This window comes from Antechinus flavipes, chromosome 2 (assembly GCF_016432865.1).
Source record: "Antechinus flavipes isolate AdamAnt ecotype Samford, QLD, Australia chromosome 2, AdamAnt_v2, whole genome shotgun sequence".
Lineage (NCBI taxonomy): Eukaryota > Metazoa > Chordata > Mammalia > Dasyuromorphia > Dasyuridae > Antechinus > Antechinus flavipes.
Window position 1 is genome coordinate 568,902,183 of NC_067399.1, and position 125,458 is coordinate 569,027,640.

Here is a 125,458-nt window from a genome sequence, read left to right on the forward strand (position 1 = left end):
CATCTAAGTAGAGATGATAATTGAAAACATGGTAGCTGATGAGATCACCTGTTGATATAGTCTATAAAAAGAAAAGAGAAGGGTCCAGGATAAATTCTTAGGGGATTGGTTACAGTTAATGGAGGCTCTGGATAAAGATCCAAAAAATAATAATGATAAGGAAGAGTCATATAGATAGGAGAACCAGGAAAGAGCAATGTCACAAAAACCCAGAGAGGAAACAGAATCCAGGTGAACATGAAGCTTCTTCTTTCCAAGATATCAAGAAAATGTTTCCTTATTAATATTTTTGGCCACAAAATCAAACAAGAGATCATCAAGAAATCTATCAAATAATCTATCAGAATATAGATGGTGTGGGGTTTTTCCTTCAAGAAAAACAAGGTAATAATTGTCTTGACAAACTAGCCGTATGCTATTTTTATATATAATAGGAAAAATTATGGATTTTATAGAAAAATTATAGGAAAGATCATAAGGAAAAATATGAATATGTCTGTGGCCACATTACTATGAAATGTTGCCCCATCACAAGGAGAACTTTCCAAAATTATACACAGTGATGTAAACTCTAAATCAGCTTATTCTCAGGAATTGCTAAAAACAAACAAAATCAAGCCCATCCTGTGCCTATTAGCAATCAAAATCAGGTCAGTTTCCCAGACTGTCTTGTTAGCAAAGAGTGACATGCCTTCACTTTATTCCCTAATCCCTTTTCCCAAACCTATTTTATTTCTTTTTCTTCCTTTCTTTCAGCAACTGGGCTTAAGTGACTTGCTCAGGGTCACACAGCTAGGAAATGGTAAGTGTCTGAGGTCAGATTTGAACTCAGGTCCTCCTGACTTCAGGGCTGGTGCTCTATCCACTGCACTATCTAGCTGCCCCACCTACTTAATTTTTAATCACTTCACATGGTGCCTAACATCACTTTACACACTAAGCTAGAAAATATAACCTGGTTTTTCTGTCCGGATTTACCTAACATGGAGGCTTCTTCATCTCCTACCACCTGGGTTAGAGTAGCCTCCTTTGGTTAGCTACCAGCATCTTTAAAACTGGCAAAATTCTTTTTCCACCTCTCTACTGCTCTCTTATCTAATACTTTTATCTGTTGTGTGTAGCAGGTGAAGCTCTCTATGAAATGAGTCTCTGAAAGGGAAAGGATTTCCTTTCATTGAACTCCCTCTTTCATCCTGGCTCTGAGAAATGAGCCTGGGGGTGTTTGTTTTTATTCTGTTGTTTGTACTCCTTAGTTTCAGATAGGAGAAATGTTTCCCAAAGGACTTGAAGGTTAGAGCCATGGTGACTTTGGAGACAGGTTGGCAAGCAGGATTTTGCAACTTGCCTGTCTAGTTTGGAAGCCCTGAGAAGCCAAGGTGCTTGGGACTCAAGCTTGAGGGAGATTTTGGATTTGGAATGGGATTGTGCTTTACAGAAATTGAGCTAAAATATAAAACTATTCCTCTTTCCTTCCCTAGAGACTGAAGTGGTACAAAAGGGAGAGGATTATGCCTTCCATAGACTAAGAGAGTAAATTTGTATTTTTTAAATTTTATATATATTTTAATAATTTGTGTATTTGTTATCTTTATTTATATAATTATTTCGATTATATACCTTCTGAAGCAAATATTTTTGTTTAAAAGCTAATATGACTATTAGTGGCTAAATGGATCTAGGGTACAGGGGCCCAACCCTACAAATGGGGAAACACCATTGGTGGTGTGGTAAAAGTCATTTTCAGGGAACTTAGACACTCCTCAAATCCTCTTAAAGATATGGATGACCCTGAAGGAGAAGTGAACTATGACATATCTGGCCTTAATGCAGGAGGTACTAAAGTGGTCTTGCGTTACAAAAGATTTAATTGAAAGTGCTTCCCTTTGTTATCCGGAGCACAATTTAATAAAGGACTTTTGGAGTACTACTATAATTATTGAGTAGATCCTTAGGGAGGGAAGTTTCATCAAAAGAATCCCCTATCATCTTCAAGTGCTTTCTCCCTTTATTGATAGGGAGGAGCCTCAAAAGTTAGTATAGTAAATAGTGTCACCTAGCAGGCTGGACTAAAGAAGGTAAAGGTTCACTAGAGAGGAAGAATTAAGCCCTTTTCATTATTTTGTCATGTAAAATAAAATCTGTCTTTTTATGTGATGTCTTGTTTGCTTTAAAGTTTGCATGGAAGCTGAGGGATGTAATCAAGTCCCAATGCTCTTTGGTTAATTATTTTCTCCAAATTGATAGAGATCAATGTCCTATGCCTGCGTGAGAGGCAGAAGAGAGTGGAAGAGAGGAGAGCCCTGGGACTCGCTTGGTTTTTCTTCAAATTTCTTCAAGTTTCTTGAGTCTCTTTGAGTTTTGCAATCACTTTGGGCATATTTGGCTTCCATTTTTGAGAGAGATGATGTCAACATCACTTCAGGTTGCTGAAAGGAAAATAAAACTCTAGGAAGAAGTCAACATGAGAAGAGCTGTCAGTCTTCGTCAGCTTCCTACCCCCAGCTTGTTATACTAGAGACTTCAGGGAATTTCCCTTGGGTGAGATCTGGGACTCTCTACTGGTTGAGCTGATTGACCTCACGACCAATGAGAAAACTCCTTCATTGAATATTGTCCAGTATATATTCTCCAATGTGTATTTTCTCTGAGTTCTGATTTATTATCTAATTGGATAAATGAATTTCTTTGTTAAATGCTATCAATGAGATAAAGATAGCCATTCCTAGTTCAAAATACACATATGACAAATACACAAGGGCCATTCTCTTTAGTAAAAATTGGGTTTATTTAGGGTAAAATAAGCAAAATAAGAGGTAAAATAAGCAGTGGGAGTGGCGAATATGATCTGGGAAACAGTGGGGTTACCAAGGAAGAATCCATTACAGGAATATATGATGAGATGTATGCCATTGACCAGCAGGTGAGATCCATGGAGGAGCTTAGCAGACTAACCAGAGCTAGCTTTAGTAAGGAGAAAGATATCAGTAAAGGGAAGGCACTATGAAGAAGAGAGAATAATCTCATAATAGGCTTAGTCCTTAGCAAAGATCATCATACACAGATCTTTTTTAGAGGAAATACAACTTTGGAAGTTTCTCAGGAAAACCAGGGAAGTAGAGGCAGGAATTCAAAAGGAAGGATCAAGCAGGAGAGGAAGTACCAGGGAGCTCAAAGCGGGGAGCAAAGAAGAACCAGGTGGAATATCTGGCAGATCAGGTCCCAGATCTGTCTACAGATATCTAATCAATATCTCAAAAGTTGTCTAAAGATGCTCAGAGGTTGGGGGATAGATAATGGAGGTTGATTAAAGAGTTCCTTCTTCACAATCATGCTATACAAACAGGTTAGTCTGGGAATTGATTATATCTAATAATAACTGGTTGGGCTTCTTCCTAAAAATGGAAGAGTCAGTCCACATCACTATGACTGTTTACTGTGGAACTGGTATATGGAGGGAAGGAAGTCAAGCTTTGGATGTTAAATTTGGGGTTCTCCTTTCTCATCAATGAATAGAAATCAGGAGTTTAGATTGAATCTAAAAACTATATTCCTAGACTACACTAACAAAATTTAAGGAAGCAGATAGATATAATTCCAACATGGTTCCCCTTTCTCTGAGAACAAAATGGTTAAGCTTCTGACCCTAATCTGCTCCTTTCCCTCCTGACAGGAAATAAAGCCTTTCTTGGAAAAGGAAATAGGGAGAAGGAAGGGGAAGCTAGAGATATTAATTGTGACTCCCTTCAAGCCACACAACACCCCCATGATACATGTGGTAGGACAACCCTCACTACGTGCCCCAATTGGATATCCTTATGTACTAAGGGAGTCACTGTAAGAATAGTCTTCTCATTTGAAAAAGGGATAATATCAAGTTTACCTGAGGTCACAAATCCCTATAGGGAGAGCTCCATGTAGTTTGGAAACCTCAGTGTGAACCATGGTTTTGTTCAAGGTAGAAACTAGTTTTTTCGGTGCTCCAAATCACTATTGATTAGAGAAATACAAATTAAGACAACTCTGAGACACCACTACACACCTCTCAGGTTGGCTAAGATGACAGGAAAAAATAATGATGAATGTTGGAGGGGATGCGGGAAAACTGGGACACGGGTACATTGTTGGTGGAGTTATGAATGGATCCAGCCATTCTGGAGAGCAGTTTGGAATGATGCTCAAAAAGTTATCAAACTGTGCATACCCTTTGATCCAGCAGTGTTTCTATTGGGCTTATATCCTAAAGAAATCTTAAAGGAGGGAAAGGGACCTGTTATGTGCAAAAATGTAATAGCTCTTTTTGTAGTGGCCAGAAATTGTAAACTGAGTGGATGCCCATCAATTGGAGAATGGCTGAATAAACTATGGTACATGAATGTTATAGAATATTTTTCTAAAAGAAACAATCAGCAGGATGATTTCAGAGAGGATTGAAGAGACTTACATGAACTGATGCTAAGTGAAATGAGTAGAACTAGGAGAGCATTGTACATAGCTACAGCAAGATTATATAATGATCAATTATGATGGGCTTGGCTCTTTTCAACAATGAGATGATTGAGGCCAGTTCCAATGATCTTGTGATGAAAAGAGTCTTCTATACCTGGAGAGAGAACTGTGGGGCCCGAGTATGGATTACAATACGGTATTTTCACTTCTTTTGTTGTTGTTGTTGCTTGCTTACATTTTGTTTTCTTTCTCATTTTTTTTCCCTTTTTGATCTGATTTTTCTTGTGCAGCATGATAACTGTGGAAATATGTATAGAAGAATTGTACATATTTAACATATATTGGATTACTTTTCATGTAGGGAAGGAGGTGGAGGGAAGGGAAGAAAAAAATTTGGAACACAAGATTTTGCAAGGATGAATGTTGAAAATTATCCATGCATATGTTTTGAAAATGAAAAGCTTTAATAAAAAAAAAGAAGCTAGTTTTGTCTTTGATCTTTATTTTGCTTGTGGAATGAGAAAAGCCTTATAAGACTAAGGCTAAGCAAGAAGAGATATTTGGTAAATTTATAAAAAGCTTCTTTTTTGTTGAACTTTAGGAATTATGTGAAATGTTCCTTGATCTGCAAAACTTTGTATTTAGAGATAAACATTATTTTTATCTGTACATGGAGGATTGCATATGATTATGTAACATTAGTTGTTTTGAGCCTTTACTATAAGGCCCTGAGAAAACAAATGAAGGAATATTGCTTATACCTCCTTAGGGAACATACAGAATTGTTCTGAATTTGGGGTGAAGACTGTGCTAAAAACACACACACACATACACACACACACACACACACACACACACACACACACATCCTTGTCCATTTGCCAGGATTGGCAAATTTCAAACAAGAAGAATTAAGTAACTCAGGGTTTTTAGGACTTACCTAGATTGCCTAAGATGGAGGGATGTGGCCTCTGTTTTTGTAAATAGGGCCCCCTTTAATTGGCAGCTCGTATCTTTTAAACTAATGAGACTAAGATGATCTCTCTTTTGTGATGGTTTTCTTTCTACCACACTTTCTGCTGTATCCAGCATAGATACCATGCCCTACTAAACAGGTGAGACAGGAAGGACTTTCCTTCCCTTGCTCCCTTTCTTTTACCCGGACTCCAAAGGGCCCAAGGATTTGTTTCTGTTCTGTATTGTTTGTACTCAATTTCAGGACTCAAGAATTCAAGCCATGGTGATTCTGGACATAAATTGTAGATAGGATGGTGCAGCCAACCAGTTTGACATCAAAGCCTTGAGAAACTAGAGTGATCCAAGAGTAAGGGTACTTTGGACTTGGAACTGGGACTGTGGTCTATTAGAACCAAGATAAACTATGAATCAAATCACCTTCCCCTCCACAAAGAACAATGTGGTACAGGAGAGTATGGGAGAGAAATTATGTCTCCCATAAGTTAGACAAATACATATATTTGTAATTATATCTTCCGAATTAAATGTTTCTGTGTAAAAGCTAATCTGATTGTTCATGGCTAAATGGAACTGGGGTTCCTACAGCTGAGAAAGGGTACCATCATTGGAGGCTGGAACCAGAAGCAGAGAATATAACACTCCCACTCTGCTACTCCTCTCACACACACCTCATTCCCCCTACTATACTCCCCTCTCCCACAAAGAGCCAACTTGTTTAGCCATTTCCCATTCATTGGGCATCTAGTTTGTTTCCAGTTCTTTGTTAGTACAAAAAGCTCTGTTTTAGAAATTTTGATTGTCTAGTCCTCCTTCCTTTTACTTTCACAATAGCCTCCTAACTTATCTCTCAATCTTGTTTCTCTTTCCTTCCGTATATTTTTCACAATGCTTTTAGTTATTTTCTTAAAACACAACTCTGATATATGTCATCCTCATATTTAGAAACCTACCAACAAAAGTCCAAATTCCTTAGTCTGGTATTTAAAACCCTCAATAATCTGACTTCAACCTACCTTATCTCCCATTATTCCCCTTCCTATACTGCATCAAAACTGGATTAATCACAGTTTCCCCATACTTTCCTAATTCTATTCCACTCCCTACATTAGCTCCTCTTCCTGGAATGCACTACCCCCATTCCCACCTCCTTATCCCCAACACATTTGTGGATATTTTTTAAAAGCTTTTTATTCTCAAAATATATGCACAGATGTATTAGATTTAACATATATTTTAACATATTTAACATGTATTAGACTACCTGCCATCTAAGAGAAGGAGTGGGAGAAAGAAGGAAAAATTTGGAACAGAAAGTTTTACAAGAACCAATATCTGAAAAATTACCCATGCATATATTTAGTAATAAAAAGCTTTAATAATATATATGTATGTGTGTGTAGATAGTTTTCAATATTTACCCTTGCAAAACCTTGTTTTTTCTCCCTCTCTCAGACAGCAAGTAATCCAATATATGTTAAACATGCAGTTCTTCTAAACATATTTCCATATTTATCATGCTACACAAGAAAAACCAAATCAAAAAGAAAAAAAAATGAGAAAGAAAACAAAAAACAAGTAAACAATAACAAAAAGAGTGAAAATGCTATGTTGTGATCCACACTCAGTTCTCCCAGTCCTCTCTCTGGGTGCAGATGGCTCTCTCCATCACAAGATATTGGAACTGCCCTGAATCACCACACTGCTGAAAAGAGCCACATCCATCAGAATTGATCATCATATAGTCAGCAGAATGATCTCCTGGTCCTGCTCACTTCACTCAGCAACAGTTCATGTAAGTCTCTCCAGGCCTCTCTGAAATCATCCTGCTGATCATTTCTTACAGAAAAATAATATTCCATAATATTCATATACCACAATTTATTCAGCCATTCTCCAACTGACGGACATCCACTCACTTTCCAGTTTCTTGCCACTACAAAAAGGGCTGCCACAAACATTTTTGCTCATGTGGGTCCTTTTCCCTTTTTTATGATCTCTTTGGAATACAGGCCCACTGCTGGATCAAAGGCTATGCACAGTTTGAAAGCCCTTTGGGCTTCTAAATTGCTCTCCAGAATGGTTGGATTCGTTCACAGTTCCATCAACAATATATTCGTGTTGTCTGTGGGTATTCTTGATATCCCTCAGGCCTCGGTTCAAATATTCCTACCTCCTCCATGAAGCCTTTCTTGATCTTTACTTCTCCAGCTGGAAGAAATCTCCCCCTCCTCTAAATTCCCATAATACCTCTCTAACTTTTCATATAGAACTTATTACAGCTTATCTTACAGTCATTAGTGCTTTATTTATCTCTACCATTAGGCTGCTAGCCAGTTAAGATCACCAAATGTGTGTGATCAATAGATCAATAGATGTAGACACTGGATGATGGCAGGTACCAAAAGCTGGGATTCAGTCGTGTGAAGAATTCACAGTGCCATTCTCTTTGGCAAAAGAAAAATTTATTTAGGGGAAGAAGTTACAGACAAAATGAAGGGATAGAGTAGACACTGGAAATGGTAAATATGAAATGAAATGGGAAAGTATATGAAAAACTAATTCCTCAGTGGAACTCACAATTATCCAGTAGAAAAGGAGCACTCCATGAGGATGGGGCCTGCCCTTAGCTGGCAGGCTAAAAACCCTGAAAGGGACTTAGCCTTCTAAAAGAGGCGTTAGCTGTAAGGAGGAGAAGTGGGTTTGGGAAGCAGAGTGGAGTTAGGGGGGATACCATGTGACAACGAAGTGGGTTAAGGGGGAAAGACATGAGGGAGAGTGCCATGACCCAAAGGAGGGCAGCCGCCATGGGATTTTACAGGGAAAATTTAACCTCAGAGATATGACTGGGATTTCTAACAGGGCATGGCAAGGTGAGATTACCCAAGATCCCTACAGGTGAGTCTCAGAGGTCTGACATAATTTAGATTTCTGATTGGATGACCTTCCCAGAGAGTGGGATTAAACTGATCTCTATCAGAGCCTTCTCCCTGCCTCAGGGATTAATTTTTATCAGTTTTTCTGCTAACCACAGGTAACATTGAAGACCTCATCAAATGTTTTTTTTCTTTCTGTCTCCTAGAACCTCATATCTATAGCAGATGCTTAAATGAATAAATTAAATGAATGAATAAATAAGTTTTGATCGAGAAGTAATATATAAATGAGCCCAAGGCATGGGTTATTGACTGGCAAAGGTATATTTGGATGTGACACTGCAGAAGATGACTCTAAAAAAGCATTGGATTTACATGAAGTCTATGAATTCCTGGAGTAGAAATCAGTGTAATGTTGATGGGTATGAGACCAAAAAAGGCACTGAATGAAGTGGTCTGTGTGTGGGGAAAATTTATCCAAATGACAATTTTATTTTGGCCCACCCTAATAATAATGTTCACTGGGTACTAACTAGAATCACTTGCTCATGAGTCAGAATGGTTATGTCCACAGGATGTTCTTTTAGAATTAGGTCTGGTAAGAACAACAACGATGAAAAATACCTGCCATTAAAATTTTAAACAGTCATTGGTACATAAAAAAATAATAATCAGAGACTAGACTGCCTGAATCATCTGAAAGTTTCCACCCCAAATCAAAATATGTTCAATAAGATGTTAGTAAGCAGAATGACTTATAAGCACAATATTATGATTTATTATACTCATCTAGCTGGTTGATGTTGTAATATGAAGGAACCAGGAACAAAGCTCTTGTTACCTTGCCTTGGGAAAATACAAATCATTACATGTGCTCAAGAGGAATTCAGAGGAACGGAGTATGCTGATTAATTGAATGTTGTATAAAGTAGAAAATCTTTTTTAATCAGCCTTTGTTATTAAAATATTCTTTGTTGAGCCATTCTCCAATTGATAAGTAGTCAAAGGATATGAACAGACAATTCTCAGACGAAGAAATTGAAACTATTTCTTGCCATATGAAAAGGTGCTCCAAGTCATTATTAATCAGAGAAATGCAAATTAAGACAACTCTGAGATACCATTCCACACCTGTAATGACACCTGTCAGACTGGCTAGAATGACAGGGAAAGATAATGCAGAATGCTGGAGGGGATGTGGGAAAACTGGGACACTGATACATTGTTGGTGGAATTGTGCAGCCATTCTGGAAAGCAGTTTGGAACTATGCTCAAAAAGTTATCAAACTGTGCATACCCTTTGATCCAGCAGTGTTTCTACTGGGCTTATACCCCAAAGAGATACTAAAGAAAGGAAAGGGACCTGTATGTGCCAAAATGTTTGTGGCAGCCCTGTTTGTAGTGGCTAGAAGCTGGAAAATGAATGGATGCCCATCAATTGGAGAATGGTTGGGTAAATTGTGATATATGAATATTATGGAATATTATTGTTCTGTAAGAAATGACCAGCATCATGATTTCAGAAAGTCCTGGAGAGACTTACATGAACTGATGCTGAGTGAGATGAGCAAAAGCAGGAGATCAGTATATACTTCAACAACAATACTATATGATGATCGATTCTGATGGACCTGGCCATCTCCAGCAATGAGATGAACCAAATCAGTTCAAATGGAGCAGTAATGAACTGAACCAGCTATATCCAGCAAAAGAACTCTGGGAGATGACTATGAACCATTACATAGAATTCCTAATCCCTCTATTTTTGTCTGCCTGCATTTTTTATTTCCTTCACAGCTAATAGTACACTATTTCAAAGTTCTATTCTTTTTGTACAGCAAAACATGTATACTTATGTTTTATTTAATTTATACTTTAACATATTTAACATGTATTGGTCAACCTGCCATCAGAGGGAGGGGATGGAGGGAAGGAGGGGATGGTTGGGAAGGAGGGGAAAAATTGGAACAAAAGGTTTGGCAATTGTCAAGGCTGTAAAATTACCCATGCATATAACTTGTAATAAAAAGCTATAATAAAAAAAAAAGAAAAAAATATTCTTTGTTGAAATGACAGAAGAAAAAAAAAAGGAAGTTGAGTAGTTAAACTTTCCATAATCATCACCCTTCAATTTTTTCTTTGATTTTCCTCTTGCCCTCAATATAGCTTTAAAAACCTTTTGTTGTTTGTTTTGGTTTTTACAGTCAAATCCCTATCCATGAATATACTTGAGTAAGTTTTCTCTTCAGCTACAATCAAGTCAAATCACAAGATTAAGAGCTAAAAGAGACCTTAAAGGTCATCTAATCCCTTCATTTCATATAGATTAGAGAGATTGAGTAACCCAGGAGCAGAGCCACTACTGTTCAATACCAGAATCTCTGTTTCCAAATCTAGGACTCTCCCTACTATGCCATGGTGATCTGTTGATTCCCATGTCAAAGGAAGGAAGGAAGAAGGCAGCTACATGACTTAATGAATAGGGCTCTGGATCTTGAGTCAGGAAGACCAAAGTTCAGATTTGAATCCAGGTACTTACTGGTTGAGCAAATCATTTAATCTCTGCCAGGCTTAATTTTCTCATCTATTAAAAAATACCTATTTCTTAGGATTGCAGCAAGAATAAAGCACTTGATTAAAAAAAAACTTTTTGAATCTTAAAATACTGTATAAATGCTAGCTATATGATCTATGGTATCAAATGGGCCAGCTTTGGAATATCTCTAAACCAAGAGAAAGTTCCCAGGGATTCAATTAAGCAAAGCATTTCACCTTCAAACTGTCATAGCTTGTAAGTAATTGCTGGGAATCATTGTTTCAAATTCATTGTTTGAAAATGATTGCAGTATGTAATGCCAATGATTAATTTGGGATAAACTTGCATAGGAATAATATTTTTCAATGTAATGCAATTTGTTTGGTTCACACCCTGAACAGCTGAGTGGATAAAGCTCCAGGCCTAGAGTCAGGAAGATCTGGGTTCAAGTGCCTTACTTAGTAGCTGTGTGACCTGGGCAAGTTACTTACTCCATTTGCCTCAGTTTCTTGCCTGTAAAATGAGCCAGAGAAGGAAATGGCAAATCACTCCAGTATCTTTGCCAATAAAACCCCAATGAAGTCACAAAGAATCATGTCCATATCCTTTAGTCCTGAATGGTCAATGAAATGATGGTGATGTGGACTTTGAGCTTACTCTCTTCCTTTGTTGGGGTATCTGGCACAACCAAACCCATTGTCTTGTTCATCTAGAATAATTATAAGAATGGAACTCTTTTCAAACTCCATTGTCTGTCCCTCAAACCTCTGGGCATCTTTAAAGACCTTTGAGATATTGATTAACATATCTTTTAGACAGGTCTGGGACCTGGTCTGGTGCATTCCTTCTGGTTCATCCTTCATCCCTCCCTCTGAGCTACCAAGTTCTTCCCTGGTACTCCTCCTTCTTCCATGAAAAATCCCCAAAGTTGTATTTCCCTTATAAAAGATCTGCCCATGATGAAGATCTTTGCTAAGTCCTTTCCAAACTCCTCACAATGTCTTCCTTTTAATGGTGTCTTTCTCCTTACTGTAGCTAACTCTAGTTAGTCTGCCAAACTCCGGCATGGATTTAGGCTATCCTTCAATGGTACATTCCCATCTCGCAGTCTATTCTTTTAATGTAGTCTTCCAACTCCTTTCCATGTTACCCTTATTGCTCTCCCAAATCTCTTTCACATTTGCCACTCCTAGTGCCTATTTTACCTCTTCATTTTGTCTGTAACTTCTGTTCCTAAATAAACCTACCTTTTGGCAAAGAGAATGGCTGTTGTGAATTTGTCACACTTATTTTGAAATAGGAATTGTTAATCTGACCTCACCAGTGATGCTAGGGTGATGTCTACTTCCCAGACATGAGAACTTCCTAATATAAGAATGATAAATTCAAGAGGATAGCACTAATTTTTCGAGGTACTTATTTAGTTTCTTCTCCTTGTTATTCTCTTCAGAAGACCCATGGCACTCAGTAAGTCAGTATACAGCTAATTCATTCCTAAGCTTGAAGACCAGAGGGAGAGAGCCCATAGGAAAACCACTTGGTTTTCTGAAACAGAATGAGTTCCCTCCCAAGAGCAATTTCAAATCTCAGGATCATAGATTTAGGGTTAGAAGGGGCTTTAGAAGTCAACTAGTCCAATTTCCCCATTTTTCTGATGAAAAGACTAAGGCCCAAAGAAGTTAAGGCCCACGATCAAATATATGAACCATGGTTGCCGCAAGTATCTTAAGGACTATATGTGTTACAGTTTACCTGATTTCCAGTATTCTGAGGGAATTGGGAAGTTTCTCCTTTTTGCTATCAGCACAGAGCTTTATCAGTTGTGTTTATCCCATTCTCAGAGATCGAGATGTTGTGGTCTTCAATATTAAATGTGGTTAGCAGAGGAACTGATAAAAATTAATCCCTGAGGCAGGCAGAGAGAAGGCTCTGATAGAGATCAGTTTAATCCCATTCTCTGGGGAGGTCATCCAATCAGAAATCCATGTCAAATCCCTGAAACTCATTCTCAATAGGGGTATTGGGCAGTCTCTCCAGCCATGCCCTGTCAGAAATCCCAGTCATGTTCCTGAGGTTAAATTTTCCCTATAAAATCTACTTAGGGCTCATCCCATAGCTGCTGCTTTCCTTTGGGTCAGTCTGCCACAGCACTCTGCCTCATAGTGTCTTTCTCCTTACCCCTTCTCCTCCATGCCATGTGGTATCTCCTTTAACTCCACTATGCTTTCCAATCCCACTTACACTTCCAGCTAACTACCTTTTTCAGGGTGCTACATCCCTTTCAGGATTTACCTTGCCTACTTAAGTCATGTTCCAGCCTCATGGGGTGCTCCCTTTCTACTAAGTAATTGTGAGTTCCACGGAGGAACATGTTTTTCATATGCTCTCCCATTTTATTTCATATTTACCATTCCTGGTGACTATTGTGTCCCTTCATTTTGTCTGTAACCTCTTCCCCTAAATAAATCTTCCTTCTGCCAAAGAGAATGGCCACTGTGAATTCTTCACATGACTGAACCCCAGCTTTTGGTGCCTGCCATCATCCACATCATGAAGACTCAGTTCTATTTAGCATTTAACATCAAATTGATTTTTACAAAGGAATTATTTACTTCAAAGATATAACAAGATAACCATATACATTTACAGTGAATTTCTTGACTTTTCAGTGGGTAGAGTAGGAGTAGGGAGGAGGGAGACAATTTAAAACTGAAATTTTAATTTAATTTTAAGAAAATAAATATCTGGCAAGAAAAACTGTTCCCTGTGTGGAACAGTAATAACCACTAAAACAACCAGAAATCCAAGTTTGAGTGTTGGAAGTTTATTTCTTTCTCCTGTGCAGTGTTTGACACAAAATGCATGGTTTGAGAGAGAGAGACACACACACAGGCAAAGGGCATTCCCTTTCTTATTCCCTAACTCCCTGGCTCCTCTCCCCATTGACTGGGGCTTTTAAAGCACAGTTTCTAAAAATGAGGTAAGAAAATAAGAACAATTAAATGCTTAACAGAGTGTAGGTGTTTCTCACTCAATCCAGCTCCTGCCCCAAAAGGAGTTTCCACTCCAGCAGGGGAAGATAACAGTGAAAAGCTTCAAATCTCAGGACACCACCCTGAATTACCAAACCCAGTCCCTGCCCCCTCAGAAGTTTACATTCTTATGTTCTTTTAGGTGAGAAAACCTCCACCAACTGCCATGGGTTTCAATTTAAGTTTCATTTCTACAAAATTTAATTTTTATATTGTGGAAACCAAATAAAGTTCATTTCTCACAATTTCCACCTCCACCCCTTTTTTTAACATGGTTTCCACATCCTTTTCTAATTCCTCAAATTTGGCTAATGCTTTTTACATCCCACTTCTGAAAATAAAATGAACAGATCTTTTCTTTTGTAATTCAGCTGAGAAAAACAGATAAAACTCATCCACACAAACACAAACTCCTTTTAAATTCCTTCTCTTTCTGTCTAGGACAAAGTTGTTCCTTCCTTACTGCTTAGAAGAGAACCTCTTCTCTTCCAGAACCCCACTTCTTTATTGCTTCTCCCCTAGAGTTGTTTGTTTGTTTTATATTTCTTGGGTGGGCTCTTCCTGCACTCTAGTGTGAAAATCACCAGTGATCCCAGATCACTAACATTTACTCGACTCTAGATTTCTTGACATCCCCTCGCTTCTAGGACTATAAGAAGTATTTTGTGGGAAAGGGGTCAGACTATTCAGCGACCACTGAAACTTCCATCTTGATTCCCAATTCTGCCCACAGGCAAAGAGCAAATGTAATCCACTTTTTCTCTTGCAAAGATGAACTTTGAGCCCATCAGCCCAATTCTGTCTTGGCTACAAAGCCTATGCCAATTATCCTGCATCTTGTCCCAGATATCTTGGTGCCAAGGCTTAGGATGGGGACCCTTGTCAAGGGCTCTCATCAGAGTCTTCCCATCATCCTCTGCCTCCCGGTTCCCTCAACTTTGCGGTATTGAGAGGTGAGAGAGATACCCTAACAGTGATAGGGGTCCCCAGGCTGGCTTTGCAGGTTTTTGTGAAGGAATTCACAGTTTCAATCTCCAAGTGAAGTTTTTGGCAAAAATGGGTTTGTCTTCACTGAGAAACTATTTCCCTCAGCAGGCTGCTTTCTGATTAGGAAGATAGCAAAGGTTTGGGGTCAGAATCATATTTTTTTAAATAAGCAGTTTGTAAAGATTCCAACATTCTATGGTTTGGGGCTAGGGAGCAATTAGGGGCTAATTTCCAAATCAATAAAGGGTAGTGATTGTTTCCCAGACCAAAGTGATTCCCAGATCAATTGGGAAGTGAGAGTTTCCAGTGGGAATCAGGTACCTTTCTCAGAGCTTGGAGATTCAGGTGAGAAGGAATCATTTTTCGGAATTTCCCCAAACTAGGTGGCCCACCCTCCACAAAGATCAGGGAGACACAAATCCCTTATTATTATCAATGGGACTCAACAAAAACCAACCTATGTGGTCATCCAGGCTCCTTACTTGGGATCTGTGTGCAGATTTACTTGACTGCCAACATTACTTTCACTTACAACGGTCCTCTCCTCAGGCTTAGGCTCATATGAAAATAAGAGTTCCTCCACCAGACTGAGAGTCACTGAAAAATAATTAGTAGGATATCCTTCCAGTCACTGGGGGTCAGGAGACTTGACTTAGTAAAGCTTTTATCCCCCCCATCTGTGTGGGACAGTAGAGACCACTAAAACAATCAGAAGTTCGAGTATGAGTGTAGGAAAAAGTTTATTTCTTTCTCATGATAAAGGGAGTGCAATTTCTGACATTCAAAGTATGGTTTGAGAGAGACAGACAAACACACAGGCAAAAGGCATTCCCTTTTTTATTCCCCAACTCAAGATCTCCTCCCCAAACCCTTTGATGTGGTGCTAGTGGTAGTGAAAAGGTGTTTGAATTGAGGTGGGGAATCCCCTCTGGTTGACACAGACCCAATGTAAAAGAATTCGCAAACCTGAAAATCTGAGGCAAAAGGAATTTTATTGGCACTGAGAAGTCAGCTTTTCTAGGAAGACAGACTTCTTAGTGGGTGAGGTCCTGTCAGGGAAAAAACAAAGGTTAACACTGAGAAGAGAATATTTTCACAGTAGGCAAGAGTCCTGACAGGCAGCTTTGCCAAAAAGAGAGCTTTCTTGGCAAAGCATAATCCTGTTTTGGACTTCTGCAAAGATTTAGGGTTCAGAGTTGTCTTTTATTAGTGGTCTGAGGCTCGGGCTTCCATTCAAAATTGAATGAGAACCCCTCAATTGTTGACAATTCCCGGGGCTTAGATCTCTAATAGAAAAGAGATCACTTGGAAATTTGAGTTACTGGGAGTGGTCCCAGACCAATCTTCAACTCAATAGAGGGTGTGACCACATCTCTGGACAGTTCTCCAACTGAATGAGACCATTTAACTGCCCTGAAGGGGGGTTATCTGTCAGAGGAGAGTTTCAGGATTCACCCCCACCATTTGGACAGTTTTAGGATTCACCCCTATCACCCTCATTCCTTTCCCCATTGCCTGAGGTTTCTAAAAAAAATAATAATAAGGTAAGAAAGCCTGAGACTATCAAATGCTTAAGAGTAGAGTGTTTCCCACTCAATTCAAACCCTGTCTACAAGAACTTCCATTCTAGAAGCATAAGACAGCATTGGGAAACTAGGGACAAAGAACAAAAGATTCTTTTCAAATCTCAGGCCATCAGCCCATATTACAAAACCCAGTCCCTGCCCCTAAGGACTTACATTTTTACATTCTTTTGGGTGAGAAAACCTTCACCCAACCACCCTGTGGGTTTCAATTTAATTTGTTTCATTTCTCTAAAATTTAATATTTATGCTGTGGAAACCAAACAAAATTCATTTCTCACGTCCTCAACACTTCAGGGGTAAAATCTCCTCCTTACAACACTTAACTCAGTCTCTTGGGAGTAAAAAGGATTAGGTTCACAATTTAGTTCAGTTCCTACATAGCATTAGTCCCACCAAGATCAAATCAAAAGTGTTGATTTCTGCTCCTTCAAGTCTCACTCTTTGGTTGGTGGCAACCTAGACCTCTAGATTTGCATGGTTTGATTGCTGGATCAAACTCCCTATTACATATAAAATCCTCTGTCTAGTTTTTGAAGGCCTTTATAACTGCCTCTCCCTACTTTTTCAGGCTTGGTTTTTGCCTTGTTGACTTGTCTATTTAGTAATTTACAGAAAATCTCTCAAGTATTAAATGGCAGAAACTGAACATAAATCCTTCAGTTTAACCTATGAAAGAAATTAATTTCCTGGAAAGCACCAAAGCCAAGACCTTCCTTCCCCTAGGGTTAAATCACAGAGCTTCACAAGGAAGGGAGAAGAGAAGGCAGTTGGCCAATAGCTTAAAATCCAACACAATTCAAATCTTGGTCACACCCAGCTATTATACAGCTAGATCTTAGTATTAGTTTAAGCCTCAGGATACCACTCCCTTTCATACAGAAATTAAGGAAACCACATCTTTCTATCTCATCATTTTTAGATCTCTCTCCAGCTCTTTCAAGCTTTTAAGCAGAACCATATCTCCAGAGTCAGGAAAAGAAGAATAAATATTTATCAGCTCCTATCCCTAAGTAGGAGAGCTTTTACAAAGTAGAATCTTTATTTCATTAGACATAATCACAAATTTACAAACCGCCTTTCTCTCAACACATGAGAGGCTTAATCTCTTTCCCTTGTACTCATCTTTTCTCTGGAGAGGGAAAAGTATTTTCTAGCTTAATTAATTCATAGCTTAACTTCATTCCCATGGAGCACAGTCCCAGGTCCAAGTCCCAAACCCTTCTTGAGCTCAGTCCCAAGCACCCTGACTCCTCAGGTCCTTTATGATGCACTAGCTTCTGAAGTTGTGGCTCCAAGTCACCAAGGCTCAGACTTCCTGGTCCCTCAAAGATCACCTCCACCATCTGAAACCAAGGAAACAAATATGCTTACATTACCTTTACAAAGCATTTCCTATATGTTATCTCATTTGATCTTCACAAGCCTCTGAAATAGAGCACAGATATAATTATTTCCATTTTACAGATGTAATGGGACTTTATTTGAAACTAAATGATGTTATCCATGTGAAAAATAAAAGGAGACTTGCTTCTGGAAAACTACAGAACTGGAGCATGACAAATATTCTGCACAACCACTAAAACAATCAGAAGTCAGAGAATGAGTGTAGGAAAGTTTATTTCTTTCTCATAAGAAAAAGTGCTCAGTCTCTCACACGAAAAGCATGATTTTAGAGGGAGACAAACACCAAGCAAAGGACATTCCATTTTTTTATTCCTCAACATGAGTTCCCCTCCCCAATCCTCTAACTCCTTTCCCCATTGGCTGGGGTTTTTAAAGCACAGGTTCTAAAAATGAGGTAAGAAAATCTAAGGCTATCAAATGCTTAACAGAGTAGGTGTTTCCCACTCAATCCAGTCCCTGTCTCCAAGGATTTTCCTTTCCAGAAGGGGAAGATAAGAGTGGAAAGCAAACAACAAAAGATTTTTTTCAAATCTCAGGCTTACAAAACCCAGTCCCTCCCCACCAGTTCTCCCCCCAAAGAAAACCTCCACCCAATCACACTGTGGGTTTCAGTTTTCTAATTTAAATTTCACTTCTCCCAAAATTAATTTTTATATTGTAGAAACCAAAATAAATCCATTTCTTACAACTTCCCCCTTTTTTGTTAATTTGATTTCCACATCCTTTTCTAATCGCTCAAATTTGGCTAATACTTTTTACATCCCACTTCATAAAAGTCTTATTCACTTATGCACAGACCTTCTGACATAGGATGGATAATTAACCCCTGAATTCTCTGCTAATTCTTGTGACAAGGCTGTACTGGGAGTATCTAAAGGCAATAGTACTCTCTGGGCGTGGGGTAACCCATAACATAGATATAGAAATTGCTTTTCATTCAGACTCTTTACAGAGGACTTCACTGATTCTACCAGGCTTTGGTGTCTATCGTTTGCCTTGAGTCCTTGACTCCATGATTCCATATCTTCCTGAACGAGATGGAGTGAGATCGAGTAAAGCTTCATCTACCCCAGAGTTGGAGTAGGCCTGAAGGTAGTCCCTGGGCATTGACTCAAGGACATACCCAAGTCCCCTTCCTGCTCCCATGACATCATTTTCTTTCTACCTCGATCAAATATGGCAGCTATGTACCTATTGGCCAAAATTCAATTTCCTGGATAGTTCCGGCGTTTAGAATGTAAGACCCTCAGCCAATGAGGATGAGGGTCAGTGATGGGAGGGGTATTTGCATTAGGGACTATTTAAAGTGTCAAACCTGTCCCAAAAGGTACCTCCTTGTAAAGGGTTGAAACTCTTGAGTTAATGCACCGAGGAAGGACAACCTGAGCACTTAAGGCTAATTACCAATTGGACAACACTCTATGAGCATATGCTTGGAGAATGGCCCTTCCCACTATCCTATGCTGGCTCGATAATTGGTGTATACAGAGAATTTTAGGAGGGACGAGGGGGTGAAGTAAGACTAGCCAGGATCACTTCTGGGCTGGAGACAAAGAGGAGAGGTGGTGGAGATTCTGCGTCCATCCAATTCACTCCTACCTCTGAAGACCAAGAATTAAGACCAAGGACTTTTGCTTATCCTGACTCTGGCTGATTCTAAGGTATCCAAGGTGTTAACTCGGTCTTCACACCTCCTCATTCCAATTTCTTGTTCTACTGGAGGGATGCCCACTTCTAGCAAGAACACATAATAAACCTTTGTTTTGCTCCTAGAGATATTTCCAGTCTTTTTTTTAATTAAATGGTGATCATTCACCATTCTGAGCCACTCATTCCTAAGAGATCTATACCTATTCTATTGATTCCCAGCTTACCCTTTTGATCTGCATTTTCTAAATGTCCAGCCTTTGTAGCAAATCAAACATTATTCCAGATTGGACAGACAAGCAGTTCCATAAAATCCTTTCTCTATCAGGACAGAAATACTTATTATAACTACTTGTCTACAGTTAGTCAAGCCTCTGTAATTCTATAACTTGACAAGCATCAAACTGAATTATTTGTGGGATATCTTTCTCAGCTTTCTCAGTAATATTAACTCAAATAAATTTTTTTCCTTTTTTTGCTGAGGCAATTGGGGTTAAGTGACTTGCCCAGGATCACACAGCCAGGAAATGTTAAGTGTCTGAGACCAGATTTGAACTCAGGTCCTACTGACTTTAGGGCTGCGCTGCACCACTAACTGGCCCTATTAAATCAAATCTTAGCCCAATGCTCCCAGCCTAATCCCAATACTAATGCAGCAGGAGAATAGCATTGATACTTTGTGGGGTCAAAAAACTCCTTAGTGGGGGGTCTCACTCAGATACTGGGTAGTTTGGGATCCATTCACCAACCAATTCATTTCAAAGTCAATGGGGTCCAAAGTCTTTTAGGGTATGGGGTCATGATCCCATCTTCTGAAACTACTTCCTGCTGAGAATGGGCATTGAGCTGGGTCATCCTACAAGGTCCCATTTGGAGAGGTTTGAGCTGTTTGAAGATCTAATAGGTTGAGTCAGATCACTGAAGCTGGTCAATATAGCTATCTAACGCTGATCATTTGGAAGTGAATTGCTCAAAGCATGGAGGAAAACAAACCTAAGAGAACTAGAGAGAGAGCATGAACACAAGAGCAAAACCCTAATTTTGGGGAGGTGTGCTTATATCTTTCCTGAAAATTCTGTAAATAGCTAGTTAAACATCATCTCTTTTAATAGAGACTACATTATAATCCAAAAGCAATTTTGAGAAAGGGGGAATCTCATCAGAAGAACAGAGGTATTCATAAAATCCTTCCTTCACAGGTCTCATTTGCCTGTCCAAAGCCAGGTATTGAGATAAGAGATTAATTCAAACTTCTTACATGAGGCATATGTGAATCTTTTCTGCCTATATATTTTTTTCTTTTTTTTCCCTAGACAACTATTCCTCTTCTGAACAGGTTTTAGGAGAACATTTTTTTGGCTGAATGTTTAGAATTGTCCCATCTTTAAAACTGCAACAGAACATTGGCTGGGTTTTTTGCCTTTCACTGACAAATTATAATATCATGTAGTAAAGGGGAGGGGCTCAGAGCCACTCATCTCCCCACTTCCAGCCCCACCTCTCATATGGCCCTGAGAAAGACTCTGGCCCTTTTGTTTGTGCTTTTGCAACATAAGTATAGGCAGCAGAGCAAGCCATGGACAAATCCTGGAGCTCAGGAATCCAGCTTGATGTGGCACTCAGCCCAGCATCAAGGCACAACCCTAAATTGGACTGGACTTTGGATTTGAAAGTAAAGATACTTATCTCCCTACAGATTTCGATTGTATGAAGGAAGATTATCCTAGCAAAATCTAGGAGAAATTGTGTTTGTGCTGTTATCTTTGAAGTAAATATCCCTTTGGAAAAACTAACACGAGATGCTAAGAGTTTGAATGGAACTGGGATGCCAATTACTGTGTCCCTAAAATAAGAAGGTAGGGAACAATGGGTGGAGGCTTAAGCCAATGCCATAGAAGAAAGATTCCCCAACCCTTTCAGACTATTGCCAAAGACAGAAAGATATAATAAGTGCCACCTTAGGAGATTTGGGCCAGAACAACTATGTTACACAAGCTCCAAGAAGTAAATTTATTTATGAGCTTGAACCCAGGTCTTCTGCCTCTCAAACCAGTGTTTATTTGACTCTCTACCTTTATTAGCAAGGGCAAAAGGCTGACAAGCAGTCATTACATCTGGCCAACAATTTGTTCTATTTTTAAAGATCTCCAACAAGAGCAATTTTTGTTGTTGCATACTGCTACATGCAAATCCAAGCCATCTGCAGGCCTCAGTGCCTGCCCCCATGTTCCAAGGGAATAGCACAGATAAACACACTGCTTGCTTGATCTAACAACAACACTGTGTTATCTTATGGAGATATCCTTTTGTCTTCTTCAGGGAAAGCATATAGAACCCTGAAAAATGTAGACTGGTTAAAATCCAGCTCTCAGCAGATCAATTGTTACATTAGTCCAATCCAACTGACATTTTTTATGACAAGCATCTTTGCCCTATTGTCTCTCTAGATCATTCACAAGAGTTGCTGCCATATTGGGAAGTTGCCCAATTTTCTAAGTTGGGTCTTCAAGTATCTGAAGGGCTGTTACAGGAAAGAGGGATGGTGTAAGTTGTTTGCTCCCTTATCTAGAGGCAATGAATAGAAAATGCAGAGACAAAACTGGGACTTGAAGTCAGGGAAAACTCCTTAGTCAGAGCCATTCTAAAATGGAATGATCTGTCTGTTTTAGGAGGTAGTAGGTCTTATTTGGAGGTCCTCGATGTTGCATGACTACTTTCAGGTACTTTGCAATGAAAATTCTTTTCTTTCTTTCTTTTTGGTGAGGCAATTGGGGTTAAGTGACTCGCCCAGGGTCACACAGCTAGGAAGTGTTAAGATTATTTTCTCAGGAATAGGTTGGACTAAATGATTTTTGCTATCTTTTGCAATTCTACAATTCTCACCTAAAGTACTGTAATAGTCTCTTAATCAGTCTTCCTGTTTCCAGTCTATGCCCTTTCCAAATCCATCCTCTTCTCCAGCGCATCCTCCAATCACCTAAGTACGCTTTCCCATGGATCATATCATACCTCTCTTTAACGGTCTTCAGAAGCTCCTGATTGCTTACCGAACGTGCCCGAACCCCATCGTTGTCATTTATATCACTTTGTTTTGTACCGTGCTGTGTCTGTACATATGAACACATACATCTCTCTCTTTTTTATTTCCCTCCTATCAGATTGTAAGTTCCTTGAAAGCAAATTCTTCATCAATACATCTTTGTATTCTCAGAATCTACCCCAATTTGGGGCATACCTGATGTTTGCTGAGTGAATGAACGAAGCAGTGGTTTGGTATCACTTGGTGTTCAAACTCATAGCTATTAAGGGATAAGCAAGGAATAATTTCCTTGCTTAAAGCATCTCTGAACCACTCTGCTTCTTTCCATATATCCTTACTTATTCCAAGCCAGGAGAAGGGCAACATGCACACATACACACACACACATTTATATACATATGTGTAGATGTGTATATACATATATATGTGTGTGTGTGTGTGTGTGTGTGTAGGTATGGTATGTATGCATCTGAGACTCTAAGAAGTCTGAGTTAATAGGTGTTAATATGGAAAGAGCTTACCAAAGAGTAATTGTCAGCCAGTTTAGACCTACTCATTATTTCTGACTCCTTTAGTAATTCATTATCATCATCAAATAATAATTATTAAGTATTAAATGAGAGAGGTTAGGATGACCACACTTATTATCATAAGTAAAAACAGGAAAAGTAACACTCATCATGAAGGTGATGATGGGCCAAAACTGCCTACCAGCTAACCACGTAGCCCAGACATTCTGCTCAAAGGGGCAAATACTATTTGTAAACCCCTTGTTTGATTTAGTATGTCTCTGAAGATAGCCTGCAATTTCACAAGTTTTGTCCAGGACTTTGGCACCTAGCCAGCCTCCTCCCCCACCATTCTTTTCACGATGGAGCAGCCTGAGCTAGATTTGGGCAGTTTGTTCTTTCTTTCTCTCTCAGAGGTCAGCCAATCAGCCCAAGTCATAAAATCCGGTATGGTCAAGAGTCCAGGCTGTGCTTTCAATTAATTATGACGCTTCTACTTTGTCTTTCCCCTTGGATGGCGTTCAATAATCCCAGTGATGTCCAAGAACCAGACAGCCAAATAGATTATATCTTCCCAAATCCTTTGGTCTTCTCATATTCTAATAGATGAATTGTAATGTAGCATTTCCCCCTTGCAAGTTGCCTTTTGTGGGGGAGAACTGTTCTCACCCTGTTTGCTTGAGCAATTTTTCTGCTGCTACCCCCTTGAGAATAAAGATATAGTTCTCCCCCAGGGATTGTGTTCATGGAATTTCCTTTTTTCCTTCTCTTGCCAGTTTCCCTTCACGCTTCTCCACAATATCCACTTTTGAAAACGAAGTCATTTTCAGTGGTGTCTGACTGTTTATAATCGTATTTGGAGTTTTCTTGGCAAAAATATTGGAATGGTTTACTATTTCCTTCTCCAGCTCACTTTATAAATAAGGAAACTGAGGTAAACAGGATAAAGTATTTTGCTCCAGATTACACAGCTAGTAAGTATGTGAGGACATATCTGAACTCAGGAAGATAAGTCTTTCTGAAACCAGGCTTTGCATTCTACTTGTACTACCGACATGCTCACAACAGGATAACAAACTATGGTTGAAGGTGTACAATAAAAACAAATTGCATTTATATTGTATATCCTCCCAACAGATCTGTAAGATCAGAAGTACAAACATCACCATTTTATAGATGAAAAAACTAATGCTCAAAGGTTGGACCCATGTCTAAGGTCACCTAGCCATTAAGTGAAGAGACCAGAATTTAAACATGGGTCTTCTTAAGTGTTCTTTCCGTCACACTACACACTGTGGCCAACTTGTTTGAACTCCTGCTTGACCATAATCTTTCTAGCCTCTCGCCACATTGACTCTCATCAGTGCTAATCACTGCTTTCTTTTCCTAGGTGATCACTAACAATCTCTTCATAATGATGTGGATGATGATGACTACAATGATAAAAGCTAGCATTTTAATAGCTTTTCAACATTTGCAAAGTGTAGTATATATGTGTGTACATACATACACAAATATATGTGTAGATACACATATACAAATATATGTATGTATATATATACATATATATATAAAATCTCATTTGATTTTTAAAATATTTTAAAATTTGACATAGAATCAAAATCATCAGCAATATCTGAGTTGAGTCTATAACTTAAATAATTTAAGTCAAGAACTGAGTGAAAGGTTGCATACAAACACAAATATTTATAGTAGCACTTTTTCTGTTGGGAAAAAAACTGGGAAAAAGTGGGCAGCCATCAATTGGGAAATGACTGAACAAATACCAGTGTATTACTATAATGGAATCTGATTGTACCACAAGAAATCAGAACTATAAAGAACTCAGAAAAATGTGGTGATTTGTATCAAATGAAGCAAAGTAAGCAGAATTTACAAAATGACTATAATGATGTAAAGGAAAATAACTTGAAAAACATCAGAATTGTGATCAATTCAGTGACTAATTTTGACTTTAGAGAACCTTTACCCTTTTGATAAAGAGGAATATTATAGGTTCATAAGGAGTCATATATTGTCAATTGCAATTAAAGTGTTTCACTTAACTCTCTTGTTTTGCTAATGTAACAGTGTTAAAGCATAAATATTTCTCCTCCATTCTGAGAAAGACTATCAAAAAAATATAAATTCTCTTTATTTTCTTGATAAAGTGCCAAGAACCCAGTCACACACTTCTAGCAAAATACTTAGTAGTAGTTTTCTCTCTCTTCTCTTCAATTTATAATCCCAGTTGAAATCACCTCAACTAGAAATTGTTAGGGATTATCATTGTTTTAAAGAGAAATTGTTAATTAAATATATATAAGGGTAAACAAATTTCCCTCCATGCCTAGAGGAAAAGCATAAGGCCCTTTTTAAGGAATTTAAAAGTGTAAAGGAGAAACAGAATTACAACCTTGGACTCTACAGTTCACAAGTTTCCACAACACAGCTTCTGTTCCAACAGATCTCATGCCTGATTGAATTAAGCAGCCTTGTTTCCAGTGTCCTGGTTCCTTTTTCCGTGATGGTGGCTCCCATTTACTAGTCTTCAGCTATTTAAGATCTTTGGCCACTGTTACAGTTTCCCTTTCTCCAGTTTATTCTGTTTAACCTGTAAGGAGTTGGATTCCTCTTCTAAAGTGACTTCTGGATTCAATGAATTGACTTTTTAAAGTCTAATGTTATGGCCTAATCAGTTCTCATACCTTCATCTCTAAAGGCAATTAGGTGATTGAGTGATTGAGTAATTGAGGAAGATTAGTTCAGATCCTGACTCAGATAGTCACTAGCTGTGTGCCCTTAAGCAAACCACTTCACCTCCATCTGCCTCAATTTCCTTGACTGTAAAATGAGGATAATAATTCTCAAGGTTGTTATGAGGATCAAATGAAAAAATATTTATAAAGCATTTAGGTACATAGGCTGTCTTGTTTCTTTCCTTTATAATTCACTCAGTTGACTCATTCTGCCTTATAAAAGGATCACCCAGCATTATCACATTTTACAATTACATTATTCTTTCTGTGCAGAGATCAGTGAAAAAGCAAATCTGTCATTCAATTATATTTCTTTATAATGTAGAGAATTTGATTAAGAGGAAAGAAGAGTTATAGAGAAGTAATAGCCATATAAGAGAAAAGGTCTTCAATAAAACACATTTTTAAAAAATAAAGGAGCTGAAGCTCCATAGCCTAGAATTTGCAGATTTTGCTCTCTTTCTTTTTTGATAATCAGAATAATATTTGTCTATCTCTACTCCTGTGGGATTTCTACTATTCTTCAGCATCTCTTAGAGATCACATCCATCAAGTCTCTTTTGGTATTCTGGGATGTAGATTTTCTTGGCCCAGTGAGTTGAGCTTATCAAGGACAGCTCTTTTACTATTTCTCTCCTTATCTCTCATTTTGATACTCTATCAGCCATTTTTCTTCAGTCTTTTCCAGTCCAAATGTCATTCTCCCTGACAGAGAAAAGAAAAATAATTGAGCAAATTTGCTTTCTCTCTATTGTTTTTTAGTCATTATTCCATCTATCTTAAACAATGGTTTTAACCAGTCTTCTCTTTTTCCTTAATATAGCTAATAACAAAGCAAAACAAAAAACAAAATAACACCATTTGGGTTTGTCTTTTCCTGCCAAGTTCAGCTCTTCTGAGTCTTAGTACTCCTAATTATGACCCACCCCAATCCTCTAGTTGATATAGTAAATACATTTATAAGTGGCCAGTATAAAAGAGCAAAAATAATATTGCCTAGGAGAATCTGCAAGGCTTGCACATAGTGTCTCAAAGACCAAAGGAACATAATTTACAAATAACCAAAATTCACACCCTGAGAATATGTCCTGAATCAGCAGAAACTACTCAAGTATTGCTGTCAGGATCCCAAGATATGTGCATTTCAGACAAATTTCCAGACCTCCACAGTTCTAAACCAGAAGAATATTTAAAAGGTGCTAATAACTTTGACATGATAATTTTAAAGTTTTGCCAATAACTTTGAGATGATTTGGACATATATATCCCAATATAATTGGATATATTCATTTTATCCAAGGTTTGAATTTTAGAGATTTGAACTAACCTCAAAATGTCTGTTTTATTTTTATAGTTAAAAGTTCTGATAAAGACCTCATTTCCAAAATATATAGAGAATTGACTCTAATTTATAAGAAATCAAGCCATTCTCCAATTGATAAATAGTCAAAAGATATGAACAGATGATTTTCAGAGGATGAAATTGAAACTATTTCTACTCATATGAAAAAGTGTTCCAAATCATTATTGATCAGAGAAATGCAAATTAAGACAACTCTGAGATACTACTACACACCTGTCAGATTGGCTAATCTGAAAGATAATGACGAATGTTGGAGGGGATGTGGGAAAACTGGGAATCTGATGCATTGTTGGTGGAAGTGTGAATAGATCCAACCATTCCATCTCCATTAGATCCCAACTCTAATCTATGGTTACATGCTTCTCTTTCCTCCTTCTCCTCTTCCTCACATTGCCTTTCTTCATCATCCCATACCCTCATCCCCAAAATATGCTAAATGTACCCCTTTTGCCACTTGTTTCTGTACTCTGTCTTTTAAAATTGTGATTGCACATATCTAACATATATAGGACTGCTTGCCATCTAGGGGAGGGGGTAGAGGAAGGGAGGGGAAAAATCAGAACAGAAGCGAGTGCAAGGGATAATGTTGTAAAAAAAAAAATTACCCTGGCATGGATTCTGTCAATATAAAGTTATTATAAAATAAAATATATAATAAAAATAAACAAACAAACAAACAAATAAATAAATAAATGAAATTGTGATTGCAACTCCATTTGCCACTGCCATTATGAATTTTCCAGCAGAGTGCCCAAAGAACCTAGTATGCTTGCCCTCATTTCACAATCTCACAAATTAATTAAAAACTCATTTTTGTAGCTGTTTTTATACCTAGCTAGTCTCTTTTTTTTCTTCTCTTTGGGAAAAAAAAAAAAACAAAATAAAAAGGCAAATGTCCTATGTGTTTTATTAGCTTTGTGAAGAGCCAACCATGTTAAACAACAAGAATGGATACTTGAGGAAGAGCATGGTTTCCCAGAATTTTCCAGAGAATATTGACCAGAGTATGGGACAACCACTTTAGAGGACCCCAGCCTCAAAAGGCTGGCCAGGTCTGAGGCGATTAAGATCTCTCCAATTCTCTATTTTCAAACTACAATTCCATTGAGGAGAATGGATTTGGACTTTTTTTTGTCCTTCAGTCATTTTTTCAATTGATCGTTCTGTATGACCCCCTTTTGAGGTTTTCTTGGCACAGATACTGGAATGGTTTGCCATTCCTTCCACAGCTAATTTTGCAGATGAGGAAACTGAGGCAAACTGTTGGCCAGAGTCACACAAATGTGTGAGGCCAGATTTAAACTCATGAACACGAGTCTTCCTGATTCCCAGCCCCACACTCTATCCACTGCACCACCTAGCTATCTACATTTGCATTATCCATCCCAATTTAGGATTTTTGACCAGGCAACTCCATTTCTACCCCTCCCCATGGAACCTAAAGACAATTGTTTTATAGAGATGTCTCTTAGGAACAGAATGCCACAGGGAAAGTTTAGATCTTATGATACAACCAAATACCTCTAGGATCAAATGTAAATTCCTATCGTTAGTCTTTATAGTCCTCCACAAAAGGGTTTCTCACCTATCTCTCCCCCATTATACATCAAACAACATCCTTCCCAAATCTATGATCCAGTTGAACTAATTTTGCCTCCTCACCTATGACATCTAAAGTTTCTTACTTCTTTGCACTGGTTGTCCAGAATATCTGGAATATGTTGATACTTCACCTTTCTTTCTCTAAAAATCCTTGTTTTATTCAAAACTCTGTTTTGCTGCCCATACTTTGCACCTTTTTTGTATATACATGTTTTCTCCCTAGATATATTGTAGGCTTGAAGGGAAGGACTGCTTCAATTTTGTCTATAGTACAAGTTCCTGGCACATCAGAGGTCTATAATAATAAGTGTTTATTGATTGAATGACATAAGGATAGATGCAAGAATTATCCAAGCCAGATCTAAACCTTTCTAGAAGCTGGCAGTGTCCATCTCAGGTTTCCTAAAATCTAGGGACTCTGTTTGTTACCCAGATATTTCTAGGAAAGAAATTTGATCTTATTAGAAAGATACCACACTCCACTGCTTCACACTCCCCCAGCCTGCTTGATCTCTTTATCTTGTGTGTATGGATCACAGCCAACCCCAACAGATAGAATCTGAACGTGTATTTGGGAAAGAAGCATATCTCTTCTGGCCCGATAACTCTCTGTTGTAGCCCACTATGGATTTTCTTTCATTCTTAATAACATATCAGAGGCTCAGAAGCCAGTATCCTAGGACATTTCCATGGGAACAGAGGTGAGCCAGGTTCAGTCTTGCATTTTTGACTCTCCTTGTTCTTGATAAGGCAGGCCTCTGCCATGCCTCATTGAGTTCAGGAAAGGTGAAGTTTTCTCAGCACAGAAAAGGAAGAGTAAGCGAAAAGAAGCTGGGGATTGTACACAGAACCACAGGGCAACTTTCATCAAGCAAGTAGCACTATGGACATCATAGAATAGTAGGAAAAAAAGTAGGAATTCTTGACCTCTTTATATCATGGACCACTTTGGCAGTCTGGTGAAATCTATAAGAGAAAAATTTTAAAATAAAATTTTTTGCCTACATCTATAATTAAAGTGCTAAATTTCATTTAGAAATCAGTGAAAATAAAAATGTAATTCTTTTCCCATCCAAGTTCATAAATACCCTGAAATCTATCCTATTGAAAGTCTGTGATCTCTAGTTAAGCATCCTTAATCTAGAGGGAAAGAAATTGAATTCAATTCCCAAGTGAGTCATAGTTTACTCCTCTGTAAAGTGACAGGGCTAAATGACATGACCTTATAGTTCTATATGACATTGGATCTACAGATGTGTCTCAGCACGTAATTTATCTTGGAGAGGAAGTACTAATGAAACTTGAAAATGGTTGTGGACTACACCCTTTTGTCACAGCTTTACTATCAAGCCAGGAAAGAAAACTGAAAAAGGCCATAGTTTCTGGAAAACAGGTAAGATGAAAACCTCCACTCAGCTTTTCAGTTTTCTCTGATGATTTTTGTTCAGTTCCACCCTTGCTGCACCCTATTACCTACTCTCTCTGCACTACTTTTCCTAACTGAATCATGGATTTAGTACTGAAAGTGATCTCTGAAGTAATTTTAATTCAGCCCTCCAAGTTACCATACGAGGAAGCAGAGGTCTAGAGGTTTAAGTGGTTAGTCCTAGATCATATAGTAAAGAAGTTGAGATTCAAATTTACATCTTCTAACTCTGAATAAACTGATATTTTCACTGCCTCACATTACCCTCTTTATGCCTCTGGTATACTCTTCCACCTACCTCTTTTCTACCTCCTTTTCCCCCGTAGGTTTTATTGATGCCTTATTTTTATACCAGTCATTTCTTGATACACACTCCCTTGCAAAAAATTTAAGCAAAACTTGTAAAAAATAAAAAAGGTTATTATACAACTAAATAAAACTAATTGGCATAGTGACTGTATATAACAGTATATATAGCAATCTATATGAGATAGTTCTCCATATCTCTTCTGAGAGGAAGGAAGTTTCCCTTCTTTTATATCACTGTTGTATCAATGCCACAAATGAGTGTGAGACATTTAACAAGTCACTTCCATCTCTGAACCTCATTCCTCACCTACAAAATGAAGCAGATTTTATACACACATATGTATATGTATATTATATGTATATAACATTTTATACATTATGTGTATATATGTAGTTATTTCACAAAATACCTAATACTTTCTACATATGTGTATATATATATATATATATATATATGCAAATAGTAAAGGACTAAACATCATAATATAATATCTAGCTTTGATATATCATATGCAGAAGAAAGTTTGAGCTTGTGTTTACTATTTATGTTCATTCTTTATTAATCTTGTGAAAAGAAAGGGGAATCATCTATGACACATTTAATTTAGTAGTTCTATTTATTTACTTCTTGTTCCTTGCAGTTCATGCTTCATTTAAAAATTTTTTAATGAATATTATTTTATTTTGAGTTCCAAATTCTTTCCTTTCCCTCACCTCCTGCCTCCACACATTGGGAAGGCAAGAAAAACAAAACTATTATGATATGTATAGTTATGCAAAACAAATTCCTGTATTGGCCATGTCCAAAAGGAAATAAAATAAAAGAAAGAAAAAAGAGAAGAAAATATGCTCTACTCTGTACCCTGAATACATTGTTCTCTATCTGAAAATGGATAACATTTTTTGTCATGTGATTAAGAAATCACATGGATTAGGAAATGTGATTAGTTATTGTATTGATCAGCATTACTAAGCCTTTCAAAGTTGATTATCTTTACAACATTGATGTTATTGCCTTGATTGTTCTCCTGGTTCTGCTCATTTCACTTTGCATGAGTTCATAAAAGTCTTCCCTAGTTTTTCTAAAAACAAGTTCTACATCATTTCTCATAATAAAACCATGTTCCATCACATTAATATACCATAACTTATTCAACCATTCCCCAATTGATGGACATCTTTTCAATTTCTATTTCTTTGAATGGTCCAATTTAAAATATACATATTTAACTGAGTTTCAGACCAAACTTGGGTCATTTTACAAGCTGTCATGTTTGCAGAGGAAGATGTGACTTCAGATCATTAGAGATTGTTGAAATGATGCTACATATTTGTGTAATGGGGTCAGAACTTCTTGGAATTTAGATATATGGTTCCAGAGACCTTCAGAAGAGAAATATATAGAAAGAATATGCTCAAGGGAGGAAAAAGAGATGGGGAAGAGAGAGAAATACTTTGAAAGCTACTGACCCCAATGGAATTAATTCGCCCTATGTTCCTGACTTTCTAGCTTGCCTCCCTAGAGGAGTTAAAGAGGAAATTTCTCTTTGGGTAAGGTCAGGCTTTCCTCTTTCTTAGTTTGAGCCTATATTTTATTTTACTTCCAGCAAAAGAATTTCTTCATTCTTGTGTATTTTCTGATATATTCTAAGCTGTACAACTTTTTCTCATTTGTTTGCTGTTTTTGCTTGGATACATGGGTTTGCTTACTATTTTCTATTTCTGATCATCTTTTTAAAAGAAAATTTTCTCCACTACATGTAAAGACAATTTTTAACATTCATTTTTCAAAATTTTGCAATATAAATTCTCTACTTACCTTCTTTTCCTCCCTGCTCTCTGAGACAGTAAGCAGTTTGATATAAAATAGATATATTTCTTCATTCACACAAAACATATTTCCATATTAGTGATGTTGTAAAAGAAAGCATAGACAAAAAACCCCATAAAAACAATAAAGCAAAAAATAATATGCTTCAACTTGCATTCAAACTCCATTAGTTCTTTCTTTGGAGGTGGATAGTATTTTCCATCATTAGTCCCTTGGAATTATCTTGGATCTTTGTATTTCTGGGAATTACTACGCCATTCATAACTGATCACTGTACAGTGTTGCTATTAGTGTGAACAATGTTCTGGTTCTGCTCACTTCACTTTGCATCAGTTCAAGCAAATTCAAGTTTTTCTAAAATTATCCCACTACTCATTTCTTATAGCACAATAGTATTCCATTATGTTCATATATCACCACTTGTTCAATCATTCCCCAATTCAACATCCCCTCAATTTCCAATTCTTTGTGATAGGTTTTTGTTTTTTTTTTTTTCTGTAATCAGCATTTGGTGAAAAGGAATTAAGCTAGCAAATGTAAGCTAATTGCAGCTAGGTGGCTCAATGGATAGAGCACCAGCCCTGAAGTCAGGAGGACCTGAGTTCAGATCTAGCCTCAGAATTAATACTTCCTAACTCTGTGACCCTGGGCAAATCACTTAACCCCACTTGCCTCAGCAAAAAATAAAAATAAAAATGTAAACTAAGTGCTACTATCTGCAATTAAAAATAATCAGGGAAGCAATTTTTGTTTGGAATCTATCATACTCATAGACCAGCAATAATTTTGTAAAAGGACATAGATATAATTTTAGACCAGTACACCTTTGAAATAGATAAGGAAATAAACAGATGCCCAGCTATGACCCTTCTCCTAGTCCTTGCAAGATAGAAATTGCAGATCTACAGAGATATAACCATGTAACCCAAAGCCACATATGTACATTAAGACAACATGTGAGTATAAATATTTTATATGAAACATATATCCTATGCATATGCCAAGGTACCTATGGTACCAAGAAACTTTGATGGTAAGGTAGGGGAGAGCCCATCACATTTCGTCCAGAAAATTACATACCAGAAGATTGGTGCCTATTTAAAAATTCATTTATTTCAATCTGGCACTTGAAAGTGCTGCACTTTTAAGAAAAAAAACTGGTGGTAGAGATAGGGATAGTGACTCTCTGGTATATGATGTTCACAAAGAAAAAAGCAAACTCATTTACTGGCTTGCTCTGAGTGTCTGGCTAACTTAAGCTTTCTTCTCTCATCTAGGTGGTTTCATTTGAACATTACATTTTCCCCCCTCAGTCTGTTTCTTCTGCATACTTGTTTACATATTCCAAAAGGCCTGGAGATAGGATTTCACCTAAATATTGAATCTTTCCCAAGGTTTTGAGGAGTTTTTGGCACACAACAGGAACTTCATTAATATTTGTTCAATTGAAATGGATAAACTCTAAAGTCTCCTCCTGTTCTAATAGTTTATGTTTTTAACAAAGCAACATTGCTATAGTCTTGACCTGTGCTTTCTGCAGTCCTGCTGAGTCATGTTCCTATTTACTAGCTGCATCCATACCTGATGCAGACTACTAAATGGCTTCCATAATAGCAGGCTACTGTTCTCCACCGTCCACTAAAAAAGTGCAAAAAAAAAAAAATGCAGTTTAGTCCTAGACATCACCCGAGTAATGTCTGATTATCATTTATCATATTCTGACCAGGATGGAGACATGGTACAAAGCTAATGCATGGCTGCTTTAATAGGGGAAAAATTAACCCACTAGATCTTTTCTTTACCTATATATGTCAACCAAAAACTTAAGTCACCTGTTTCTGCTACAAAGAAGCTCAATAATCTCAAATTTTATGAGAGCCTTCATCACTTAAGAAGAATATGTTCTAATTTATCTTCTTTATTCTTTATAAAAGGGAAAGATCTTTTTCTTTATTATCATGATAAAAGAATAAAAGTCAAAAAATATTGGTACTAGAAGGGAACAAAAGTTAATACAGCTTTAACTCCTCATTGTACAGATAAGGAAAATAAAGTCTTGAAGTGACTAGCCCCATTTGTATAGCCTGAACACAGTGTGTAGAAAATAGATAACTATATTCCTAGTTATCACTTGGTAAACTGGGATTCTCCAAATCATGTTTACTGACTTTACAACAGAAATACCTGAAAAACAAACAACCTAATTAACTATAGTTGACCCTTTAGGCAATGTAAGGGCTCTGTAGCATACTGTTCCTACAATTACCGTGTTCTTTCATAGTTTTAAGGCTTGGTTCATTCTGTTCCCTGTTTCTGCTATGTCCTTACATCTCCTTTCTAACTCATCTAATTATTTCAGTGCCTTGCCCAAATCTCACCTATTCCAGGAAACCTGCTTTAAATATTCCATGGCTTTCTCTTTTTATATGGATGTATCTTTCCACCCTCACCCCCACTCCTCCCCCAATTTCTCCTACAGTGGAAAAGAGCATTGGATTTTGAATCAAAAGATTCTATTTCAATGTCCAGATCTACTGACTATGTATAAACAACAATCACTGAGACCCTGGTTTTCCTCACAAGTTGGAGATAATAATGCAAAGGCATCTTGAATTTATAGCATTTTAATGAATCAAACGATTCATAAATTTATGTACTTAAGGGTTCCTTTTTTGGAAAGAGGCTCATCCTATACAAATAGGGCTGTGGTATTTCCTTAAGTCTGCTCTTCCTTTTAGCCCCACCAAACCCTGATAAAGTTAGCCTAGGACCCTAACTTCAATAGTCCTGGTAACACAAATGGTTCTCCAAACCACTACCCTGCTTCAAATCTAGTCTCTGTAGCCATCAACAAGGAAATCAATCCTTGTGAAGGTACCTGTCCTTATCCTCCTTAGCTAATGTCTTTCCTCTGTTAATAATCTCCAGTTTTCCAGTATATGTCATGTTGGTACATAGTTGTTTGCATGTTGCCTCCTCATTTGATTGTGATAGTGTCTGGTACGTAGTAGGTATTTAATAAATAAATGCTTGCTGACTTAACTTGCCATGTAACATGGTAAATATTTCTCTGGGTACTAAAGAACCTACTTCCTCAGTATCTACAACTACCAAAGACTTGAAAAAGGAAGCTTTCATCTTCAAAATTCCTGGCATTGTCAGAGGGTTCAACAACAGAAATTAATATTTTTTATTAGTGAAAATAACATTAAAGAAAATGTATTGCTATTGGCTTTGTCATTACACCCTAAAGACCATAAGACCTTTCCATATGACTTGGAGTTAAAACTTCTTACATATGTTGGTTGCCACTCCTAAATTATGAGATTCTTGAGAGGATAGACCACCTTTTTTCTCTATTTGTATCCCCTGTGCTTTGTATATAGAAAACACTTAATAAATGCTTTTTTATCCATTTCCTTTTTTTTAAAATGGACTTTAGCCTATATTAAGTCTTCTGATGCCCATCCTGTTTTCCATAGTTTCATAGTTCCAGTGAAATTCCATAATTATATCAACAGATTCTATCAACACCCTGGTATTTAATTTTTCTAGTACTTCAGTTCATATAGAATGCACATAGAGTAGCTTTTACTATCTCCTTAATTTATCTTGGGCTTCAGTTCTCTCTTAATCATGTTCATTGTGCCCTTTGTAATTTGAAGATCCTTCTTAGTAGAGAAAATGAAACAAAATTGGAATTGGATAGCTTCCTGCTTCCTTTCTGTATTTGTTTACTACCTACGTACAACTTTGGGCAAATCACTTAAACCTTCTAGCTCAAGTTTTCACATTTATAAAATGGGAGTGTTGACCTAGAATGATCTCTAATGTTCCCTTCCAGCTATTATTTCTATGAATAATATGATTAGATGATTTCTCAGAATCTTTTGAACTTAAATTTTATCTTAGTATGATTTTTAATCCTAATTCATCTGCTCCAATAGTATTGTTGAATATATCAATTCTTCTTGTTCCAAGTATACATAAAAAATATTTTCTTCTTACCATTTCTCAAAAGCCTTACTTCATTCTGGCTTCAGCTTTAATGGCAACATCTTAGGTTTGTATTAGTTCCTTTTTCAAACTAAGGTTACTAACATATGCTTTCATATTTAAATGGATGTCTTTAAAAATTGGAATTAGTTAAAGGACTCTCCTGTGCTACATTAGGTGTCCTTCTTTGTTCCCTCCATCTTTTCTTATTTATTAAAATAATTTACTTTCCTCTTTTCTTCCTCATCAGGGTTATTTGCTATATTATGTCAAAGTGCCTGCTTTATAGTTCCTAATCATCTTGAGCTGTCTAACTTATTAGAGTTTTTGTCTATAGGATCAATATCTCTTGCTCTTTCTTTTACACAACACCTCCCTCCATATCATCTCACATCTCCTCAGATGCTAAACTATATTACGTTAAGAAGCACACACACACAGAATAAGGAACCCTCTAATAACTATCCTGGCTTTCAATTAATATAATTATGTAGAATGTAAAATTCTCTATTTCTCTCTCTCTCTCTCTCTCTCTCTCTCTCTCTCTCTATATATATATATATATATATATATATATATAATATATATATATATGCTGAAATGTCAGCTGAGTCTAACAACTAATTTTCTCTGTTAATATTCTCTAAATCCTTGAGTGCCAAATACATCCCACTAGAAGTGTCTTGATAGAAATAATAACTGACCAGTTAATTCCCAAGTAACCATTGGTTTTTGTGTCTTGGAAAAGGGTGATGTTTATGCCCTCTAGTGACCATTGCAAGTATCTACAGCATTTCCTTAATAAAATTTTAAAGTACAAATAATATTGTGTACCTACTAGATTCAGTACTGAGCTTTGGAAATATAAAAAGATTGAAGAAAGCCCATAAAATGTGCGCATTTTTAAGGGAGAAAGCATACTTAATGACTAGCAGCCATGGGCAAGTCATTTAGCCCCGAAGCTTATTTTCTTTCAATTGTAATGCTAGTGATAATTTTCCTAGTACTTATCCCACAGGTGTTATGAAAATCGAAGGATACAATATATGTAAAGCTTTTTGCAAATTATAAACTGCTATAAAAACATCAGTACTAAAAATAGTAGTTCTGAAAAAGATAAATCACAGGTCATGGTGACACTGCTTCTTTGGAAATGGCAATAATAATTAAATCCTTGATTTTGTGTAGTTCGTGACCCTCTAAGAGTTCAAAATCTAAAGACAAGTTTGAGGAAAATATAAGATGGGATTATGATAAAAGGAAATAAGTGATTAAAAAAACAGGGATAAAAACAAATTAGAATGGAAAGGGTAGAGAATGATTAGCAAAATGAAAGTGGGTGATAAAACTACCAGACCAATATCCCAAAGACAAGAATTAAGAGACAAAGGGCTCATGTGGCAAAAAACTGGAAACTAAAGTGATTCTTATCATTTTGGGGAATTGTGGTGTACAAATGTAATAGAATAATTTTGCATCATAAGAATTGATGCAATAGTTTCAGAGAAACCTGAATAGATTTATATAAACTGATGCGAAGTAAAGTGATCAGAACCAAGAGACTTTTTTTTTCATTTCAACATTATTTTATTTTTCCAATTACAGGTAAATATACATTTTTATAAGATTTTGAGTTGCAAATTTTCTCCCCTCCCTTACTTCCAGCCTCCCCAACATAGTAAGCAATATAATGTAGGTTATACATGTAAATCATTGGAGACATTACAATATACATGGTAATATGACCTAAGAAACATGCTCTCACAGTTCATTGGTCTACTGTGACATCATAGTGACTTGCTACATCACTCTTCTATCCAGGAGGACAATTTATATAATATCAAAAACATTTTAAAAATAAACAACTCTGAAAAACTAAGAACTTTGATCACCAAAATGATTAACCATCATTCCAGAGGACTAATGATAAAGAAAGCTCTCCTCTTCCTGACAGAAGTGATGGACAGAAAAGTGATGGACTAAATATGCAGAATGAGACACTCATTTTTTCCAGACATGATCAACATGGGAATTTGGCTATATATTCATGTATGTATATGTTTCTGTGTATATGTGCATGTCTGGTGTGTGTGTGTGTGTGTGTGTGTGTATAATTGGATATACAGAGACAAGCAATGCAGTGGCTGGAGCACCAGATCTGCAGTCAGGAAGACCTAGTTCAAATTTAATTTCAGACACTTACGAGCTATGTGATTCCAGGCACCTGTTTCCTCACCTGTAAAATGAGCTGGAGAAGGAACGGCAAACTACTCAACTATTTTTGCCAAGAAAATTCCAAAGGGGGTCATGAAGAGTTGGACACAACTAAAATAACTAAATGACAACAACAATATACTATATATACTTTTTAAAAAATTCTATTTAATAATAACTTTATATTGACAGAATCCATGCCAGGGTAATTTTTTTACAACATTATCCCTTGCACTTGTTTCTGTTCCGATTTTTCCCCTCCCTCCCTCCACCCCCTCCCCAGATGGCAAGCAGTCCTACATATGTTAGATATGTTGCAGTATATCCTAGATACAATATATGTTTGCAGAACCAAACAGTTCTCTTGTTGCACAGGGAGAATTGGATTGAGAAGGTAAAAATAACCCGGGAAGAAAAACAAAGATGCAGATAGTTCACATTCGTTTCCCAGGGTTCTTTCTTTGGGTGTAGCTGCTTCTGTCCATCATTTATCAATTGAAACTCAGTTAGGTCTTTTTGTCAAAGAAGTCCACTTCCATCAGAATACATCCTCATACAATATCGTTGTCGAAGTTATACTATATATACTAAATAAAATATTATATAATCTACTATACTATACAGGTATATATACGTATGTAGTATTATGTACTATATGTTATATAGTATTGACTCTACATGCATTGCTCCAAGTGTTTTTGTTTTCCTCCCCACCCCACCCCAAGATAGCAGGTGGTAAAGTATATTGGGAAAAAAAAGAGAAAATAAATGCTTGGGGAAAATAAGTTTTGTTTTGTTTTATATATGAATGATAGTAGGAAAAGAGATAGAGGACAGAGTAGAAAAAAGGAATTAGAGAATAGGGACAAGGCAGAGAACAGGGTTTTCTTATCCGTTCCATTAAGAATGATACATTCCTAGTTGAATAGAGGGTCCTACAAAAAGACAGTATAAAGAATATTCATACAATCAGGAGACCTGGCTTATTCTGGCTTAACTGACTTTCTTGGAACATTGAACAAATCACATCTCTAATCAAGGCTTCAATTTCCTCACTTATAAAATGAGGGAATGGGATAAATGTCCTCTATGGTCCTTTCCAGATATAAATTTATGATTCAACTCCTCTCACCTTGAGTCCAAGTCTTTTTACCTGATTCTTGTTTCCAGAACATCATTAACACTTTGGATGACTAATCCAAGTACCCTCTGGAATCAATGAGGAAAATAAAGCTGAGAGACTTGCCCAAGATCATATAGGTAGCAATCAGCAAAACTTGGATTTGAACCTAGATCATGCAATACAAATCATTTATATCTCAAAACTGTTTAGTCTTAAGAATCAATCATATAATTGCTTCTAAGCTACTGACTTATTTTTTGAGAAAGGAGATTATTTTGTGACATATTAGAATTTGATAAAGAAGCTCATCAATCAGATAGAATACAGAAAATAATGCATATATATGTACATAAATATATGTGTACATATATACACATATATACACATATATATTACATAGTTGTTTACATGTTGTCTCCCCTTTTAGTCTATGAGCTTCTTGAGAATAGGAACTATTCTATGCCTTTCTATCTTTAATACTTTAGCACAGATACTTTTTTATTAAAGTTTTTTTAATTTTCAAAATATATGCTTAATTTTCAACATTCACCTTTACAAAACCTTGTGTTCCAAATTTTTTTTTCCTTCCCTTCCCCTAGACAGCGAGTAATCCAATATGTTCAACATGTTAGCACAGCTCCTAACACACACTAGGCATTTAATAAATGCTAGTTGGTTGATTTGGCTCACTTCCATCTAAAAAAGTAATGCATTTTCTAGTATAGTCTAATATATATAACTGCTACGATTTCTGTTTTATTAAATAGCTATTCATTATTCATAATTGCCTCTTTATTTTTTTACAATTTTTTACAATGTTTAGTGGGAACAGGACAAACCAGTGGGTATAAGTTTGGGGCTACCCTCTCCCTTAAGAGCAATCAGGGTTTTGTTCTAAATCAGACTGACACTCCAAGATGAAGATATATGGTCAGATAGATATAATTCTTGTCTGATGCCCTTCCCTGAGATAGTTGAGGAAGGAGCCATCACTCAACCAATAGCCCTTTTCTTGCTCTTTTCAGGACAGAAATCTCAGTCCTTTGGAGAGGGGTAAAACAAAAGATATCTAGTCATGTCATGAAAAAAAACCTGACATGATCAGTATAGAAAATTAAGAATACCTAGACAGCAATGTGGAAGATGAATTGGAGAGGGGTAGTTGAGGAAGAAAAATTAATTAGGCTATCATAAGATAACAAGGGGATAATGAAGGTGTGATGAATGGTGGTGGCTATAGGGGAAAGAAAAGAAGAGACTGGAGTAATATTGCATTGGTGAAGTAGAATGATCAGAATTTTTGTGATACAACTGGGTATGTATATGTATGTATGTATATGTATGCACACATATACACACACAAACACACACACATATATAGTCATTGTTTCTTATCAGAGAAATTTGATACAATTTTTTTCCCCTATTCAACCATTTCTCTTCTTATCCTAGATGTAGTTCATTTTATTTGTGCAGCTTTTCAGTTTTATGTAATCAAAGTTATCTATTTTATCTTCTATAATTACCCCATCTCTTATTTGATTAAGAATACATCTCCTATAATCAGAGAAATGCAAATTAAGACAACTCTGAGATAATACTACACATCTGTCAGATTGGCTAGAATGACAGGAAAAGATAATGCAGAATGTTGGAGGGGATGTGGGAAAATTGGGATACTAATGCATTGTTGGTGGAATTGTGAATACATCCAACCATTCTGGAGAGCAATTTGGAACTATGCTCAAAAAGTTATCAAACTGTGCATACCTTTTGATCCATCAGTGTTTCTACTGGGCTTATATTCCAAAGAAATCTTAAAGAAGGGAAAGGGACCTGCGTGTGCACAAATGTTTGTGGCAGATCTCTTTGTAGTGGCCAGAAACTGGAAACTGAGTGGATGCCCATCAACTGGAGAATGGCTGAATAAATTGTGGTATATGAATATTATGAAATATTATTATTTGGTAAGAAATGACCAGCAGGATGATTTCAGAGAGGCCTGGAGAGACTTACATGAACTAATGCTGAGTGAAATGAGCAGGACCAGGAGATCATTATATACTTCAACAACAATACTATATGATGATCAATTCTGATGGATGTGGCCCTCTTCAACAATGATGAACCAAATCAGTTCCAATAGTGCAGTAATGAATTGAACCAGCTACACCCAGAGAAAGAACTCTGGGAGATGACTATGAACCACTGCATAGAATTTCCAATCCCTCTATTTTTGTCCACCTGCATTTTTAATTTCCTTCACAGGCTAATTGTACACTATTTCAAAGTCCGATTCTTTTTGTATAGCAAAATAACTGGATGGACATGTATACATATATTATATTTGACTTATATTTTAACATATTTAACATGTATTGGCCAATCTGCCATTTGGGGCAAGGGAGGAGGGAAAGAGGGGAAAAGTTGGAACAAAAAGTTTTGCAACTGTCAATGCTGAAAAATTGTCCATGCATATATCTTTTAAATTAAAAGCTATATAATAAAAAAAAAGAAAAAAACCATAGAAACAAACAAACAAAAAAAGAATACATCTCCTATTCAGAGCTGTGGGAGGTATACAAATATGCTCTTCAAATTATTTTTATTGTATGATCTCTAATATTAAGGTCATATTTCCATTTAAAATGCATTATGCAATGTGGTATAAAGTGAGTTTAAATCTAATTTCTGACAGATTGCTTTTCATTTTTCTCTGCAGTTTTGAATCAGAAAGTTCTTTATCAAACAAAGGGAAAGATACTGAATTCCATGGTATTCTAGATAATTTATTTTGCCAAATGAATTGTTATTATTTTATTGAATTCTCTCAAAGAATATTCTTTTAAAATTAGATTCACTCTAATCTGAAATCTTGCTGAAGGGAGAGTAGGTTTGTTATATACTCTCCATATGTCTATTCTTGGATATCAAGGATAACTAGCTTTATTTCCTTTTATAATCCCTCCTCCCTCGAAAAGGAAAATGAAGAAAATACAGAATGGCTATGTTTTTCTCATGTACTCAAAAAGTTCAGAATTCTAGTAATATGTTTTCCCCAAAATTCACAAAAAACAAAAGTTTTCTATATTGTAAACAACACGTAAAAAAAGGACAGAGCAATCATGGCTTCGTCACAGGGAACTGAAATTTATTTTTCTTTATCCCCATATCACCATCCCAATCCTCTCTCTAATCAGTAGCCTTATTAACATAGACTTCCCTTAGTATTACCACACTTTCCCCTTCCAGAATCCCCTATCTTTTCTGAAATAAATTTAGGGGAATATTGGTTAAGCCATGGGAGCATGGGTCAGGTTCTCTAAACAATAGGGTACTCCTCCACTAGTAAGTGATCCCAACAGGACAGACTGCTGAATTAAGGACAAGAAAACCACAAAGGTGCTGACAGGTGGTGTTTTCCAATATCCCAGGTGAACTCCTTCCCTACCCATGCCATCTTAGTTTCTTCTTACACACTGAGCAATGGTCTTCCTAGTAGTCAACTCATAGTATGGTGTGCCTATTTTATAATACTTCATTGGTAGGTGTAATTGCAATTTTGGGTTCTGATAGTAACTAGCTCCAACTCTTTATACTTTACTTAGGTACGCAGTGTTACAACAATTTTTTTTAAATGTCTTTTTTAAAAATATAAACTGTTTCAATGACCCTCTCTACACACACATGATAGCAGTTATATCCTTAGTTGTGCAATGTAAGGGTCATTGAAGGCAAGGTTTATTCTGGTTTGTCTTAGGATTTCTAGCAGATAGTAGGCTTAATACACAATAAAGAGCTCTTAATATCCATTGAATCAAATTAGTATCCATTGATGGAGAAAATACATCTTGACAGAACCTGCTATGAATTCAGTAATACTTTTAAATGGATTTCTATTTTATTAATGGTCTCTATTGACATGAAAATTATCATATAAATATGTTCCAGACATTTGTCTATAGATAATATATATATCTATTTAGTATACAGTCACGTTGTATATTTTGTTGGAGATAACTAAATCCAAATTAGATTGATTACTGGATTTATTTTTTATTTTTTAATTTTATTTTTGATAATAGCGTTAAGGTCTCCAAAGCATGGATAAACTGCAAGTTGGGAGCCACCTATTTAAATGGAAATCTGATTCCTTCAGTCTGGATACAACTGTCCAGTTTCTCATTAGGTACTGTCTTTGTCTTTTCTTAAAACCTCAGTGAAGAATTTAACCCAAGTCCTAACAACCTTTTTAAGGGAATTAATGGAAGTGGAGGAGAGATGGGGAAGGAAGGAAAGGTGGTTGAATTGCCTACCTAAACTCCTAAAGGTAATTAAGAATTGGATCATTTTATATATGAATGACACACCTCATACTAGGTTGGCCAGCCTAAGACCCTGGAACCACAAAATGAACTACAAGGACTCATGTTGTAATTTACAGAGCTATATCAAATCTTTCAGACACTGACCCTCAGCAATTCACTTAATCTCTAACTGCCTCAGACCAAGCAGTACGTAATTATCATTTTTATGAATTCTAAGGTAAAACATACCAAGTAAATACTTAAATTCTTGATAGAGGGCACAGATGAGACTTGTGTTATGCCAATTTGGGTAAAGAAAATCACTAGTTTTATATTCTTGCTCTTGGAGAAATCTAAATTTTTACTTCTCATTGCCTTCTAATTAAGTCTTATGTTTCAAGAATCTCCACTAACTCCTTTTAAAAACTTTCTCATTTTTCCCATAGACTTTTATTAAAGTCCTTCAAAATTGTACCTTTTTCTAATTTAACCTTCTATTCCATTTTACTACTTTCTCACTCCCTCATATCTTTATTTCACAATATTATCTCAATGCATCTACAAAATTAGCTTTCTTTACTGAAATCTCCCCTTTCCAAATTAGCATCAGTTTAATTAAACATTACCAATTAGCTGCAAAACATTACTTTTCCCTGGCCAAAACTGAAACTTCAAATAAAACTTTTTCAATCTAGTTCCTTAAGAGTGTGCAAATGCATAGTCTATTCTAATTCCTTTTAGGTGACTTTGCTTTTAATTTACCTAGACAATGAGACTCTCTATTAAATCATTCACAGAAGACAGAACAAAACAAAAACATTCTCTTAAAATGAAATTTTACTTTTGATTTAAACATGCTTCTTTCTTGGAGAGTCAATATTTGCAATGTGTGGTTCATAAGTACCATGTACATTTGGAAGCTGCAAATGGCATAGCCATTTGGTTCTTCTTTTTTTAGCTTTAAGGCTTTCTTAGCATTCTTGGTTGGTGAAATGTTTTCCTACTCTAAAATAATAATCTGTCACTCTTTAGGGAAAGAAGAGAGTAATTAAAGGGTCCAGGTACTATTTATATGAAACTTCCACAAAGTTTTAGTTTTTTTCTTTTAAATTCCAGAGAACAACTGAATATCACGAGGATATTTCAGCATTTTAAAAAATATTTAAACTATATTTTGGAAATTCATAGAAAACAAGTTATATTTCAGTCACAAATTAATCTCTAATCAGTTTACAATGCTATTAATTTTTGCAAATAATTTCCTTCCTTCTCTCTCTCTGTGTATGTGTTTCTCTTTTCTTTCTTTTTCTCTAATATTACCAATTTGACCACAATTAGAAACACAGAGATGAAACTTTTAAAAGATTTGAAATTTTGTAGTAGAAGAGTTCTAGTTCTATCCTTATTTTCTACTCAAAGTTTATTGGTGTGGTGGCAAAGAATTACCAACTTTGATAGATTTTGCACTTCACAGTAATATCATGATCTAAGACAGTTCCAAAAGATTCATTATGCAAAATGCTATTCACATCCAGAGAAAAAATTATGACATCTGAATGCAGATTGAAGTATATTATTTTCACTTTTAAATTTTTTTTTCCTTCTTGTGATTTTCCCCATTTGTTCTGATTCTTCTTCACAACATGACTAATGTGGAAATATGTTTAATGTGATTATACAAGTATAAAGGGGAGGAAGGGAGAATGAGAGAAAAATTTGAAATCAAAATCTTATAAAAGTAAATGTTGAAAATTAATATTTAAAAAAGAAAACTTATTGGGAATGAGATAGTTTAACTTGAGACGACTTCATGATCAAAGTTACCAAATAATGGTCAAGATCACTCAGTATAACAGGTATTCTTGTGGTTCAGTCATTTTTAGTCATGCCCAACTCTTTGTGGCCCCATTTGAGGTTTTCTTGGCAAGAATACTGGAGTGATTTGCCTTTTCCTTCTTCAGCTCATTTTATAGATGAAAAAACTGAGGCAAACAAAGTGGCTTGGCCAGGGTCATATATCTCCTAAATGTCCGAGTTTGGACTTAAATTCAGTTCTTTCTGACTCCAAATCCAGCACTCTAAATATTCTATCATCTAGCTGCAAGTATAGGATGGCCATTTAACTTAACAAGTGTAGTCTTAGAGCAGTTTTTCCTAGAATTTTTTCCCCAATTTGTCAACAAGAGCCTGGAGTGGCTTTTGTTCTAGAGCATATTCCATACTGACCACTGACCAAAGTCTAAAGATTACATTAACTATTGACTACTACAATGAAGATTATGTCATCTACTGACCACTGCAACTAAGGTTTGTCAGCCACTGTTTGAGGATTACATTAGAATTATGTCATTATTTTGACAGGGATAAGTAATACTGACAACTAGAGTATTATGTTGGAATGACAGAATTCAAGAATTTAGATAGAAATGGTGGCCAAGAGGATATAATGATCATTAAAAAATAAATAAATAAATAAATGATGCAAAACAAAAAATACATAAAACATTAACTTGCATCTGTAGGTCTTTCAATTTAGAATACAGAAGTACAGGACTTCAACTTTATCAGCCCTCTGAGTTTCCCCTTTGTAGAAATTCCCAATTTGATGAATTTGATTATTGGTACCAGTTCTTGAAGTTGTAAATATGCAAAAGTTGGGTCAACCAGAACCAATGAGACTACCACAATTGTCGTGTGAATTTTTTTTATTGTTTCAACTAGTTATTGCCAATAAGACACCACAAATTAGGCAAAGTTTTATCATACAATTAGAGTATGATACATCCCACCAGCAGTTGATGGGAATGAATGTGTATCATTCAAAATTCAACTAGTAGTATTTATATATTACATGAAAAAAAGAGATGAAAAAAAGACAGCTGTTCATTATTGTGCAATTGCTTTTACAAATAAAAAAAAGTATGCTTATTAAGGAGAACGTGCATTGTTAGTGACAGGAAATAGATAAGAGATGTGTCTTTGTATATAGCTAGGTTCACTAAATCAAAGGGAACTATCTGTCAGGCTAGATAAAGAAAGGAAGCATTTCAGAGACTACAATCCTTTTCTTTTTCAAGTAATTAAATCATTTTGTACCAATTAGGGGAGCAAAGAAAGACTGAAGGGAACTAGCTCCTGCAGTTGTTCCTATAGTTCATGCAGGGGTTATACACTGCAAAATGATGAATATAGAACAAAATAGAGTCAATTATATTCTCCCAAAAATTCACTTTCAATACCACATAAATAAGCAGTTGACAAATCTTGTCACTTCTACAATCAGAATATTTCATATCTATATATCTATATACACATACATTTATAAACATATACATATTTACATTATATGTATATGCATCCCTTCTTTCCAGTTGCATATTTATATTATTTATTACATTTTATTTATCATATATTATATATGTAGGTATCTATGTATCTCCTTTCCAGTTAGTCACTACTCTGATTCAAGCCCTCATCACTTCTCACCTGAACTATTGCAATGACCTCCTAATTGGTTTCCCTACCTTAAATCTTTCCCCATTCCAATATATCCTCCATATACATGTCAAAGTGATTTTCTTAAAGCACAAGTCTAATCATATTATACCACTCTATTCTATGAATAAACGCCAGTAGCCTCCTATTGACTAAATGCCCAGATTCTTAAACTGTGGTTTGGACCCTACATGAGGTCTCATAATATTAGGGCTCGCAAAATTATAATTTATTATCAATAAATTTTTTATTTATATATCTATTTAATATATCTAAATCCTTGGGATCACATAAAAGTTTATCAGGCAAAAAAGGGTTGCTAGTTGAAAAAGTTTAAGAAGCCCTAGAATATTATGAAGTAGATAATTCCATATCCTGTTTCAATATCTTCACATAGCCTCTTCATGTTTGCAGAGGGTCCTTACTGCCTGCAGGGGTCAGAAAGAGAGTCAATCTTCTAAGCAGCCCTATTCCTGCTTTCAAGAGACCCTTTCTGTCTGCAACTGTCTCTTCTTCTGGTCTCTTCCTGATGATTGTAGGAGATGGAGAAGGACACCATTCTTCTCCTTCAATCCCCCCTGACACCACCTCCTAAATCCCTGAGAGAACTTTACCCTAAGGCCAACATCCCAACCTAGGGATACTAATAACCTACCTGAATTAATTTATACCCTTGTTCTTGCCATCACTCATAAATGAGCCACTTGCATGTTCTCCAACTCTGAAATTCCTTTGTCTGATTACAATCCATTGTCATTTCACCTCTCCATCTTCAAACTCTGCTTTTTGTCCTTAATGTGACTTCCAATCCCTCAGTTCTTTCCCCAACCCATCCCTTCTGCACTAACTACATTTTCCTTCCTTCTCCACCTTGAACCACTGGTGTGAATTCTTGGTATCTCCTGCTTTTCCTCCTACTTATCTGTTCCTTCTCAGTCTCCTTTATTGGGTCATCAGCCAAGTCATATTCTATTTTCTTCAGCAGATTGTTCCATCTATCATTCCTATTCTCTCATGTGTCTTCAATTTCTACCTACTGACTGCTTTCCTACTATGTACAAACATGTCCATGTCTATTCCATCCTTTAAAAACCCTCTTTTGAGCCACCTATCCTTACTATCATTCCATATCTCTCTTCCCTTTTGTGGCCAAACTTCTTGAGAAGTATATTTATAATTGATGCTTCTACTTCCTTTCCTTTTACTCTCTTTTTGACTCTTTATTTTCTGGCTTATGACTTCATTCAACTGAAACCTCTCTCTCCAAGGTCACCAATGATCTCTTAACTGCCAAATCTAATGGTCTTTTCTTAATTATCATTCTTCTTGAGCTCTGAAGCCTATTGATATTTTAAATTATCCACTTCTCCTCTAAACTCTATTCTCTCTAAGTTTCAAGACACTTAGCTCTCCTCCTACCTATCTGATTGCTCCTTCTCAGTCTCCTTTGTTGGATCATCATTGAACAAGGTGGAGGCAAGATCTCTAAATGACAATTGTGAAAATCAAGTAAGACTTCATCTATCATCTATCCCAGAGCTGGAGTAAGCCTGAAGGTAATCTTTGGGGCACTGACCCAAGGACATACCTATTTCCCTTCGTGAGAACGAATAATAATAAACCTTTGTTTTGCTCCTAGAGATATCTCTAGGTTTTTTATTATATGGTGATCACTCACCATACTGAGCCACACATCATTCAGATCATTCCCATTAACTCTGGGTGTTTCCCAAAGCCTTGTATTGGACCCTTCTCTCTTCTTTATACTATTTCACTTGATGACCACATTGATCTTCTTATAGTACAGGACTGACCACGTCACAATACTATACCATTCAATAAACTGCAGTAGCTTTCTAACCCTCCCAGATCAAATATAAAATTTTTTGTTTGGCATTCTAAACACCTACTTTTCTAGTCTTCTTACACCTTACTCTCCTCCGTGAACTTTGCAATCCAGTAACTCCTTGCACATAACACTCCATCTTTCAACTCCATTTATTTTTAATGGTTCTCACTCATGCTGAGAATTCTTTTCTTCCTTGTTGCTGTCTCCTAGCTTTCCTGGCTTTCTTCTGTTCTTAGTTAAATCCCTTCTGCAAATAGCCTTCCCTAGTCCTCCTTGATCTTAGGGTCTTTCTTCTATGATTATCTCCAACTTATCTTTGTACATAACCTATTCATATATATTGTTTGCATGTTTTCTCTCCATTAGAATATGAGCTCCTTGAGAATATAGAATATCTTTTGCCTTTTGTTGTATCCTCAGAAGTTAGTAAAGTGCCTGGCAGATGATTAAATATGTTTTATTGATTGCCTGTAATAGAAATATCTGTTTGGGATTTAAAGCCCTTCACAACTACATCCCAGTATATCTTTCCAGCTTTGGAAATTACTTCCATTTCTTGTCTTTTTTAGTTGAGTGGAACTGACCCTTTTGTTGTTCTTCTTTGTCATACAAAAACATAACTTAAAAATACAAACCTAAATAAGAAATTAAGGTATAATACTATCCACTAATTAAAACCATGTAAAGAAAGATTTATAATGAAAACTTTTTGTTGAATTGAAATCTGAGACAATTCACTTTTGCCTGTTTTTTCATTGCATAATTGAAAATATTTCAACATAACTTCTCCTGAAAAGCTGTTCAATTCACTGAATATTGTGACATATTTGTTGATTGCATTGTATACCTTTCAACAAATAAGTATCTAAAAAATAAATTCACTAGCTTGGCTAACTACATTGCTTAAGCTAAAGAGAAATAAAATGTAACAAGCCATTAAAATACAACACAAAGCAGATTATCTCATTTATTATTTGTAAAAACTGTTGTCCTTGGATAAGAGACCCCATATAGTTAATATCTTAATGATTACTTCAACCTTTCATCTTAGAAGAACATTTACCAGGAATGTTGTGAGTCCTCTGTATTGGAAGAATGGATTTATAATGAAAACTGTTTGTTGTTGAGTTGAAATCAGGCAGAGTACTTTTTACCTATTTTTCAAAGTGTAACGGAAAATATTACACCATGACTCCTGCTGAAAAGCTGTTATATTCATTTAATGTTGTGATATATTATTTGTTGATTATATTGTGGATATTTCAGTAAAGAAGTATCTAAAGAGGCTCTCTATGAGCAGCAAGTTAGAGAGTGATAGTCTCTCTTCTACCATTGATGAGGAGCTCCACTGACATGGCACCAGATTAGGTGAGGAAGCCCCTTTGTCCCTATCATTAAGTAGATGGCACTAGTATCATTAGACCAATAGTTTTAAATTTAAAAATGAATACAATTAAGGCTCAAAGATGAAATAAATTTCCCATGGTCATATCCTATACCGGCCTCAGAAATCAAAGAGAAATCCAAAAAGAGCAAACCAAATCACTTTGTTGAAAATGATGGGGGGAAAAAAGACCAAAAAATGATGGCACAAATTCAGAAAAGTTGTCTGAGAGATTTACTAACAGAGATGAGAAATCAACCAAAGGAACTATAAAATGGTCAAAGAATAACATCTATATGATGCTAAATGTGTTGCCTTGTTTTTATTACAAAAGTCTGAAATGCAGCATGTATATTCCTTCACAACATTCATGAGGAACAAGAATTTTGGCATTGTTATATCACTTATCTCATTATCTGGAAATACTTTCATTGAAAAAGAAACCCAAAAACTACATGGAAAGTCATATAGAGAAAAAGGAGATGGAATTAGTTACTAAGAGATTATGAGAGTCACAGAAATATCTTGTTCAGAAATATTGCATTGTTGTTTTAGATTTGAGAATGTCTGATAAGCAACTCATGATCTGTGGGAAAGAAAAAGCTTCAGATACACAAAAAGACTGGAAGTTTTTTGAAGCTTTCTTCATGTTCTATACATATATAGCATGGATAGTATTCGGACACAAGTACATAACAGACTGATGAAATACGTAAGCTCTTTTGTACTCATATGTTCAACCATGAGAGAAGAAGGCAGGAAGATGAAGAATCTGGTGAGGAAAAGAGAAGAATGACTTTTGTATAATTCAGGAAAATGATAGCCAAGCTAAGAGCAACAAAAACAACAATTCATATGCATTCTCCAGTCTTATCCACTCTTCTTTCCTCCCTAAAGAACATGCTCAGCATCTTTGTTGTGGTTGGATAAATGTCTTCCTTCAACAATCCAACCAAAAAGAATTGGTCAGCCATGACTCAATCACCCTGTCAGTAGTTGGCACCTTAGGGGAATCTTGAACCCTATTCAACACCCATTTTCTTCTCTCCAATAAACAAGAACAGAATCTGGAGTCTACAAAGAGAAATGCTTTCCTCTTAAACTGAAAATAATGCCAAAGTTCAAGAGACATTGGAGTCAGCCATGAAAGTGTTATCTCCAGGAGTATTGATCAAATAATCTCTGCTGTACCTTTCTATAATTCATGTCAAATAGAAATAAACTATTTTGATTTGCTAACTTCAAGCATATAACTCTAATGTTGTTTCCTTATTTTTGTAATTTTCAGATTTAAAAAAAAATTCTTTTAAGATTCACTAAGCATCTAAAAACTACAATGCATAAGTGTTTTTAAGAATGTGCTGGAGAAAAAAAGCAAATTTCTAACTAGAATAATGAGGGGAAAGTTTTGGAGGGCAATTGAGATGAGTTTATTTAATCCTATGATTCAAGAATTTTATAAGCTATCTGATGACTTTCATGATTATTTTATGATTGTTTAGAATAACACATTTGGAAGTTTGATAAATAAATATAATGGTAAGGGTAATTTTGTCAAGATTTTACAGTAATTTCTTTTGAATTTTATTATTTTATTTATAATTATAAAATATTTTATTATTTCTTTTGAATAAGATAGTTGAATTATTAAAAAACTAAAAGACTTTTTAATAGCAAGATGATTTCTCTAGGTTATAATTTTGATTGAAGCATTTGTGGGAAGGATATTATTTTTAATAGTAAATAATTATCAAATTAGTGTTATTATTTACTATTTATTATTTTTAACAGTAAAATGATTTCTCTAGGTTATATTTTTGATTGAAGTAGTTATTTTGTGGAGGAAATAAATAATTATCTAACTTAAAGGAATATATTCCACTGAATTATTAAATATCTATTGTATCAAAAAAAAAGTACCTAAAAATAAATTCATTGTGGTTGGCTTTTGACTCCAATGAACAATTCCATTCCCTCACCCCAGAATGGCTGATCATCTGAAATTTCATCTTCATGAGTGGAAGGAGGAAAAGCTTTCCCACACATAATCTGGTATAGATAGTGCATAAATTGGAGACAGTGTTCCAAAATTTACTGGAGCCTAGGCAGACAGGCCTAAGGTTCATAGTCCTGTAAATCATGTGATCTAGGAAAATCAGATGGCACCCCTCCCCCCCACTCCCCTTGTTCCAAAAACTGCCACATTAACACTAGAACTCCCATATAAAGTAACTATGATTTCTGTGTTAGATTTGGGTAAGAAATGCTTCCTTGTTCAGGCTAGAATGTGAGGTCATCACACTCTAACCAATCAGAGCAGAGGTCCAAGCCTTGCAGTGTTTCTTAGACTTGTTTATGCTAGGATATATAACCTCCTGCTTGTCTTTTGTACTCTTTCTCGCTTCACTCCAGTCCACTCTGGCAGTGGGAGACACCAGCTCTCAGAGACTTGATCAAAGAAATGCTTCTGCTTTCTACCTTGAAAAATCTCTGTCTTTAATTGAGTTGGTGATCTTCTGATCCACACAACTACAAAAAATGATTAGGTTTTGATAGTCTACACCTTTTCAATTCACTGTCGGAAGGCTGGAGGACAGAGTGCTAAACTCCCCAAAATTTCTTTTATTGAGGGCTCACAACTTTTCTGGTGACTCCATTTTCCATCAGTAGCTCTACTTGACTTCTATTCCATGGAAAAATATGTCCCAGATACTCCTTAATAATTCCCCATAAAAACTTTTTGGGGCAGCTTGGTAGCATAGTGGATATAGCACCAGCCCCGAAGTCAGGAAGAGCTGAATTCAAATCTGACCTCAGATACTTAACACTTCCTAGCCGTGTCACCTTGGGCAAGTCACTTAACCCAACTGCCTCAGCAAAAAAAAAAAAAAAAAAAAAGGAAAAAGAAAAAGAAACTTTTCAACTTCTTTTTGTGTGCTATCTTCCCCTTTTAGGTTGTAAACTTGAAAGCAGATAAAGTCTCTTTATCTGATTTGTATACTCAGTGCTAAGCACAGTGTCTGGAATATAGCAGACATTTAATAAATTATTGAATTGAAAAATTAAAGCAAGGGTATTTCTTTAATAATTGTAAAAGTATTTGCTCACCTCTTCCTCTTTCCTGCCCTTGAAAAAGAAATATTTTCTCATTTCAATAACAAATTCTCCCAGTTGTATCCCAAATATCACTCCAAAAAGACTCCTTTTTCTATGTGATTTACCTTTCCTCTTTCCAGCTCCTTTCTGTGAAATGTGCTATTTAGATATCCTAAATTGCCACAGAATGCTGGTGATTGGCTGTATACATTAAAAAATCTGTTTCCCAAGAAGCTGGATGTGCTATCAGCAAGCAAATTTCTTTTGCATGCTAATAAAGCTTTTTTTTTTCAATTTGGCAACTTAAGTTATTTGATGCCAATGGATGCAGCTGGTGAGTGAGATTCTCTCGTCTCTCCAAAAATCCATGCTGACAAATTCCCCAACAAAATTAACTGAATATTTTAATTTCTAACAGAGAATTATTATCTCCAAGTACATCCCACCCTCAGGACATGCACTCGGATTAAAAAAAAAAAAATAAGTATATTCAACTTGTCTTCTCAATTAAAATGTGCATTCTTTTCTAGTAGGGATTGTTTTCATTCATTCTACTTCTATCCATAGTACCTAGCTTGGAATAGGTATATAATAAATAGATGTTTACGGATTTATTGCTCTGTTATTTGTATATTTAAAAATTAACATTTTGTGAGAGCAAAAAGTTCTAGTCATTAATAAACTTATTTCTAGCCATATACATTTGTTCCTTTTTTTAACCAAACGTTTTTCATGAAATATTGTTTAATTCATCTTTACCTCATCCCTTTTAAAATTCCTATTTTGTGTGTTTTGTAAAGTATATCAATATAGTGAGACGTTAATATATTGCTCAATAAATATATTTAGATAGTTTTAGAATTAAAATGTAATTTTAAAATTCAGGTTCTTTGAGGGCAGGGACTAATTTGGATTTTTTTATATCACCTATACATCACACATAATAAATTTTGTTGTTCAAAAATTTCAGCTATGTCTAACTCTGTGATCCCATTTGGGATTTCCTGGCAAAGACTGCAAAGAGTGCTTTGCCATTTTGTTCTCAAGCTCATTTTACATATGAGGAAATTGAGGCAGAGTTATTTGGCTTACCCAAGGTCATATAGATATTGTGACTGAAACCAGATTTGAACTCAAAAGAGTCTGACTTCTGACTTCAGGCACTCTATCCAATGCTTCTCCCAGTTACTTTATTTACTACTAAAGGGAATCAAATGCCTTTAGTTCATTCAAATTTATACTCTCATTGCATTCATAGGAGTATAGCTAAGTCACAGTAAATGCTATTCAATAAATGCTGATTGATGGACTGAAAATGCATCCCCCAAAACTTTATCGATTGTTCACTTTCAAAAAAAGTTTGGAGACTACTGCCCTACACCTAAAAAATTTCAGCTCCAAAATAAAATGATCAGCATAATAATAACCAATTGGGGCAGCTAGATAGTTCAGTAGATAGAGGGCTTGGATTCAAGACTAGCTGTGTGAGCCTAAGCAAGTCATTCAACTCCTCAGGAAATGGCAACCATCTGGAATGGAAGATAAAGTTCCTGGCTATTTAAAATTCTTTACCTTTCAATCTTTTCAGTTTTCTTGCAAAAATCCAGATGGCCGACTTCCTATCTCACATAGCTTTGCTTTTTGATAGCATAGTCCTCTCTGCCTGCAATTCTCTACCTCTTCTTCTCCACCTCTCAATTTCCTTGGTTTTCTTCCAGACTCAGATCAAATCCCATCTTTGAAGGAAGCCTTTCCAGGTTCCCCAAACTATTGGAACCCTCCTCTCGGAGATTACTTCCCATCTACTACATTCTGTATATTACATATTTAGCTTCATGTGATCTCCCCCATTAAAATGTAAATTCTATGTGCCTTTCTTTTTTTAATAGTTTTTTTTAAATTTTCAAAACACATATATACTTTTCAATATTCACCCTTGTAAAACCTTGAGTTCCAAATTTTTTTCTCTTCCTTGGACAGCAAATAATACATTATATGTTAAACATGTGCAATTCTTCTATATATATTTCCACAATTATCATACTGTACAAGAAAAATCAGATCAATAGGAAAAAAATAAGAAAGAAGTAAAATACAAGCAAACAATAACCCAAAAAAGTGAAAATACAATGTTGTGATCCACTCTCAATCCTCACAGTTCTCTCTCTGGGTGCAGATGTCTTTCTAGACCATTGGACCTTCGTGCCTTTTTTTTTCTAACCTCTGCATTTCATTGACTGCTTTCCTGATGCCTTGGTTTTTTTCATGAATCAATCAACATTTATGTTGGTATTTGTTTTTAAGGAGCATTGTGTGGGATCTAACATGTATTTAAATAGTTTTATCCAGAACAGAAGGTAATGACATCACAGATTAGATAAATGTGTGTCCATATATCTCTCTCTGCAGCCATCCTCTCATGGCTTCTTTCTTCCTTTAATTTTTAACAGCTTTTATTTTTCCAAATATATACAAAGATAGTTTTCAACATTTATCTTTGCAAAACTTTCATTCCAAATTTTTCTCCATCCCTTCCTCCCCTTCCTCTAAACAAAAGCAATCCAACATAGGTTTAGTATGTGAAATTCTTCTGAACAGACTTCTATATTATCATGTTAAGCAAGAAAAATCAAATCAAAAGAGAAAAAAAACAAGAAAACAAACAACAAAAAGGTGAAAATATTATGCTTTGATCTATATTCAGTCACCATAGATCTTTTTCTGATTGTGAATGGCTCTTTCCATCACAAGTCTATTGGAATTGCCTTGAATGGCCTCATTGTTGAAAAGAGGCAAGTCCATCACAGTCAATCATCATAGGATTTTGTTATTGCTGTGTACAATGTTCTGTTGATTATGCTCATTTCACTTAGCATCAGTTCATGTAAGTCTTTCCAGGCTTTTATGAAACCCAGCCTGCTCATCATGTCTTACAAAACAGTAGTATTCCATTACATTCATATACCATAACTTATTTTTTTTATTATAGCTTTTTGTTTACAAGATATGTGCATGGGTAATTTTTCATCATTGACCTTTGCAAAACCTTCTGTTTCACCTTTTCCCCTCCTTCCCCCACTCCCTCCCCTAGATGGCAGGTAGTCCCATACAAGTTAAATACTCTAAAGTCACATACCATAACTTATTCAGCCATTCTCCAACTGATTCCTTGCCACTACAAAAAGGGCTACTACAAACATTTTTGCACATATGGGTGCTTTTCCCTTTTTAATGACCTCTTTGGGATGCAGACCCAAAAGAGACACTGCTGGATCAAAGCAGTTTTCTATTTCTTTGGGCATAGCTCCAATTGCTCTCCAGAATGGCTGGATCAATTCACAACTCCACCAACTATGCATTAGTGTCATCTCTCCTTTCTTATCTAGCCTTAATCACTGAATGGTTCGGCCTCAGACAAACGCATACCACTTAAAGACCTTAGATTAAAAAGGCCAATCTCTTCACTGCATCCAGTCCTAGTCCTGATCCATATATGGTCATCTATCTGGTTAATGGGCGCAGATGGCTCCGGAGAACAAAGTGAGGTGCTCCGGAGAACAAAGCCAATAGAAACAGAGCCTCCCTCTTTAAGATCCACTCCATTTGCATATCATGGTCATCTTCAAGAAGAAAAATTAACAATAAGATTCTGCCACGGTAACAAAGTTCAGCAAAACCCACTGATAGAACGACCTGTCTTAACATAGTATCAAATATTCCACCTCCCTAGCCCCCCACCTTTCCCGAGATATGAAGAATAGCATGTTCCCACCTCTTCTTTTGACAAAATCTGTTCTCGTTAATTAAGAGTCCCGTTTGCTTCATTGTTTTTCCCTTTATATTATACAGTAACATGTCTCTGGTTACAGTTTGTCCCCAAACTTGTTCTTACTGAAGGAACATCACTACTCTCACCCCTCCCACCAAAAAAAAAAAAAACACGCAGAAGACACGCACACAACACGTAAGCACGCACGCGTCCTGAAAACTCCGCCCTTATGCCGCCCACAAGTCTTTAAATTTTAAACTCAGAATTCAGGCCAGTGAGCACACAGCTTCTTCCGGTATGGCCCCGCCCCCGTGTAAACGTCACGGAATCGCCCCAATCAGAGCTGGATTTTCCTCTAAACCTTTTCCGGTTAGTGATAAGATGGGGCGTTGCTCGTTTGATCTACGTAGGGAAGAAGCCAATAGAAACAGAGTCTAGTTCAGAGCCGAGCGGGAGCTATGAGTTTTCTCGACCAATGGGAGCATCTCCTAGGGAGCGCGGGAGGCATTTGACTGAAGGAAGAAGAGAATGGCGGTGGCCTTGTGGTAAGACAGGCCCGAGCCCAGGTATTAGTAAGAGAAAAGAGAGAAGCGCTTTGTAGGAGAACAGAGTAACCGAGAAAATTTAAAAGGAGGGATTTAAGGGGAGAAAGCGGCGTTCACGGGCCTGGGCGTTCTTACTGGAGAAATACAAACGAGTTCCTCAGCGTTGGAAAACTGAGAAAGGGGCTCGCGGACCCTGATCGGGCTTAAAGAGGAGGCGGGGCGCACCGCTAACCCCGGAGGGGCGGCTCCGAGGGCGCGCATCGCTGACCTCGGAGAGGCAGCCCCAAAGGGGAGGTGCGCAGTGACCTCGGAGGGGCGGCCTGGGGGGCGCGTGGCACCGAGCTCCGAGGGAGGCGCGGACCCTTCTCTAACAACATGACCTGCTGTCACAACGTGCTGCTGCTGCTGGACACCGCCGGATCCGCCAGGAAGAACCATGTCCAGCTGGTCGCCCTGCGGCTCCTCAACTACCTGAGCTGCCGTTTCGGCCTGGGTAGAGTCCGCTGGGGTTTCCAGTTCTTTAATTCTCAGGGGGCCCGGAGCCGGCCGTCGCGAGTTTCCGATTTTCGTGAGCTGGGGCCCAGCAGCTGGGAAGACTTCGAGGAAGAATTGGAGGCCAGGTTCGGGGATCGGGCCCAGCGCCCCCACTTGCCCGGCCCAGCGACCAGGGCCACCCACATCCAGAACGTCCTGACGGAAACCCTCCTGGATTACCAGTGGGACCTGCCCGAAATCTCGTCGCCTACTAAGCCCTTTCTAAGAAGCAGCCGGCGACGATTGCTAGGCTCCCCTGATGAGCCTGGGGGGACTGATGCTGACCGCAGAGGCTTGATGAATGCCGTTTTCCTCTTTTCCCCTTGCCCCCATTCCCAAAGGGAACTGCTGCAGTTTGTGGCCAGGAGTGATGGCCATTCCCAGCACTTACTGCCTAACACTCAAGTGGTCATGGAGAAGTTATTACCCAAGAGAGTGCAGGAAATTCTGACGGGCAGAAAGATTTCTCTTTATTGGGTGGATACTACTGAAATGTCTAAGGTACGATTGCTACCCGGAGGAAATATTTGTGGGTGCAGACAGAATGGAGCTAGTGTTAAATGACTTAAAGTCAAGGACCTTAAGCTTTAGAACTAAAAATAGCTAGGTTGGCCATTTCATTTTATATATTTAAGCAAATAGACTCAAAGAGATAAAGTGACTTGCCCAGCAAAACAAAGTTGGTGTCAGAACCTTTTGGTGCTCAAGTCCTCGACTCCAAACATAATGTTCTTTTCTCTAAAGCATTCTCTTACTCTTTAAGTGAAAATAAATCATTCCAGTCGTTTATAAAGCAGAAACATTCACTGAAGTTGTTCACTCTTATTAAGTATCAGTAATTCTTTTTTTTCCTGCTCTTCACCTCTTCCCAAGAGACATGCTATCTCTCCTTGAACCATTCTCATTTGAATACTTTTCCCCAAAATTTTCATAGCTCTTTTATCTAGATCTCTTCTTTGCATTTATTAGATTTTGCTTCTTATAGTCATTGTGTTGCTTCTTATATTCCCTTTTATTAGTAGGGCAACAGTTAATTGCTCTTGAGTCTATTGTTGAACAATCCTATTTTTGCCCCTAATGCCTTTGTGATGCTGAGCAAATTATTTAACTTTTCAATTTTGTAATTTATACAATGAGACAATTGAAATAAATATCTTTTAAATTTCCTTCTGGCTCTAAAGCCTATGGTCCTTTTAGATTGTAAACCCCTTGAGGATAGGGATCTTCTTTTTCTTTATACAGTGCGAATATACACTATAAAGGTTAAAAAAATGTGTGGGAACACCCTCCAAGTAGCAGATTTCAGCTAGATTTAGTAGTAGTAGATAAATCTTAGTGAAGCAACATAATACAGTGTGACTAGTGATCTGGCCTAGTGTTCAGTCACCCTCTAACATTACTATTAGATAAATCATTTGAGAGAGACCCTAGGTAAGTCATTTAACCATGTAGTGTTTTAGCTAATTCTCTAAGATTATAAATTGCAGGGAAGATCTAATTTGCTTCGGTAGAGGGAGTTTCTTCATCTGTGAGTTTTGCTCTACTATTGAAATCATAGATTCCTATTCCTAACTTAGAGAAGGTAAGTACTCCTATGTAAAGGCTAATAGAATTTAATAACTGCTTAATGAATTGTTGAACTCTCCCTGAAACAAACTAAGATATGGCCAGTATATTGGTTCTGTTTCCCTATACTTTATTCCAAGGGAACATTCTTATGGACATGTATCACTTTTATTTTTCTTACTGGGGAAGTTTTTTCGTTATAAGAAATAGGAGAGACCTTTTATTGGTCTATTTAAACTATGTCATTAAAAAAAAAAAAAACTCTTAGTTTTTCTTATCTACCCTCTTAAGCAAATGTGTGTGAATGTAGATCATGTATCTTTAACCTGAAGACCAGTAAAAATTTCCTAAGCTCCTTATGGCTAGAAATATATTTAAGTTTCAGACTAAGTCAATTAACTGCATAGAATTTTCATTTATGTATGAAGGCTTTATAGCAACTCTATTTTTTTATTCTGTGTCATAAAAGCTGCACAAAATACTTCATTTCCTCGATTCAGTCAAAAAATAAGCACCTGCTACTATGTTTAAGGCTCTACTCCACAAAGAGATAGGTATATACAAAGGCAAATTTGGAACTGTCCTTGCTCTCAAAACTCTTTATAGTCTTAAGAGTATACAAATCAATTGCAAGGTTATCTTCAAGAGGAATTAAAGGATAAACATCCTCTTGATGCTTCGTTCTACATTCTAGACGAAAGTGGGTGAACTTCTAGCTATTCTTTGATGCCTAAATGTGCTAATTAAATAAATTGATTCTTTAATACAGATGTGAATTTGGTTTTCCTGTAGTTTGTGTTAATATTACTGGTTGATGACCTGAGATTGATTTTATTTCAGTTGCAAGATGCCCCAGACCACCTTGGGTACTGGACAATGTTTGAACTGTTTCAACATGTAGGAGGGACTGTTTTGCCTCCTGAAATTTTAGCCCAGTGTTTTAATCAAGATGGTGAAAAGTTGCCCTACTGTGATGGAGTGAATGCTAACCAGGGACCTACTCAACTCCAGTTCTCTCCATGGATTTCAAGTTTGCCATTTGAATCTACTTTAAACTGCTTGCTATCCCAACCACCCAGATACCACGCATCATTTCCACAAATAGAAGGAATATTATTTCTGCCTGTTGAAGGTAAGAAAATAAGGGGAAATAAGAGGCTAAATGTGACTGGCCTTTTCTATTCTGTGTAACAGTTTCTTTATAAGGTAATTGTGAGAAAGGCTCTATAAACTGTAAAACCCTACATAAATGTAAGCTACTATTCATTTTGTTGTATGTTAGATTTTTGCTATTCTTTTTTAATATAATTAAGTCTTATTATAAGCTCTTTTAGGTCAAGGGCTGTTTTTTGAAGTACATAGTGCAGTATTTTGACACCATAGCTATTCATGTGTTTATGAAATGAGTCAGAAGATGTAAACATACCAAAGAAGTCATAGAATAATGGTGAATCTCATCATAAAGGATGCTAATCCTTATATTTTTTGATTTGGGTTTTAAAAGTCTCCCTTTTTAATGCTTACTAAGTACTGTTTGAATTCCTTCCCCATGAATTTCAAAGCCATAATTTTGAAGATATAATCTAGATACTAATTCATGCCTATTGTTAATAATTCTCTTTAGCTATTTCTCTGAATTCCTCTGCAAAATCAGTGGTATTATTTCTGATGCTACATAGCTGTAATGTAGTCTTTGAATCAAATAATTGTTTTTGAACCACAACTAACAAAGTAATTTATTTTTTCTAATGGATATGTCTCTTAAATTGAAAGTTAATGTTATTCTTTATAAAACAGGTAATAAGCCTCAGCAAACCTGGAAAGTCACCCTTGAGCCTTTAGCTATGCATCAAAGGAACTTTCAGAGACCAGTCAGTATTTTCTTAAATGGCACTGTAACCCAATGGACTCATCCAATGAGCAATAATTTTGGCACAGAAAGCTGGATTCTACAGAGCTTGGAGAATGAGAAATCAGAACAAGGGAAATTATTTCAGCAACTTGTTAGAAGACTGTCAGCTGAAAAATTACATTTGGTAAATATTGCTTATATTAAATAGTTTTGCATAAGAGAAATTATATCTTTCTATGTTGACATAGTGAAGTATATTTCCCAAATTATTGGAGAACATAAGGCATAGCCATGATAATTGTGAATGTTGGTGCATGTGTTCATGTATGTGAATATGTGTATGTGTTTGGAAATATGGAACCAGGAAATAAAAGGTACCCATTTGACACCATTAGATTCCAGATGGACTTAGTATGTGATGAAATTCAAGGAGGAATGCAACAATCAGTAAACGCACTTGCTGCCTTGGAGTTTTGTAAACCAAGTTTTCATTTGTTTTGTTAGTTTTCTGCTTTCTTCCTCTGGATCTTATTGTGAACTGAATTTGCTATTTGGAAACCAAGGAGCAATAGACTTTCTGATATAACCATAAATGTAAAAAGAAACTTTCAACTTCTAACTTTTTACTAACTTCCATTCTGGTCTGGACATCACAACAATAGATTTAAAATCATTTGAATTTCTTTTTTTGTGTGTAGGTTGCTGATGTAGATCCTGGTGAAAGTTGGCCATCTAGTACTGGAATTATATCTCCTCTTTCCAACACTGCTACAATTCTTACTGTGTTTCGAAATGAACATAATGAATTCCAGGAATATCTCCACCAAGATGTAACAGAGAATTTTCATGATACAACTTACCTTCTTCCAGATGTTGTAAAGAGTGTATTGAACCAAATTCATAATTCACATGAAAATTCTAATACTTATGGTGAGCACATTACTAGTATTAAAGTTGAGCTCTAGTCTCCTTAAATAAGTTTTTATTTTTGGTTTTCTCTATCTATAAAGTAAAGAATCACTGTAGAACTGAACCGCATCTGCCCATACTTATGGCAAGTCTCAAAATTGTAGACTTTAGAGTTGGAAAGAATAATTAGGTATAAAAGATCACCAAAGAGATGGAGTTTCAAACCTTTTGTTGTGCTGTGAACCCCTTTTCAGAATACTGTTTTTTAATGCATTAAATAACCTAGAATTATTATTATTTTTAATTTTGCTGAGGCAATTGGTGTTAAGTGACTTGCCTAGGGGCACACAGCTAGGAAGTGTTAAGTTTCTGAGGCCAGATGTAAACTCAAGTCCTCCTGACTAAAGGGCTGGTACTCTATCCACTGTACCATCTAGCTGCCCCATAACCTAGAATTGTTATTATTTTTTTAAATTATATTGAAATATAAACAAAAGTAAGTTGATAAACCTTAGATTAAAAGTTAGATTAAAAACTTTTAAAAGTTCCAGGAGTTTGTACTCCCACATTTTATAGTTGAAGCAACTGATGTCCAGAAGGATTAAGTAACTTTTTAAAGGTGTTATAAGTAGTAAATAGCAAAACTAACAATCAGACTTAAATCCCTTAGCTCCAGATGCAGGGCTTGTCACACTACCTCATACTACCTTCCTTAGCATTGTTACCCTTAGAGTGAAAACCACCTTAGAGTGAAAATATTGGAGTTGAATATGTTTGAACATATTCAGTAGTGATTTAGAAACAATTTTTGGTTTGTTTGTTTACTCAATTTTAAATCCATGAAAAAGCAAAGTCAAATTTGTTCACTTAAACCTTACTGAATTTTTGGATGTTATAGATCACAATTGTAAATACTGTCATTTTACATAATTTTTTAATAAGCAAGTGAAATTGCACATTTTGCAAATGAATTCAACTATTCAACCATTTGTTTGGATAAAGTAGAAGCAGAATATTTTACTTGAAATCCCTACTCTACTTTGACTTTGTTTCAAAGTACACATGTAGACATTGACTTTAGTCAGTTTTTTGGATAATCCAAGATCATTAACTTTATGCTATGTATAGAGTATCAATTTAAATTATTTTTTCAATTTGTGGAAGAACATTTCTGATTGAAACGTATTGGAATTGGTAAGTTATTTGTTCTTTGTGTAAATATAAGATTTCCACAACCTATAAAGCTCTATTTTTTGTTTCATTTTTGAATATATTTTTCAGAACCAGAAGGTCACTAAAAAAAAAGATTCTGGCAGTTGTATTTTAGAGGGGAAGAGCCATATTTTTCAAATTTCCCCACCAGACTTGATCAAATGGAAATTCCATTTCAGAACACAATTAAAAAAAAAAAATCTTAGCAAAGAAATAGTAATGTGTTAACAAAAGTTTAATTCATCTAATTTTCTTTTCACTATGTAATTAATAGTATTAGATATTTTATATCATGTAGCCATTTTCTAGACAGTAGTTCAGTATCTTGAAATTTCATTAGTATGAATATATGCTCTATCATTGAAGGTCTCAATTCCTCTAAAAAATAGACATTAAGAGTTTCAGTAAGAAATATTCATCACGTTGTGACCAGGCTGGCAGTGAGGACTGTTTTTTGGATGACAGTCTTGGCTTCTCATCAGGCCTTTCCATCGTGATAAAAACTTGCTCAAGTTTACATTATATACACTTCATTGTCAAAAATTCAGAGCCCTTCCACATTTTAAGGCATGAAAGTAGTATTTTAATGGAGGAGTTTATGGAATGTAATTTTAAAAATAAGACATAGGCATCCAAGTATAACTTTGATTACTATATATATCAGTCATCTATCAAAAGTTCTTACCTTTTTTGTATGTCATGGACCCCTTTGACAAGTCTGGTCAAGTCTATGGATCCCTTCTCAGAATAACATTTTAAATACATAAAATAAAAAGGAACTAATTATATTGAGTTAGATAGCTTTTTTCTGCATCTAAATTCACAGACCCCCTATAATCTAACCACAGACTTCTTATGGGTTCTATAGATCTAGATTAAGAACCTCAAAAGAATAATTCTTTATTTGGCCTTTGAGGAGAGAAATTGAATTGGGGAGGGAAGGTCAGCTTTTCTAAATTTTTAAAATTTTTTGTAATGTATTATTTCCTCCTATTTATGACCCTCTCTCTACCCCCACCCCAATAGACGTTCCTGTTTCTGACTGGGTCCAGCAGGAACTTGGCCGGACTTATCCTTGGAGTGCTGCAATTGTGGAAAAGTGGTTTCCTTTCTCTAATCACAGTGGTGCAAGTTCAAATTTAATGGAATCATTCTGGTAAAACATCTTATTTCTCTGTCTGTTGCTTAGTTATTAATGTTAGCTCTCATATATGCATATATGCAATTATCTGCATATATATTATCTAATTTGATTTTCTCCCTGCCAACCAATATGCATCTTCTGAAGTCCAGTTGACACATACTAAGGGAATACAAACTTATTTTAATATCAGCCTAAGCAATTAGAAATTTACTTCAAAAAATGTAATATATTCTAAATGCAATTAGGAATTACTTTAAATCTACTCTTTGAATTATCTGAAATAATTGTGCCCACTATAATCAGTGTAATTTTTATATTCAGATACTTAATACCTATTAGAAATTGTATTCTATGAAGTATCAGTTTTTCTTTTTGATGTACTTCATGTTAAGTCATATTGGTGAACTGAATTACCTAAATTCACCCTTGAAAAGAACTTTATCCTTCTACAAGGCTTAGTTCATTTTGTTTATGGTGAAATATATTCAGTGAAGTGAACATTTGTCAAAATGCAGGATTCATGTGCTTTGTGGAATTTGGTCTAGCAAAATCTTAATCTTTTGGGTTTTTCTGGCATGTTATCTCTAGATTACTAGAAATTTATATCCATAAGATGAGTGTTAAATTCCACTCACATATTTATCAATCAGTTATGTGCCTGTAGTTTGTGTGTGTATTGGAGGACAGGGGAAATCTAGTCTGATAGCTGTATACATTTACTATTCTCATATTCTCTTATCCCAGTTTGACATTATAAGAAGTAATGGAAGTTGCTATTAAACAGATAATGAACAAAGGATGCGGCAAATTTTGAAAGTTGTACTATTACCAGAGTTCCATAGATGTTGAACTTTTACCCGTTGGTTAGGGTTCTAACTGAGTTTTCTTCCCAGACTGAAGACAGAATTGAATGATCAAGAGGCACAAAAAATTAGAAGTAAACTAATTACTCTCATTGATCCTTTATTAATAATCCAGAACTAACTTTTCATGGAATTATTTAGAACTAATTTCACTCACATTTAGTAACGGGTCCTTCTTTTAAAATCACTTGCTATATATGGCCAGCTAGTTTAAACAAAACAACATATAAGCTTCAAAATAAGATATTATCCTTGACAATAAGGTTTTAGCACTAATGTTAGGCTTTTTGGAAAGATAGTTGGTTCTTTTTTTAAAATTGATAGATTTTTGACCTTTGAAAAGCAATTTATACATTGAACAAGAAGACTTGGTCATTAGTCTTGGCTCTGCTACTTAGTTAGCTGTATAACTACGAACAAATCTTTTTCTTCATTTGTAAAATGAGATTAATAATATTCATCTCATATTATTGTGAATAAAGTACTTTGTAAATAACGAAGCTTTGCATAAATGAGTTATTTGACTATATGTGTGAACCAATTTATTTACAGGTTACTACAAGCTACCTCAACTAATAAGGAAGAATCCTCTAGGACAGAAGGAGAGCTAACACATTTTCTCTCTGAGTTCTACCAGAGAAAATCTCGTGAAGAATTTACTACGATTGGTCAAGAAGATAACAAAAAGAAACGTATGTATAGAACAAAATTGTTTCTTTTTTTAAACTTTTTTTTATTCTGAATTTAACAAAATTTTTTAAATGAATATTTCCAAAGTAGAACATAAAAAGATGAAGAATATGAGACAGTCCCATATTGCTTTTTTTAAAGCATATAATGAATTCAGCCTATTACTTTCAAAATTTTCTTATTTATCACTACTTCTATATTCTTTTCTTCATTTTTTTAATGTTTCAGTTGCTCTCTTTTATCTTTTTCACCTTTATTTTTAGTCTTTACCATATAGAGTGGATTATTCTTGCTTGTAAGTTTTTTGAAATAATTGTATTTTAAAATCTCTTTTTTATAGTAAAAACTACTAAGTCTTGTGTAATCTTACAATGGTTTCTTGATACTTGAACTCTGGCTGTTTGTAAGTTTTGTTTTTTTTTTCTTTTACATGATATCTCTGAATTTACAGCATGATATTCCTGTGACTTTTTTCTTTTTGAAATTTCTCCCAAGAAGTGATTAATGGACTTTTTCTAGCTTCACTTTACCCTCTGGTTCTCATAGATAAAAGTAGTTTTACTTTATGATTTCTTGAAATAGTATCCAGGCTTTTTTTTTTTTTAATCATGATTTTTAGACAGTCCTATAATTCTTAAATTCCTCCTTCCTGACCTGTTTTCCAAAACAGTTATCTTTAATTACAGATACCTTATATTTTCTTCTATTTTTTTAGTCTTTTGATTTTGTTCTAATATTTATTACTGTCTAGTTCAATCATTAATTTCTATTTGGTCTTTTCTAATTTGAGATTAGCATATTACTTTGGTAAGCTACTTGTTCTCCTTCCATGTTCTTCCAGAGGTTTAATTAATTTTTTTCTCTTCATTTGTTTTAACTATTCATATAGTAAAAATAGAAAACTGGTTTTTCCCTTTAATTTTCCACTTAACATTGTTACAAAATTACTTTTTTCTTTCTAGGTTATATTTTTGGGTATCCTTAAATCTACTATATTTCTTTTTGTGGGGTGTGTGTGTGTATGTGTGTGTGTACACAGATGTATACATATGTGTATGTGTATATATATATCTTGTATTTCTTCATCTCTCCAGTTTTGATTTCCAAATTGAGGATTTGTGTCAGAACCAGAATCTAACTCTTAATGCATTTTACATTTGACTACTTGCTTAATCTCAATCTAGGTTACTTGGGTTCCTGATCTTTGAGATTTAGAATGCTAGGTATTTAGTGCCCTCTGGCATCTCAGTACAGTATGCTCATTAGATTTTGTGACCACTATTGATGTGGTATGATTTTTAGGTTTTTACTAGAGTAGAGGCATGGAAGCTAGACTGCTTCCATTCAGGTAGCTATCTCAGCCAAACATCAACAAAATTATTTTCATCAGGCACTTATATTTTTATTAATATGTCTCCTTGAATAGATGTTGAAATGACATATTTCTTAATGATGGGCAGTTTTTAGTTTCTATAACTGAAATTAATTAATTTTTATTGGAATTACCCTAATAACATAATATAACATAAAACTGTTGAACATATAGAACTCTAGGTTAACTCTTAAGTTAACCTAAGTTAAATCTTTTTCTGAAAATTTAGGAAAATCTATAGAAACTTGCTAAATTGTGCCTGATCATTATATAGGTTTTTTGTTTCCAGTCTTAAATGAAAAGAACTCAATTTTTTTCTCCTATTATATGTCCCTTGATTTCTTGTAGTACTTTCATTTTATAGAAAAGTATTTCATCTTTTCTCCCTTTGATATTTCCCAGGGGGTGTCCCTGGTACTCCAGTTAGACAGAAGATGAAGAGTATGTCACGTTCTCTAAAGATGTTGAATGTTGCAAGACTGAATGTAAAAGCCCAGAAACTTCAGCCAGATTGCAGCCCATCCTCTTCAGCTGGGGAGAAAATAGTCCAAAAGACAACATTCAGAAGAAATGAAGAAAAACTGGAAGAGAGAGGAAAAATGTTGAGAAGTTCTAAACCTAAAGGTACTTGTTACACCCTCTAATTGGCTGACGCTATATGATTGATAAATAAGGGGCCCAATGCAGAGGATTCATTTATCTGAAAGTAAGATTTTTTAAATGTGTTCTTTCTTTTTTAAAATATATATTTTATGGTAAAAAATTTAATTTTTACAATAATAACTTTTCAATAACACCTTTTTTTTCTTTATCTGCATTGAAAGGAAGAGAGATTAATTTTCCTCAGCTCTTCAAGTCCAGCTTGGCTATTTTAGTCATAGAATTTACTTTTGTTTTATTATTCTTTCAGCTTATATTGTTATAGTCATCTATGTTGTTTTTGTAATTCTTTTGACTTCAGAATCTTGTGTTTTTCTGATTCTACTTCTTTATTATAATCTTATAGTACAGTAATATTTCATTTCATTCACATAACAGTTTGTTTAGTTATTGCCCAATCAATGAGCACTTAACTAAACAAACAAATTTCCATTTCTTTGTTTCTACAAAACAAAATAAAACAAAAAACTTGCTGTGAGTATTTTGGTAAATGTATGGTTGGTAGGGAGAGTGGCATGAAAACTTTATTCTTAACTCCAGTTTCACGATTCAGTGAATTTTCTTGAAATTCTTTGGTGCCCAAAGAACCCTGGGAAATGAATATAAACTGCTTGCATTTTTATTTTTCTTCCCGGGTTATTTATACCTTCTGAATCCAATTCTCCCAGTGCAACAAGAGAACTGTTTGGTTCTGCACACATATATTGTATCTAGGATATACTGTAACCTATTTAACATGTATAGGACTGCTTGCCATCTGGGGGAGGGGAAAAATTGGAACAGAAGTGAGTGCAAGGGATAATGTTGTAAAAAATTACCTGGCATGGGTTCTGTCAATAAAAAGTTATTTAAATTGTTTTAAAAAAAAAAAAAAAAAGAAAGAAAGAAATTCTTTGATGCCTAGGCAGTTTTATAAATATATTAGTTCTTACTTGGTTTGACCAGAAGAGTTTTAGTACACTATTATTTTACTTGAGGGATAGTTATTTAGTTATCATAAAAAATAATCATATACACATGGAAAGTATTATTTTAGCAGTGTCTTCAAAGGATATTTGTATAAGATTTGGATTCAGCAAATATTTATTTAATCTCTGGTATGCTAAACCTTGAGATACATAGTTTAGATAAAACATGGTTCTTGCTCTTGTGAAGCATATGGTTTAGCAAGGAGATAAAACATAAATAAATAATTACAGCACAGTATTATATAAGTGCTTTAAAGAATTGAACAAAAGTGTTTATTGAGATTCCCAGGATGAATATCTGAGAGTAATGGGAGAAAGTTCAGAACTAGTGGCATTTTGAGCTGATTTTTAAACTTAGTGTGGAGAAAGAGGATATTCCAAGTAGAAAAATAGTATGAATGAACAAAAGTAGATTATTGATAGATTATCTTTCCATCTTCTTGCCAATAATTAATGCTGAAAGTAGAAGGAATAGCTTTGAGTATAAAGGTAAAAGTAATTTCTATGTTAATACTAGAGAACAATCTGATGAGATTAGGTAGATGGTTTGTTTTCATTTCTGTTTTCCACCCTCTGTTTCATTAATATGAAGATGAAGATTTCTATCAAGTAGGCCAATTTTCCATACCCTAAATATATTTTCCTTATTTTGATTCTTTGTGGTCACTAAGTAACCTATAGAGTTTGCTCCAGATCACAGAAGTTAACAACAACATTGAAGTTCCATTTAACCATGAACACATTTGGGGGGTTTAATCTTAAGACATCAAGTTTCATAGACTCTGAATACAGAGAAATAAAAAAAAAATTAAGACTTCATTTGACCATCAACTTGTTTTTCATTATTATGGAAATTTGTAGAAATATACAAGTATATAGAAATTATAGAATTTGAAGCATAAATAAATATTTTAACCTATTTATATCCTTCATACGTTTATAATTTTAAATTATAGCCTTCATTCTCTCTTTTTTTTTCCCCCTGAAGCAATTTGGATTAAGTGACTTGCCCAGAATCACACAGCTAGGAAGTGATGTGTCTGAGACCAGATTTGAACTTAAATCCTCCTGACTTCAGGGCTGGGGCTCTATCCACTGCACCATCTAGCTGTCCACACCTTCATTCTCTTTAATTGAGGTCCAAAGTTTTGTCCCAGAGAAAATTTGAGATATTTAAGTGGAACATTTATTACACACTGTGTACCTGGCACAGTACTAAGTACTGGGGTTACAAAATCAAGAAAACTAAATAGTTTCTACCCTCAAGGAACTTTCATTCTAGTAGGAAAATACCAGCATAAAAGGAATCTGAAAAGAGAAAAGAATGAGGCTACTTGCTCCAAGGCCAAACAGCATGATAGATGTAAAGCAGGCTGGATGAAGGGCCTGAAGAGGAGAGTTGGGAACAACATGGCTGGACTGTTTTATAATGTTAGGCAGGGGACTCATCCGTTGCTAAGTCATTTTCAGGGTGGGGTGCTTTCATCACTACAGTGAAAGACAGTGGATATAGAATAGGCTATATGCTATTAGAAACAGCCTATATGTTTATTAGTTTTGCTAAACTCTATTTTTTCCTCTTTTCTAATCTTTGTGAAAAGGAACATGTCTTTAAGTAGGGGAAGGAATGGAAAGGATATATTCAGAAATTAAGATGATGCTATAAAACCACAGATAACATTAAAAACAAAAGTTTTGAAAATAAAGCAAAAATAGTTATTAAGATCCAATGATTTGCCTGAGATTGTATTGTGTTTTCTTACTGATAGAAAGAATATAGAATGTTATCAGACAGATCATAATTTAGTTAAGGATCTAGACCATCTATACACAAGCAAATTAGCCAACAAGATAAGATAGTAGATGTGTATTATAAATTCATTTTAAAAGCAAGAGCCAATAAAACATATTAAAGATTTTTTTAAAATGAAAAGTTATGTTATTGAAAGGAAATGATTGTTTATACTGGAAACTGGAATTTTTTTTTCCTTTTTCTTTTTTAAATTTAAATTTATTTATTTAATATTTTTCTATAGTTACAGTTAAAACAATTTTTAAAATAATTGTTTTTTTTAAACTTTTGAGTTCCAAGTTCTCTCCCTTATCCCTACTCTTAGCCCCCATTAAGAAACCACATAAGTTATGCAAAACACTGGAAACTTGGAATTTTAAAGAATGAAATTTTTTTCTCCCCTTGGCCCAAATTTCTCAGTATTTGTTCATTCATCACTATGCATACTTATTTCTTAAATGTGTCAGTCTTCTTGGCTTCTGATACCGAGTCACAATATATATGGTATCCTCCTAAACACAAATAAAATAGAAAGCCACTTTTTAGTCTCTTATATTCTATAATAAATCTGACAAAAAGATTGGGCTTCATAAGTGTCCTGAAATTAGCATTTATAAATTTAGAGCTGGAAGAAACCTTAGAGCCCATCTTGTTCACCCTCTAATTTTACAGCTCCATAAACAGGCTCAGAGAGACGCAATGATTTCTCTACTATCACCCAAGTGATAAATAGCAGAGTCATTATTTGAACTGAATTCTGTCCTTCCAAGTTCAGTGCTCTTTATTTCCAATATAGCAGGAATCTCAAAATGAAGGTCTATTTTAAGTGATACCCTGCTACTATTAGATTTGATTTTAAACTTGCACCTTTTAAGGTAGTGATCCAACATGTTTTAATGTCACATTGGTTTTTGTTCTGTTTCTGGCAACTTTTTAATCCTTTCATGTCAGATCAAATAATAGATCACACTCCCCGAGCTAAACTGTGGACCTTAAACTTAATTTTGTTTAGTATTAATCAGTACTTTCTTAGATAATTTCTAGGATACATTGCCAGATGTTTGTGCTAAATATGCAAAGCATCAGTCTTAATTGATTTTAGATCTCAATAGTTTAGAGCTGAATATAGAGCCAATGCATCTGGTTGTTATTTGGGTTCATTGTCAATTTTTAGCTTTGATTACTGAAAGAGAAAAACAGTGGATATATGGAACTGGGAAAACCTATAATGGCATTAACCTAAAGTATGTAAATGTAGATGAAAACTGCCTTCAAATCCTTTTCAGTTAAGTCTTAAGTTTTCATGGGTGTGTCATATTGATTTTGGGAAGGATTTCTAAGCAATCATCCCTTCTTTGTCTTCTCAAGAGGCACTTAGCTACTTTTGTAATCTGTTGCCTCAAGTTATTATCTGCACAGAAAATAGTGTTTTAAAAGCATGCCAAATGAATATTAGCTGCATTTAATGTAATTTTTTATTTTTACAGATTTTAAAACTGAGGAGGAGCTACTATCTCACTTAAATGAAAATTACCAGAAAATTGTGGCCATGGGAGAAGGCTTACCACATACAAGTGCCCAGAATATGATCTTAACCATTAAAATGTTCCTGAAATCCAAAGGCACCAAAGATTTAGAAGTAAGAAAGATCTCTCATCCTTCCAGTATGATCCAGTATTTTGATAGAAGGAAATCTTTCATGTTGTACCTGCTTAAAATGTCACAAGATTAAAAAGTGACAAAAATCAGGGCTCATGTGGCTACATAGAAATAGTTATAGTTTTATTTGCTCTTGAGTCAGTCCCACATATTGCTTACTATTCACAGATTTCTTACTTTTTTCCTTTGAGAGCCAGGTTCCAAAGTTAGCCACAACTGAACTAAATCTGTGTTTAACCCACATAGCTAGTACTTGCTTTTATAAATTCCTTTGTTAGATGTATATATCGGTGTTATTGTTCATCCAAAAAAAAAAGTGGGAGAGAAGAGGAAGAGAAAAGACCTTTCCTCAATTAGATTATACATTGCGATTTTCTTTAGCCAAGAATTGCATTATCCGTCCCCCCTTCCTTTAGCCGCATTTTCTTTTCTTTTTTTATTATTTTTGTTATTATTTTGAGTAAAAAATATTTTACTACCCCTCCTCCATTAATTATGTTTAGAAGTTTATGTCTCTTTCTGTATTTTCAGTCTTATCACCTCTCTCTCTTCTAAGAGATGAATAGACTGTTCCATCTTCATTCTTTTGGACCATGGTGTATCAATATGTTAATTGGAATTTTAAAGTCTTTCAAAACTGCTTTTCTTCGGAATGTTATTTTCAATGTAGAAATTGTTCTCCAACTTCTGTTCATATTGTTCTTCAAAAGGGTTTCCCAATTCGAAAATTTTCTATTTCATCATTTTTTACAAACCCTTGGTTTCCACTTTTTTGCTTCTACAAAAAGATCTGGGTTAATTTTTTTTTTTTTTTTTTACAATAGATCCTTTTCTTCTTTGATTTCTTTGTGAGATAGAGACTGAATTGTGAGAAAGATCAGAAATTGGGGTATATAACCTGTCTAAAACTATATCATTCTGTATTTACAGATAGCCTGTCTAGATCGAATAAAAAATTACCTCCTAAAGACCAGTAAAAGTCTTCGACAGCAATTGAGCAAAAATCTAGACAAGGAAGCCAAAGTCAAAGAGTAAGAAACTACTTTATTTACTTTACCTCAGAAAGGGAAAAATAAATCTCAAATTTCTACTGTACCATTTAAAACATATCTGCCAGCTTTTTAGGCCTATATTTATGCTGGTTAATCTTGTATAAAATTCTAACATAAGATCTAAGAATTTCATAATTACTTAATAATTATATCCATTTGAAGGGGAAAATGGGAAAAAAGCATTTTTCTGAAACTTTTAAAGTTTTGTTTTATTTTTAACAAGGAAGGCTGTTTCTGTTGTAGCTTTAAATAGGAGTCAGGCAACAGCATTTTTTTTTTGTCTGCATAGGTACCAGCTTCAAGTATTTCTTCGTTTGGAGATGTGTTTGCAGTTCCCTTCAATGCAGAACAGTTTAGATGACATGGAGCACTTAGTAGAGGAGGCAAGTACATAGCTTTATATCAATAGAACTGCCATATTAAATGCCTCATCTTTTCTGAGTTAATTCTCTTTCCTTTTTTTCTTTATTCAGGTGACAGACTTACTTCGAGCAGTTTGTTTAACTGAGGACCCAGCATATTTATCAAGATTTTTGGAGGAAATTTTGGGATTGTAAGTTTGATGGTCAATAATTCAGCTTTAAATTTCTTATTAAGGCTTCCATATGAATTTTGTTGTAGAAATAGAAGTCATAAGGATTAAGGTGTTGAAATATAATGTAGAATTTGCAGCAAATTGAAGTTAATGTTGACTGAAAGAGACTTAGAGAAGAATAGAATGTTTGTTATCTATATTGCATTTAAAACACTCTATTCCACAGGTATATTGACTCCATTCCAAAGACACTTGGAAATCTTTACTATAGCCTGGGATTTGTGATTCCCCAGAAGCTGGCTGTCATCCTTCCTGCAGATTTCTTCAGTGATGATTCTATGACACAGGAGAGTGGATCACCAACACTTTCTGTGCCTCATACTCGTAGCATGGTGTCAGTCAGCACTGAATCTGACCAGCTGGAGGAGTTGCGGAGCCGATCGGCCAAGAAAAGGTAAAAGTTTTCTAGTGTTTTATTAGAACTGATGGACTTATTAGAGTCATAATCTTATCTTTATTTTCTCTGCTAATGATTAACTAGTGCTTAATTAGCTTTGTGAATAACATACACTGGATATCCAAGACTCTTGAGTTACCTATAAATAGTACAGTATTTTGTACTTCACAGAATATTCATAAATCTTCAAATGAAACCTGAGTCTTGCTTTGTCCCTTCATATTTGTTCACATCTTTGGATGTTAGCTCATATAAATACATTTAGGATTTCAGCCCAGCTTTTGAACTTTTCTTTCTCTTCAACTTCATTCATAATTATTTACATGTACATTAAACAATATCTGGAAGTACTTAACTTATTTGGCATAAATCAGGTTCTAAGGGAACATGAACTGCACTGATTTTTCTAACTTTTTTATGTTCTTATTTGGCTATAGCTGAATAGTTCTAACACCTATTCAGTTGTTTGTCTAACTAGTTCTCACTTTTTTAAAACTAGGAAGCATGCATTAACAAGACATAGGAGTGTGACGGAAGCAGCACAAAATCTTCGGCAAATTGAAGTTCCTAAAGGTCCCAAGAGAGCTACCAAAAAAGTAAGGTGTTTCCAAGTTAGAAAGAAGATAAACTAGGAAATTACCTTGTAAAATTTATCCAAACTATCTTGAATTAAAACACCATCTCATAGTTTGAGAAGGAATTAGAAAATAAGTGACAAAGGAAGGTCTGTTGGATCTCATTTAATCTTTATAAATGTATAGAGAAGGACATTAAATGACAGAAATTTATTTTTGGATTTAAAACTGTACTCAAACTAGGATAGAAAAATTAATTTGGAATTCTTCTTTGCATAAGAGAAGCTTAAAAGTAGCAATAACTAAAATAAATAAATAACACTAAGCTAAAGTCCAGATTAAATTCAAAGGATAATATAATAAAGAGATAGAGGAAGCAAAGGCTTTGATATAGAAAGAAATATTGTGCCCTGATCAGGGTTTTGATATGATACTCTTTGTAAAATTCACAGAATTATATGTGAAATTATGTTTTGTTACCACCAAAAAATCCAGGAGAAAAAACCAAACAAACAGAAAATTGATTGGAACTCAAAATAAGTTTCCAAGGAAAGAAGAAAGGGAGCCAAACATAGACTTAACAGTTGTCGGTCTTAATGATTTTGATCACTGGTAGAACTTGAGTGAATACAATATGGAGAACTAACTCCAGGAAATTTAGTCTTTAATCTAGTAACTCTTTCTTTGTTTCTAGATATTTATAATTTATCTCTTGAATTTGGTGCAGAATTTCTTTTAAGTTTGTATTTGGCATTGCTCAATATAGATTCCTAAAAAGATGAAATTGAATATCTTAGCATCTTGATATTTATGAAGTTCAGAACTTAGGGATATTACTTGGCAGCAGTCCTGATTCCTTAGTAGATATGGTCTACTAATTAATTTCAACATTACTTATTATCATTTCAGTCACTGCTTATACAGACCTTCTGATTAAGTTAGAAGAATCAGGGTATCATGATTTTTTCTCTAAGTACAAAGAGGTTTTTCATGTCAGCGTTACTGTTATGGGGGAATAGAAAAACACTATTTTTAATGAGAAGAGTCATTTTCAAACAATTGTTCCCTGTGAAAGGGACCTAGAAATTGATATAAAAATAATATCCAGGGTAAATCTGGGATTTTCGGGTATTCAAGGTAATGAATTCAGGAAATGATGGACTTAAAGAACTATTTTCTTAGGACTAGTTAATATAAATAGTGATTTTAATTCCAGGGGGGGAAAAGCAATAACATCACCTCCAGTGAATTCACATAGAACTTTTATTCTTTTAATAGAAATGAATTCAGAAAATTACCCATATATTTTCTTGAACTTTTAGGAAAACTTTCATCCCACTCATCAGCAGCCCCTACTCCCAGTAAAAGATTTGGTTCAAGGTATGTTTCTGTTTTCTTTGTAGAGCACTAGCAAAGTAATCTTGAGAGAGAGAGAGAGAGAGAATGAGTGTGTGTGTGTGTGTTTATTGAAGTCATTATATATAGACAGTTATTGGAACTGTGTAGGATTTTTTGGTTGATAAAATGTGTCCAGTAATATTATCCAGAGCACTTATGGAAAAAATTTACAATAATTTAAGATTAAACTTTTCCCTCAGAGGTGAGGCAAGTCAGATTGCAGTTATTTTATAATGGAAAGAAAATTTCATCATGTGCCATTTGTTTCTTCAACATAAATATTATATCACATAATTCTTGTAATGTCAATGAGCAGGAATGTCAACTTTAATCAGGGATGAGGAGTTTCCACCTTTGATTCCTCTTTAATGGATTAGATATCAAAACAAAGTCTTTAGCACATCAATATCACAAAAAGTCACAAGATAGCAATATTACGCCATGAAAAGCTTTGTCACTTTTGCCTTAAATATTCTTTACTGATAATGCATAAGTAGTTATAAATAAATAATAAAAAAGGATGTCTTAAAGAGAAATGTAGACAGAAAGGTGTGATTCTATTGTTTTTACATACTGAAATGCTTTTTTCCTCATTGTACTACTTTTCTGTCCCTTTCCTGCCCTATCACATCCTCTCCAACCACACATATGTACAACTTAGACAAACTCATCTTAGGGATAATTTGGCATAGTGGTTAGATTGAGTGCTGAATAGGAGATCAGAAAGGCCCGAGTTTGAATCCTGCTTTAGGCATTTACTCACTGTGATAGGAACTTGCCAAATCATTTACCCTCTCTCAGCTTCAATTTCCTCATCTGTAAAATGAGAACAATAGTTCTCTTATATCTCTTTATATCTTAAGATATAATAGCTTATATCTTAGTGTTGTCATAATGATCAAATGAGATAATATATGTAACATATACTATAAAATATCATTTTGTTACTTAACCCTGGGCAGTTACTTCATCTGTGAAAGCCCTAGCATTACCCAATATTTCACATTGCCAGTCTTTCCTAATTCCCAGGGTGTCAGGGTATCTGGCCACTGACCTTTGCATTGTCAACCAATTCTATTTGGCTCGCCTCCTCTGAGGCCTTCAGAGGTCTCTGGCTACGATTTCTTGAATCAAGAACAGCCATATGCAAACTTAAAGCCTTTATTATACTTGCTCATACAATGCCCTGACTTGTTAACTCCCTAGTGAACATATGGTCTGGAGAACCACGTGTTCATTATCAACCTCCTTACCTCTCTTGGCTATCCATTCACTCAGCTCAGCTACCCCAGGATAGAGAGAGATCGACCTCTTGGTGGCAGTGGGCTTAAAAAAGGTCTGTGAGGTCACACACAGCCAATCAGAGAGGGAACCATCTCCCGTTAGGAAGTTATCTCAATATGACAAGAGCTCTGCCCATGGGGCAGTCCTTAGCCATAGAAAATTACTTCTGGGCCACTCAAATGCTGTGGTGGTCCATTTAAAGGGCCCTTACAATATACCTTACAACACTTTTAGGGATAAAGATTGAATCTGTGATTTCACTTGATGTAGAGAATTCCCAAGTGGGAAAAAAAAAAAAACTTATTAACTAAATCAGATTATCACTTTTCTACTCAAGAGCATTCAATGAATGCTCACCAAGCATTCTGACACCAAGTGTCAGAAACAGAACTTGAACATGTCTTCTTAATGCCAAGTCTAGCTTTCTATCTGCCATGCCAGATCATGTTCCATTTTCATTATTATTACTGGTTTTCTGTCTTTTTTCTGTACAAGAATATCTCACATAGACAAAATTATAAATTAACTTTATTACTGCCATACAAAATATTGTTAATCCAAGCACCATTCATTTTATACCAAATAATAAATCTCTAGATATAATTTAAAAAAAATTTTAATAGCTTTGTATTTACAAATTATATGCATGGGTAATTTTGTAGTGTTGACAATTGCCAACCTTTTGTTCCAATTTTCCCCCTCCTTCCCCCCACCCCCTCCCCTAGATGGTAGGATGACCAATACATGTTAAATATATTAAAGTATAAATTGAATACAAAATAAGTTAGATATAATTTTTTAAAGTAGCACTTTAAGGGAAAAAAGCAACAGTTTCATTCTTTTGTTTTTGTGTATTATTCCTTTCTCCCAGGCAACTAGGTCACACAGTAGATAGAGTGCCAGGACTGGAGTCAAGAAGACTCAAATTTCTGAATTCAAATGTGATCTCAGATACTAGTTGTATGACCCTGTGCAACTCATTTAATCCTGTTTACCTCTCTCTCGTTTATAAAATGAGCTGGAAAAGGAAATGACAAACTCCTCTTTACCTTTTGCCAAACTAAATCATAAAGAATTGGATACAACTAAGCTGACTAAATAGCTTTTAAGTCCATCCTAGGAACCAAAAAAAAAGAGAAAAATTTAAACAAAGCCAGCAAACATCGCAACTATATCTGTATGATATAGAACCTCATTCCACATTTATAGTTTCTATTTCTATTGAGAAGGTGTGTTTCATTGTTAGTTTCCTAGGATCAAGATCATACATTAGAATTCATCACAGTAGAACTACTTTTTAGTATTATCATTTATATCAATGTAGTAAGCATGTGTATATTCTCTTGGTTCAGTTTTCTTCGTTCTATTTCACTTCATTACATTATTCCATTGATAGGCTGATCTCTGAGGAAATTTTAGTTGCTATTACTGCATTCCAAAAAGACATTTCTTTCAGGATAGAACGATAATACTGTATAATTATTGGCATAGGGGATTTTGGTAGACACAATCCTTCCTTCCTGAGAAGTTTTGTAGTATAATTTACTAACCAGGACAAAGTTATGATTTATTAATCATCTAACTGGGAAAATGGTATAGTAGAGAGTATCAAGATTTGGAGACAGGGAACCTGGGTTCAAATCCCAGTTTTGCTACTTATTACTAATGTTATTTTAGGTGACTTACTGGGTAAGACTCAAATCCCTGGGCCTTGATTTCTTTATAAAATTAGTCTATTGGACAAGATAATTTCTGTACCTCCCTATCAACTCTAAATACATTGTCTCAAATTACTGAGGATGGTAGCACATATATTTCATTCATCACTCTGCTCTGTGATATATATCACATCAGATATTTATCACTCTGAGTCTGGAGGCTGTCACGTAGAAATAAATAATACATGGCTCTTTCCCTCAATGTAAGAAATATACACATCCCTTTGGGATTATATAGAATCTCCTTTCTCTCCTATAGTAATAAATCGCACAATCTGAATGAATTAGAATTGATATTTTAATTTTTGAATCCCTCTATGTGCCTAAAGATGGGCAGAAGATAGAAGATTCTTTCCAATCCCCTAGAACTTTCCATTCTCATGTCTCTGAATAAGCATGTATATATATTACCTTTAGTAACTTATGGTTTTATTGTGTGAAATAAAGTGGCTGGCTATTGATTTTGCTTATTCAAAAGAAAATGCTTTTAAAAAGTTACCTATTCACTTCACCAGGGCCATCCCTAGTCATATTGATCTACATCTGGTGACCAGACAGATGGTTCTAGAGGAGAAAATGAGGCAGGTGATCTTGCACAGCCCTCTCTTATTTAAATCCAATTTGTTTGCATGTCATGGTATCCCCTCTCTGATGTCATAGTTCTTTTCAAAAATAAAGGACAAAAACAACCCTTTGTATTCCCATATACTTTCTGCTAATATTGTATTCTCAAAAGATGTGTTCTGGCAAGCCATGAGGTAGAAAATTACCCTCTTCACTGAAAACTTTTACTGCCAGTACTTGGTTATTCCATATAAACTAGAGAACTTGTGACTTTCATGTATATTCAGTCTCGATATATTTTTGAAATGTTCTGTTGTTTCAGTGTTACTTTATATTTCACATAGCTTCAGAGTAGATTTAGATTTACATTTGGGAATAATGGATTGTGTGTGAAAAATATGTATATTGAATTCATAAATAGACAGTAAGATTTTAAATTATCAAAAAAAAATTTAAAAGAATTCATCATAAATCCAAATAATCCAACTTTACTGTGACCCTATTTAGATTTGGATTTTTTTAAGGCCTTTCTACTTCGAGTAATATCCCTCTTGCCTCAGAAATAATGGTAACATCACTATTTTTCTTTGTTTCAGAAGTGACCAAGGTTAGAAGAAACCTTTTCAACCAAGAAATGCTTTCTCCTTCAAAAAGATCCATGAAAAGACTGCCCCGAAGTCATTCAGTGTCAGCTGTTGAAGGGCTAAAATACAAAGTTGACAACCTTAGGGAGATTCAAGGTACTATATGTGTCCAAGTAGGAATAACCCCAATTGAGAAAGTAACCATCATAACTGTTCCCTCAGCCTTTCTTAAAAGATGACAGGGTGCTCTATGAGGCTCAAAGCTATATGACTGTTAAAGAAGCTAGGTTTCTTCTAAAGGATATATTAAACCTTAATAACTAGCTTTGCTTCAGGCAAAGTGGGTGGGGGAACAGGAGAAAATTCCATGGTCCAGAGCCATAGAGACATTCTGGAATATTAAAGGAGGTATTTGTAGTCAGTGAAGGGTGGCTTGAAGCCCACAAGAATCATAAAGCAAGGAATTCCTCATTGCTAACTAAAAATCTCACCAGACCTAGCAACAGTATCAACCTGAAAATCCACCTCTTTCTGAGGAATATGAATCATTTAGATTTGTATCTAATACAATAGATAACTTGTATCTATTTTATATCTATATCTAAATAAAAAAACATCAAATAACGCTGAGGATAAACAATAAACTCTGTTCTGTAATCTTGCCCACTTCTCCACTTTTGTAATTTGTTTTTCCCTTAGTTTCCTAGTAAAATCCCACTTTCAAAATTACTGATCTTGGTTTCACTGAACTAAGGGAAAGGTTATTCACAACTAAGCTAAATAGCTTCTTAGGAATATCCCTAGAGACCAGGCTTAGTGAGGGGCAATTGTAATCCCTTTCCCCCTCTACCTTCTCACCCTCATTAGAGTTTCCCTTAAAAGCTATGTAGTTTAATACTGATGTCTCCAAGTAATTAGTTTGAGGTAGTTTTAAGTGAAATAGATTTCCTTTCCCTTTACCAAAAAGAAAAATGATTGAAAATACTACTTTGTAATAGTAGCAGCAAACATTTTCTTGAATGCCTACCATATACACATGTTACTGAAAGATAACAGTAGATAGTCAAGAAAGATGAGTTCCAATCCCATCTCGCATACTAGGTATATTACCCTAGGCAAGTTATTTAATCTCTATCTCCCTCAATTTCCTTATCTATAAAATGGGGGTGATAATAGCACCTACTTCAGATTTTTCTGAAGATTAAATGAGATACTATTGTGAAATGCTTTGCAAACTCTAGACCACTATATACTAGCTGCTACTGTTGTTGTTAAGTATTGATAACCCAGAGCTATATGATAAAGCCCTACCAGTGGGGAGCTTATATCTACACATAAACAGAAAAAGAAAAAAAAAAAATAACAGGATAGGATGCCACATGACTAAATAATAGAATCCAGTAAGTATAACAAATACAAAGGGGAAAGGGGATTACCTGCTAAAACAGAGTAATCTACATGGAAAAGATAAGATTTGAGCTAGAAGTTGAAAGGATGAGCCCTTAAATAAATGGAGAAAAAAGAATGGGAAGAATATTGCACAGACTAAGATACAGTGACAAGAACACTCCCAGGAGCAACAAAGCAGGCTACTGGGGCAAGAACAAAAAGCAAATGTAGAGAACCAATAAGAGCTAATTTTAAAAATATAATATTAAGTATCGACATTGTTACAAAGCTATATATTTGTGTTTCTTCCTCATTTTTAACCTTTAAACTGGTTTATTGGTGAGATGTCATTCAGTGGTCACTTTATGTATTCAACTCTATTTTCTTAAAATATAGCATGTCCCAAGTTTTAATCCAGTTTTAAACTGATAGTTTATTTTTTAAAAAAGAAAATTGCCTACTATCTTCAGAAGAAGGGAGGGAGAATAATTTGGAACTTAAAATCTTGCAAAAATGAATGCTAAAAATTTTCTTGACTTGTTACTAAGAGAAAAAATAAAATACTATTTAAATACACACACATATATTTAAAAATAAATAAATAAGCTTTAATAGCTTAAGATTACACCACAACTTTGGAACACCCTGTGTATACAGACACATAGTATATATGTGTGTATTAATGTTTATTATAGCAACATAGATAGAAAAATGAAAACTTGTCAGCTTACCAGGGATACTTGGTTTATTCTGTTTTATCTAACTCTTATAGTACATAGATGGAAGTTAGGGTTTTTATAAAATATAAGTCAGTATATTTCACATGTGTAATTAATGATAGAAATAGATATGACAACCCCAATTGCTTCAGTTCTGAAACACTAAAATGACATTAAGATTTAAGATCATCTCTCCTAATTTCTATGGAGTTAGCCAATGTACTGATCTGATATATCATGATGAGTAGTTTAGCTCTTAGTTTTTCAAATAAGTGCTTTCATTTTTATAAACTTGAAGGAAAAAATATTTAAATACAAAATAGTTCAGAAGTCAATGATAAAGGTAAGAAGATAGAATGTTTGCTTCCCAACTCTTTGCTGAAACAAATACAAATTATATTTTATATGAAAGTCTACAAAATGTTATATACATTATCCTTTTAGTGTTGATAGATCAGCCAGTTTTATCCAAAGTTAATTAAATTAAAAAGAACTAAGATCCTTTCTATTCTATAATAATAACTGACTAGCCATTCTCCTCATCAAATCATAGGCCATTTGAAATTTAAGGCTGCTACCTTTAATGCTTATATTTGCCCCTTATAAAGTTATATAAAACTTGTAATTTTTGCTTCTCTCATAATTTAGATTATCATAAACTGCTAACTAAGAGGGTATCAGAGACTCCATTGCACAAACAGGTATCTAGAAGATTACTTCAGAGACAAATAAAGGGCAGGTAGGTTGCGTTCTTACATTTATCTGCTTCATTAACTCATTGTACTTTTTTTTTTTTTTTTTGGATTTAGTATGATCTTTGCCTTACCTTCTCTTATAACTTCAGATTTTGTCTGGCTAGACGAAATCTGCATCTTTAGAAGTAGAGCCATGTTTGGATAGCAAAGTAAACAGTAACCAAAATTTGTATAATTTGGAAAAATAATTTATTGGCTTTTAATATGTTCAGATTGGAGATTAGTACTCCCAATTTGAGCATATAGGAAGTTGTCTCAAGAATTTAAAAGTCATGAGATTCTCTGGTGAGATTAACATCCAGTAGGCTATTAGTAAGACGACCCCTCCATTTTTCAAGTATAAGAAAACTCACATACATTATTTTTCTTTTATTTCAAGGTCCTCTGATCCTGGTCCTGACATTGATGTTGTTGAAGAATCTCCTGAAAAAGAAGAATGTGGTGAGTATTTCTAGAATTTGGTCTTATCTTTTTAGTTTTTCTTAGTCTTAATAAACTAGCTTTCTCTCTATTTTATCTTGAATTCCAAAGCATTTTATATATGCAGTGATGATAGGGTCATACCTGCAATAGAAATTTAGATTTTTGTGTATGGAAGGGTCTAAATTGGAAGGATCCTTAAAGTTCATTTAGTCTTAACTTTCTACTTAGTGAAAGAATCTCTTCACTAGTTTCTATTGAATACTTCCACTCATGAAATAGACCATTCCATTTCAGCTCTAATTATATCCATTTCAAATCTGTTCCTATGTAACTTTTATTCATTAGTCCTATTTCTGCTCTCTAAAATACTCAACATAGGTTTAATCTCCCACGACAGGCTCAGCTATTTGTATATGAGTATTATATTATGTGATTTAATAAAAATGCTTCAGGTTATTTAAGAAATTCTCTTATGAATGAATGAACATGTATCTCACTAGAAAGGCATCTGCCTTTTAAATGAAATGTTGGCTGTTGTTATCTAATATCATAACAGTAATATAAATTATTTTCTCATACCTTTAAAATTAGTGAGGTAGTTTATGGATATATAATATTCTTATCCAAATGAAAATAGAATCAGGGTGAAAATTGATATAACCTGATTTTTAGGTTTGGAGTTTAAAAAAAAAATGGAACAAAGGTGATGGTTGTGTTGATTTTTATGTACCTTCAGGAAAAGACATCTGTAGATCATACTTCTCTATACTTCAGTGAAGCCACATCATAAATACTATGTATATTTGTAGCAACATTTTAGAATTAATTTAACAATTAGCATTTGGTCTAGAATTTCCATCTTTTATCCATTGTTGTACAAATGCTCTTTTTCCTGTTTAGTATGAAAATATCAAGGATATATTTTTCCTGGATAAATTAGCTATCATTCTGCTTTTCTAGAAACGAGTTTGAGACGAAGCCCTCGCATCAAGCATCTATCATTTGTGAGAACAAACTCTGCTTCTTTCTACCCCATATCACAACCAAAGCCTCGAAATATACAGAGAGTATACTCAAGACAGAAGGATGAATCAGGTCACTTATATACTTAACCTCTTAAAAATAATTTTTGACGGATGGGAGATTGTGTGTGTGTGTGTGTGTGTGTGTGTGTGTGTGTGTGTGTGTGTGTGTGGTGCTTTGAGGAAAATGTTGAATTTGCCAGTTTTTTTCCCTTGGGTAGGGACAATAATGTACATGTAACACTGAACTTTTCTGTGGAAAGACTTTCCAGCTTTCTGCCAAGATATATACTTTGGACCAGTACAGTTTGTTGTCTATGACATCATTCTTTTGTTTATTCAAAAGAGATTAATCTGTAATGACTTAGAACTTTTGCTATACAGTAAAACCTCAGATAAGAAATGAAATTTTATATATGTTATATTATTTATGCTATTCCTCCTTTCATTATCACAAAAAAACACCTATAGTGTTTTTTTCATGAGTTTTATTATTTCATTTTTCCTAATATAATTTGGATGTCTTAATGCTATGCACAGAGAGCCAATAGCACTAAAGTATTTTCATACTTTATTTTTTAGGTACTAAGGAATGTCCTGTAATTCAGGGTATCCGATCTCCCAAAAGGCTTTTTTTTGGTGCAGTCTCTGAGATGACTACACCTACAAAGGAAGTGCATCAAACTAAAAAGTCTCCAAAAAACCCAGTGGATTCTAAGAAACTGTATCAGGTAAATGTCTTATAATAAGCATTTTAAGGTAAAAAAAAATTGGCTATTGTGTTCATGGGAATCATAAGTGAGAATTAGATAAGGCCTTTTTTTAGGGGGCTTATAATACAATATACAAGACATAAGCAATGCAAATCAATGTTTATAATTCAAGGATTTATGAGTTAGAGCTTGAATATGAGATTTTGTGATTGATTTCATCAGTCACATCAGTATAGTGCAGATCACAAACCACTTATGAGTTAATAGAGTTAAAAATGTTTATTACCTGATTGCCTGTACTCTTGCAATGATCCTCTTTGAGCTAAGGAGATACTTGGGGGAAAAGGAAATTTTATTTCCTGAGTCAGTATTCAAAGACTTTGACAGGACCTGCTAGAAGTTAAATTCTACTGGTGTAGCCACTTTTTTTTCCTTTAAACTTTCTTCCCTTTCCCCCCTGATTCCCTTCCCTCCCTCCCCCCATTTAACAAGTCTTTGTTCTCTCACCTCTCCAACCACCACTGATAGTGAAAGAAAGTAGGAAGAGAAAAACTCTTGTAACAAATACATAGTCATGCCAAATGAGTTCCCTCATTGGCCATGACCAAAAAAAGGCTTCAACCTATATCCTAAGTACATTACCTCTCAGTCAGGAGGTAGTTCTAATGTTTCATCATGTGACCTCTGCAATCATGATTGATTATTGTATTGATCAAAGTTCTTAAATTTTTAAAAGTTGTTTATTTTTATAGTGTTGTTGCATAAAATATTCTAGTTCTGTCTACTTCACTCTTCATCAGTTCATGCAATCTTCCCAGGTTTTTCTAAAAATGTCCCTCTCAACTTTTCTTATGGCACAATAATATTCTGTTACATTCATGTATAATAAATATTTTTGGACACCAGTTCTTTGCCACCACAAAAAGAGATTTTTTCCTATTTCTTTGATCTCTTTGTGGTATAGACCTAGTAGTAGTATCACTAGGTCGAAGGATAGCACAATTGTAACTTTTGAAGTATCGTTCCAATATACTTTTTAGGTAATGTACCTTGTTTTTCCTGGAGCTCTTTCTATATTTTTCATTTTCTTTTTCTGTAAGTTCTGTGAATCTAATTGAATGTGAGATGGAACCTCAGAGTTGTTTTAATTTTCATTTCTTTATTAATAATTTGAAGCTTTTTTTTTCATTATGGCAATTGATACTTTGTATTTTTTCCTTAGAAAACTGCTTGTTAAAATCTTTTAACCATTTATCAATTAGAGTGGTTCTTATAAATACGTAATTTAAAGAAATGAGACTCATTTAAAAAAATTTATAATAATTTTTCCCTTCCAATTTTAGCTGCTTTGGTTTTACTTTTAATTTGATTTCATTGGCTTTATTTATCTTAGTATATGGCAGCAGTCTATATGTTGTGCCAAACTTTTTCAGTAGTTTTTGTTAAATTCCATTGCTTATGGATCAGTCAGTAAACATTTGTTAAGCAAAGTACCATTATTAGCACCAGGCACTCTGCTAAGTGCTGGGAGTAAAAAAAAAGCAAGCAACAAAGAGCTCACAATATAAGGGGGAAATGTGAAAATAGCTCGATACAAACAAGCTAAATTGAAAGTAATCCATAGAAGAAAGGCACTAGAATTAAGGGATATCATGAAAGTTTTTTTGTAGAAGGCAGGATTTTATCTAGGACTTGAAGGAAGCTTAGGGAAGCCAGGAATCAAAGATGAGCTTTCCAGAAATGAGGGACAGATAGTGAAAATGTTCTGGATTGGAATAGAGAATATCTCATTTCAGGAAGAACAAAGAGGCCAGTGTCAGCAAGTTAAAGATACAAAGGAAGAGAAAGGCAGGGAGGAGTTGTAAGAATAATGGGAAAATGGGGGGTAAGGAGAGCTAGGTTGTAACCTGCTTTGGAAGCCAAATAATATTTTATATTTGATCCTGGTGATAGAGAACTACTAGAGTTTATTGAGTAGGTGGTGAAGTGGAATGATCATACTTAACAATTTAAGAAGATTGTTTTCATTTCTGAGTGAAATATTGTAGTGGGCAGACCAACCAACAGTCTATTGCAATAGTACAGGAATGAAGTATTGGATCAGTGGCAGTGTCTCATGTAAGGATAAGCATGCAAGAGATACTATGAAGTTAAATAAATAGAACATGGCAGCAGATAAAGGATAAGCAGATGAGGACTGGATGACACCCCGAATGCAGACTTATGTGATTTGTAGAATGGTAGTATCCTCATAGTCCTCCCAGTCTTTTTCCTAATAGGGATATTAGGAAGGAAGATTTGGGGGAAAGACAAGTTCAGGTTTGGACATGTTGTGTTTAAGATTTCTATGGGACATGCAGTTCAAGACATCTAATGAGCACTGGAAGATTAATTGGATTTGAAAATCATCCCCATAGAGATGATAATTGAATCTCTGGGAGCTAATGACATCACCAAGGGAGATAGCAGGGGAAGAAGAGAAGATGATCTAGGCTAGAGCTCTGTGGCATTATAAGGCAGGACCTGGATGAAGGTCCAGCAAAAGAGACCAAGAAGGAGGGAGCAATCAAAAATACAAATTCACCTTGATAACAAGATGAGGCATCTGAGTAAAGTTTTAGTGGAAAAATCAATGTACCTATAATAATGATAGGTAAATATTTGGGGATTGATCTTGGAAAGTCTGAAAGATAAAAAGCAATTGAATGTATGGGGACAGAGTATGCTTGGCTAGAACAGAATGAGTGGGAGGTGAAAAGTACATAAAAAGACCAATGGGTGGAAGTAATGATAGACCAATGGATGAAATGGAAATTTCATTTGGAGAGATGAATTATGATTCAAATGACAGAAAACTAGAAAAAATGTTTTTAATTGCACTATATAAAATGTAAGTGTTGTAGAGACTGTCTTAATTTTTTTATTTTTAATTTATGAAGTAAAAAAGGCATTTCCATAATAGTAGAACTAAAAACAATCACAGGTGAAATTGCAAATATATATGAAATTATTATGTAGCTTTTCCTTTTATAAAATTCCTTCCTCCTGCCCTAGACGTGTATGTGTATGCATGTATGCATATATGTATAAAATCATTGTATATATACTTCTATTTATCAGTTCTTTTTCTAGATACAGCTAGTATCTTTCTTCATAGGTCCTTTAAATCAGAATGACCTAGTCATTCAAAATTCTTAAAATAATATTGCTATTACTCATTTCCCTATTGATTATTTCATGCAAATCTATTCTTGTTTTTCTAAAATCAACAAGCTCAATATTTCTTAAAAGCACAACAGTATATTTGGTTTGGCTAAAAAATAGAGTAATGGATCAGTGGAATAGGTTAGATTCACAACACACAATAGTCAGTGACTACAATAATCTACTGTTTGATAAACCACAAAGATTTCAACTTCAGGAGAGCTCACAGTTTAACAAAATTGCTGGAAAAACTGGAAAATAGTATGGTAGAAAATGGGCATTGACTGGTATCTAATACCCTGTATAACATAAGGTCAAAACGGGTTCATCATTTAGACATAAAAATATAAGCAAATTAGGAGCACAAAGGATAGTTTCTCTCTCAGATCTGTGGAGAAGGGAGGAATTGATGACCAAAGAAGAACTAGAGAACATTATGAACTGAAAAATGAATTGATTATGTTAAATTAAAAAGGTATTGTACAACCAAAACCAATACAACCAGGATTAGAAGGGAAATAGAAAACTGGGGGGAAATGTTTACATCTAGGGCTTCTGATATAGACCTCCTTCTAAAATACATAGAGAACTGACTCAAATTTTTACCCAATTGAGAAATGGTCAAAGAATATGAACAGACAATTTTCAGACGATGAAATTAAAACCATTTTTAGCTATATGAAAATATGCTCTAAATTACTCTTGATTAGAGAAATGCAACTCTGAGGTACCACTTCATGGAGTTCTCAGATTGGCTAAGATAACAAGAAAAGATAATGATAAATATTGGAGGAGATGTGAAGAAAACTGGGACACTAAATCATTGTTGGTAGAGTTGTGAAATGATCCAAGCATTCTAGAGAGCAACTTGGACCTATGCCCAAAGGGATAGAAAATTATACATATTCTTTGAACCAGCAGTATCTATATTGAATCTGCATCCCAATGAGGTCATAAAAAACAGGGAAACCCACATGTGCAGCTTTTTTTTTTAGGGCAAGGAACTGGAGTGGATACCCATCTGTTGGGGAATAGTTGAATAAGTTATGATACATGAATGTAGTGGAATTGGTCTATAAGAAATGATGAACAGATTAATTTCAGAAAAGTCTAGAAAGATTTATATGAACTGATGCTAAGTGAAATGAGCAGAACCAAGAAAACAGGATTATGTGATGATGAACTTGGCTCTTTTCAACAATGAGCTGATTCGAAGCAATTTCAATAGATGGAAAGAGCCATCTGCATCCAGAGAGAGAATTATGGAGACTGAATGTGGATCAAAGTATAGTATTTTCATCTTTTTGTTGTTTGCTTGTTTTTTTCCCTCTTTTGATCTGATTTTTCTTGTATAACATGATGAATATGGAAATATGTTTAGAAGAATTTCATATGTTTAACCTATATTAGATTGCTTTCTTCCTAGGGAAGGGAAAGAGAAGGGAGGGAGAAAAAATTGGAACACAAGATTTTGTAAAGATGCATGTATTTTGCATGTATTTGGAAAAATTTTTTTAAATATATTTTTAAAAATTTTAAAGTTCAATAGTATTCTATTATCATATACCACAACTTATTTAGCCATTCCCCTGTTGATCGGTATCCCTGCAGTTTCCAATTCTTTGCCACCACAAAGGAAGCTGCTAAAAATATTTGAGAACATAGAGGATCTTTTCCCTTTTCCTTAGTCATCTTTCAAAACAGACTTAGTGGTATTGCTGAGTCAAATGGTATCGACAGTTTAATAACTCTTTAGGCGTAAAGGTAGATTGCTCTCCAATATGGTAAGTCTTACAAACCACTGGACAGAGGAATTGGAGTTGACAGTCAAATTTAAGAAATATTGGCAAGGGGCAGTTAGGTGGTGCAGTGGATAAGAGCACCAACCCTGAAGTCAGGAGGACCTGAGTTCAACTCTGGTCTCAGATACTTAACACTTCCTAGCTGTGTGACCCTGAGCAAGTCACTTAACCCCAATTGCCTCAGCAAAAAAAAGAAAGAAATATTGGCAAGAGGAAAATGATCAAAGTTGATTGTTACCTAGAAAAGAAAACTCTAGTTTAAAACTTGGATTCAACCAAAAGTCAAAACTTCTGCTTTCTCCAATTTTCCTATTTTCTTATCCATTTTTTAAATGGATCTTTATGAGAATATCAAGCATAAATTTGCCTAGTTTAAGAGTTTTGTATTAAAAAAAAAAAACACTTTATAACATTTGAGTTGGAATGATCATTGTCACTTTCTTTATAGACTCCTAGGAAAAGTGACCAGAAGCCTCAGACTCCCACTAACAGAATTCTAAGGAGATCGCCTCGAACACCACAAATGGCATATCACACTCCAAGAAAACAAAGAAAAACTACTTCAAAAAATACATCAACAAATCAGATGGCTTGTAAGAATTCGACAAAAGATCTTTCATCTGATTTAGAAATTATATCACTATCTAAGGCAAAAGTAATCCCTCAGAAGGAAAGTGCCCTGCAAAAAGAATTCCCCTCTCCTCTTGAGAGAACTCCCCAAAAGCCAAGAAGCCAAACACCTGAACTTTTAGAGACTCCTCCTTGGTCACGTCAGAGGAATTCCAGTCTAGCCAGTATTTCATGTCCAGTAGCCAAGTTCCCAATTACTGTCCAGACCGCTAATACTAATTATCTTACTCCCATTAAACACTCACAGAAAACACCTCAGAAATCAGGATCCTTTATATCTCCAAGAAAATCTGGTCAGGTAATTGCAATGACACCTCTAAGTCAGAGAAATCAAGATCCAAATGTTCTCATACATACAATTTCTCAATCAGTGGAATACACTAAGGAATTAAAAGATAAAACTGTTCAAAACATAAAAAGATCAGGGAATATGGTTGCTGCATTCACACCGCCTATTTCTCCCCCCCCAAAAAAACTATTTAATTCTCCACCACATGATGCTTCAGTAATGACTCCAACTAAGACATCTTTTGTGGTTTCTTTCTCTCCTACTGGACTTGAAGAATTTGATTGCAAGATACAGAAATCGCCAAATATGGCAGTCATATCTCATTCCAGTAATCTTATCTCTACTCTCAGAAGGAGTTCAAGGGTAACTAAACCTATTAACAGTCTGCCTTCACCACCTTCCAAAATGAGGAAACAACATATGAGTAGAAACAATTCCATCCTTGAAAGAAGTTTGCCACTTTACCAGTTAAATACTTCTGATGGTTCTACAGTTGAACAAAAAGATTTGGCAACTATAAAATTATCCCCTAAAAAGGAGCAGGAAAAAGTAAATCTTTCTCCTCCAATTTCCCCCAAGGAGCACTTTCACCCTTCAGGGTATGAATGGCTTAATTGCTCTCCTCTGCTTACTACCCAAAATGCAACAGAATGTCAAAGCAGCGATAACTCAGAAACTTGTTTAAGACCATCTGAAGGATTAAAGAAGGCTCTTAGTTGTGAACAACTTTCTACACCTAATGAGGTGTCTTCTCCACTGAATAAATCTAAGTCTCCTTTGGTACCTTCTTATGCCCTGCGTTGTACTGCAGATAGAAGGCAGAGAAAAGCTGCAGCACGGTTAGCAGATCCAAAAGCTTCATCTCAGTTTTCAGAAGACCATCTGAAAGTGATTTCTGTTAGTCCTCCAACCTATGAGGTTGAGCTGGAGATGCAAGCCTCTGGCTTACCCAAGCTTCGTATTAAAAGGGTAGACTCTGTCAATGCTGAAAGCCAAAAAAAGGTGGATACATCTCTAGAAGGAGAGAACATTTCTGATCTTGGATGCTTGTTGCACCAGGGTAAAGCTAGCCAACTTGAAGCTACTTATGTCTCACCTCCATGTCTTCATTCTTCCCATACTACCCCAGGCAAGAGTGGGGGACAGATGTATATCTGTCAGTCTTATACTCCAACTCACTTTCCCTCTAGCACCCCTTCCCCCTCCCCAACAGATGCTTGGGTTCCTTGGACACCATCTCCCAGGCACAAAGGGAAGACCACTCCTGATACAATCCAAGACTGGCCAAGAAAAAAAAAGGCAGTAGACAGCAATACTAATTCTTGTGGGAGAAATGAAAGAGGTTTGGATCTCCTAGGAAATATATCTGAAATTGAAGAGGAGGGAAAAGAGAGAATTTTTGAACAGGGCACGAGCAAAACTCCTGTCTTGGGGGATTTTGAATTTGAAGGAGTATGTCGGCTTCCAGATCAATCACCTTCTAGTGACTGTGAACCTAGGCTTGAGGACAGTTTTTCAAAAGGACAATTTGGATTATTCTCTAGGAAAAGACCACTTTCTTCTAAAGAGGAAACTGAGTACCAAACTAGAACTTGTGGCAGCCAAAAAGGAAATCAGGTAATTTCTGCTGATAATGAAACAAAGGAAGAAAGGAAATCTCCAAGTAGAAGTACAAGACAGCCTTCCTCCATGGGGGATGATGAAGTATTCATTTCAGGTAAATATATTCTTAAGGTCTTCTGTTTAGTTATTGTTGGGAATTATGACAAGTGAACAGGAAGTTTGGGAGGTGAATCCTTAGAAAGATGAGTTGCTTATTTTTTTGGTTTGTTTCCAGTGTCCATGGGAGAATGTAGTAGCATAGTTTTATATATTAAGCAAATATTTTTCAGGTGTCTGGTATGTGTCAAGTACTGGGCCAAATGATGTATTTGTGGTATGGTGTTTTTTTAGGTTCTACCCCACCTAACTGTGCTGTGAGAAGTTGTCTCTCTGCCAGTGGTCTTCGGGCACTGACCCAGTCTCCTTTACTATACCAAGGAAAAGCACCTTCCTTTCAGCGAAAGGATATTAGAGGTAAACCACCTAACTTGTAATTTTTATTATTGATTAGCAAATTCTAAGAACTCTAGCCTGTGTCAAAACTATGATCTTCTTGTGGCTGCCAATCCAATTCAACATTTTTTTAGTTTGGACCTATGGTTTCATCTATATAAGTAACTCCAACATAGAAGTATTTGAGTACCTCATACATAAGGAACTAAATTAAGTTAGCTCAGAATTGTCAGATAAAATGTTTTTTAAGCAGTTAGGGAGGATAGAATGTGTTTAAACATTCTAAAATATTTATATTTTTATATACAGTTCATGATGTTTTATCCTCATCTCAGACAAAGCTTCCTAATTTGGATTTACAAGCATTCTTATTATAAAACCTCTTGGCTTTCCAGGTACTTAGTCTTCTAGAAAGCATGAAAGTAGAAACTGAACATTACCCCCCAAAAACAGTTAGGCTGGATAAGTAAAACACTGAGAAGACATGGATTAAGAGTGGTTAATTTAATAAAGAATAGATGGTATGTTCAAAACAATTGGGAAATTTTCATCTTATCAGCCAGTTTTCCATAATTTTTATTGATGTTTATAATGTCCCTAGTTTAATAATTATACTATTCATTCTAATGATAAGTGGTATAGCATAATTGACAGAGAACTGACCTAAGGGGTCCAAAAAACTAGGTTCAAGTTTAGCTTCTGACACATTCTGGCTCTGTGACCTTCCTCAAGCAAATCATTTAATATTTCTCATTGCCCCTGGGCAACTCTAAATTGCAGAACAGTTACCAAAATAAATTTATAGAGGGAATATCCTCCTAGAGTTCCTTACATTAATGAAGTCTCAGGTCTAGACCAAAAAAGGGGGAAAGAGATCTGGGTTTTTTTGTGTGTGTGTTTGTGACTATTCTAAACAAGATTGCTTTTTTTATCCCACTAGAGAAAAGATTTTCTACTAGTTACTTGAGGAATTAACAACATGTTAACAACACTGGATATATAGGACTTTTTCTCTGACTATAGTGAGTGGGAATACAAGAGATGATGAAGACTTAAAACCACTGAGCTATAATTTGGGCCATTCTTTTGCCTCTAAAAGAAAGCACTAAAATTTTATAAATCATGTAAATTAGCTTTAGCCCATAGTTCTCAGCCACTAAACTGAAAGTTAAGATTAGGAGAACTGAAAAACTTAACTTATACCATTGTTGCTTGGCTGTTTACTCTTCCTTTTAATCTTTATTCAAGACTGAAGGAGCTAATGAAATTATACTCAGTAGTTTTGATACTCCAAATCCCACACTGTATAGTTTCCTACAAATATAGGTTCTTCTTAAAACTTTATTGATCATCTTTATCTACTTCCATTACTTGGTGGCTTAATTCTAAATCTTTGCCTTTTTACAGACGAAGAGATGGATGTGTTTCCAAGTAACGCAGACCAAGAGTCTCCTTTCAACAGAGCAATCTCCAGGAGACATCCTATTAATAGAACTTATACTCGAAAAAGGCTGCTCAGCTAGTTCAATTGTGTTGTAGTCACTTGGTTATAACCATTACTAATTTTGTCCAAGTCCATTTTGACTGGCACAACAGGAAGTCTCTGTTCTTATCTCTCATCGATCCAAAGACTTGACTTTCATCAGATGTATCAGATACTCACAGATTTGTGTTATGAATGAATGTGTGAAATAATACCAGAAAACCCTATTCATCTTCTTTGGAACTGAGCTGAGAGATTTCTGCAGTGCTTGTGGCCCTTTAAAGAGCTGGAGACCGGGCCTTTTTTAAATCTTGTGAGAGCATACAGGGCATAAGGGCAGAGAAAGCCAAATAGAAAGGTGCTGGGAAATGGCTTCAAGCCTTTTTTATTGTTCTGTTTACTGTTACTTGGGCTAGGAAATTTAGAGGGTTATTACTCCCTGCATTCAATTCCTCCATCATTCTTTGCTTCATACCTCATCCAAGATGGAGCAAGTAGTACTGTGGGATCATGAAGATAATATCTAATGTGGCAGAAGAAACTGTCCACATTCCCTTTGTGTAATATAATAAATTGTTACTTGAAACACTGTGGGTTCAACATATAGATGGAGCATCACATAGGAGAAAGAGCAATGGCCATGAAAGCACTCTGTTTCTATCACTTATTATCTATGTGACTTCAAGCAAGTCTCTTAACATGGGAGCTTGTTTTCTCATCTATAACATTGACAATAGCACTCTTATCAAACAGGACTGTGATCATCAAATGAGAGAACTATCAAATGACATAAATGACAATTTAGAAGAAATATTTCTACCAGGTTTCTAATCCTCACCATGACTGGAATGAGGTTAGTTGTGACCACCATCCAAATCTAAACTTCTTGATATTAAGGCTATGTTTTCCAGAATAATACTTTTTTGAAAGTCATATTTTTATGTTTTAGAAAGCCTTAATACTTTCTGTCTTTAAGAAAAATATCTATGAGTTCAAAAGAGTTTGTCTCAGGGATAAAAAATACTACTTTTTCTCAGTTTATAGATGGATTTGCTATTAAATCATTGGTATGGGTTGGAAGACAACAGACCTTAGATTTAGCTCCATACTCACTTACACTTGGATATCTTTACCCGGGCTGAAAGTATCAATTAAGAAAAAAATTTTTTTTCTTTTCTTAAATAACTTCCTTTGTGCTGGTTCTATCTAATTAGAAAAAGGTACTCCCACTCTCTCTACCTCTGTGTCATTAATCATGCTCATAAAAATACAAACTGCAATCCCTTGCAAACTCATTCCTTGGTTCTTAAAACTCACCTTAAAGTTTATTTATTACAAAATGACAATAAACATACTTTTAAAATGCATTTACAAGATCCTCAATCCTGGCTGCATGTATTGTAGATCACTGAGATCACACAGGCTGGTATCAGCTTCCAGTAGATATGTCTTTGAGCATTAGGAGTAAACCACAAATATACTAATCATTAAATAGCATAGTTCTGTCCATTGGGGCAACACCATTCACAGCCAGATAGAGCTTGGCCTCTAAGGCAGGCCTTGAGATTTCTATCTATATTGGGTTTTTCCTAACATCAATCATCCCTTGACTGACTCTTCGTAACTCTCGTCTTGACTTGGGCAAAGGGCCCAAGCTCCGAGGCAGAAGTGATTCGCCCATAGGCAGCATCCTTCCAAGTAGAGGCTCAGCTACTTCTCGCTGCCTGAGCTCCTCTAGACAGCCCTGCTCATCACTAGACTGGGATGAGCGTTTCCATGTCAAGGGTAATGGTGCATGCACTAAGTCTCGAAAGTCTTCCCTGACCTTCGGAGTTCCCTCCCCAAGTGATGCCTGCCAGAGCTGTTCAGAAGTTATGCCAGTCTCTTCTTCCAGTCCAGCTGCAAAGAATGGTCTGTTCTCAATGCACATGGTCCGCTTTTCCCCTCCTGTCACCAAGACACAATTTTGTCAAAGTTGATATCAGGCCAGTCTCATTTACAATATAGAGGTGATATTACTGCCAAGAACATGACAAAGATGGCTCCCTTAACCTAGATGTCCCAAGGGAGGGAAATGAGCAAAATTAGAAGCAGCTCAAACTTGCTAATGGAGACATTCACATTTTTTGAAAGTTGGACGGGACCTCAGCAGCAATCTAGTCCAATCTTTACACAAAGAAATTCCCACTCTGACACCCACCATCTAGTCATTCAGCCTTTGTTTGAAATTCAGCAAGTTTCTATTCCTTCCCACTTCAGAATTTGTTTACCACTAGCTGCACTTAATGCGAAATCTATGACAAGTTAGGTTTAACATCCCAAAGGAAAAACAAATGATGTAGGTTAGCAACCAATCGTAAACTTTACCTTTGCTCTGTCCTGTGGAATTCAAGTTAGTAAGCCTCTGCTTCAATTCCTGATTTGTCCACATGTACCGGCCTAGTTCTTTCTCCAAAGCTTGGATCCTATTTTCATATTGCCTCTTACTGCCTGCAAGTCCTTCACCCAGGTGCTCTGGATATAATAAGGAAGATATATAGGAAGAGGAGCCATGGGAGGAGATGAAGAGATAAGAAAAGGAAAGAATCATACTAACTTGCAGTGAATGAAATGAGTATTACCTCGGCTCTGCTGAAGCAAAAGTTGGATATTTTGCTCATGCTCTTTCTGCTGCAGGGTTAGCTGGCGGTCCATCTCTAGTCGTTGCCGTTCCACTGCTACTTCCAGCCAGTACACTAATCTCTGCTGTTCCTCTAATTGCATTTCAAGTTCTGAGAAGGCTATTTGCTGCTGGTGCTGTTCTTCCCGAAGTGTTACCACCTGTTCCAAATCCCAAGCTTTGCCTTACCTACTGATCAAGCCCTCATACTCTTGAGGCTTAGAATTTTGGCCCTGGAGACCCAGAATCTGAACGAAATCTTCTAACCATCACATGTTATTCAGAAAAAAAGGATAGCAGTGAAGACATGGCACTCTGCTTCAGCCTATGGATAACACTGGGTTTAAATGAAAAGGAGTTTCATGGAGAAGAGAGGGTTGAGTCCATGGTGATTGTAGTTTGTCCTAATTTCATACCCACCAACTAAAGAAATAAGCTATTCTTTGATGCCATTTGAGATAGATGCCTACCTTGTCAAAATACTTGCACAGCAAAGCCCGGGTCTCTGAGGAAGAAAGGTAGCTAAGTTTGGCCATGAGGTTCATCTCACATTGAGACAACATGGTGGCGGAGGCTCGTAGTACCCGTTGACGACATGTGATGGCCTCATTCTTATATTCAATGGCTGCATCCAGAGCTTCAATAGCCTCATCCAACTGGAATAGAGTCCTTTCCTCCTGTGGGGACATAGACACCAGCTTATGCCATGTGCCAGGTACTAAGTGGACCGCACACACACAAAGCAGTATCTATTTTGGGGTGGGCAATAGTAAACAATAATAAAAATCAAAATATAGTCCCTGACCTCAAGTTTATATGCTATACACTCAAGAAAGCAAGAACTAGAGAACCAACAATCCCTATATGCCTGTCCCTATATGATCAATGTGTAAAGAGATGAAACTGAATATTTCAATCATTATCCCAGCCCAATGGCAAGAACCCTAAGTATTTGAAAAATGGGAAGGGGGGGGAAGAGGGGGAGGGAATATACTAACCCTACTACTGCTGTCAACAATCCAAAATAGCAAGTACAAAAAAATTCGGATGATGTAAAAATGCACTGTGTAAACACTTACCATCCTGACTTTATTTAAAATGATTTATTACAATTAATTGATCTTCTCTGAATAAAGAGTGACTGGGTTTCAAGGAAAGACATCTTGTCAGGAGAAAAAACCAGGCATGCTACTTTAATTGTATCCCATCAATGACTGTCTTTATCAAACTAACCCATATAAAAAATTGAGTAGGAATTCATAGAATCATTGACTTTCGTAACTGGATGGAACTCAAATCACATAGTCCAACTCTTTCATTTTTTATAAATGACAAAACAGACTTAGAAAGGTAAACCTGCAAAGACTGAAACCAAAGTCTCCAGACTCCTGACATCTCATGTCGTACTCTACATTCCATATTCCTAGATTGTGTGCTTAAATACTCCATTTCCTTTAACCACAAAAAAGGAACATGAGATTATAAACAAGGTAACAAAGAATGAATTTTCTTCTATAATACTCCTAACAAATGGTCATGCAGCCTCCACACAAAGATTCCCAGAAACCATAAAAGTTTGATGTAATTATTACTAATCTAGTTTTGTTTCAAGACAGAAGGGGAAGGCACAGCAACTGGTAGAATATGGTTAGCGTCTGGGGTATCTTAATTTAGAAAGGATTCAGAGGCTCAGAAAGGACCCATGTATAAGCAGAACAATACCTCTGGGGATAGCAGGGTACCCTGCCTCAGTTTACTATCAATCTCCAATCGCTGTTTAAGAAGCAGGTCCTTTTCTTGTCGCAGATTGTCAATCTCTACACGTATTTGTTGCTGGCTATGAGCACTGCCCTGCCGGAGCTGCCCACTTTTTTCAGACAGTTCTTTTTCCAAATGCTCTAATCGACTTGATACTCGCACAATGTCCTCATTGAGTGCCTGTAGAAAGAGACAATAATAAATATATAAATATTTGCTTCCTTGACTAGATCCCTGTTTCTAGAAAGCAGTAATTTACTTAGAGCCACAATTAGAATATACAAGACTTAGTAGCTGCTACATTAAAAAAACATCAGTCTTAGAACACTATGTATCAAAGAATCAGAGAACTGGGATTGCAGTGGAAAATATACGCAACAGAATTAAACATAATTCTGAATGAAAAAAAGATGGAATTTGATGAATTGTCAGACTTGCAGGATTTTGCTGCCAAAAAACACTGAACTTGATATGTCTAAGATTGTCATTAGTAAGTGGATAGTTCAAAAGAAAGATTGCACTACAAGCTGAGTATGATTTGGTTTAAAAAAAACAAAATCATGCAGGAAAAGGTAAAATTTTAGATTATGCAAATGAGGCGCAAGAAGAACTGACAAAAAAGAATTAGATGAGGAAGTAGGGGTGATAATTCTAGAATCATTCACATCAGGAATAGATTAAAAAGGAAAAAATATGGGGGGTGGGGTTAAAAATCTTCTGAATTTATTTTAAAAATTGAAGGAGGGAATAAGATGGAGGGATAGTATGGAAGTATAAATTAATGGGAATGGGATAAAGAGGGAGGGAATGATTAAGGGAGGGATCCTTAGAGGGAAGGTAAATTAAGCATGGTAAGGTAGCAGATAGAAGTAAAGTGGAGGAGTCAGCAGAGATAGGAAACTATATAAACATAATCAGGAATAGAATGTTTTTTTTTTTAAAGGAGTGGTAGTAATTATTGATCTCAAAGTTAATGTTAAAATAGATTCAATTAAAAGAGGAAAGGAGGGAAACCACATATATCAGCCATATTAATTAATATTGTCTGAGACTATTTAAAACAATTAGTATAAGTTGAAATATGCTGTAGTGTAAGAAATAATGAGTTGGTGGATTTAGAAACATGGAAAGATTTGGACCTAAGAAAGATGATATTATCCACCTTCAGAGAAATAACAAGCATAGTACAACCTTACATATACATATGAATGTATATGTGTATATATTTGTATGATTATATATATATATATATATAGAGAGAGAGGTATGTGTGTATGTGTATATATGAATATACATATATGTGTATATATAAATTTGCTTAACTGTAGCCTGCTTTGGGAACATGGAGGAAGAAAGGGAAAAAAATAATAAAGTAAAAAATTAACAGGAGAGAACAAAAGGAAATTTACAAGAAAGCAAAGAAAAGATGGGCAGTTTTGAATACAATATATAGTATTTCTTATATGTACTTTCTTGAATTAGAAATTTGTTTCGTATTTTGAATCCTCTCATTCTGTACACATGACAATGTTTTCCTTATTTTGTTTTAAATAAATACATTTTTAAAAGACATACAGGACACATGCAACAGTAGCAAACAATAAAAGGCAATATAAATACTAAGGGATATACTTTAGACTGAATTCAGAAAAAGTCAAAGCTCAATGACAAGAATTAGGACAGATTTTTATGAAGGAAGTAGGATTTAGGTTGGGCCTTTCAGAATGATTAACATATAAACAAGGGGATGATATAACAGAGGAATATGAAATAAGCCTTGTGTTGTTCATGAGATAAGAAAAAAGTTTAAATTGGGCAGTACACATTGTAGAATAAGAAAAAATGGTTTGGCTAGATAAGCACTGGGAACAATCTCATGAAAGCCAGACAACAGAATTTGTTGATATAAGTTTTTTATGTTGATGAAGTTTTTACTAGGGGAAGAATGTAATGAACAATTTAGTAAAGACCTTGTCACTTTGTCAGATTTTTAACAAATAGCTCAACAGGGCAGAGCCAAAATAAAAACCAGTATGATGAGAGTCCTCCAAAAAGATATAGAAAATAAGCAAAACAGAATTCTGATGAAGAAATCCTAAAAAATTTACCATAAGTCAGTCCTTTGGTAAAAAGATAGGAAGATAACAAGGAAGTCTGCAGACACTAAGGACTGGATTAAGTTAGGAATAAACAGTACCCAGAGCACTGTATCCAAAGCCCGGGGAAAAACTGAACACCAAGACAAGAGAAGGTCCCAGACATGTACAAAAAACCCTCAGACCCATAGTAGGACACTGCAATGAGGACAGGTGCCACTGGTAGCTTTCTCAGCCATTCCCCAGGTACAGGTAATTCAGAGCCACTGTATTACATGGCAAAAATAACTGATCTGGAAAACAGATCAAGAGGGAAAGTTAAGAATCATTATACTATGTGACCACTACAACTGAAAAAAGCCTAGTCATCATTTTTCAAGAAATTTTCTTTTAGAAAATTGCCCAAGATCTCTTAGAACTAGACAGCAAAGTGAAAATAGAATCACCTCCCAAAAGAAATTCCAAAATGAAAACTCCAAGCAACATCATAACCAAAATCCAGAACTTTCAGGTTTAAGAAAATAATATAGCAAGCAACCAGAAAGAAATAATTCAAGTATTGAGGAACCAGCTGGGACCATACACAATTTAGCAGCCATCATTATGAAGGAATAGAGAACTTAGAATATAATATTCTAGAAAGCAAAGGACAGGGACTTGTAGCCAAGAATAATTTAACTAGTAAAACTTATTAAAGAGACAGCTAGATAGCACAATGGATAGAGCACTGGCCCTGAAATCAGAAGGACCTGAGTTCAAATACGGCCTCAGACACTTAATGCTTCCTAGCTGTGTGACCCTAGGCAAGTCACTTATCACTTAACCTCAATTGCCTCAGCAAAAAACAAACAAAATAACCTGACTTTAATTCTACACGGGAGAAAAATGAGCCTTTAATGAAATAAAGGATGTCCAAGTATTCCTGATGAAAAGACATCATTTCATTTTCCCTTTGGAATGTTAAACCTAACTTGTCATTTATTTCTCATTAAGCTCAGCTAGTAGTCTTAACAAATTCTGAAGTGGGAAGGAATAGAAACTTGCTGAACTTTCAAGCAGAGAAACTTTGCAGTTCAAACACAGAAAGAAAAAGAAACATAAAAAAGTAAACATGAACAGTGATAAAGAATTAAAGAAGGATAAACTGCTTACATCTAAATATGAGGAAATGATAGATGTGCTTCCTCTGCCCCCTAGCATTATCAGGAAATAGGGGAAGTCCAAATATATATGACCTGGAAATAGTTCTGTTATATCTTGATATTAAGAATGGAAAGAGGGGAAAAGGAATACACTGGGAGGAAAAGGAAAGAAAGGTTAGGGGAAATTTTCTCAAATAATCAAGGTGTATAAGTAGATATTAAAAAAAAAAAAAACAAGGAGGAAGGGAAAAGAGGAGAAACTCGTATTCAAAACCTCTCATCTGAACTAGTCAAAAGAAGACTAAATATGCATAAACACACATGCAGAGTTGGATAGAAAAGTACATTTTGCTCAAGAGAGACCTGGGAGGAAAAATTAAAGGATTTATGGAGGAATTATTTTTAAGCAAAACCAATGCTAAGGATGCAAATGCAAATATATTTTTATATATTTATAGCTTTTTTTGAGATGGCAAAGAGTAGGAATCTGAGAAGGTGCCCATAAATTGGGGAATGGATAAACAAGTTATAGTATCTAAATATGATGTCACATAGTATACATATATATTCTATATGTGATAGAATATTCATGTTGAATTCTTAGTATAAAGAACAACTCAGATTCCAGAGAACTAATGATGAAACATGCTACTCACTTCCTGATAGAGAGGTGAAGGACTCAGAATGCAGAAAAAGATAAATATATTTTTGGGCATGGCCAGTTTGGTCATGACTATACATGTTTGGAATGGGTTTTTATTTTTCTTGTGTTCTCAATTGGGGGAAGGAGAGGAATGGAGTGGGAGGGCAAAATTGTGGATCTTGGTTGATCAGCACAAATAAACATTTTTAATAGCTCAATAATTGATTTTGTCCTCTAAACTGAAATTGATTGCATTTATGTATAGCCATTGAGACAAAGCACTTTATATTTGATTTATCTCATTTGATTTTCACACAGTTTTGTGATGTAGTACAAGTTTATTCCATACAAGTTTATCCCTATTTTATTAAGAAATTGAGACACAAAGTGGTAATAAAGGAGGAATTCAAATTCAAATTTTCTGAAACCAACCCCAGTGCTTCTATATCATAGATGCTTATAAGTACCTATTGTCTATCCAATTTAACACTGATCATAGACTGCCTGATTTTTTATACTTGATTGTCTGTTGGGCATTTCAACAGCACTATAAATTTCCTGGGGAAAGAGATCATATATCTACTTATCCTATGGAATTTAGATCAATGTACACAACCAGTACCAAATAAATATTTTAATTTAATTTGAAGATGAGAACTCAGTTCCCTTAAAAAAATCTGGTCCCTGAGCATCTTCTTTATCATTACGTAGGAATCCCCAATTAGCAAGCCTTTTCTAGTTTCTTTCCCTCCTGGGGGAAAATGATTCTTCCTATTCCTGATTATCTCTGACATAATGCTCACCTGACTAGACCGAAGTCTCTTGCTCTCCAGTCCAGTTTTCTCCAGCATCAGAGCTTCCTTCTTAGCCAGAATAGTCTCCCGCTTGCGCAGTTCCTCCCCCAGCTCTTCCAGAGCCCTCCGCTGCTCCAGGACCTTCTCCATTTCCAGGTCCAGCCATTTTTTTTGTTCCTCAATCTTCTAAGGAAAAAGATATTAGACCATAATAATCCACACTTCTGTATCAATCCAAGTGGCCAACTACCACTTCTTATTCATCTCTTTGGATCACATCTCTGAGTCTCAGGACAATGCAGATCTACTTAGCAACAGTCCAAGATCCCTGAGTTTCAGGACATGATTTTCCCAGTATAAGGATCAGCGAAGACCTGCTTAGCAACTCCTAGCCATGGGTACCTGCTGCTGCTCCAGACTGACCACGGAGCCGTTGCTGCCACTCCTCCTTTTCCTCTGGAAGGCTGCAATCTCTTCGGTCTTGATCTTCAGTATCTTTTGCTGCTGTTCATGCTTGAGCTCCAGCTCCTAAAGGAAGGACCAGAGTCAGGAAGCCAAGAAACAGGGAGTGAGACGCCAGAAAACAGTGCTGTGGGTGACCCCTTGTTTTAGGTTTGCCCAGTGCTGGCAGCCCAGCATCACGGGGAAGGATTTCACCCTGGTCCAGATAGGCTGTGTGTGAAGCAGTCCCCACCATCTGTGTTCTCCACTGCTTTGACTCTTCCCATTTGCCCATCCTGGCCCTCCTGGAGGCTCTTGTTTTGAGTTCTTCACCTTCTAAGTCTCAGTGAACGTACCCAGTCTCCCTACCCCAGCCTGGCCGCCAGCTCCTGCCTTCCAGGCTCATGGCAAGAGACCCCAACCTTGACTCGGTGTTGCCTCTTATGCATCTCCGTCTCCAGCCGCCTCTTCTGCTCTGTCTCCTCCCGCAGCCGCTTCTGCAGCTGCCCCTGCTGCTGGCGCATGAGCTGCACGTTCCTCTCCAGTTCCTGCACTCGCTTCTCGCTCTGAGCTGACAGTGACACGAGGCGCTCCGTGGCCTGCTTTTTCTCCCTCAGCACCTATGCCAACAGAGAGATTAGTCAGCAGCCCCCAAACTCTGGCTGGCCACCTTCCTGGCCCCACAGGCCTGGCAGGTCCATGGAGAAGCAGCAGACTATAAGGAAAACAGCACGGATGCAGAACCTGGGGACTGCCCTACTCAATACTGGTTTTGCTAAAGCAGCAAGGGATAGCTAGATGCTCAATGGATTATGTGCAAGAACAGGAGTCAGAAAGTCCCAAGTCTAAATCCCACCTCAGACACTTTACTAGCTGTGTGACCCTGGGCAAGTCACTTTTTGCCTCAGTTTCCTCATATGTACAATGAGCTAAAGAAGGAAATGGGTCAGTGAAGTGGTGCAGTGGAAAGCGCACCAGCCCAGAAGTCAGGAGGACCTGAGGTCAAATCTGATCTCAGACACTTAACACTTCCTAGCTGTGTGACCCTGGGCAAATCACTTAACCCCAAATACCTCAGAAAAAAAAAAAAGAAAGAAAAAAGGAAATGGCAAATCATTTCCATATCTTTGCCAAGAAAACCCCAAACAGGGTCACAAAGAGTTAGATGTGATTGAATAACTAAACAACAACTATAAATATATATACCCACACATATAAAATTTATATATAATAGATAAAATATATTTATGTAAATATTTTTATATATCTATCTATACACATACACATACACATATATGTATACTCTATAAAAAACAGATAAAAACACTTAAGCTACCTAGCTCACACTCTACTAAAATCTTACTTTGATGCCTCATGGTGATAGAGAGGTGATTAAGGCCCTATTTCTGAAATACAAGCTCTGGCAAATCCCAACAAGTACAGGCCTAGTGAAAGACTTTATGCCTGTTGACTGAGAAGCAATCTAAGTAATAATAACCCACATCTATACTTGAATACACATTTTGTCATTCTGTCAGTTTAAGGGATTCACAGCGTGGGAAATCCCTCTACCAAAGCTGACCATATGCCATTCATAATAGGTCAGCTCTAAAGATTGGGACACGTGGGATCTAAGCAATTTGACCACATCATGAACATATGTAGTTATCCCTTCCACATAGTGGGGGTTTTAGGAGAAGGTACCCCCATGTTCTGGAAAAACCTTGTAAACATTTTTGGTCCTCTCTCTGTACCAGAAAAGAAGTCTAAATTATAATTATGATATTAAAATATTTTACACAATATTATACTTAAATTTTATGCATTTCTGAGTTTTTAAATTTTCTTCTGTCATTTACTAGCCTTTGTGTATAATCTGTGGCTACTGCTCAACTCCCAAAAAATTCCCACTTAATTTCTTATGCCAACCTGTGAAGGAGAAAGTCATGATGTGAAAACTATGAAAAGTGTTACAGTCAAGAAAGGCTCAACAATAGAAGGTTGGCCAATGAATGACTTTTTGGGGTCTGTAATTCATGAAATAGACAAATAAAAACTTCCAATTGTATAGGACTGCTTTAAGGGAAGTACTTCTTAAACTTAATAATTTGATATTTTTTTTTCACTTTTGTCCAACTCTTTATAACTATATTTCAGGTTTTCTTGGCAAAGATACTGGAATGGTTTGCCTCTTCCTTCTCCAGTTCATTTGATAGATGAGAAAATAGGCAAACAGGGTTAAGTGACTTGCCCAGGGTCATTCAGCAATAAGTGTCAGAGGCTATATCTGAACTCAGAGCTTCCTGACTCCAGCCCAGCACTTTATCCACTGTGACATTTCACCCAGCTGCCCCATAGCTGCTTTAAAGAACTCTATATATCTCTAGCCCTCTATACAATCTATAAATCTAAGCCCTCTATTATCCCCACCCCAGAAAGTATCTCCTGGCTTCTTTGGATAGTAAAGGTCCTCAGATGCTACAAACAGTTTCCCCTAATATCCAGGTCTCATTCCTTCTTCCTTACAGATTAATCTATAAGGCAGAAACCATTTCTCAACTTTTAATCTGTTGGTGGCTTAAACATGTTTAAACATATTTCCACATTTATCATGCTGCACAAAAAAAAAATCAGATCAAAAAAGGGGGGGAAATGAGAGGTAAAAAAACAAGCAATTAAACAACAAAAAAGGTGAGAATACTAAATTGTTATCTACATTCATAGACTCAGTACACTTAAGGAATACATTATATCTTCAAGACAATAATGATAAAAATATTAATTCACAGATATAAATTTTACAAAGTGCTAATCTCAAAAACAATCCTGTTTACACAGCTTCATCTTCTTACAGAATTTTTAGTCTCCTACAGACTCGGGAGGCCAAGAGAGATTCAGTAATAAGTGGGTGGAGAAACTAAAGCAAAGAGCGATGACTTCTCAAAGTAACATAATGAAATCTATGATCAGAGACCAGATTTCCAGACTCCAAATAATCTCTTGCTTGGGAACCAAAATGTGGTCAACAAGATAAGCTCTTTGTGGTTTCATGAGACTTACCAACGTCTCTCAGTGCACCAACCTGTACTTGGCTTTGGGCAGCAGCCACCCTCTTGCGGAATTCCTGTAGCCGAGATTTCTCCCCAGGGTCCTGGGATTCCTTTCCCTCCAGCTCCCGAAGCTGCCGTTGGCCCTCATTCAACTCTGCTCGCACCCGGTCAGCTTCTCGCTCCAGCTCCCCAATCCGCTGGCAGTGCTGCCGATTCATGGCCTGGGCTGCCTTCCCTAGAAGCCCACAGTGGGGATGGATGTCATGGCCTGAGATGGGAGGACCCAGGTTTGACCATTTCTATCATCCATCACCTCAGCATCTTGTCTAGGGAAGTGTATGTTTCCCCTGATCCCTACAGATAACTCCTAGAGCTGAGTAAGTCTACAGGGACAAGAGACTGAACCCCTCTGTGCAATCACCAAGAAGAGAAACAAGGGCCAAACTTGTCAGGAAATTGTATTTTCGTGGGGGTCTATCTGGACTGCCCTGTACTTAGGAACGATGAAAGAAAGACCAAGCCGCCCTATCACCTGTTCGGATCAGCTCTGCGATCAGTTCTTCCTTCATGCGGATGTTAATGGCCAGCTCCCGGATCTTCTGTTGGGCCTGTGCCAGACGCCACTCTGAGGCCTTCACGGAGGGGCCTTGCCCACAGCCAGCTGGCTCCTTTCTCCCGCCAGCTGCTGTAACAACCCAGGATGACAGATACTCAGAGTTGCCTCCAAGGTTACTGAGGGGAGCAGGGGATGGGGGAAAGGGACAGCTACTCATAAGCTTTATTTACAGCATAGCCAGAGGTAGTGTGAGAAGACACAAGAGGATTAAGGGAGAAGAACAGATTTGTGCCAGATTCTATTCTCCTCCTGCCTCTTCTCCAAGGATTTAATGACTTTGGGGCAGAAGGTGAGAATGTTTGCCGAGGTCTGAAAAATGCTTCTAAGTCACCTTGCCTTTCCAACAAGATCTGCCCTTCATTTGGGTAAAGGGTTCTTAAACTCCTTCAGAGCAATGGATGGGACAAAATAGTATTATTTCCTTTGAAATCCTATGTATATGAGTTTATACATTAAAAGTATTATTCTGAGAAGGGTTCTACAAGCTTCCCCAGACTGTCAAAGGGATCTATAATATAAAAAAAGATTAAAAATCCTTAAAAAGGAGAGATATAGTATACAGAGCCTTGGACTTTGGAGTCAGGAAGAACTGTATTTGAATCCTACTTCAGACACTTACTAGCTGTATGGCTCTGGGCAAGTCACTTAATCAAATATGAGCCTCAGTTTCATCTGTAAAATGAAGAAGATGGCACTCAAACTTGTGATTCTGTAATCTGAGGGGATGTCACTCCCCAAGGAAAAGAGACACCCCCATTTTACAGCCAGAGAAAAAGAGGCCCAGGGAGCTGAAGTGATATGTCCTTTGTTTCTTTGTGAAAGTACCCACCTTGAAAATTAAACATCGTGTTCTAGGAAGAGACAGAGGGTATATACCTGGTGATAGGGATGGCAAGGTGGGACCATGAAATAGAAGGGAAGGAGAAAGGGGACTTACTGCTAAAAAGAATCAATTTGAAAAACTGTAGTTCAATACAGGAAGTCTTAACCAGAGCCCCACAGCAAAACAGAGAAATCTAGAGGATCTCTACCTAAGATGCTCCTAATGAGATGAGGATGGGGATGGGGATGGGGATACCATTGCCAGTCACAAAGCTGATAGTTCCACCCACTTCTGGCCATGTGAGCAGCAGTTTCCAGCTCCTCTAGGTGAAGTTCCAAGACTTTATTCTCTCCATGAGGTTCTCCATGCCATTGGACAGCAGCTTCCTTTTTGCTCCAGCTCCCAATACCATTTCTAAAAGAAAGGACCCAGAAAATAGTTTTCTTTCTGCTCCAACTTTGGCCATTCAGGGAAATAACAAGAGTTAAAGTTAAGCCTCTGAAAGTATTGAGGACCTCCATCTGGAAACCAGATTAAAAGTCACCTAAAACATCAATTCAGTGCTGGAAGCTGCTGAAAAGGACAGAGAAAATTGATAAAGGGCCAAATTTTCAGATGAAGAAAATAAAGCCATTTCTAGTCATGTGAAAAATGTTCTAAATCATTATTGATTAGAGAAATGCAAATTAAGACAATTCTGAGTTACCACTAAACATCTCTCAGACTGGCTAAGATGACAGGAAAAGACAGTGATGAATGTTGGAGGGGATGTGGGGAAACTGAGACACTAATTGTTTTAAAATGACCCATTCTGGAGAGCAATTTGGATCTATGCCCAAAGTGATAGAAAACTATGCATCTCCTTTATTCTAGTAGTATCTCTACTGGACCCATATCCCAAAGAGATAATAAGAGAGAGAAAAGGACCCACATGTGCAAAAATGTTTGTGGCAGCCTTTTTTGTAATGGCAAAGAACAGGAAATTGAGTGGATGCCCATTAGCTGGGGAATGGCTGCATAAGTTATGATATATAAATCTTATGGAATATTATTGTTCTATAAGAAATGACAAGCAGACTGGTTTCATAAAAGCCTGGAAAGACTTACATGAACTGATGCTGAGTGAAGTGAGCAAAACCAAGAGAATATTGCATACATTAATAAGATTATGTGAGGATCAATTGTGATGGACGTGGCTCTCTTCAACAATGTGGTGATTCAAAGCAATTCCAATTAACTTGGGATGGAAAATACCATCCACATCCAGAGAGAGAACTATGGAGATTGAATGTGGTCAAAGCATAGTATTTTCACCTTTGTTGTTGTTTGTTTGTTTGTTTGCTTCTTGTTTTTTTCTCATAGTTTTTTTTACCCTTTTTGATCTGACTTTTTTTGTACAACATCACAAATATGGAAATATGGTTAAAAGAATTGCACATATTTAACCTATATCAGATTGCTTGTTGTCTTGGGACAGGGTAAGGGGGGAAGGAGAAAAATTTGGAACACAAAGTTTTATGGAAATGAATGATGAAAACTATACATGTATTTGGAAAAACAAAATACTATTAAATAGTTAAGCTGGGGGAAAAAGACAGGGAAAAGGTAATAACAGATTAGAGAGGGAACAAAGCTACAAAGTTCTGGTGGAAAATCCTAGGAAGAGCCAAGAAGTTGTCAGAAGAGAGTAGATGACAATGGAAGAATAAAATAAGAGATCAGCTTTTCTGTGGTGGCAAAGAACTGTGAACTGAGAGCTGCCCATTAACTGAGCAATAGCTGAGTTGTATATATGAATATTATGGAATATTGCTGAGTTGTAACAGACAATGAAGGAAGTAGCTTAGAAGACATAAACTGACGCAGAGTATAACATTCTGAACAACTTTAAAAACAACTTTAAAAGACTTAAGACTTTATTGTGATGATCAACCATCATTCCAGAGGACCAATTATGAAAGATGCTTCCTACTTTCTGACAAGAGAGGAGATAGACTCAATATGCATAACGAGACACATTTTTTAGACATTTTTATAGAAATGTTCTGCTTGACTAATGCATATTTTTATAAGGGTTTTGTTTTAGTTTTTTCTTTTTCTCTTTTTTGCATGAGGAGGGAATAAAGAAAGAGAAAGAGAGAGAGGTGACGGGAATAAATACTGATTAATTTTAATGAGAAAAAAATCATAGGGCAGGAAAGTCTTTTTGACCTCTTACTGCCTGGGTTTCTAGCATTCTACGTTATCTACCAAAATTGATCAGTTATGGCTTACCTTCGAAGATACAAGGACCGTTTGGGTTCTTCCTCTTCTTCTTCCTCTGAGGGTGAAGAGGAATGACCTTCAGGCCTTGCTGTTTCTAGTCCCTCATCGCTGTTTTCCTTTCTGTTAATAAGCTGTTTCAAGGAGACATAAGGTATAAAGGCTGCCCCTAAGGATTTCTGAGTGTGTCCCATTCCCATTTTTAAGTCCCATAAGCTTTCAGTGCAAAGATACTCTTCACAGGATTTCTAGTCTCCAATCTTCAGCTCCGAGAAGGAGGTTTCAAGGCTGAGAATATTAATATCCAACAGATCCAATTCCTCCCCTACTGGAGAAAAAATCTACCCACAGAGATAAAGTAAGGTGGGAGATGCCAAATACTGGTTTACTATAGGTTATTCAGCTCCATGTTAGTCAAATCCCATTCCCTGATCTGGGACACTGCAAAAAAGAATTATCAGTATTTCATAGTTGGAAAAATAGATTCATGGAGAGAAGACAAGTATAGGAGAATCAGCTGTCATAGGGCAATGTCCACCACTTTTTTCCCTAATGAAAGGGGACTAGGATAAAATCCTTGAAGATTCAAAGAAGGAACTTCCTCTCTTCTTTTGTCATACAATAGTTTTCTTCAGTTCTTTGCCTTGAAAGTCAAAGAAACATCTAGCCCTGACTTGTGATGTGAAGCCACCCTAATTACCAGCGCAGAGAGCCCCCAGCAAAAACACAACTTTGCTCACTCATCCCTGTCCCTTACCTCTCCTTTGGAGACATTCCCATTCTCATTTTCAAGACATAAGGGAGTTGGGGACATGCCGAGAGCATGAGAGCGAGCTGCCTCCAGAGGGGCTGTATGGGGCCGAAGGGGTCGGTCCCTCAAAGTAAAGTCCTGTAGTAGCTCTGTGGGTGCCCAGCTGGGTCTGGTCATTTCTAGTCGCAACTGAAGCTGCACAATCTCATCTTGCTGTTCTCGAAGTCGATCACTCTACAATACATTAGAAATAATAACAATAAGAATAATAATCATAGCTATCATTTATACAGTGCTTCAAGGTTTATAAAGTAAACCCCACAAAACCTATGAAGTAAGAAATGTAAATATGATTATCCCCATCTCAAAGATGAAGAAATAGGCTCTTTGAGGATAAAGGACTTGCCTAGGGTCCCACAGCTAGTAAGCATCAAAGCCAGGATTTGAACAAAGGTCTTTCCCAATTCCAAATCCAGTGTTCTTTATAGACTATAAACAGAAAGCAACTTGCCAAGACTGTACAACTCATAATGTCATCATACCCATCCAATGGACAATAACCCTAATGACCTCATATCTTTACCCTCATGTGTGGACAGAATTTATGGGGGATAGCTTTTTTGACCTGGATCTTTCAGCATGCAGAATCCAGGCTAACTGCCCAAGAACAGGCAGTGCTGTAGAAATGAGTTCAAAAAGTTCCAACAAGATAAAATGAACTTTAGATATGACTGGGAATCAAATGCCTGAAGAATTGGGAGAAGCAGACATTCTTTTTGCATCGAGTCATTTAGTCAATAAATATTTATTAAGTACATCTTATGTGCCAGGCCTGTGCCAAGTGGTATAAATCTGCAAGGAAACATACCTGTAGTTTGTACTGCTCCATGGCATCTTCCAAAGCAGCCAGGAAATCTTTGTTCTCCTCCTCCAGGCGGGCTACTTGGCTCTGTAGGCTTAGCAGCTGTTGTTCCCAATCTCCTTCTTGTGCCTTGAAGAAATATTTAATTGGTTATATGGAAAGCTCCCCCCCTTTTTTTTTCATTTTCCCCACACCTAAACTGTCTTCTCCGTCTTAAAGCCTACATTCTTCTCTGTTAATTCTTCTTTCTCCCTCCTTTTCTCCCTCCTCCCACTCCCACCCTCATCTGTGTTCCTCTCTTTCTCTCTAAGTCTCATTCTTTGCATCTTCCAAGCCATAAAAAAGAAGCTTTTATGTCCAATGCCATCTCTAAACGTCTTTTTTCTTTTCTTCAACTTGACTTCAACCCAATTTCAGTTAACTCTTTGTAGATGTTACCTTTTCCTTACATAGTACAGATATATAATTTAGAGTGTGAAGGGACCTTAGAAATCATCTCATCTTAGAGGTTCTTAAATGTTTTGTATCACAGATCCCTTTGGCACACTAGTGAAGTGGACCCCTTCTCAGAATGATGTTTTTAAATACATAAAATAAAATAAAATGGACTATTAAAGAAACCAATTATATATTATATGACAAGCAATTCTGATGAATGTGACTCCAACAATGAGATGACTGATGCCAGTTCCAATGATTTTATGACAAAGAGAGCCATCTACATCTAGAGAGAAGACTGTGGGAACTGAATGTGGATTACAACATTCTCACTCTTTTCATTATTGTTTGCTTGTATTTTGTTTTCTTACTCATTTACTTTCCTTTTTGATTTGATTTTTCTTATGCAGCAAGAGAATTGTATAAATATGCTTACACATATTGGATTTAACATATATTTTAATATGAATAACATATATTGGATTGCTTGTCATTTAGGGGAAGGAGGAGGGGGAAGGAAGGAAAATCTTAAACACAAGGCTATATAAGGGTCAATGATGAAAAATTATCCATGCAAAGGTTTTGAAAATAAAAAGCTTGGGGGCAGCAAGGTGGTGCAGTGGATAGAGCACCAGCCCTGAAGTCAGGAGAATCTGAGTTCAAATCTGTCCTCAGACACTTAACACTTCTAGCTGTGTGACCTTGGCCAAGTCACTTAACCCCAATTGCCTCAGCAAAAAAAAAAGAAAGAAAGAAAGAAAGAAAGAAAGAAAGAAAGAAAAATAAAAGAAGCTTTAAAAAAAGGAAATCAATTATACTAAAATAGTTACCAAAATATTTTTTAAAACAAGTTCATTAGGGCAGTTAGGTGATGCAGTGGATAGAGCACCAGCCCTGAAGTCAGGCGGACCTGAGTTCAAATCGGGCCTCAGACACTTAACACTTCCTGGCTGTGTGACCCTGGGCAAGTCATTTAACCCCAATTGCCTCAGCAAAAAAAAAAAAAAAAAAAAGTTCACTGATCCCATTTTAAGAACCCCTGATGAACCCCAAGTCTTTTATTTTATAGATGAGGAAACAGGCCAAGAGAATTGAAATAATTAGCCCCAAATCATAAAAGCTGGGATCCAAACCTAGCTCCAAATCCAAATTTTCTTCCATAATACCATGGTGCTTCCCTTTACCCCTGAAAAAGTGATCCACAAAATATATTAAAAATGAATGTACACATATAATCTATATCAGATTGCTTGCTAGCGTGGGGAAAGGGGAAGTAAGGGAGGGAAGGAGAAAAATAAATATGGAAATCAAAATCTTACAAAAATGAAAGTTGAAAACCATCTCTACATGTAACTGGAACCATAATGCACCACTGAAATAAGATTAAAAAAAAAAAAAAGGAAAAGGAGTTCATAGTGAAAGACCAAGGGGCCAGTGTTGAGCACTATCCTCCGGCCATACCTGAGCCTTGGATGGCTTTGCTCCAGGCGCCCGGGGGCAGGGGTCGGAGGCGCTCTCCACGCCGCTGTCAGGGCCTGAGGCAGAGCTCAGGGCACTGCGCTCCCCCTCCACAGCACAAAGCCATTCCCGGACTTTCTGGGTCATCTCTTCGGGCAGGCCCGCTTCTCCCCGCAGCTCCAGCAGGAGGCGGTAGGCGGCGTCGGTGCAGGCGCGGTAGCGGGCGCACTCGGCCACCAGGCGGGCAGGCAGCTCCGGAGCCCGGGGCTGCCGCTGGAGAGGCTCGGGCCTGTGGATGATGCGCGTCTCGGAGCGGTGCCGCTGCTCCAGGGCCCGCTGGAGGCTCCGGATCTGCAGCTGCAGCTCCTCCACGTGCTCTGGCTCCCGCCGGCAGTTGACCCTGGCACAGTTGCGGATGTTCTGGGCCCGGCTGGCATAGTTGAGGGTATTGAGGGTCTCGTCAAAATCTGAAGAAGAGGGGCTGATGCAGGCAATCATCACCGTCTTAGCATTTCCTCCCAAAGAGTCTTTCAAGATCCTGGGGAGAAGCAGACAGAGCTGTTGGGGCTGCGAGTATAATGGGCCACCCTGGTCCCAAGGTCCTCGTGCCAGCCTGACGGCCCCTGCTGGCAAGCCCCTAGAGGAGACTGCCCGGGCCAGGAGGCCAGTGGGCCGCATCAGAAGCAGCCCCGAGACCCAGATCTCCCTTGCTCGCTCCTTATTATTGATCACATCGCAGCTCATTACCCACTGCTAATACTGCCTCTGGAAATGAAATCTGATTCTCTGGCTCTCCCGGGCGGCCCGAGGTTGTCCTCCTGTGCCGGAGGCCACCTGGACAAGTGGACGGGTGTGACAGAGGGAGCAGGGCCAGGCGCACACACACCTGGTGATCTTGGAGTCCCGATAGGGAATATGGCTGCCCTTCCGATGGGGGTCCCCCAGGGCACTGATGACATTGCCCAGGGCCAGCAGGCTGCTATTGATCTGAATACTCTCCTTCAACCTCTCGCCTGTACTGCCCGTTTTCAGGACCCTTTCAGAACCCGCTAGGTCCACAAAGTGGAACTTGGAGGAGAGGAGCTGGCTGGAGATGGGCCCCACGGAGGGAAGGCGCGGCAGGCGGCCAGCCCCTCGGCGCTGCTCCATGGTCACCGTGAAGACGGTGTGGGAACGGCTGGACAGGCGGTTGATGTGAGTGGCCCCTGTGTGTCGAGCTGCGTTGCCCACCTCTAAGAGGCTCAGCACTTCATCCAGACCCTCCACTTCCACCTCCTTGACACCACACAGTACTGCAAAGAGAAGCACTTCATTAGCAACCCAGGGGTTCCAGAAGGAGCCACACAAAGAGAGGGTCAGAGGGGTGGTCCCGGAAAGGGGCCTAGAAGCCACGCATCCACTTCCCCCCCTTCGTTAGGAGAGATGCACGACCTGTTCATGACAGAGCCCGTGTTCCTGCCACCACGCTGCCTTGCTTGCATGGGCCAGGAAAAAGGGATTAGATACACATGGACTTGGTTCCTAGCTGGAAGAACTCCACAGCAGAAAGTATCTGCGCTGCCCTTCACAGCCACTCTCTGCTGTTTACCTCCCACAGTACAGTGGCACCTGATATTATATTTAGCCCAAGGTGGGAAATAGCAGATCTTCAAGGAACATGGAGACTCTGTCTTAGGGAGCAGGAAAACTAGGGAAAGCTTCACCAACCAGAACAGAGTCTCTAGGAAGATCTCTCGCAAGAGGGCTTCTTACCCACATTCCCTTTGTCATCCTCACGAAGCTGGATGTCTCTGCTGGCTGTTCCCACCTCCAGCAGGTCTCGGAACTCTTCCTTGTACACCTCCAAGTAGGACACGCGCACAGTATAGTCCAGCAAGTCATTCTCGTCAATGAGTTTGAAGGCTTCCGCCATGGCCCGTGGAATGATGCCCTGTTCATCCTCATGGAGGGAAGCTGGAGAAGGGCACAAGGGACTCAGGGAAAGCTCTCAGAACTTAGCCAGAGACCTCACATCAGGAAGGAAGGCGACACGTGAGAAAAGTCTGGAAGGGTGCTAATTTAGGACATCTAGACAGGCACTCCCTTTACTCACAATGGAAATTTCTCCAAAGAGCCCTGACAATATTCATATGTATATGCCTCCAGCACACCCAAAAAGAGTAGCAAGCAAGAAATCAGTTTATAAAGGGATAGGGATGATTGCACTTAGGATTATAAATAGTGTAACCTTGGGTTAGAATAAGAACTGATGATAGTAGAGTGAGGGGGGGGGGGGGGGGAGTAGGAGTTGAACCATGGACTATTTTATAAGAAATTTCATGAATACATTTTGTTTTCACATCTACATCCCCCCCATAATTCTTGCCCTATTCCCTTCCAGTGGGTCATCTTTTACAAAAAATAATTTTTAAAAAAGAAAAAAAATGAGGAAGAGAAAAATATTTTGTAAAGTCAATAACAGAAATCTGATATCAGAGGCAATGGAACCATAAAATATTAAAAGCTAGAAGATACCTTATAGGTTATCTTATCCAACATTTCCCTTCATGTAGGAATCCCTTCATCAGCCCTAACAAAAATGTATATAATCTATTTGAATACTAATAATAATGAAAAACTCACTACCTCATGAGTCAAGTTTGTTCTGTCTTTAGCTTTAGTTGTTAATTGTGTGCATTCCTCAATACATTCAGCTTCATTCATTTTTAACTGGCTTCTGGCTTTCTTATTCTTTTTTCAGTGTGTTTCAGTGTTCCAATAATTGGGGCTTCCAATAATGCCAGAGGCTCTATGGAGAAATTTCCATTGTATTAGTTAAGGGAGATATTATCCTCTTTAAACCGAGAAGTTCTGTCCCTAGAAACATCAGAGAACAAGTTTAAGCTCTCAATCATTTGAAGATATCTGTCTCTACTTCCTCATCTTAATTTTCCCCTTTCCTGGTTAACTATTCTGAGTTCCTCAAATGACATAGTTTCTATATCTTTCACCATCTCTGTCACATCTGTACACCTGGTTTGTCCCATCCTTAAAACATGGCCCAGAATAAAGCACATTTCTTTCTATCTTTTTTTTTTTTTTTTTTTTTTTTTGGTGAGGCAACTGGATTTAAGTGATTTGCTAGAAAAACAGCTAGTAAGCATTAAGTGTCTGAACTCAGATCCTCTTGACTTCAGGACCAGTACTCTATCCATTGCATTATTTAGCTGCCTCTAAGCACATTTCTTTAGATGTGTTCTGAACTCAGTGGTAGGGAGCTGGCCATCTGTCCCATCTTCCTTCCATAGGACCTAGCTATAGGCAGCTCCTCTCCTCTAGTACAATGAGTATTGACTTCCATGATCTATACACTAATATAATACAAATAATATAATTTGCTAATGTAGCCTAATACTATTAGTGGTATTTGTACTTCAGCACTGGTATAAAGTAGGTGCTTAATTAAAGTTTGTCAACTAATAAGTATTTTTAGCAACTATATAACATTGTTGGTTCATATTGAGACTGTGAACAAATAAAACTCTCCAGACCAGCACTAGGAATTGGGTAGAAAGGGGGTGACTTTGAAATGAATACCCAGATTTAATTTTTTAACCAATATTCAATTAATCAATTGACAGCATCCTTGAATATCCCTCCCCCCACTTTCTCTATAAGAATTAAGATAGGAGAGTTAAATAAAGATAGTTGAGTTAAAAGTATATTAAAGGAGTGGAGGAGAGTACAGCAAATTTGGGAATGTAGGGCTTCTGAGTCTCAAGAATAGGTACAGATAGGCCGTCCCTGACAAGAGCACTCACCAATACTAGCCTCTCCTATGGTATAAGTCTTCCCTGAGCCAGTCTGACCATAGGCAAATACAGTTACATTGAAACCCTCGAAGAAAGCCTCTAGAAGGGGCTGTACACAGGTCTGGTAGACTATTTCCTGACCCGACATTTCTGCAAATACCACATCGAAATCAAAGGACCGGTTTCTGCCTAGGATGACCCGACATTCTTCTGGTTCCACCTGCAGGCAACTCTGATGTCCATGTAGCAGCTCTTTGGGCAAAAGGGGCCTAACACGCAAGGCTACTCTCACAGGAGTCTCCTCCGCCTTGGGTGCAACTGGGGCTTCCAATCCCATGATTAGGGCCTTGCACTGCTCACTGTTGGAGAGAAGAGAGAAGAAAAAAGAGTGTCTTACTATTACCTGGCAATGCAGTGCATACCTGCCCCTAGCAGGTTAATAAATGCTTGTTGAATTAATGCATCTTGCAGCAAAGAAGTAGCACTATAGAATAAACAGTGTCTAGAAAGGATTCTTCCTTTGATCCGCTATTGGGAAAGACACAACTTCTCCAGAATGAAAAAGAACTTTTATTAACTCTTAAGACCATGATTCCATAAGACCAGTGATGGAGGATGTTTCCCACCTTCTGAAAAAAGGTAACAGACTCAGGATGTAGAATGAAACACACAGTTTGGGGCATGGCTAGTGTGAAAATCTGTTTTGCTTGACCGTGAATATTTGTTTCAAGGGTTGTTGTTGTTGTTAATGTTTTGTTTTGTCTTGTTTTCCTAGGGGGAAAGAAGTAGGAGAAAGAAATTTTTGGTTCATCAGAAAAAGATCTAAAATTTAATTTAAAACTTCTCCACGGCTCAGTTTCTCTTTCTGCAACAGTTAAAGATAACAAGACAGTTATTCCCATCACACACACAATGGAAACTTCTACGGAGAAGTGGTGGAAGCCCCACACTATTCATATGCCTTCAGACACATGAAAAGTAAAGAAAATAAGGAATCAGTTAAAAGGGACAGGGCTGGTTGCATCTAGAGCACAGCAAAGTTAGGACTACCGTCCTAACTAGGTTAACTACTAGCTGGTCCTAGCTGCGTCATAGCGATGTGTCGGGATAAAATATAGCACAAGTTTCAGAGCTTTTAGCTACTCCTTCCTCCTCCAAAGGCGTTTAAAGCACGACAGAAATGCAAGGTTTTGTTGATATTCCTCCAGTGCTTCGTTTAGGAGCTCTATCAGTGGGGTAGGCTTTACTCCAAGGGTCTGGAACAACTTCTCAAGCCAGGCCAGGGAATCCCACCCAAGGCAGGCAGCTCCGCCCCCTCCCCCACCCCCGCCCCGTGTTTTTCGGGAAGGGTTGATAGTGGGGCTCACCCAGAGGACTCGGGAGCCTAAGCTTTGCTGCGTGAATTCGTCTGGACCCGCAGTCCAGCTGCTTCCTCACCACGGGACGGCTCCGAAGGAAGTTTGCCCAACTTCTACAAACCAGCTGCAGGGACGCCAGTCCAGGCCAGGGCCAGGGCCAATCCAGGACTACGGGGAGGAAAGAAAAGCTCCCTCGCAGGCTCCTGGCTAGTCCAGCCCTTCACGGCCAACGTGTCCCCTCCACTCCGAGAGGCAGCTGAGGGCGTCAGGAGGGGCTCCGCGGACAGCCCCCCCAAGACAGGACGAAGGCGCTAAATCAGCGTACTGCCTCCCGGTGCCCCATTAAAGCCTGGACGCTGCCAGAGGCGCAGAGATGCAGAAGTAACTACCATCCTCACTTCAACTTTTTGTCCTGGGCCCGCGGCCCCTGCCCCAACCTGCTCCCGGACTGGCCCTCAAGCCCTCCTCAATCCAACCGGTCACACTTGGGACCTGGGGTCGCCTCGGCGCAACCTGATGCCGTCATCCCGTCCCCCTCACCCTAAAAAAAATCCCGCCCCCCTTCCCTCCATCCCTCAGCCCAGCCCACAGTGGAGAGAAAGGGAGGAGAATGCAGAGGCGGGAGCTGGCTGTGCACAGGGATTCAGGGGCCACATTGAGGAAGCCACACTTTGTAGGGAGCAGAGACCGAATTGGAAAACAGAGGCAAGGTTTGGGGGAATCTAAAAAGGATGGAAGAATAAGATAAGTGACCTAACACTGTGGAAGAGAAAGCTGGGGCCCCAAAAGTGACCTGTCGAAGATCATACAGCTAGCAACTTGGCAGAGCCAGGACTTGGACCCAGGTCTTGTGACCATATCCCGCGACCTGTCCACTCTTCTAAGTTACCTCCAAGGAAGATGTAGGGGAAGAATGCGGAAGAGGACTCGAGAGAATGAAAATGGGCAGGACCTGGCAATCCTAAAGGAGAGCGGTCTTACCAGGCACTGAAACTACTCTGTCCCGCTTCGGATCAGACGCACTCACCAGTACCTCTGCCTAGCACCCCTAAAGCAGTCCCTCATCTCATTACCCCCTTTGGTGTGTGAGCATTCTGCACTAACGGGGCCTCCGAAACATTCGTATTTTCATAAGCCTAAAAATGCAAGTAACTGGGGAGAGGGTGGGTTCCGGTTGGAATCCTGATATTCAATGCCTCCTAGCTGCCCGGTTATTTTCAGCTCTGCATTTTCCACAACCACTTTCCACAAGTCTCTGCTCGGGAAATCCGTCCTCAGCGTTCCCATTGCATGTCAAGAACCACACAGCCAGACAACAGCAGCGGGATGGTTACTTATAAAGCCTTCCCCAGATCTTTGTATTCTTAGTGTCTATAAGAAGCACGATGGCATGAAAAACTAAGACTTAAAAAATGTTAGTTGGTGCTGTCCATACTAAGAGCAAACATGATATAATAAATAAAGGGACCGGCTAGAAATCAGGAATAAATGATTCATATGAAGCTTCAGACACTTGCTATTGATCCTAAGCCAAACACTTCTTTTAGACTCCATTTTCCTCAGCTTTTTAACTTTTTAATAATAACCCCTACCTCAGAAGGTGGGAACAGAGGCGTGAACAGATAGTAGCACTTTGCTTAAAGACATGTAAAGGAGGTTGCTATTCCTGGATCCAAGAGAAAACAACCCCTAAAAAAAGGTCGAAGAAAAAACCTAAGTTAGTATTCTGGAGCTTAAAGGACCCGAGTTAATCCAGTCTTTTACAGAGCAATCGATCAACAAGTGATTATTAAATGCCTATTATGTTATAGGTATTCCAAAAGCAAAAGAGGTGGTTACATTCTGACAGGCGGACAACAAGCCTATATTCAAGCACTCTCATACGGAAGATGGTCCTTGAGGTAATACTTAGAGAAAACCAGAGAAAGAAAAAGAAAAGGATATTTGTACAAAGAAAACTTAAAAATATATTTGAATGTCTTTCTGAAAAGGAAAAAGAATGTGGAATGTATCTAAGTGGCACAGTGGAAATAGCTCCTGAATCTGAAGTCAAGACCTGAGTTCAACACTGACCTCAGACTAGTTGTGTGATCCTAGGCAAATCATGATTTCAATCTGCCTCAATTTCTTCAGCTATAAAATGAGTATCAAAATAGCATATGCCAATTTATAGGGTTACTGTGAGGATCAAATGAGATAATATTTCTAAAATACTTAATACATAGTATTTTCACCTTTTTTTGGTTGCTGTTTGCTTGCTTCTTTTTTTCTTCTCATTTTTTTCCTTTTTGATCTAATTTTTCTTGTGCAACATGATAAATATGGAAATATGTTCAGAAGAACTGCACAAGTTTAACCTATATTGGATTATTTGCTGTCTAGGGAAAGGGAAATATAATTTTTTTAAAGATCTATTCTATTGTAATTCCCTCACTAACTTTTTTTAGTATATTAAATCTTTTTTAGATTAGCCTACCAGTCAATGGCATAATCCCTCTCCCTCCAACTCCTTTTTGGGGTTAATCCCCTTGCTAACTGTCAGAATAACTAAACCTATTAGGACCCTAACTCCTTTTAAGGTCAGACCCATAATCCCCCATTTACCATACCTTAATAGCCTCTCTGCTAGAGAACTTGTTTTCCCCTGGTTTCCTTGCTAACGACTCAATGGACTTAACCCACTTTTAGCTACATAATAAAAATCTTTGCCCCTTTATTTGGAGGATATGTAAATCTACAAATTCTTTTGAGAGAACCTGTGAGGGAATAGTTAGTTGATGCAGTAGATAGAACACCAGCCCTGAAGTCAGGAGGACCAGGAGTCAAATCTAGCCTCAGACACTTAATACTTCCTAGCTATGTGACTCTGGACAAGTTACTTAACCCCAACTGCCTCAGTTGAGAGAGAGAGAGAGAGAGAGAGAGAGAGAGAGAGAGACAAAGACAGAGAGAGAGAGAGAGAGAGAGAGAGAGAGAGAGAGAGAGAGAACTTATGATACCAACATATTTTGGGGGTATCATCCCATCATTTTGTTCTTAGGATGAGGTTAGTTTATTTTTCTCTGATTTTACCCAGAATTTAATGATTGGAAATCAGTAGCAGCCCCATCATTTTGGTGGTCCTGGATGGAGAAAGAGTGACTGCACTCTGTAACCTCAACACTGTATTCCAAAGAATAATCCAGGATAGCCACAAAAGCTGTGAGCCAAGGTCATCTGGAAAGGGCCAGAGGAAGAAAAAGAAAAGTAGCAGTAGTCAGTCATTCTCTGTTCAAAATTTGTCAGCCTTATAGGTTCACTGTATTCCGGGACCATGTAACCAAGACATAGCAAAGAACCACTTACAATTAATAAAAACAGATGACAATCACCAATTACTGATGATTCCAATAGACACAAATAATACTTACTGAAGGAACCTAAAAATTGTTGTCAGTGATTAAAAAGTCTTGGGCAAGAAACTGAAGATCAAGGGGACAAATACAAATTGCTTTTGTCACCATTATCCATTGAAGACAAAGATAGAGAAGAGAGAAATTAATTTGAGAATAAATAGTTGGCTAGGATGATGCTATCCGAAAATAAGACTTGAATTTTTGCCTTGCAGCTTCTTGGTCAAAGATGGTGCACACCTAACAAGAGCTGGCAAAAATGTGCAAACAAGACCAAGAAACAGAGAATGAATATAAGAACATATTTGCCAGATGTTTTGCAAATCTAATTAAATAGGCTTTCAACAACAAAAATCCATAGTGAGAAGGTTGCCTATGTAACTTTCCAAAGTTACATAATACAAAAGGGAGAAGAAAGGAGAGGCCTTTTCTTTAATCCTCAGTTAAATTAAAAACTAGCAGGAAGAAAAATAGAAAAATTCCATTCAAAATAACTACAGAATGTATAAAATGCTTGAGAATCTATTCGTCAAGATATACACAAGAACTATATAAATACAACTTCTAATTACTATTTGTAGAAATTAAAATTAAAAAAAACCTTAAATAATTGAAGAAAAAGTAATGGCTTACTTTGAAGAATTGAAGAAAAAGTAAGGCTAAATCACTATAATAAAAATGTCAATACTGCCCAAATTAATTGAAATTATTCAAAACCGTATTAATCAATCTACCAAAGAATAACTTTAGAGAACTAGGGAAAAAAAGAGTAATAACAAAACTCATAGTAAGGCACAAAAGATCAAGAATCTTTCTTTCTTTCTTTTTTTGAAAGGCAATTGGGATTAAGTGACTTGCCCAGAATCACATAGCTAGTAACTATTAAATGCCTAAGGCAAGCTTTGAACTCTCTCAATCCTCCTGACTCCAGGGTCGATGCTCTATCCACTTTAAAATCGAGAATCTTAAATGCAAAAAAAAAAAAAAAACTTTCAACAATGTAAGAATGAATAAGACTTAATCATACTCAATCTCAAACTATAATATAAAACAACGATTTTCAAAACAATCTGGTTCTGATTAAAAAGTAGATCAATCAGTGACACCTTAAAAACACAACTTAAAAACACAGCAAACAAATCTTGT

The 125,458-nt window shown here is 36.6% G+C and overlaps 2 protein-coding genes and 1 pseudogene across 2 annotated transcripts; 2 read left to right on the top strand and 1 right to left on the bottom strand.

Annotated features, from left to right (window-relative positions):
* The first annotated feature begins 50,875 nt into the window (after positions 1-50,875).
* Positions 50,876-51,816, top strand: LOC127546908 (protein phosphatase 1 regulatory subunit 36-like; annotated as a pseudogene).
* Positions 51,817-56,860: 5,044 nt separating this feature from the next.
* On the top strand, positions 56,861-97,345 carry TICRR (TOPBP1 interacting checkpoint and replication regulator). The gene is made up of 22 exons (XM_051981088.1): positions 56,861-59,141; positions 61,047-61,338; positions 62,004-62,242; positions 62,757-62,988; positions 65,206-65,335; positions 66,739-66,878; positions 68,651-68,872; positions 73,156-73,307; positions 74,258-74,358; positions 74,669-74,762; positions 74,853-74,932; positions 75,141-75,368; positions 75,871-75,967; positions 77,269-77,326; positions 81,507-81,650; positions 84,251-84,341; positions 84,737-84,798; positions 85,741-85,875; positions 86,385-86,533; positions 91,970-94,157; positions 94,394-94,516; positions 95,903-97,345. The coding sequence occupies exons 1-22, from the start codon at positions 58,482-58,484 to the stop codon at positions 96,016-96,018; spliced, it is 5,733 nt and encodes a 1,910-aa protein (XP_051837048.1). The 5' UTR covers positions 56,861-58,481; the 3' UTR covers positions 96,019-97,345.
* KIF7 (kinesin family member 7) lies at positions 97,278-121,438 on the bottom strand. Its single transcript, XM_051981087.1, has 19 exons — positions 120,930-121,438; positions 119,572-119,921; positions 117,524-117,724; positions 116,658-117,063; positions 115,775-116,309; positions 113,882-114,004; positions 113,020-113,247; positions 112,275-112,396; positions 110,290-110,414; positions 109,094-109,246; positions 108,594-108,796; positions 105,934-106,131; positions 105,473-105,598; positions 105,080-105,256; positions 100,360-100,575; positions 99,108-99,314; positions 98,600-98,798; positions 98,346-98,492; positions 97,278-97,925 (listed from the first exon to the last, which is right to left on the bottom strand). Exons 2-19 carry the CDS (start codon positions 119,897-119,899, stop codon positions 97,552-97,554), a joined length of 4,068 nt encoding a protein of 1,355 aa, XP_051837047.1. The 5' UTR covers positions 119,900-119,921; positions 120,930-121,438; the 3' UTR covers positions 97,278-97,551.
* Between the last annotated feature and the right edge of the window lie 4,020 nt (positions 121,439-125,458).

Bases quoted from the DNA above. Each gene is read 5' to 3' on its own strand.
- TICRR (XM_051981088.1), top strand. From the start codon at position 58,482: ATGACCTGCTGTCACAACGTGCTGCTGCTGCTGGACACCGCCGGATCC. The intron at 62,243-62,756 runs GTAAATATTGCT...TTTTGTGTGTAG, and splicing joins CAGCTGAAAAATTACATTTG to GTTGCTGATGTAGATCCTGG. The intron at 74,933-75,140 runs GTAAGTTTGATG...TCTATTCCACAG, and splicing joins TTGGAGGAAATTTTGGGATT to GTATATTGACTCCATTCCAA.
- KIF7 (XM_051981087.1), bottom strand. From the start codon at position 119,899: ATGGGATTGGAAGCCCCAGTTGCACCCAAGGCGGAGGAGACTCCTGTG. The intron at 116,310-116,657 runs GTGTGTGTGCGC...GCTTCTCCCCAG, and splicing joins CGGGACTCCAAGATCACCAG to GATCTTGAAAGACTCTTTGG. The intron at 105,599-105,933 runs GTTGGGGTCTCT...TCCTTCCTTTAG, and splicing joins AGAGGCAACACCGAGTCAAG to GAGCTGGAGCTCAAGCATGA.